Source organism: Camellia sinensis, chromosome 9 (genome assembly GCF_055761805.1).
Source record: "Camellia sinensis isolate YWXY chromosome 9, ASM5576180v1, whole genome shotgun sequence".
Classification (NCBI taxonomy): Eukaryota; Viridiplantae; Streptophyta; class Magnoliopsida; order Ericales; family Theaceae; genus Camellia; species Camellia sinensis.
In genome coordinates, this window is record NC_138969.1 from 109730002 (window position 1) to 109874180 (window position 144179).

General features: G+C 35.2%; 4 protein-coding genes and 3 pseudogenes across 7 annotated transcripts; 4 read left to right on the forward strand and 3 right to left on the reverse strand.

The window, feature by feature from the left end:
• The first annotated feature begins 1686 nt into the window (after positions 1-1686).
• LOC114309445 (16S rRNA processing protein RimM family) lies at positions 1687-30378 on the forward strand. 2 transcript variants are annotated; one of them, XM_028255185.2, is made up of 10 exons: positions 1687-1982; positions 3199-3335; positions 3440-3574; positions 4051-4161; positions 8153-8419; positions 19246-19445; positions 24118-24412; positions 25720-25830; positions 26865-27056; positions 29794-30378. In XM_028255185.2, the coding sequence occupies exons 1-10, from the start codon at positions 1790-1792 to the stop codon at positions 30136-30138; spliced, it is 1986 nt and encodes a 661-aa protein (XP_028110986.2). In that variant the 5' UTR covers positions 1687-1789; the 3' UTR covers positions 30139-30378. The 2 variants fall into 2 exon arrangements, with proteins under 2 accessions (XP_028110986.2, XP_082743549.1); XM_082887423.1 differs by lacking the exon at positions 1687-1982 and adding an exon at positions 2710-2776.
• An 18943-nt stretch (positions 30379-49321) lies between these two features.
• On the reverse strand, positions 49322-56733 carry LOC114309447 (Pentatricopeptide repeat (PPR) superfamily protein). The gene is made up of 2 exons (XM_082887421.1): positions 53082-56733; positions 49322-49591 (listed from the first exon to the last, which is right to left on the reverse strand). The coding sequence occupies exon 1, from the start codon at positions 56579-56581 to the stop codon at positions 54461-54463; it is 2121 nt and encodes a 706-aa protein (XP_082743547.1). The 5' UTR covers positions 56582-56733; the 3' UTR covers positions 49322-49591; positions 53082-54460.
• Positions 49894-50583, forward strand: LOC145798713 (uncharacterized; annotated as a pseudogene).
• Positions 56734-61517: 4784 nt separating the features above from the next.
• LOC114309448 (membrane protein PM19L) lies at positions 61518-63646 on the forward strand. The gene is made up of 4 exons (XM_028255189.2): positions 61518-61775; positions 61864-62083; positions 63129-63174; positions 63309-63646. Exons 1-4 carry the CDS (start codon positions 61649-61651, stop codon positions 63390-63392), a joined length of 477 nt encoding a protein of 158 aa, XP_028110990.1. The 5' UTR covers positions 61518-61648; the 3' UTR covers positions 63393-63646.
• A 3830-nt stretch (positions 63647-67476) lies between these two features.
• LOC145799680 (uncharacterized) lies at positions 67477-68216 on the reverse strand (annotated as a pseudogene).
• A 13845-nt stretch (positions 68217-82061) lies between these two features.
• LOC114309452 (uncharacterized) lies at positions 82062-101418 on the reverse strand. Of its 2 annotated transcripts, XR_003645764.2 has the most exons (5): positions 100933-101232; positions 99101-100308; positions 98878-98976; positions 98585-98653; positions 82062-82369 (listed from the first exon to the last, which is right to left on the reverse strand). XR_003645764.2 is itself a non-coding variant. In XM_028255192.2 (4 exons), the coding sequence occupies exons 1-3, from the start codon at positions 101012-101014 to the stop codon at positions 98884-98886; spliced, it is 1383 nt and encodes a 460-aa protein (XP_028110993.2). In that variant the 5' UTR covers positions 101015-101418; the 3' UTR covers positions 82062-82369; positions 98878-98883. The 2 variants fall into 2 exon arrangements, 1 of the variants encoding a protein (XP_028110993.2); XM_028255192.2 differs by lacking the exon at positions 98585-98653 and having other exon boundaries at positions 100933-101418.
• Positions 89949-92013, forward strand: LOC145798714 (small ribosomal subunit protein uS12 pseudogene; annotated as a pseudogene). The gene has a single exon (XR_014340169.1). The product of XR_014340169.1 is annotated as a small ribosomal subunit protein uS12 pseudogene (transcript).
• Positions 101419-144179: the final 42761 nt, after the last annotated feature.

A 144179-nucleotide genomic window follows, 5' to 3' on the forward strand; every position in this document is an offset into this window, starting at 1 on the left:
ACACTTTTTGTGGCCAATAACCACCTCTAGCCATTGTCAATTACCTCTTACCAGTGGCAACCACTTTCGGCCATTATCTCTCGTTACCAACAATTACCTTGAGTCACCATCTTCAACCATCGATAATCACCCCGTAGCCCTCATTTTGACTTGTTTTAAAAAAAAAAAAAATTTAAAATATTTATATATCAAAGATTTTTTTTTTTTCATTTTTACTAAAAGTAAACATAAACATATTTAATATTTTAGGCAAATTACAAAAAAAACCCCAAGGTTTAGCGTGTTTTGCAATTTAAACCCCAAGTTTTTAATTTTGACAATTAAAACTCTGTAGTTCATTCCGTATCACAATGTAAGCCCCCTGTCCATCTCCGTTTCATGAAGTAACGGAGAAAGCCATTTTTAGTGCCAAAACCAACCCAAAAAGACACCGTTTAGAGAGAGTAACGGAAATATTTTTCTTTTGACACATGTCATTTTCTTATTTGTTATTATTAAACCCTTACTCTACCACTTTCACCTTACCATAATACCAACATTACCTCCACCTTCTCAAACCCTAACCTTAAACACTTTTACCTAATCTATCTCTGCAGCTCTGATCACCTCTTCCTCCACCTTCAGATCCTCCTTTATCTCCAGCGCAACCCTCCATCTCCTACCTTAATCCCATCTCATTCTTCCCCGCTCTTCCTCCTCCTCCCTTGGCGAGGTCCAGCCTCGTTCTTCTCGTTCGGACAACCAGTGCCGAAGGAATGACCTGCGTTCAGTTCTATTTTGTTAAACAGAGAGCTATAGTCCAGATTTATCTTGCCGAACCACTGATCATTGTTTGATTGCCCTTTGCCGAACACCTACCCATGCGAGAAAGAGAGAGATAGAGAGTTGCAGGGGGTCGTCGCGGCGCTGAGTAGAAGAAGAAGAAAAAGGTTGCAATTGCAGATCGGAGTGAGGGAGCGGTGGGGTTGTAGATCAGGAAAAAAAGGGCAGTGGGGTTGTAGAGGTGTTGGTGTAGGGAAAGGAGAAAGATTATGGGCGATGGTAGTAGCGAGAGAGAAGTGAGGGTGAAAGGGGTTGCGCCGGAGATAAGGGAGTGGTTTAGTGGTTGCGCCAGATGTGGGAAAATATGGGGATATCGCTGAAAAAAATGGAAGGGGCGATGGCTGGAGCTGTCAGAGCTGGGTAAAGGATAGGGATTAGGGTTAGGGTTTGTAAAAGTTAGGGGTGAGGGTAAAATGGGTATTTCCATTTTATATTAATTAATAATAACAAATAAGAAAATGACATGGGTTAAAAGAAAAATATTTTCTTTACTCTCTCTAAACGGCGTCATTTTGGGTTGGTTTTAGCACTAAAAATGACTTTCTTCATTATTTCATAAAACGGTCATGGAACGGAGATGGACGGAGGGTTTACACTGTGACACGGAATGAACTACAAGGTTTTAATTGTTAAAATTAAAAATCTAGGGTTTAAATTGTAAAACACACTAAACCTTTGGGTTTTATTTGTAATTTGTCCTAATATTTTTATAAATTAAAAATAAAAAATTGTAAACTTTGCCAAACGAGCATAGCAACTGATATCTAGATTTATTTATTTATTTATTTATTTATTTCCCCATAAAATATCTAAATTCTTTTATTTATTTCCCCATAAAATATCTAAATTCTTAAAACTGTGCTTGTACGTTATGCATAAGTTTTGTACAACATGCTAACTCTCCATCACTAGTCTTTTGGAATTTGCCACTTTTCGGTTCTCACACACGCTACTCGGAGACGCAACGATGCAGAGCCCTTCTCTTATCTGTTCTCGAAACTCTCTCTGTCCATCACTTTCTCTCTCTACCTCGCAGCGATTCACAGTACCCTTTCGAAATCGATGCATTGATGCGGTGGTAGCACCCTCATGTCTTCGTCGATTACCCTTGAATTGTTCTCAAATTCACCTAAGTAACCTCACTCCCGTGCACAGTACTGGTAATTTTACAAACTAATTTCCACTTGCTTGATTACTATATGATGTTTCTGTGATGGGTTTGGATTTTCTTGGGCATTTTATGAGGTGTGGGTTTGTGTTGTTTCTTCTTAATTTGAAGATTTTGTTTGAAACCAGTCATACTCTTGCCATCACAACACTCGTAAATTTTGCTAATGTTTCTGTTTATTTGGAATATAGTTTGAGGAGTTTGGTTTGTTTTAGCTCTCCATGTGATGATTTGTTATGTTATTGTTTGGTTGTTCAGCTTTGAATTACTGAAACTAGTGAATCTATTAACAGGGTTCATCTATGGTTGCTGAATAAGTATTTCAGCTTTTTCAGGGATATTCTTAATGGGTGTGATTATTTGTGGACTATCTGTTTTTTTTTTTTTTTTCTTTAATGGGCTTATTTGTTTGATTTGAGTTTTCCTTAGAACTAGCAATTCTCTGCACACACACACCAACAACCAACAACCAAAAAAAAAAAAAAAATCATAAAATTCATGTAAAGTTTTGGTTTATAATGGAAATATGATATCAATTAATGAGTTTGAAGTCTTTTGAGAGAATCCTTTCTTTCTTGTTTTTCTTTATGGCTTCAGCTGTTCATCCAATAATTAGGCAAGATTAGATTGACTGAGAAGTCTTTGAGAGTTGATTTAGTTGCTATGTGTAGTTCCTTACCATATTTGGTTTGATATGTGTCTTTTGCTTGATATATTCAGGTAGTTATGAGTTTATGCCTCTTCAGCTTCTCAAAGATGTATTTAAACCAGCTGCAGTAGTTGTTTGTGAGGAATCACCAGAATTAACTACTTTTCTTTTCATTTGTTTTTGTTTTGTTTTGTTTTGTTTTTTTGTTTTTTTTTCTGGGAGTATACTCTGATAGGTTTCATTTAACACTACTATGTTGATCCATGCATTAGCCATTGCATTATCTTTTAATGGGTTTAGGATTTTTTCAGTTCTTTGCAATGAACTTGTATTGTTGTCTTACTGTTTTTTTAATCTGCTTTAGCATTCTGCTGCTCGAGCAGTCGTCCCTAATAATGAACTTGGATTAGAATATGTTGAAATCGGATACATATTTAGTGTTTGTGATAATTTTATTTTGACGTGTTTAGATTGATATGATCTATTTGTGCTATATGGGATTTTGTCATGGTATCAACCAAAAAGTGAATCTAGTTATTGTTTTCCAATTTTTTTTCAGCTATGCAAGAGAGCATTGAAACCAGTAAGGGTGAACCAGGATTTGTTGAAATTGGGTACATATGCAGTGTTCATGGACTTCAAGGAGAGGTTCGGGTTAAGCCCAATACTGACTTTCCGGAATTACGATTTTCCAAGGTAAAACACAACCCTAGAAGTATAGATATAGTACTAAAAGCTTCTGATTCAGGTATCTGTTCTTGAATTCTTTGTGTTTTCTCTGTGAATTTAATTCTTTATAGCCAGGGAGAAGACGGTTGAGACAAGAAGTTTCAGGGAGAGAAACAATTCAAGAACTTGAGCTATTGGAGGGAAGAGGGCACCCAGGACAGAAAGGTTGGATTATTAAATTCAGTGAAATTGACACGGTAGAACAGGTAAGCTTAATAGGACCAATCTGCTGTTTCTGTTTGCTTCATCTTTGTATTCTAGTTTCAATTCATGTGCAGAATGAATGATCCAACAGGGGATTGGATTGGCCTAATTTTAAGGTTTCCTTACGGTAGTTAATGAAATAGTGTTACATGATGTGTAGAAAAAGAAATGGCAAGTTGATGCCCTTGGTTAAAGCACAATGCCAACTAGTTGGTTCAACCTTGGAATAGTTAACTGGTCTTAGCCATGGATTTCAGAGTGTGTATTTTTCGGAGAACTTGTTACATTATAAGGATATCCAGTGGTATTGGTTATATAAGTTCTTTCTACCATGCTTACCTCATTCTAGTTGCAACTTAAATTATGTACCAGTTGGTGAAGGGATTTAATCTAAAAATAGTGCCATGACCTACTTTGTAGTCTTATTAGTAAGTTATCATGTGTAAATCTGTCAATTTCTTGTTCTTTTTGTTCCCAGGCTCAGCAACTTATTGGTTCAACAATAGTTGTTACTGAAGAAGATAAACCTGAATTGGAGGAAGGCGAGTATTACTCTCGTGATCTTGTTGGCATGAGAGTTAGCCTTAAGGTTTGCACTACCATGACATTGTTTATTTTTATTCTTACAAATGAATTCTCGTTTTCTTTCCAAGATATATGCTTATATTTCGGTTTTACATATCAGGGCCAATTTGTTTTTTGTTTTTTTTAAAAAATTTATTTTGATATGTAAAGTTAAGGAAATTTGAACTTGAGTCTATTTATTGAGGGAATGCGGCCCAAGGCTTCAATACATAATCTAGACATGCACATTATTAGTAGTTCAAATTAACCAATTTTAACATTGTGGCAGCAGAAGGATGATTTTCTTATTGTTGTATTTAGTAGTTAGCATATATCTTTAATTATCATTAAAATCTTAACAAACTTTAATGCACTTATAATTAGTGATGACTCTATTGCATCTTCATTATGTCCTCTTCTAGTTTTTGATAGAGGTGGCCCAAGAAGCATAGACACGCCGACATGCAAAACCTAAACTACCCTTTATGATAAATTACAATAATTCACACCCCCCCTCAAACTGAGGATGCGAGCGCAGAAAGTATCAACAGTTTGCTAAGAAGAAAACGAAAACGAGCAACAGCGTGAGTCTTCGTAAAAAAATGGGCCAACTGAAGAGAGGAGGGAACAAAAGGAGAGTAATAGTGCCAGCTTGAAGATGTTGTCTGACAAAGTGATAATCTATTTCAACATGCTTGGTCCGCTCATGGAAGACGTAATTATGAGCAATCTGGACAGCACTTTGATTATCACAATACAACGGAGTCGGATCGGAAAGAGAGACACCCATATCAGAAAGAAGCCACCGAAGCCAAACAATCTCGGAAGTAGCATGAGTCATGGCATGATACTCAGCCTCAGCGGTGGAACGAGCAACAATAGACTGTTTCTTACTCTTCCAAGAGATAAGAGAATCGCTGAGGAAAACACAAAGACCAGAAGTGGATTTGCAATCAGAGATGTCACCGGCCCAATCAGCGTCGGCATAGGCACGAAGAGTCAAGTCTGAAGAGGCAAATAATAGCAGACAATGCAACAAAGTGCCACGAAGGTAGCGCAGAGTACGGAGAAAGGTAGCGCAGAGTACGAAGAAAGGCAGTGCAGAGTACGGAGAAAGGCAGCCCAGTGTGTGGAGCGAGGAGCAGAAACAAATTGGCTGAGAATGTGCACCACATCTGAGAGATCCGGACAAGTAACGGTGAGATAAACAAGGCATCCAACCAACTCGCGATACAAAGTGGGATCCTCAAGAGGAATGCCATCGAAGCAGAAAACTTAGCATGCAATTCAAGAGGAGTGCCGACAATTTTGTCATCAGTGAGATTGGCACGAGAAAGAATGTCACGGGCATATTTAGTCTGAGAGAGAAGATACTCAGTAGGAAAAGTAGCAACCTCAATACCAAGAAAATACCGAAGAGACCCTAAATTCTTCATCTCAAACTCCTGAAATTGCTGATGCTTGACTTCCTCAATAGTACTATAATTAGAGCCAATGATGATTATATCATCCACATACAAGAGAAGGAGAACAAGGCCAACAGAAATTCGCCGAACAAAGAGAGCACAATCATAATAATTAGGGCAAAAACCAAGTTGAAGTGCAACAAAGTGAAATCACTCATACCAAGCACGAGGAGACTGCTTGAGACCATAGAGAGCACGGCGAAGACAACAAACAACACCAGGAGGGTGAGAGAGACCCGGTGAAGGGCGCATATACACTTCTTCAGCAAGATACCCATTCAGAAAAGCATTTTTGACATTGAGTTGAAACAAAGGCTAGTGATGGGCAGCAGCAACTGAGATAAGAGTGCGAACAATAGTCATCTTGGCAACAGGGGCAAAAGTCTCATCGTAATCAATTCCATACTCCTGAGAAAAGCCCTGGGCAACCAAACGAGTTTTGTACCGTTCCAAAGAACCATCAAAAAGGGTTTTGACCTTATAGACCCATATAAAGCCTACAACATTCTTGCCAGCAGGTAATGGAACCAAATCCCAAGTCTGAGCATTAGCCAAAACAGTTAACTCGACATTCATGGCAGCAATCCAATTAGGATCATGACAAGCTTCCTTTTAGGACCGGTGCTCAAAATAGGTATGAAGACAAGAAAGAAAAGACGGATAGGAAAGAGAAAAACATGTATTACCAAAACCATACCAGTTCGGAGGATGACGGTCTCGCTTTGAAAAGTGATAGCTGGAAGGACAGTAGAGCTAGAGACAGGCGAGCTCGGAAGTGCTTTGTGGCGCTGATAAACAAGCAGAGAAGTAGGGGAGGTAGTCGCTGGTGAGATATCAGAAGTGCTAGGAAGAGGCAACGTAGAGACCTTAAGATCAGAAACAAACTCATTGGGAGAAACATCAGGAGAAAATGGGTCAATGTGAACCAATTCATCCTTGATAATAAGGACAGGGGTGAAAGGTATAGTGTAGTAGGGTAGTTTTTCTAAAAAGGTGACATGCCTAGACACATATAGCATTTTGGTGGTAGGATCATAGCACCAATAACCCTTTTGATTAATGCCATACCCTATATATTATCTTATATACTAATTATATGTCACATATAAGGATAAATAATTATTATGTGTCACATATATGAATATTTAAATTAAAGATAATAATGTTTAAAGTCTAAAGGAGGAGAATAGGTACAAATTTATATTGTTTTTCTTTTATCATTGAATTCTAAGTTATTTTACTCAAACTTAAATCGTGTTTCATGTCTGACTAAGTGTTAGGAAGTACCCGATGAGTGTCGTGTCGTGTTGATGTTGAACGTGATGTCGGATATGACACATTACCTTTTTAGAAGTGTCTGTGCTACTCAGGAGGTGGCAAATGGGTGGGCCAAAACGGGTTGTTCAATAAAGTAGCTTAACCCAAACCTACTCATTTAAAAAAAAACGTTTAACTAGGTTGGGTTGAATTGGATACGGGTTGTACAAATCAATCCAACCAACCCGTTTACTTTATTGTTCTTTTCTAATGGTGGTGGTTGTGGGGTGGTGGCGGTGGCGGTGGTGGTGGCGGTGGTGCAGGAGGAGAAGGTCTTGGAACTACAAAAGATGAGGAAATGAATCTGTCAGACATATAAAAAATAGAAAAATGAAAGGCTACTAGAAGAAATGAAAAAGTTTGGCAGTGTCATTTGATTTTGCTGAGATTCATAAATAATATATTCTGTTAGAGAAGACAAGAAATTCAAAAAAAATAAAAATAAAAATAAATAAAGTTTGAGAAAAACAACAAATAAATAAATAGAAACAAAAATTGATGACTATATTAGGCTTTGATGCAACAAAGATTACAAGAATAATTAGATTAGCAACTTAACCTTTTAAAAAATAATACAAGATTTTTAATAGCATTAGAAGCATTCAGATACGATATATGTTTCATTATCCTTTGGTTCATTGAAACCATGAACCAAAAATGTTCAACTTGCATGTACCTGAGCACCACAGAAATTCTCCAAAATTTTTTGAGTAACATAAACTTCACCATAAGTTTGAACCAAAAATGTTCAACTTGCATGTACCTGAGCACCACAGAAATTCTCCAAAATTTTTTGAGTAACATAAACTTCACCATAAGTTTGCTGGTAGGGGTAGGGGGGGGGGTGGTGGCGGCGGCGGCGGCGATGGTGGTGGTGGTGTGGACGAAGGTGGTGGTAGAGGTGGCGGCTGTAATGGTGGGATGGTGGTTGTAGTGGTGGTGATGGGGTGGTGGTAGTAATGATGGATGTGTGATGGAGGTTGTGGCACCCATTTAAGCTGGTTTAAATAGGTACCCATGTCCAACCCATTTAAACTTGATTTTTATTGGGCTTTCAAAATGCAATCCATTTAAACATATTTATGAATTCGGGCGGGTTTAAATGGATTTTAAATGGGTGTAATTGGGCGGGTTCATGGGTTTGGGTTGAGTTTGACACGTCTAACTCATTTTATTTGATGGGGCATGCAAGCCCCATTTGCTCTGTTATTGATTATTCTTTTTTCCTTTCAGGAATCTGGTGAGCCAGTGGGTACTGTGGTTAATGTTTTCAATAGTGGAGCAAGTGATCTTCTATATGTCATGCTCAATTCGTCCACAGCTGGAAGACCAAAGTCAGAAGCAGGTGCTTCTGGTCCCTTTGTGTGGATCCCATTTGTTGAAGCAATTGTTCCAAATGTTGACATGAATAAAAGAGAAATGCTCATTACACCTCCAAAGGGGCTCCTTGAGTTAAATATACGCTCTGACGAAAGGTCCAAGAAAGAAAGGCGTCAGCTTGTGAGGCATATTCTTTTATGCTGTTCTACTGTTTTATTACTTTGAAGTTAATGGCACACATTACGATTTTCTGAAGATTGAATACAAGCATCCTTTAGTTCTATATTAGCAAATAATTGAGTAGATGTTCTTTGCTTTCTAGGTTTCCATAAGGTTGTAGAATTTTTTTTTTAAAAAAATTAATTAACCATATCTTGGAATTTGGAATATAACATTATAAACAAAGCACAACTGATTCACGTTACTCCAGCTCTTTAACTCTTCATTGATTCATTTTATCAATTTACTCATTTAATGTGCTGGTAAATTCTATGTGCTATGTAACTAAGACAAAAAAAAAGAAGTTCTATGTGCCATGTAGTTTGATTTCTAGCGGGATGGTTACAGATTAAAGTCCATTCAGTTGTTTTGTTGGGACTGTTTTTCCTTTTTGATCAGCTTGAGTTGTTTTGGTTTTTGGTTTCCTTTTGGTGGTTGAAAACCCCTTATCCTTCTGTATTTTGCTTTTTGTCATTAGTTATTTGTAGAAGTGAGAATGTAAAATGGAGAAATTAGGGTTGAAAGTTAGGAGGAAGAAGAAGAAGAAGAGAGAACTTTGTATATATTAAAAACCAAATTAATTTCCTCAACTGTACATCACTCAAATATATATAGAAAACCTAAAGTAGCAATATGACCATCGTACCCTCAACTTAAGTAAATATTAACAAGAGAACAAAAATAACTAAAAGAACTATTCTAACACTCCCCCTCAAGCTGGAGCATAGAGATCGAACATGCCCAGCTTGGCAGACAAATGAAGAAATGAAGGCCGAGCCAAAGGTTTGGTGAGAATATCACCCAATTGATCCTCAGAACAAACATAAGGAGTCACCAATTGCTTGCGGAGTAAGAGATTACGAATAAAATGGCAATCAACTTCGATATGTTTGGTGCGTTCATGAAACACAGGGTTATTGGCAATGAAGATAGCAGCCTGATTGTCACAAAACATGCGCATAGGAGTGGAAACAGAAAAGCCAAAATCTTGGAGAAGAGACTGAACCCAGAGCATCTCAGAAGCAGTATGAGCCATGGCGCGATATTCAGCCTCAGCACTAGAACGAGCAACGACGGTCTGTTTCTTGCTACGCCAAGTGACAAGATTACCACCAACAAAAGTACAATAGCCTGAGGTGGAACGGCGGTCAGTCGTATTACCAGCCCAATCAGCATCACTGAAGCCAGCGACAGACAAGGAGGAAGAGGGGCGATAGAGCAACCCCCGACCTGGAGCACGCTTTAAGTATTGCAAGATACGACATACAGCCACAAAATGGGGTTGGCGGGGAGCATGCATAAACTGACTGACCACACCCACAGCATAGGTAATATCTGGACGAGTGACAGTGAGATATATTAACTTGCCAACCAACCGACGATAACGACCAATATTAGGAAAGAAGTCGCCAGTGTCACCAGCAAGCTTGACACTAGAATCCATGGGAGTATCACTGGGGCGAGTGCCTAAGAGACCAGTCTCAGTAAGAAGATCAAGAACATACTTCCGTTGAGAAAGAAACAAGCCCTGAGAAGAACGGGCAACTTCAATCCCAAGAAAATACCGAAGATGGCCCAAGTCTTTGGTGTGAAATTGTTGGCCCAAATACTGCTTCAAAGCAGCAATACCATTGGAGTCACTCCCTGAAATGATGATGTCATCCACATAGACTGTTAAAATTTACCATCACCTACAATTTACCATCACCTACCACCAATTTACCATCACCTACCACCACCTACTCCTCACCTACTACACTCACCCTCTCCTATATAATGAGCCACTCACCATTTGTAATATACACAACAATCAGATATCAATCAATAATACATCATTTTTAACATGGTATCAGAGCTAGGTTAAGGAGTTCGTATTTTTCGCTTCACCGGCGGGCGGCAACCTCGCCTTGGCCGCCCGCCGGACCTCAACCTATTCCGCTTGAATTTTCTACACATACCTTGATCACTCTGCATGTACTTCATCCCCCTCGTTTCCATGCTCTTCTCTCCCACCTTCGAACCTCGCCAAACTCCTCAATCTCGCCATCATGCCAATTTGATCATCCGATGGGAACACTGAGTTACAGTCCATCCACATAATCTCTTGCTGATATGCCCGTTGCTCCTTACCCTGTGGGATCTTCAAAGGGTACCTTAGCCCCATCATCCTCATCATCAAAGTTGAGGCCAGAATTTATGTCAGGATCTCACAAGGATGCCCCTGCCCTATCAACCAGGATGTCTTCTTCTATGAGCTCATCTAGCGGTTCAGTTGGTTCAGTTTTCTCCAAGAGCAGTTCCACCTCTCATCAAGCTTCTGCCCCGTCTGCTGCCAGCAGTAGCATGAGTCAAGGAGGTGAGGCATTAAAAGAGAAATTGCAAGATATTATCTTCGGTCTATTACTGTCTACCCCATAAAGTCATGTGCAGGGTTCAGAGTAGACAACTGGCCTATAAGCAACACTGGTAGCTACTTCTTGGCAGCACATATTGTTGTGTTGTGTTGTGTTGGTTAGTGGGATCACGTGGGTAGCCTTTCTTGGGGCAAGACACCCACTCAATATCTCTCTCTCTCATTTTTTTTTTGCAAACACTTTATTCCTCTCTCACACCATTCACACTGCCACATACACAGCACATGCACGACACCATTCACACCCATTCTTGTTATTTTAATACACACATCCACTACCTCACCTTTATTTTCATTATTATAAAACACTATCCCCAATTTTATATAAACTTTTCTATTCTAAACTTTTCTCCACCACCCAACACCATCATCACATTTTCCACCACCCACCTTTTTCTCTTTTATTTCATAAAAAAAAATAAAAAATAAAAAAAATAAAAAAATAAAAATAAAATAAAAAAATAAAAAAATTAAACCCAAAATCCAAAACCGTGGGTTTTACCAAAACCGTGGTCCCATCTTTTTTTAATATTTCAACTCCACTTGCCATAATGATGCTGTCCATGCCTTGGATCCTCTTCTTATTCTTATTACAAAAACAAAAAAAAAAACCAAACCAATTTCCATATTTGTACAACACACCATATTTTATTCATATTGGGAATCCACCCCGATCACACTTTTACAGCAAAAAAAAAAAAAAAAAAAAAAAAAAAAAAAAAAAAAAAAACCAAACCCAAACACCCACCTCCACAGGCGGGATTTTTTCTTCTCTACTCTGCCGCCGGTCTTTTCTTCTTGCCTCCGTCCTGGGCAGTCCTTGACGGTGCTGCCTCTGTGTTTTCCACACCGCCCAGCACGTTCACTCCCCCATACTCTTCCACTGCAGCATATGGCGGCCCTCCAAATCGGAACATCACGGTGGCCTTCCGCTTCAGCTCCTTATTTTCTGCTTTCAGCACACTTATCTCTGCTCGCGCATCCTTATACATGCGTTGGAGCAGAGCCAGTTGGGCGTTTAAATGCTGCACCTCATTTGTCCTACTCTGCAGCCGGTTCGACAGGTTTGTGACCGCCATCATGGTTTCCACACATGACTTCAAAGTATACTGATTGGCCTCCACATCCGACTGCACTGCCATTCTTTGCTCCACAGACCGCATCGGAAAGTTCAACGGAGCAAACTCCGGGGCGCTTGGTTGAGATTCCAGTGCCACCGCACCAGTTCTCTCTCTTGTTGACTCGTTGAGGTCGGGAAAGAGGGTGAGCAGTCCACGGGAAGACGAGGACGAGGCCATTTTCTGAGCAACAGCGTGTTACAGACTATCTCTCTCAGCAAAACGCACTATCTCTCTCAGCAAAACGAAGAGTTTTTTTTTTTTCAAGAGATTTTTCTCAGTTTCTTGTCTCAGCCTCTGCCTCGGCCTCAGCCTCTGTCTTGGTTAAATAGCCGAGGCAGCCACGCGTATCGCGCGCCACTTGCCGCCAGACGACAAACGGGCACGCCAACCAAGGCACTCACGTGCCTCGCCATCATGTCCGGCACACCTTTTGATGAATTGGGCACGCCTTTTGATGGCACGTCTTTTGACAAAATTGGGCACACCTTTTGAGGGTGCCACTTTTTAAGGGTCCGACAAGACTCTGTAAACTGTCCCGACATTGATTCCGGTTAGCTCCTTTATGGGTCCGACAAGACTCTGTAAACTGTCCCGACATAGATTCCGGTTAGTTTCTACAAGGGTCCGACAAGACTCTGTAAACTGTCCCGACATAGATTCCGGTTAGTTTCTACAAGGGTCCGACAAGACTCTGTAAACTGTCCCGACATTGATTCCGGTTAGTTTCTACAAGGGTCCAGCAAGACTCCGTAAACTGTCACAACAACTGTCACAACATTGTCTGCTACAACGGTCCGACATGACCCCATAAACTGTCTTCTACAACGGTCCGACATGACCCCATAAACTGTCTTCTACATCGGTCTGACAACCCCATACAGTGTCCTCTACAACGTTATGACACCACCATCCAGTGTCTTCACCAATGGTCTGACACGACCATACAGTGTCTCCTATCCTTTTTTATTTTTATGTATTTTCTTGTTTTGTTACTCTCTCCAAACTCAAGTTGGTTAGTTTCTATCCTCCTTGCGTTTGCGGGGGGCTGTTAAAATTTACCATCACCTACAATTTACCATCACCTACCACCAATTTACCATCACCTACCACCACCTACTCCTCACCTACTCCTCACCTACTACACTCACCCTCTCCTATATAATGAGCCACTCACCATTTGTAATATACACAACAATCAGATATCAATCAATAATACATCATTTTTAACATAGACAATAAGAACAATACTCCCAGTAGACGAGTGGCGAACAAAAACAGAGTGATCAAAAGTGGAACGGTGAAAGCCATAGGCAAGCACAACAGCACTGAAGCGATCAAACCAGACACGAGGGGACTGCTTAAGACCATACAAGGCCTTCCTCAATCGACAAACAAGATGCTCTTGGCCGGGAACAACATAGCCAGGGGGCTGATCCATATAGACCTCCTCGTGGAGATCACCATGGAGAAAAGCATTCTTGATATCCAGTTGATATAAAAGCCAAGACTGATTAACTGCAACAGAGAGAAGAATCCGAACAGAGTTAAGACGGGCCACAGGAGAAAAAGTCTCCAAGTAATCAACACCATAGGTTTGGGTGTAGCCTTTAGCGACCAGGCAAGCCTTAAGGCGCTCAACAGTTCCATCAGGAAGATACTTAACAGTATAAATCCAACGACAACCCACAATAGATTTGCCAGAGGGCAGAGGGGTAAGGTCCCAGGTCTGATTTTGATGAAGAGCATGCATTTCCTCATCCATGGCAAACTTCCAACTAGAGATGGACATAGCCTCAAGATAGGTGCGAGGAATGGAAATACTCGACAAGCTACAAGCAAAAGAGTGAAGACCAGGAGAGAGGCGATCATAAGAAACGAAATGAGCAATAGGATGTTGAGTGCAAGTGCGTTTACCTTTGCGGAGGGCAATAGGAAGGTCATCAGATGGTAGAGCAGCAGGTGGAACAGGGGCCTCAGACGAAGGAGATGAACTGGCCGGGCCATAAGACACAATGCGACGAGCTTGAGACCGTTGATAAACCTGCAAAAGAGGGGTAGAAGTGAGAGGAGAGAGAGAGGATAGAGGAGTGGATGTGGAAGGAGCATAAGAGGGAAGAGTAGGAGCGAGAGAGGCTGGCTCCCCCTCACGAGAAGAGAGAAGATCAGTAGATAACTGTTGCCCAGAGGAAGAAAAAAAAACGGAGTAGACTCAAAAAACGTTACATCAGCACTGACAAAGTAGCGACGAGACTCAAGATGATAACACCGGTACCCTTTTTGAGTGCGAGAATAACCTAAGAACACACACTTGCGTGCACGAGGAGATAACTTATCCAACCCAGGGTCAAGAACATGGACAAAGGCCACACACCCGAAAATGCGAGGAGGCAAGGGAAAAGGAGATGTGGTGGGATATAGCAGAGAATAAGGAGATGTGTGTACAACACTAGAGGGCATGCGATTGATAAGCAAACAAGCAGTGAGAACAGCATCACCCCAAAACTGTTTGGGGACATGCATATTAAACATCAGGGTGCAAGCAACATCTAGCAAATGGCGGTGTTTCCGTTCTGCAACACCATTTTGTGGGGATGTATGAGGACAACTAGTTTGATGAATAATACCATGAGCATCACAAAAGGTAGTTACAATAGATTGTACATATTCTAAAGCATTATCAGACCGAAATATCTTAATACATTTGCCAAATTGAGTAAAGATTTCATTATAAAACTTAGAGATGATGGAAGGCAAATCAGATCTTTGTTTCATTAAAAACAACCAAGTCATCCGAGAGTAATCATCCACAAAAATAACAAAATAAAAGAACCCATTAACAGTAGGAGTTCTAGAAGGACCCCAAATATCTGTATGGACAAGAGCAAAAGACTCAGACACACGACTAACACTACGACGAGGAAAAGAACTACGATGATGCTTCCCAAATTAACAGGCTTCACACTCAATCTGAGAAACATGACTCAAACCCAGAACAGCTAACTTGAGCTTGGCCAAGGAGGGATGACCCAAGCGAAAATGCCACTGAAGAGGAGATACACTAGCACTCAACACAGCAGATGAAGGAGGAGACGTCTTAGCGTCCAAAAAGTATAAGCCATCCTTCTCATACCCCGAACCAATCATCCTCTTGGTCTGGAGGTCCTGCAAAACACATGAAGTAGGAGAAAAGGTTATTGAACAATGGAGAGCTTGAGTCAATTGGCTAACAGAAAGCAAATTAAATGGAAATTTAGGAACATAAAGACTAGAAGGTAAGGACATGGATGGAGTGGGATGAAGAGGACCTTGACCACAGACAGGCCGAGAAGATCCATCAGCAAGTATAATGGTATGATCAACAGGTCTAAGAGTATCAAAAAGAGAGGAATTACCAGAGACATGAGAACTAGCACCAGAGTCTAGGAGCCAAGGCTGAGAGGACTTAGCCACACATGCAATATTACCTGAACTAGCCATGGTAGTAGAGGAAGAAGTTAGACTAGGCCGGAGAGATTGGACAAGGGCAGTAAGCTCACTAATTTGAGTAGTGAGTGTCTCATGCGAAGTAACAGGAGAAGCATCCGAGCCAGTGGACAACAAGGAAGACTGTGAGGAGGGGACATCCATAACCTGATGGACATGATCAGGTCTGCCATGCTTTTGCCAACACCAAGGTTCAGTATGACCTTGGGAACCACAATGAGTACACTTGCGATCACCACGTGTACGAGAACCAGGTCCACTACTACTGCCACCACGGAAACCACCACGTGAGCCACCACTACGAGAACCACCTCCACGAGAGCCCCGGAAACCAGAAGAAGAGCTCCGGGAACCAAAAGAACTATGAAAACCCCCGCGAGTAGACCCATGATCACTACTACTGGAAACCAATGCAGAAGATGATAAAGAAGACCCAACAGTGGATTGTGCCTGTCCCAATGAAGAGCGTAACAGCCTAGAATAGGCATTGGCAGCCGAAGGTAGAGTGTCACTGGCAAGAATCTGATCTTTGAACCCTCGCAACTCAGGATCTAAGCCAGAAAGTAAAGAAGCCATCATAAACTCCTCCCAATGTTGTTTCTGGGTGGTCACATTAGTTGTGAAAGGTCGATGCTGCAGTAACTGATCCCACAAAGTCTTGAGACTACTATAATAATCAGGAAGAGACCGGCCAGATTGACGCATAGCAAAAATCTGTTCATATAACTCGTAGACTCGAGAGACATTACTTTGAGTTGAAAAAGACTCAGCAAGGGAGTCCCAAATGGCCTTAGAGGTATCACAAAATTCCACGGTAGTAGCAACCTGTGGTTCCAGACTATGCCAAATCCAACCCATCACACAAGAATCCTCACAACACCAATCATCATAATCCTTATCATCAGTAGAAGGAGGGAGTTCACTAAGATAGCGGGACTTCTTCTTACCTCGTAAGAAAATCTTAACAGCATGGGCCCAAGCCAAATAATTAGCACCATTCAATTTCTTTGTAGTGATAGATTTAGGCATATCATCATCTTTACCCATAGTTATAGCCTTAGTCTCAATCTCAACCATAATGATCAACCAGACTTGCAAACAGTCAATACCCACAATCACCACTATAAACACAGAACTAGCTCAACAACCAAGTTTGGACCCAAATGAGACCAACACATCAACTCAACAGTAGCAATCAATAAAGAGAGGACAAATATCCCTTGCTAGAAGGGTGTCAGCCCTTAGAGGGGTGATTTTCGTCTCCAGAAACAGCCACAAGTGATTTTCGGCTCCAGAAACAGCCACAAATTGAACAGAATATCAACCCCACAGGAGTAAAACAACAAATTAAGATCAAGGACCCTTAGAGGGGTGATTTTCGGCTCCTAGGGAAGTGAGCCCAGCAAGAAAAATCAGAAAAAAATAGTCCCAAAGGCAGATTCAAAAAAACAGTCCCAAAAACACGAAATAGTTTCAAAAATCAAAAACTCACATCAGGGATGATCAAAAAATTCCACAAAAATCACCATAAATCTCAGGAGGCAATTTCGAGTCTAGGGGTGAAGGACCCGTCCGTACACTGCTGACATCATCGTACGGCTGATGACATCAGCACGTCTCGGTCACCTCAGATCGATCTTTAGAAGCTGTAGAACCCTTTCTAATGAAGAAGAGATTGCTCTGATACCAAGTGAGAATGTAAAATGGAGAAATTAGGGTTGAAAGTTAGGAGGAAGAAGAAGAAGAAGAGAGAACTTTGTATATATTAAAAACCAAATTAATCTCCTTAACTGTACATCACTCAAATATATATAAAAAACCTAAAGTAGCAATATGACCATCGTACCCTCAACTTAAGTAAATATTAACAAGAGAACAAAAATAACTAAAAGAACTATTCTAACAGTAGATATATATTCTCATAATAAAGCCTTCCTCATGTTGGTAATTGCAAAATATTTACTATATATATATATGCATTTCAGTTACTGAGCTAATGCTGATGATTCACTTTTTGGATTTAACCACACTTATGTTTTATGTATTGATATAGATATAGGTACACATACAACTTTGGTTTATAAATATGTAACACTATTGTTGGTAAATAGATTTTGAATACGACTTCAGTCCGACTTTTAGTTGTATAAGAAAAACGTATAACCCGGAATGGAATAAGGGCATTATTTGTTTATTTATTTATTGTGATAGGAGTTTTTCTGGTTTAAGTTTTAGGGCTCTGCATCATATTTGTGTACAGAGGTGGATGTAGAAATTTTGTTTAGGGGCAGGATAAAGTGCCCCAAAAAAGGGGGGAAAAAAAGAAAAAGAGTTCGCTAGTAGTACACTACCATTAGAAGATAGTTTTCTACATAAGCAATATGCATAACAAATTCTACAATAATAAAATCTTTTGTTGCAATCATTTCTTATTACTTCTTCACTTATTTCATATAGTTTTTCAAGCTATATAAATTAGGATGTTAGGGTAAAATTGATTAGACTGTCCTTTTCAGTCATTTTATTGGTTGACACAATTTCAATAAGTTGAAGCCTGCCCTAGCATTTTTGTACTCCAAAGGAAAAATTTATATCTAGAATCAAAACCACATGAAATCGGCAGTATATAACATGTGAAACAGTTGGGGGGTCATTCCATTAAATAAGTTTGAACGGTCATGAAATAGAGGACAATAGACGCTGTAGGCCTGTGGCTCCCCTTATAGCCAATAGGCCCAATACGTAGGACCAACCCTGGTTGTATATTACTGATGGATATGCCTTTCCTGTGATTATTTTTATAGGTCTATTATTGTAGGCTGCTGCTTTGGATTTTGCGGGAATTCCAATTATGTTTTATTAGTTGATGTTGAGCTTTATTATTTTGTTATACTGTTTGTTCTTATTATTATTTTTTTTATTGAACTTCTCTCTGACTTGCACTTCAAAGTGAAATATATTATTATGTTAGAACCTCTATTTATTTTAGATAGCAAAATATGTCATCTGCGCAATATATTGCAAAATATATGAAAAACTTCTTGATGGCTGGGAAACAAATATATATTGTGCACTATATTAAAAGTGAAGACTATAAATAATAAATTCAATTTGCCAATATCTACAATTTTAATTTTAGAAAATAAAAGGAAAAGGAAATATAAAAAAGAGACAAAAGAAGGAAATCAAATCACAATTTCAGATGCATCTTAAAATCTTACAAACCTAATGACACTTTCTGCTAAAGAATGTGCGCTATATTGGTCCTGTTTGGTAGGGCTTATTTTTAACTTATTTCAGCTTTTAGCTTAATTTAAGTTATTTTGATGTGTTTGGTTCAGCTTAATAATACAGCTTATAGCTTTTTGTAAGTCAAAAATCAACTTATTCTTTGAGTGGGGGAGGAGAAGCTTAATTTATAAGTCAAAAATCAGCTTATGTTCAAAGTTAAAAGCTATAAGCTGTTAGATTATAAGTTATAATCACTTCTCCACAACTCTACCAAACGGGACTATTGTGTCATCTTCATGCAATTTGAAATCTTTTTACAAGAAAGCTATCAATTTATCAAAATCAGCTGCAGTCCATCAGTTTGTCATCTGCACAATATATATTTATTGTTTCAAAACCTCTATTTACTTAGATCTGTGAGATATATTTTTATTCTAAATATTTTGCTATCAGTATGTAAGAGCAATTTCTATCAAATTTATGGTTGCCATAGTTATGTTGTGGATTTAGTCCTGAAATGACCTATTGATGCTTGTCAGGAATGGAAAGAAAGGAAAAAGTTTCAACAACGCCTTATAGCAGCAAAAAAGAAATTGTGTGAATTGGAGCAAAAGCATGTTTTTCATGGGTTTAGGTACGGAGAAAAAGCCCAAAGGAGCTTACTTGCTGATCAGATTGTTGGTGTAAATTCCAAATTGCTTCAACAGGCATTGCAAAATATTGAGATACCATCTAAGAGGTGATATTCATCATTTGAATCCATTTTACTGTATGTTGACCATTTGATTCACGTCAAGATTAGAGATTAACTGTGCCACGATACTCATTGTTCATGCTTGACACTGGCTTTGGATCTATTAGTGTCTATTCCTGCACATGGAAAGCAATCCTATTATTAGCTTACGTGAGTGAATGAAAAACTTCTTGATGGCTGGGAAACAAATATATATTGTGCAGATGACATATTGATTGAATGCAGCTGATTTTGATAAATTGATAGCTTTCTTGTAAAAAGATTTCGAATTGTATGAAGACGACACACAATATAGTGCATATTCTTTAGCTGAAGTGTCATTAGGTTCGTAAGATTTCAAGATGCATCTGAAATTGTGATTTGATTTCCTTCTTTTGTCTCTTTTTTATATTTCCTTTTCCTTTTATTTTCTAAAATTAAAATTGTAGATATTGGCAAATTGAATTTATTATATATAGTCTTTACTTTTAATATAGTGCAATTACTTATCAAAACAAAAAATAAAAAAGATCAAGATTCTTGCCCCTGCTAGCTAGGACAATCCTCATGCACCCTCTCCCACTAAGAGAGGCTTTAGGGTGTGCCCCTCCCAAGTGCATTTCAGGCTGCCAACCTAGTGATCTTGTTATGTTAGTGGCCATTGTTCTTTGTTGCTATAAAGTGACAGAGATAATAGAGGACCAGGCCAGCAGGTTTGAAGATGAGGTATAAGAAGATGCTGTGTCGGATTTCCAAGATTTTTATTTATGTTATTGACATTTCTAGCTGATACTCTTAACCCCAAACTCCTAAGTTCTTTGCTTTAGGATCTGAGAGATAATTCATAGAAGCATATGAAATCAGATGCCATAATTTTGGCTAGGAAGCACGGATACGGGATACGGGGATATGGATACGGCAATATGTCAAAATCTGAAAAAGTAGGATACGGGTACGGTGGGGATACGTTTGTAAAAAAAATTAATTTTTTAATAAAATCTAAAGCAAATTAATAAATAAAGAGAGAGATCCTATTAAGCTAACAGTCTTCAAACATTCATAAACTATCCAAAACTAAAAGCAAAAGCAAAAGCAAAAACAAATGCAAATTAAATATCATCCTTACATGCCAACACTAAAAAAATACGGAGAGCACAGAGAAAAAAACGTGAGAGAGAGAGACAACAAGGATACATCAATTTGACAAATTCTATTACTTCAACTCTCACTATATTCCTCTTATCAAAAAACTAAACAAAGTATTAGAAGTAATATATGATTTCGAGTATCTGATACTTCAAAATTAAGTATCCGATACTCTGAAATTAATAAAAAAATAATTAAGTATCCGATACTTTTAAGAAGTATCTGATACGTATCCGCGAATATCCAAGGAGTATCGGTATCCGATAAGTATCCGATACTGATATGTCTCCCTTTTTGAAGATGCTTCAGATTATGAACTGCTGGCTATTAGATTCATAATCTCTGCTTTTGGTCTTTGTTGGCATAAATGACTGCTAAGGGTGTTCTCTACTACGAGCTCCAATTTTTCCATTGGCAAGTTTATGATGCTAACAGTCATTTCTATGCACCACTTGTCGACACTAAACTAGCAATAAGATTTTGGTATTGAAACTTGGTTGGTGCACAATTTGGTACAGACACATGTCCAACACTTAGGCCTTGTTTAATTGGCAATATTAACAGTGAGGGTTTGTTTGATTGGCCTGATTAAAACATTGGATTGGGATAATAAATCCCGTGAGCATTTGATTGTATTTTTTTATTATCCATATTATATATTCGTTGGGCATCTAATCCCATCAAAACGTGGGATATTCAATATTGAAGGGGATGTGGTATTCACAGTCTGGGAACTGAGAGAAAGCAAAATGACATTTTTACCACTTGAGTACATATTCAACTACGGTATCAAAGAAAACCTAGGTCATGTTCTATTTAACCACTCTTGTAGAGACAAAAAGGAGAGAAAGCAAGCAGTAAACTATTCACCTCAGAAATTTTACTGTTGACACCAGAAAGCTCTAGAATGAGTGAGATTTGAATCTCTTCCTGGTGGTTGATTATATCCGAGAACCAAGGATGACTGATTTTTCATGGAATCCATGTTGTTGAATAAGAACGAGGATGAGAAGTGAAAGGAGATGGATTGTTGCTTCTTGATGCAGTACCGTTGACAGAGATTCTCCATCTTGTGGCAGGGAGGCTTCAAGGTAGTGGCGGACAATGACTGCAACCACCACATCTCAGACGACAACCCTTAAGTACCTACGGAGAAGAGTGTGCCATCACTTGTTGTAGGCATCTGTCAAAGTTAGGCCTCCTCTTGGGTACAACACGAATAACATTCCCCCACTACCCGCGCACCCATTTTTGCTTGCCTCTCTCTGTGACAAAACCTGTCTTTACCTAGGTGGGTGGGGTTTGTCTTGATTGTCCCGCACTGGTAGTAGTTCAGAATAACAGAGACTATAATGTTCTTTTATGGTCTCTACATATAGGATTATTCATACTTTTAGGCCCAGTTTGATTGGCAAGATTAGTGGTTACCATGAAATTACCATATGATTGATTATCCAGTTGCATTAAGGTAAGGTTCCCTCACGTTTATATGTTTAACATTACTTTAGTACTCGGTCGATGTGGGACTTCACTTCATAGTATCCACAGGGACAATTGTGTAATTCTGGCTATTCCACTTATTAATTTCCAAATTAGTTTGTTGAGATTGATTGTTTTGTGAGAATAAACTAGATACAAAACCCTAATAAAATAAGCAAGAAAATTCAAGTTCAAGAATAAGAAATGGTAACTTAGGGATCCGAATCCACTGCTAGTTCCGTACCCAGAATTCTTATCTTAGATTACACAAATGATTGATTGGAATGAGTCAATTTCTCAACTACAAGTTTGAAATTGAAGCAGCGAGTAACATTGTGTTTGAATCAAGAGTACAACCTATCTCAATTCTCATTTCTGCGCATGCACTTCAAGGTGTGGCCACCCGTGCAGCCAAAATGCTCTGCATGAGCAAAACTTTGACAGTAAGCTTTTGAGCTCTGGCTGCTCGAGTGGTGGATATGGCTGCACGTGCTAAGGATTGGCCTCTCATGCAGTGAGTTTGGCCTCACGTGTGGTGAATCAACAGTGTTGTGGTGGTTGTCATGCGTCCACTGCTCATGAGGAGGTCTTGCTGCTTGTGTCAAGAAGTAATGTGATCTCTTTCTCTTCAGTTCCAACCATTTTGAACCATTCTAAGAGAACTGTACATCAAGCCTGCACAAGTAACCTTATCTCAAGGATTATAAATGCAAATTTCATGGCTTCAATGTGATACCTTTCAGCCCAAATCAACCACCAGGAAGCGACCCAAGTCTCATTTTTGAGCTTTTTAGTGTTAATGGTAAATTTCCAACGAGGATGGAATCAACATACAGAGGTGAAGAGTTCATTGCTTGTCTCCTCTCTCTGTCTAAAAAAGCAGCTGCATTGAAAATAACCCTAGGTTTTATTTGATATTGTAGTTGTGGAATATATTCTTCAGGGATAAAAATGTCGTTTTGTTTTCTCTTTCAGTGCCTGGATTGTGAATACAACATCCCCTTCAGTTTTGAATAGCCCACGTTCTTGTGAGATTAGTTGCCTAACAGATCTGCTCTGAATAGTAAAAAACAGCCAACGTTGAAATGGGGGTCCCATGGATTTATAATCATAATCCTACGCTTTAATCTGGCCAATTAAACAGGCCCTTATTAAACAATGTGATATTGGCATCAACTTTTTGAAGCTGGCTAGGGGAACAAATCAGTAGTATTGCTGAGTTCGCCAATTTATTGTGAAAATACTAGGGAAATGTTAAATGGGAAGGTAATTATTTTTAATATGCCTAAAAATGACAGGTAGTGCCGATTTGTATACAGTTACCTTCCATTATTGTGGGACCTAGAGGCTAGAACCTTGCCTGAATTTAATGGCTAAGTAGTCTAAGTAGCTATTGCAATATCAATTGTATAGCTATCTATGATATGATTATTTAAAATTTTAGGAATTCAATATTTTGAGGTTTCAAGCTAAGGAGATTAAAATGTGAGACTGATTTGAAGCTGAATGGATGGATTCAAGTTGGTTTTTGAAAATATGGCAAAAATATGCTACCAATGTTGTTAAGAATGAAGTAATGGTCAATGGCAAGTGCCTGGACGAAAAAATTGACCAGGTTGATCACTTGATAGAGCTGTGCATTTGAACAACCTCATAATACAGAAACTCATATAGAAACAGAGGAGTTAGTTTTACAAGGGAATATCATTAGTGGGTTTTGGCTTTAGCCCTTCTATGAGGAAACATGTGGATAACTCCAAAATTTCAAATGTTTTTTAATATCTTCAATTTTGCCAACATGGAGTGCTTATGTAAAGAACTATTGATCTGTATTGTATGGATGGGAACTTGGGAGGCAAGACAGTCATATAATTAATTGGCAGTCATTGGTTGTCACTATTAGATATTAATACCTTGAGGCCCTGTGCATATTGTGTAGGATCAAGTTATTAGTTATTTGTTTTTGTTAATATATATATATATATTTGTTTTTTATTCAATATGATTCCAGATGAAATCGTTGTCTTTATTTTTATATGATCTTTTGACCCAGATGGACTTTAGAAGAGTTTATCGAAGGTAATCTAGCCAAACATGTGAGAAGTGCTTTGAAAATATCAGATGAATGCCTTTCTAATTCTGGATGTGGAGAGAAGTCAAATGCAAGTTCAAAGTTGCAAGAAAAGGGTCACCTGCTCACGTCTGAAGGCAAGGTTGCCATTGTCTTATACATGAATGAGTTCCAAAGGCAGGAAAGTGGCTTTGCAACTGATCTTGTCGACAAAGCTGAAGACTCTTCCTGCCTGCTAGTAGAGGCATTTTTTCATGACAATCTGAGGTTTGTAAAGGTAACACCTCTTTCAAAATTTATTTATACAAGCTCAACAATAAAAACAATGGAAATATAATTTTTTTTTTTTTTTTTTTTGGTATAGTTTTTTGCATTGCTTTTCCCAAGTAGAGGGGGTTAAGGCTTTTGCTGATTTGAGTATAACTTTTGCATTGTTAAGAACCAATTTTTGATAAGTTTACCTGTTGGTCTGTTTTTATTTTTATTTGAACAAGGATTACTGTATTACTACTATATGTATCAAAACGTTAATGTTTCTTTTTTCAGTTCTCTTTAGTTTCAAATATAATGTAAACAATTTGAATCCTCCTAGCTACTGCAGTTAGCATCCTTAATATGTTAAAGTTTTTTGTTTAGGCAATCATTGGTGTGTGGAAACACTTTTAATTCAGGAAATAAACGTGAATGTAGTGAAAACGAAACCTATAGTTACTAAGGAATATGGAGAAAAATTCCTGGAAGTTCAATATACATTTTCAAGATAGATTTATTTTTTTATTTTTTATTTTTGGGTTTGTCCTCATGGATTGGATTTGAAGAGTGAATTTGGAAGTTCAATAAACATTTTCAAGACAGATTTTTTTTTTTGTCCTGATGGGTTGGATTTCAAATGTGAATTTGAATGGATAAAATTGCTTTTGTTTGTTTTGCTCATGAATCAGAATCTTCAGGCATGCGCTATTGGTTGTTGAAACTTCAGTGTTAGGTATCATGTGAGATGGTTTCAATTTCTATTTCTCAGTCAATTATTTTGTAGTTTTAAATTGTTTTGTAATACTTTGACATGTTCCTGTTCATTAATACATAGTCAACTGCAGCATCTTGGAAGTTTAAAGGTTACATGACTCATCATTTCTGTCTGGCACTTCAAGTTTCCATGCTGCTAAATAGGGACTGTATATTTGTTAGATTGTTATGCTTGATTTGTAAGTTACTCTGCAAATGAAAAGTTTGTAGTTCAAGTCACCAAAAATTAGGTGTATTAGTTGAATTTATTTTTCCTTTTTTATTTTTATTTTTGTAGTATTGTCCCTTTTTCTGCATATGTTTCTTGTGAAGAAGACTAACCGCTTGGTTCGAAAGAGAGGGACCAAGAAAAACAAGGATTTAAGGTGGTGGTTGCTATAGGGAAAACTACACTGCAAAACCAAATATAGAAAATTACTTGTCTTTATTAATTTCCACCACTGAGAAGCATATTTCATCCTTTTAATATGCAAAATATTGTGGACATATCTTTCCTTGGCCCTTTCTGGACCACATATATTTACGATATGGTCTAACTAATTTTCTAACCTGTTGCAGATAGAAGACCGTGCTTCTATACCTCTGATTTTGGTTTGCCCTGCTCATGAGATCCACTTTCTCCGAAACATATTTGCAAGTCATAACCACTTTGCATTTGACTCCAAGAAGGTCAGCATATCCACTTTCTGAAATGATAAACCAATACTGATTTTCAGTTATTAGTTATGTTTGATATTCTTTTGCAAGAAGGATTTGGCTATTGCACTACCAAAGTGATGTCAGTGTTGACAATTATACGTATTGTAAGTTCGGTTGTTGGATCTATTCTCTCTGATACATGTAAGAATTTACATTTACATTTCATTTATTGGGGAAGGTATAGATGGGTCAAACCACTCACAGACCAACCTGTTGGGGTTAGGCACCTTGGTATCACTTGTGCTGCAAGGTTCAGTGGTTTAAATAATAATTGATTTAAGCTATGATCCACGTTCGAGTAACTTTTCAGTTGGTTTGATGCAGTCCTATTTAAAGCCATTCAATACTATTCTTATTTAGAGCAATACAATAAATTTCCAGTTATGTGACCTATTTTCTTTGGGAGATATATTCAAGCCATGGCAATACTATTCTTCCATGGTCCATTGTTTATTCTTTTATTTTTTTTTTCTTCTTCCCAGATTGTTTATAATTGCAGAACCTACATACAGAGCACAATATTATTTTTTTTAAGATCTAGAGATTCTTTAGTCAACTGGACTATGGTTGCTTGTTTAAAATCTTAATTTCTTCTTTCGATGAAAATTCTCATGTTCAGTTATGAAAAGAGTTGAACTAGTTTTTATGTAAAGACCATGATACTAAGATTATTATAAAGTGAAAAAAGATTTTGACGCATTTCAATGTTTTCAACATGTTAAAAATTCAGTCAGAATTGAAGTTGTTTGCATGAACAGTAAATTTTCCATGAATGAAGACTTTTTATCCTTCAATAGAAAGATTTATTGCCAGTCCCCTTTTGCAGTGCTTTATTTATATATTTCTACACGTTAGTTATGTGAAAGAATTACTCTGTTCAAAATGAACTCCCAAATGATATATCTCGAAGATAAGTGTGCTGAAGATAAATTACTACTAAATGTATGCATATTTTTTTGTTACTTTGTATTCTTAAGTTTATAACCTTTTGACCTACTTTTTAGGTCTGGTTCTTGGAAGAAGAGAAGCTGCCTGTTGTTAGCAATTCACTAGAAGAACAAAACAGCCATAAGATTTTGATGAAGTCTCCGTGGGAAATACTTCAAACACCAGTTGGTTCTGGAGGAATTATTAGCTTACTTTCATCAGACAACATTCTACAGAATCTCAGTGAAATGGGCGTGGAGTATATTGAGGTTAGATGCTTTACTACTGAATTTTTTGCTTTGTCTTCTCATGCTAATTGACAGAAAGTGGAAAACAGGGGGTGGGGTTTGTTTGTCCCCGAGGGGACACCGGGATGGCTTAGGTCACATTCCCCCAATAAAGACCCCAATAAAGACAATCAGGAAAATCCAGCTAAAGATACTGTAGTCTTGCCAATTAACATGAGTCCATTGAGAAAACAAACCTCCTACAAGGAACTTTAAGACAATGCAAGTTAGCTTCGGAAACCTTTGACTAGGCTGGTAGATTTTCTGGATAAGACAACCATTCAAGTATTTAGAATGGATGCCACCTTTCAATAACCGCATTTAGGAAAATGTATAGTGGGAATTAAAGATCTAAAACCTTCTGAATTTGTTTATGTTAGATTTGTCAGGATTTTTTTTATGTTATTTTATATTGAGGGTATTATTGTCATACTGACATTATTGTTTTTATATAAATATGTGCTAGGTGAGGGTTTTTCATTATGACCCAATAACCTATGGAAAATGATATAGAAGCCCACTTTTTAGACCACTTTCTTGATCCAATAATGTGTAAGTGAGATGATTGATTGATGATTAAAGAAAACATGAGAGAAAGTTGTCTTAGATATTCTAGGGAGAAATTACATTTCAGTGGTGCTGTGAAAAAATATTTTTATTTTCATGGTGGTGCAAGTTTTTTGTGTACATGGTGCAAATCCATCATGTGTGTCAGAGTTGCACTGTAAAAACTTCCATTCATAATACAATTACTTTTCCACTATTCCACTAATTTGCTATTTCCCGATATTCTAATAGACCACCAAATTATTGAGTTTGAAAAGTGAGTCTAATTTTTGGGCTAGGTAGCACTACTCATAACCTATTCATCATATTCTTTTTCTCTCCTCTGCTCTTCTCTTCTCTCTTTCCTCTCTAACTCTAACCCCAGTTTCTTATACTTTACATTTTAACTTGGTATTAGATCAGACAATAGATCATATGTTCAAACCTCAGTGCCTACCGATAATTAACCATACTTGCATGGGTTTGACCCACTTACGAAGAAGAGCCCGTCCACACGTGAGGAGGCCGTGTTGAGAATACAATATAAATAATAAAGTTTGTGTTGAGAATAGAATATAAATAATATAGTTGCCCCTCTCTATATGTTTGGATCATGGATTTTGGTAGAGATTTGGAAAGGGAAAAGAAAAATATGAGGGAAAACTGAATCAAATATAGGCTAAATTTTTTCTCCATTTCCTTTTCCCATTCCAAATCTTTTATCCAAACACAACATTAAGCTTTTGGATGAGTTGGTGGTCTACAGATCAATAAAGTTACCCTTGGGTTGTGTGGCCTTTGTTACAAAGCAGATTAGAAAGGGGACAAAAATGTTTTATAGGCTATTATGTACCTCAAGCTTTACAGAAATAGGTCTTTCAATAATTGCATCCTTCTTCTTCTTCTTCTTTTATAGGTAATTTAAGGATGCTAAAATAACCAGAAAGAAAATCTAACCATTCGACCTCACACCCCCATTCCCACCAAAAAGACAGAAAGGGAAAATTGAAGGAAAATGAAAACGAAGAAAAAACTTGAAAAATGTAAGCATGGATAGAAGATAAACAACTAGTTGGAAGGAAGATTGACCATCTATATAGTTCTCGCTTGATTAGCTTGCATCTTGTGAGAGAGAGAGAGAGAGAGAAAGAGACAAAGTTGTGCTAGTGGAATGACCCAACTGGACATATTTTTCTTGAATCTTCTGGGCCATGGTTGAATGTGTATAAATAGTTTGGTTTCAGTTAAGGATGGCGACAGGTAAGGTATGGGTGAGGGCCCCCCTACCCCAACCCTACTCTGGATCTCAAAGCCCACCCCCCCAACCCTGACCCTACCTGGTCTGCAATACAAAATTAGAAACTTAGCATGAAAACCCCAAGTTCCAAGATTATGATTTGTGTTTATGAATCAATATCAACCAACAGTACACTGTACACATATTATCCATATAGGTATATATGGATGGGTAAAAGTAGAATTGTAACATTATGGGATTGAATACACTCTCCCTTGCCCCCATTGGGTTGTTCAAAATTTTCCCCAAATCCGGCCCTACTGTATTCAATCACCCCTAAGGGTTGGGGATAATCAAAGTATTTTGCAATCCCCGATTTCAGTTATTAACTCCTGCACAGTTCTCCTAATCTCAAGGCAGCAACTTACATTCACATGCTTATTTACTTCCTGAATAGGTGACGAGATGAATAGTAAGGTCTCATTTGGGAACAAATTATTTTTGTAACTTTTTGGCTTTTTACAAAAATATGTACAAAAAAATAGAGTGATGTGACAACTTATAGTGACTTTTTGACTTTTTGGTTAACATATGTAGTTGACAAACAAGGCCTAAGTAGTCAAGATGTCCTATGCATTTTTTACGTGGAAATAAGTTTTTTGCATTACCATGGGCTGTACTGTGAGAGCCCCATTCTAGGAATCCGCCAGAATTGTGGACTTATTGTGAGATATAAATCCTCAAGGCATCCATTCATGTAAACCTTGTTTTTTGAGCCTCAGTTTGGAATTTTTTGCTTTTGATGCCACTCACCTTGTGTGGTGTTTCTACTGCTATTGAATATATACATAGCACTGAGTTTGGTTTGTGTATTGATGTTCTAGAACTTTGTAAATTCTTCACATCGTCTTCTTAGTATGCCTGTTTTTTTTGCAGGTTTGCAGCGTCAATCTAAGAAATGTTGGTGGATATACTTTACTTGGGCTAGTGAGTACATGTGAAGCAAATATCGGATTCCAAATCCTCGACATCATGAACTATCTTGAGGACAATTTTGACATGGTATTCTCCATGAAATTTATGAAGCATTTGACCAAGCAGATAAATAAAATCGAGTTTCATGCAATCCCTAAGCCATACCCACATGTCGAGAAGGTTGATAAAGAATGGATCGACATTGTCCCCTCCTCTCCGAACTCTTACGAGCTTTGCTGTTCGATTTATAGTTCTTTGAATGTTTGTCCTTCTGATAAAGTTTGTCTCATGGAGGTAACTGGTTAATATATAGATCAATATAATGTATGCCTTTTCACTCCTCACCAATAGTATACATGAAGTCTTCTTTTTATGGTTAATATTTGTTATAATTTTCCCTTTTGTTCCTCCACTTTTCTCATTTTATTTGAGCTGGTGTATTATGTATACTTTTGTATTTGCTTTTAACTAGAATATAGTAGATTTTGTTTACATTGCTATGTACGTGAGTATACTTGTATAAATAGAATGATTTTAAAAGCAAAAGGTTTGTGTTTTGTTTTCTACCAAACTATTCTGGTCTCCTAAGGTTTGGTTGGTTTACTTATTTGTCTATTTTCCACATTTGTGTAATAAATAACTTATTTAAAAAAAAAAATTCATTTTTTTGCCTACAAATTAGAAGATTTTAATTAGTTCTAGTACATGAAAATTTTAAAATCATGAAAAAATAAAAAATTTAAAAATATAAACAAGTTTTTGGGATGTTTGGAATAGTGAAAAGGAGCAAACAATTTGGGTGGAAAGAGATACAATTCAGGGTAATTGTCACTTTGCACTCTATAGTCCAAGCTATACTTTGACTCCTGTAAATATAAGGGAAAATTACAAGTATACTATGGCCTCGTTTGGGAAGTGACTATTTTAGTAGGCTATTTTAGTTTTTGGCTATTTTAAGTAGGCTAAAATTTTTGTGTTTGGGAAGATGATTGGATTTTTTTGTGGTTGGATGTGATGTTTGTGAGAAAAAAAGTGAAATGATTATGGGTTTAATGTGATATTTTGTCTTATTAGCTATTTTAGTCTATTTTATCTTTTTGTGATTTTTAGCCTAAATTTGGCTATTTTTTTTCTTCCCAAACACCCCCATATGAAATTTATTTAAAATTTGGGTGATTTCTTATTTTGAAAAATACAAGTACTTCTTTGTTATTACATTTTTGGGTAAACTATAAATACATCTCCTGAGGTTTAATTAAAATACAAATCGTCCTCTGTGATTTTGGAAATTATATTCCACCCCTGAGGTTTTATTTCATAATAAAGTGCTCCTTTTATTAATAAATCATCAAGTCAATTAATAGCTTTTAATGATATTAGAAATACGTTTCAATTAATAATATAGATAATTTTATTATTGCACAGAAGAGCAATTATGAATTTTATTTTTTTAATTAATTCTGTTAAATAAAAAATGTTAACAAGGAGGTATTTGTAATTTTTCAAACCACAGGAGCAACTTGTACTTTAAGGAAACCTCAAGGGGTGTATTTATAATTTATCTATAATTTTTTATTTAATAGAATTTAAGAAAGAATAATGTTATACAAACTAAAAAATCATACACAATGATGTGACTCATTGTGAACATTTTACTTTGAAACAAGAATTATTGAAAAAGAATTTATTTATAATAATGACAATGTCACATCATTCTTGTCAAGTTTTTATATAAATTTTAGGTATGAATAAAAGCTTTCTTCTATCATCATTTAAAACTATTAATAGACTTTATAATTTATTATGCGATTAAAAATTTAAAAAAGTTTGATGTAATTTCTAAAACTAGATAAAGTAATAAATATTTTAAACAAATCTTAGGGAATGTAATTGTAATTTATTCAAAAAATAAATTAGTTGCACTTTGGCGAGGTGTAAAGTGCAACAATTTAGGTATGGTTTGGTTTAATTTTGAAATCATGATTTCAATTAAGAAATTCAACACTCATAACTAAACATTCAGTTCAAAACTATTTTCAAAACTTAAAACTCAAAACTCTTTGTTAAAAAAAAAAAAAAAAAAAAATCAATTTTTTAATTTTGTTATTTAAAATTATTTTTTATTTTTTATTTTTTTTGAAAAAAATTATTTTTTTAAGCATTGGCTAAATAATTTGTTATGATTTAGATATATATGGGTGATCCAAAAAATTTTAAGATTAAAAAAAAATTAAAATATGTAAAAATTAAAATATTTAAAAAAATAAATAAAAATCTAAAATAAATTTTTTTTTTAATTTTCAAATATTTTAAACAAATATTTAAAATATTTTTAAAAATACAATGCAAAAATGTAGTAAATACAACACACATTAAAAAAATTAATAAATATTTACAATAAAAAATATATTACCCTAAAAAATAAAATTAGGAAATTTTTTAAATATTTTTTTAAAAAAAATAAACCCAAAAAATTTTAAAATACAACTCAAAACTCTTTTCGCAACTCATAACCAAACAAATTTTTAATTTCAAATCTCAATTCAAAATACAACTTCAAACTCAAATCTCAAATCATGATTCCAAAACTTATTTATTTTCTGTAAATTGTTTGGTTTTTTTAAACCAAAAAAAAAATGATAATAATCTTATGAAAAACATTTAAATACAGTGATAACCAGCAAGGATCAAACTCACCTCTGCCAACAAAATTGCATTTGCCAATGGACATTCAACTCCAGCATAAACTTGTTTGTCAAACACTAATGTGAGAGCAACTCCTAAAATCCTAAACTTCATTCACCCTCCTGGATGCACAACCTAGGAAGCTTGTTTGTAACAACCTCATTGAAAGATGTAGATGTGAATGTGAATGTATAACCTAGTGTAGAGGGCAGAAATCCTAAGTATTTGATCTAACCTCTGAGGTCGACTTAATCAGAGGAGTAATTATGATTAGGATTTGCGGAAAAATCCTAAGGAAAATGGGCCATTCAAAAGGCCGAAGTAGGTTTGACTCATTGGATCCACATAGACCTTTTGCGATAGACCTTTTGCGACAAAGTACCTAAGGGGACTTGCTGAGGTACTACCTGTTGTGGTTTAGCCTTAGTGCTGCCATCTCAATAGAAGGTCATCGCGGTGCTACCTTTGAGACAATACATGAAGTACACTTGCCAAGGGAAGAGTAGCTGAGGTGATTGCAACCTTCGCAACCACGTTCTGAAGCAAGACTCCCCAAGGTGTTAGCAGCCTTTGAGGGAGGCCTCCCCTCTACAGAGAGTAATGTTTGGCGCTAATAGTAGACCTCGAAACTCACTAGCTCAACGCTGATAGCAGGCCCCAAAGTTTATTGATTGGAGCTTATAGCAGGCTTTCGAGAAACCAGTATACCGCGGCGACCCCGTGAAGATAGGAGTAGGGGTGTGTGCGGTACGGTTCGGGCGGTTTGTGAGTAAAATTACAAACCGAATGGCGGGTTAGCGGATTAACGGATTGGCAAATTACGGTTTGGGCAGTTTTTGGCGGATTGGCGGATTGAAGAATATTTTAACTAATTATCATGCATTTGCATAATATATAACACTAATTTGTATAATATTTTTTAAATGTATAACACAAAGTAATTTTACATAATATGTTTCATATATATAATCATTAATTCATATATATAACCACTAATTTGTAAAAAATTTTATATCTTAAATCTCTTTCACACTCATTTTTACATTGATATTTCATTGGAAGTTAAAAAGTATATATATGTATTAACTATAGTGAAGTGGAGCGGTTTGGTTGGCGGATTATAAATTTTAAAGTTTAAACTGCGGTTAGCGGTTAGAGCAGTGTGGATTGATGCGGATCGGTGCGGTTTTAGCGGGTTGGGCGGTATTTTGCATAGCCCTAGATAGGAGCAAGGCAACCTGAAAACAAAAGACTCCTTTTCCATCACTCAGGTCATGAACCTACCTCGGTCGCACTAGCAGGACTAAGGAAGCCCCCTTGGGCTTGGTACAAAGGCATAGCACCACTAATAGCAGGTCTAGCTATAGCCTTCGCCCTGCGAAGCTGGGGAATTTGTGGTTAGGTAGCTAAGGGTAGAGCAGTCGTTGAGGTAGACCCATGTATGGATAATAGCAAGTCATGAGTCGTGAAAATGCATGCATTGGGAAACCAAACTGAGAAGGCGGGTGGCACAGCAAGTACCACCATGAAAGGTACCACCGAAGTAGTTGCACCTTCCGCGGTCCATACCAAAAATGACACATGCTGAGGTTTGTACCAAACAGTGGCATTTGCTGAGGTTTTGTGCCAAAAGATAGTACAATGGCAGTTCCTGCAGTTCATGCCAAATAGATAGTACATGTAGAGAAACACGTGTCTACCAAAGCCTAGTGGTTTAGGAAATGAAATATTCCATGTGTCCTTACTCTATTTGGCCACTTGGTACTCTTAGTACCAAGGAAAAGCCTATAAATAGACCCACTTTCCTAAGGTTTGAGAACTCAAGAAGAAGAAAACTCAAGAGAGAGAATTCTTGAGGAGAACTTTGAGGGATTTTGGGAGATGCTTCATTGCCACATTCTCTTCTTTAACCATTTGCTCTAGCCTCACCCGCTACTCACTCTCCGCCCCCTCAATTTATTACTCATCAACATAGTTTTGCCTCTCTAAGTATTATCATTATTTACTACTCTTTTGGAACCCCTACACCCAAGAAGCTTCACCAATCATCTTTCTCTCTTGCTCGCTTGCTCGTTCACTCGCTCGCTCTCTATTTTCCCCAAATTGGTTATATGTCCCTCTAAAGAGAAATTTGTGTATGCCAATGAAATATTTGGATCAACTTGTATGGGGTTATCAATATGGCTCATAGTTAAGAAGTGATGGCTACTTAGGAGATCTATATCAATTAACTGAAGATTACATTGCCGTCTACATAGATGATATTCTGGTATTTTCTCCAGATGAAAAGACGCATGCAAAGATTTTACAGTGGATTATTATTATGAATCTGTCCCAGCTGAAGCCTTGGAAGACAATACATATACCGTTGAGTTCAATGGTATAAATTGAAATCTCCGATAGTCATCATAGTATTGGGAACTATGTAGACCATCTGTATCCCTCGTGTAAGATCAACCTCCATAGATGCGAAGGTTGCTTGATCTCCCGTCCATCTTGTGTCCCGATCCATCTTCCTCTGAAAGACTGCTGGAGAAAATCCTGATTTCATAATCAACGACAGGCCAATGAAACTTCTTAGAGTTCATCGGGATCCAAACAAGTTGCTGCAGGAGGAGCTTAAACCCTCTAAAACATTCATGACCATTGACATACAAGGCCTTCTATCATGACTTTGTAGGCACCATATTCCGAACTTTATCATCTTTATTGCTTCTTCTTTGTGGCCTAGAATATCCTCATTAAGTTCATCGATTAGTTCATATAGTTTATCATCTTATGCATTTGTTTTCACAATGAGAATTAGAGGCGTAGATTTAGACAAGTCTAAATTCTTTCACCCTCATAAATTCATTTTAGACGAGGCGTAGATTTAGATGGTTGATTGTAGATCATGGTACGCATGAATTCATTTGAAAAAATCCAAACTTTGAGTTCTTGATCATAACGTCTTGGATAATTTTCAAGATAAAAGACCTATATATCTTTTTTTTGGGTAATTAAGACCTATATATCTAACAAAGAAGGAACATGTGAATCTAAACTAAACTCACAAATGCCGCAAAAAAAAAAAAAAAAATTTGTAAAGATATTATAATATCATACTCATCCACGGAGTTAACATCCATAATAATAATAATTGACGAATAGTTGTTTAGAAATGATTGAAACAGTTGTTGATATCATATTGCGGTGGAGAAGATATTGGAATTATTGAATAGTATAATTGCTAGGGTTGTTTATGGTTTTTGAATTGATGAGGTATGTTTTAGGGTTTCTTTTTTCTTTTTCTTTTTTTTTTTAAGGGAAGGACTACATTGTTATATATATATGTGTGTGTGTGTGTGTGTAGTATAGATAAATAATGAATAATACCATACCAAGTCAAAATTGTAAATCAAGGATTTTCATAGAAGTGATTCCTTTTTAATTGAATTTTAAAATGAATTAGTATATTCTCTCTTTACAAGTCATAAATCATGGGATAATTAATCAATAGCAATTTCTCCTCCGTTGCTTGCCATAGTTGTCACCACCATCCCGTCGCCAAATCTGCTTTGGGTCTGGCCGCCTCCACGGATCAAATTGTTTCTCCAGGCATGAGGTTGTGTTTTTCAGTTTTTTCTTGTTTTTTTGGTTTGGGAGTGTTCTATAGAGTCCATCGTACTTTACTGTGACTTACCCACTTTGTGATTGTAACCTATGATCTATCTCAGGCATACTTTGTGGCCGATTGTTTTGGCTTCTACTTTGAAGTAGGAGCACGAGTACGAGTTGTGCGTCTGAATTTTTCATAGTTTTGCCTCCTGTGTACTTTTGATATGATTTTTTTTGCATGGTGTAAGCTTATTTGTTAGATGGATTCCTCTTTGTAAGTGTCGCTTGGCTTCAGCAATGGAAATTTCTTTCTGATAAAAAAAAAAAAAAAACATTTTTTCTTGATTGTTGAAAAACCAAAACAAAAAAACAAAAAACAAAAGGCTTATCATTACAACGTCACTATTGCTTAATAGATGCTAGCATCAATCCCTACTATGCATGAAAATTTATATAAAAAAAGAAAAAAAAAATTCAATTTATATTTAGTTCTAAAAGAATATAGATATTTAACATTTTATATATAATAGGGTGAATCACCAATAAATTTCAAAATGTGATCTTGTGAACTGTATAGTCCATTTTTTCTAATGAACCCAAAGGTCCCATTAAAGTAGAAATTACATAAGAGGGTAGTCACTTATATGTTTGGATTTAATTTTTAAGGGATAAAAGTGAGTTTCTCCAAATATAAAATTACATATTTGGGCAATTCATACTATAGAGGTTTTGGATTTTTTCTCATTCTGGAACAAATCCCACACATGAACAATAACGTAACACTCCAATATAACACAATAAAAAAAACTTTGTAATGTAATTTTTCTAAACATGATAACATAACACTAAAAAAAATTTCTTAGCGTACTTTTTCTAAACGTAACACTCCAATTAATGTAACATACTAAAACTCCAAATGTAAAATAAGAATTGAAATTAACCACACCCATTATAATTACACCAACATTACCAAAACACTCATACAAATAAGAATGGACATGTTAAACCCATACAAATAAGAATTAAAATTAACTACACCTATTACAATTACATCAATATTAGCAAAACAATCATGTGACACAGACAGATGATGAGCCAAAATAATGACAGCCAGTGTGTTGTGACACCTTATAACATCATGGCACATAGAAAAGAAAAACTTAACAAACCACAAACATGTGGCACACTACATATATATACATAATGGGTGTACCAACGGCATGTGATACGTCAATGGTGACCCAAAATGTTTCCGTAAAAAAATCAACATAAACAAAACAACACAACCACATCGAACCATCTGTCCGACTAGTCCAATGAAACACAATAAACAACACAACACTGAATCATTGTAACGACAAAAAATGGGCCGCAATAATGAACCTGGCAACACATCAAACCAACCGTAGAAACCAACGCAACAAAACGCAGAAAACATTAAACATAAAATATCAACAAACCGATGCACGTACTTTGCGATAATTCTACCTCGGACTGGACCAAACAAACTCCGCACTTCCCCTACTGGAACACCACAGCATCAGAAAGGAGTTTCAACACCCAACACCGAACATGTTAAACATCAACCTAGCAGGAGTTACCCAAAAAATATCCCAACACACATAACATTTCCATTCTCATCCTACAAATAACTACAAGATTTGGAAAAAATATTCATAGAAGGGCAATCAAATAACTCAAATGGCACCAAATCAAACAATTATTCTTTCTAAAAACAAAAAGGACTAATTGGTTCAAAAGAAAACACCTGAGATTAAATGGATCAACATTCCCCAAATGGAATTTACAGATAAATTTTTCTATATAATTCACGAATGCACTGAACCATATAATTTTGTATATTATTCTCCATATTCAATATTTTAAATCCATATATTTACACACAAGTTTATCTGTTTGTGCATCTCTAGTACCACCACATTAAAAAATATATGATTAAGAGTAGGATGATAGACCACTACCTAAAAATAGTAAATATTTTTCTTCCTAAATTGAAAAGACACATGCTAGTATAAAATCAAATTAAAGTTAAAAATCATTGTTAATGGAAAAAAAGTTGGAACAGCTAGAGTTTTTCTAATTTTAAAAAATTGTCTGAAAGCTCATTTTTAAAATAAATATTTAAAGGTGCTTCTAAATATAGCCTTTATATATATATATATATATATATTTTTTTTTTTTCTAGTCGCACCTAATCTTTAAAGTTAGTGACTCTTAGAGAGACATGCGTGCGTAAAAAAAAAAAAAAAAAAAAAAAATGTTTAGAATAACTTCACCTTCCAATGTAGGTTCAGTTAAAAAATAAATAAATAGCTCTTGTAGTCGGAAATATTTTTATTTAGGCCTGTGTGTCTCAAATTATGGCACTGACATCCATACATAGAGCAAGACAAAATTCTTAATTAGTTTTCAAAGCCAAAAGACAAATTACTAAGCTTAATTAGTAAACTAATACATTCTGATACACACATATAAGAGCATCTTCATTAGAGACCTAAAAAATGAGTGTCTTAAAACATTCATGGACAAAAATGAAGTCTAATTTAGCTTATTGATTGAAGTATTGCCACTTTGACTTATACATGATTACTCTAATAGTGTGTGTACCGAATCCCGTACTAGATAAAGTGAATTGGAATTTTGAAACTACAATGGACTATCCAGGAACCGAGATCTACAAAACAGAGTACTATCAGAGTTGCTCGGCTGGGGTTGGCCGAAAAAATCCTCCGTTGTGAGAATGAGTGATTGGAGAAGAGAAAGTACTTTTTCTAGGTGTAGAGAGAGGAAGAGAAAGAGTGTTCAATGTGTGTTTAGAAGAGATGAGCTAGCTCAAGATTAGTTGAGAGTTTATGTGATACCTTCAATGTGAAGAGAGTGTTGCTTATATAAAAGATTTTGCTTGTTCCCCAAGATGGGTTCATGGAATTTGGGTGCCTCAAGACTCTCTTTAGCATTGTCCAAATTAGAGGATCACAAGGTGGTTAACATGGAGTCATGTGTTCATTGTAACCATGTATATAACATATCACGTTTCTTCTGTCAACTGATTCCATGATTCTAGAAAGGGGGGAACTAGCTGAGGTGGCATTATACATATGCATGCGTTCACAATATCCATGCCTGCTTAGGAGTTCCTCAGCTTGGTTCCATTCATGCACTAGTTTGGCCTTTTCTGAGTTTGTTCATAGAGATGGGCTAGCCAATTTGGATGGCTTTGAGTGGGTTCGGCCCACTTTGATTCTATTGATGGGTTTGGTCCAACTCAGTACCGTGTCTAGGTTAGCCTTATCCCAATATGCTTAACCCAAGTGCTTAAGGACATGGGAAAATGATTTATATGGAGATGGGCTCAAAGGTTTGGCCCACGTTGGTGTCTGGCCCATGTTAGATGGCCATTTGGGCTTGGTGTTAGTGATTTGGACTGGCCCAAGGATTGGATCTGCTCCATTATATTTTGTCATTTCAAATAGTACCAGCTAAAAAAAAAAAATTATCTTCTATGGGTTTTTTTTATTTTTTATTTATAGAGAGAAGATGCAACAGTTGGCTAGATTTTCAAAAGAAAGTAGTGGGCTGAAGTGACTAGTCAATAGTTCGAGATAAATTAATAATTAAAAGGACAATTATTCTAGAACTTTTTTTTTTTTTTTTTTTCAAGGAAAGGAAAAAAAATTTGGTGAAAAATAATGTATAAAAAACACTGAGACAAACATCAATAAAGAAGAGTCGAGTGCACAAACTTTTCAACCCAATTAAGTTGGTAAAAAAAAAAAAAAGGTTCGATGATATACTAGCACTAAACCAAGGTTGCCACCTAAAGAAAAGTGTCCCACCAAACCCTTTATTTAGTCCAATTCAAAGACGGAAAGAAGACAATCCTATGCTAACATCAATTAATACCAATCAATGTGAACACAACAGCATCAAATCATCAACTGCCAAAAAACATGATGCATCCTTGAATCCGAGATCATTGATTCATCATTTCCTAAGACCTTGAGCCTCCCAGGTAACCTGCATCAACACCTCTACCCATGCAGCAATGGCACCACAAAACAAGCGAAAAGCTTGAATCACTCTACACCTTCTTGAGCCTCCCAAGCTATACTTGTTCAGCAAAAATGTGAATAGAGCAGTCGAACCCGAGCCAACACAAACCAGACTTAGAAAGACAATACTCCAAGAATAGAGTTTAAAAAAAACAAAACAAAAACAAAAACAAAAAATAAAACATAACATAACATAACATAACAGCTACCAAGCAAAACATAACCTTCTCGAGCCTCCCAAGCAGCACTTGTTTGGCAAAAAATGAGTAACAAGCAAGCATGGGTCTTCTGAATCCAGTACCCACCCACCTCCAAATAAAACCAGAGACACAAAGTGCAAGAGACACAGTTCAAAGCCAAAACACCTGAACTCATATGTAAGAAAAATTGATAGAGAGAGATACAGAGAGAATGAATTATGTATTGATTTATTGATGTATGTTGATTGTATTGTATGTACATTATATAGGAGATGTGAAGTGGAGGTGGAGTGGTGGAGTAGGTGAAGTGGAGGTGGTAGTGGTGTAGTGGGTTAGGTTTAGTGGAGTAGGTGAGGTGGTAGTGGTGTAGTGGGTTAGGTTTAGTGGAGTAGGTTTAACAGCCCCCCTCAAACTCAAGGAGGTTAGACACAAACCAACTTGAGTTTGGAGAGAGTAACAAAACAGGAAAGTAAACTGATAAATAAAAAACAAAACAGGATATGAGACACAGTATGGTCGTGTCAGACCGTTGTAGGAGACACGGTATGGTCGTGTCAGACAGTTTACGGGGTCATGTCGGACCGTTGTAGCAGACACTGTGTGGTTGTGTCAGACCGATGTAGAAGACAGTTTATGGGGTCATGTCGGACCGTTGTAGAAGCGGACCGGAATCAATGTCGGGACAGTTTACGGGGTCATGTCGGACCGTTGTAGCAGGACAGTTTACGAGGTCATGCCGGACCGATTGTAAAAGCTTGTGGTGGTGCACCAAGGGGGCGACTTAGGGAGTGCGCCATGGGGTGGCTTGGGTGGTTCGCAGGGTGTGTAACCGTGCTCACCATGATATATGTATAACCCCCCCTCAAACTCAAATAGGTGTGAAGATAGAAACCTATTTGAGGTTGAAACAAAGGCATGGATAAAGCTGACCGTTGTAGAAGACACTGGATGAGTGTGTATATAGGCTGCCCAAAAGATATACATGGATATATATATATCGAGCCCTCAAAAGTCGCGTCCTCAAAAGGTGTGCCCAATCTGTCAAAAGGCGTGCCATCAAAAGGCGTGCCCAATTCATCAAAAGGCGTGCCAAGTTGTCGTCGAGCGCCGAGCGGCGCATGATACGCGTGTCTGCCTTGGCTATTTAACCAAGACGAAGGCTGAGGCTGAGGCTGAGACAAAAAAAACTGAGAGAAACATCTGAAAAACTCTTCGTGTTCGGAGAGAGATACGCTGTAACACATTGTAACCCAGAAAATGGCCTCGTCTTCCCGTGGGCTGCTCACTCTCTTTCCCGACCTCAACGAGTCAACAAGAGAGATAACTGGTGCGGTGGCCCGTGAACCGCAACCAAGCGCCTCTGGTTTTGCGCCGTTGAGCTTTCCGATGCGGTCTGTGGAGCAAAAAATGGCCGTACAAACTGATATGGAGGCCAATCAGTATACTTTGGAGTCATGTGTGGAGACGATGACGGCGGTCACAAACTTGTCGCACCGGCTGCAGAGTAGGACAAATGAGGTGCAGCAGTTAAACGCCCAACTGGCTGTTTGTATTTTTTTTTTTTTTTTTTTTGTGATTTGTTATTTTATTATTATTATTATTTTTTTTTGTGTTGAAAATAAGAATAAGAATAAGAATAATAATAATAGAAATAAAAATGGGTACCATGGAGTGGGCGGTGGTACAAAAATATAATTGGGAAAAAAAAAGAGAGAGAGGTGGGGGAATGATGGGTCAAAAAGTAGAAATGTGTTTTTGTTTTTGTTTTTTTTATTTTTTATTTTTTTTTATTTTATAATAAAAAATGTAATGAAAAATTATTGGAAAAGGGCTGGCTCACTTTCCGTGGAAAAGTGTTTTAAATAAAGAAATAAAAGAGGGAAGTGAGTGCTGGTGTGGGTGGGTGGGAAAGTATGGAAAAGTGTGTTAAAGAAAGAAATAAAAGAGGGAAGTGAGTGCTGGTGTGTGTGGGTGGGTGGGAAAGTATGGAAAAGTGTTTTAAATAAAGAAATAAAAGAGGGAAGTGAGTGCAGAGTGGAAAATGTTTTTTTTTAAGTGAAAGAGCTTGGGGCATGTGGGGTGATTATTAGAGAGTTACCCTCCATGGGAATACTTCTGGGACCAGCATCTACTGTGAATCCATCACTCCAGAAAAGGATATTGCGCTCCCTGTTCCAGGTAAACTGCTGGAGCTTGACGACGGGGGAAGGTTCTCAAGAGGTCCTTCGACAGAGCCATCCGTAGACGGACGATGCAGATCGGCGAGAGGACGATGCAGATCGGGAGCGGGAAGGGGAGGCGGAAGAAGGCGGGGATTGCGACGGAGGGACGGTGGCGACGGCAGCTTCTTCCGGCGGAGGATGTGCAGAACTCCACGTTGTTGGCGACGGAATGGGAGAATGTAGAGGGGCAATCGAAGAGCCTTGGGGGCTATAAGTCGGTGAAGGGGCGAAGTTGATGATTCGGTTCTTTGTGTGATGATGCTTATGAAATGAGGATGAAGGCGAAGACGGCGACTTTTTTTTTTTTTTTTTTTTTTTTGCAGGATGTTTGAAAGATGACGCAGAAGGGGCAAATGCTTCATTAGAGTGCCTCGTGGCATGGTTATGATTAGGGGCTTTAGTAGGAGAAGTGTACAGAGGTGACAAGCTGTGGAATGCTTTGATAGGTGACAAGCTGTGGAAACCATTGCCGACACCATCAAGTCTTTCTTCCCAATGGGTGCTTCGGCAGAGCCCAATTCGTCTGCTATGCAGTTTCAGAACTTTGCTCTGGAACCACCGCACTGGGTTACGATGCTTCTTCCTCCGCCTGGTCAGAGCACCACCAGGCGGCCGAGATTAACCGGTTTCAGAGATGGGGTGACTGGGTGAGTCAAGGACAGCGACTCGAAGGAGTTTGGCGTGAAGGTGGTGGACCCGAAGAAATTTCAAGGTATGTGTAGAAAATTCTAGCAGACTAGGTTGAGGTCCGGCAGGCGGCTAAGGTGAGGTTGCCGCCCGCCGGGAAAGCGAAAATATTAGGTTCTAAACCTGCTCTGATACCATGTAAGAAAAATTGATAGAGAGAGATATAGAGAGAATGAATTATGTATTGATTTATTGATGTATGTTGATTGTATTGTATGTACATTATATAGGAGATGTGAAGTGGAGGTGGAGTGGTGGAGTAGGTGAAGTGGAGGTGGTAGTGGTGTAGTGGGTTAGGTTTAGTGGAGTAGGTGAGGTGGTAGTGGTGTAGTGGGTTAGGTTTAGTGGAGTAGGTTTAACATCATAAATGAGAGAAGCAAGAGGATGAGAGGAAAAAGATGGGATGAGGAAGCGGAAGGGGAAGGAGAATGGGAAGGGAAAGGGGAAGAGGAGGGGAGGGAAGGAGAGGAGAGGAAGGAGGGGGAAAAAAAAGGGATGGGGAGGGGGAGGGGGATGGGAGAAGAGGGAGGGGAAAACCACAAGAAGCCCACCATCAGATCACGATTTGCTGAATGTGATGGATGAGATCATTAACTGAATGCTCCTTAAATTTTGCTCTGACCTTAATCCAAAACGCCAGTCTTAGTATGATGATGTCAAGAGTATGCTCCCAATTGGGTTGAATGCTCTAAAAAACAAACTTGTTCCTGACATTCCATACAGGCCACAAAATGGCAAAAGGTATTGCTTCCCAAATAGTTCTTACCTTCTTTCTAACTCGAGTCCCATGCCACCATGAAAACATTAATCTAAACGACCTTGGGAGTACCCACCAATCGATACAAGCAGCCCAAATCTTCCATGATCTAGAACAAAGAAGAAGTACATGATCAACCGTCTCAAATTCATTCTTACAGAAATGACAAAAGCTAAGATTCGGGTCATTAATCACTCCTACTTTCATCAACAACTATGCAACTTTAACCCTTCCATGCCAAGCTAACAAGCCAAACAATTGAACTCTGTGAGGGGCTGGATTTTTCCAGATGAAAGACATAACACTCCTTCTGTGGACTGCAGCAGCATCGACCCATTTGTACAAAGAGTCCACAGAAAAGACACTTGATGAATCAGCTTTCCATACCATCTTGTCTTCTCTGTCACCATTCAGCTGACTTAACAGAGCTAATCTATTCTGCAGCAACCCAAAATCCTCCTCTTCACTTGATCTAAGACCTCTCCTGATCTGAAAATGTCTCCCCCACTAGGTCCTCTCTTCTATGTGTCCATGAAGAAGAATGCTGAAATCATTTTTAGAGATGTCAAGATTAAATAACCTTTGGAACTCCTCTTTAAGGACAATATTATCCAGCCATTTATCATTCCAAAAAGACAGTTATACTGCCATTCCCAATGGAGAATTCAATATTTGAAACAAAGAAGCTATACAAATCTGGGTATCTGTTTTTGATAGCCATGATATCTTTCCAAACTCTAGATGAATTGTGTGGAGAAGTGACAAGAGGCAGCCATGAATTACTCTCTGATCTTGACTTAACAACTTATAATTCTCCTCCAGAGAGAATTTCTTCCCTTCCCATACCTTCACCATCATTCCATCAAGGGATTCATTCATTTCCTTTGTTTTTATAATGCCCAATCCTCCCGCTTCTTTATTTCTTGTAACTTTCCCCAAATTATTCTAAAAACATCAAATAATAACTTTTGCAAAGATTCTAACTACTGACATGCTATGAAGCATATTTCGACAAACATGTTGTATCCGTACTGATTACTTATTGGGTATTGGTACTTCGTATGATATTTCTGAATATATATTGGGTACACGAAATACATATCCAAATGTTTTATTCATCATTTTTGGCGTACCCAAATGTACCTAGTCTATTCCCAAGTTGTGTATCTCAGTCAAAATAGTTTTCTTCTACTACAGAAAAACTTCTTTTTCATTTTTATTTGTATGCTTAGCATGATATTAAAATTAAGTTATGGTTTGTAAGTTATTTAATATAACGACATTTAATTTTGTTTATTCCTTTACTTTTGGCATCAAATGTGAATTGTAGGTTGGATATTAACACACTAAACTATTTAACTAATTTTTGTATGACTCAAAATTAAAAAAATAGATTTTTTTACAAACGTACCCAGTCGTACCCGTTTCCTAACCCTACTTTTTTAGATTTTATCGTATCAATGTACCCGTATTTACGAGTTCCCGTATCCATACCTGTACATGTGTTTCAGAGCTGACATGTTTAGCAATGGTTTACCATGATGTCCGTTGGAACACTTAAATTTGAAAGTAACTTGTTAACAGTCTCAACCTAGCATGTAGTTAGCATCTGTAATGGAGATACTAAGGTCAGATGTTAGTCAGTTAGCAATTGATTTTCATTTTTGAGTAAATTACATTGACTTCCCCTGAGTTTGAAAAAAAGACAGTAGACTCTACAAGTTTGACATAATTACATTGGGCTCCCTCAAGATTTTAATTTAATAACACTTGGCCCCCTTTTCATAAAAAATTTGTTTGTCGTATGGATGACAAAATGATGTTAACATCTCTTTATATTGAAATGTATATTTTACCTTGTGTATCTTTGTCTTCATACCATCTACATTAGTTTTGGTCTCTTTAACCTTACTAAAGGGAGGTCAATGTAATTTACACTTCATTTTTTTATTGCTCTATTAAAGATGATGAAGTAGTTAAATGATTTTGTAACACCCCAAAATAATAACAACCCATCTCATGAGAATAAAAAGAAAATGTAACATGTGAAATAATAACCTTTCATTTATCTTCTTTTACTGTACAAAAGGTGACATATGTGAGTATACATTCATAAATCCTAGATCCTGAATCCATAGTATATGCCACATATGATCGAACTGAAATAAAAGGTTATCCAAATAGGTTAATGCCCTAATGGCTACATCTTTCCAAGACAATACTTGGGTGCAACAAAAGTGAGTTCAACTCAATATAATTAAAGCCCAAGGCTTGTACAAAAATAATTACATGAAAAGAAACAAAGAAACTCTTGGCTTCAAGTCCTCCCAAACTATGTCCTTGGTGGAGGCATATATCAGTATCTGAAAGTTGTTTTCCATGTAGGGTGATCTAAAGCCTAGTAGAGATACTTTAACACAATGTATAAATCTTAACGAAGTCAAAAGGTGAATGCATATGCATACCATTTGTCAAACGTTTTACATTTCTATTTCAAACAATGGAATGTCAAGATTATATATCAATTCATGAAAAATATCATTTTTATATCAGAAGGCAAGGCAGTGGATATAAAACACTGGTAATCTCTAGGTACGTGTCTGTCAGTAGGATATACAAGCACTTCTAAAGCCATTTTACTGGTACTAACCGGAAGGATCGACACCTAACCGCGCAGGTTTTTAGACTTTCACCAAGGACATAGCCAACAATATAAACCACAACCACACTCCCTAACCAGATTTACCAAGGTATATACCTTTTTTTCTCAAAAACAATACATTTTCAATGCTTAGTATGAAACAATACTCAATGCAAGATGTACGAGTAATTAGTTTTAATTCACCTAGTTCTCATGTAATTTTACAACAATCAAAGCTATCATCCACCGATAGCTCAAGACAGATATTTCTATTCAACAGATAATTTTTAACAAAAGATATAATCTCATCATTTTCTAAAATGGGAGCGATATTACAAATCCAACTCCACCCTCATCATCAATAGATACATCTATTTCATCATTTCAAAACCCAACATCTTTTTCCTTTTCTTTCATAAACCAAATATAAATGATTGTTGAACAAAACCTCATTTACTTTCAAAATTACATTTAAGTAAAGAAATTTTAACATTTCAACATATCTCAACTATAAACACATCTCCACAACCTTTCTCAAGCGCCCATTTGAAAATCTCTGTTTTACATTTCAAAATCGAACTCTAGGTTTAACCCAAAATTCCCAAATCACTAAATCCTTTCAATGAGCAAATAATTAGACTAAAAATCATACCAAAGGTTGAAGAAATCCCTACCTTAAGAGTAAAAAAGGAAGAGAGCAAGTGTGAAACTTTGGTGGAACCGAAAATGAGATCCTCTCCGATTAGATTGAAGCTTGCGACGAGCTCTACCTTTTTCTCCAAAGAGCAATGGTGGAAAAATCAATGGATGATAGAGTATTTGAGGTTTTAGGCAAAAACTAGAAAGAGAATGACGAAATTAGGGTTTTGGAATGTTTTAGAGAGAGAGAGAGACAGAGAGAGAGAGGGATGAAAAAGTGATTCAAAAATCACTTTTCCCGAACTGATATACGCGTAGACCGCTTAAGCAACCAAAACACCACTCCAGCATGTCGGAGACAACAAGTGACACTGCTCGAACGACCAAAACACCGCTTGAGCACACAATTACCCCTTCCCAAAATTTTTGCAAATCATAGAAGACCGCTCGAGCACAAGAAAGACCGCTTGAGCGAAGATACTCTACTCCCAGAAGTTTTGCAGACCTGCAAAAATACTGGGAGATCTCAAAGACTGCTTGAGCGAACAAGAAGAAAACTGGACAGCAACTCTTTCGAAAAACTAACTCCCAACCTGTTTCAAACACAACCAATAATTCAACTCGACTACTAACATGACGACAAAGGATATGAACAACAATTAAAGTACTAAAAAACAACAATTCAACTCGACCACTATTATGGATGCTCCAATTGTGGTCAGTGATAACTCATAGAGGATTGCATTTTTTAATTTTATTTTTGTTAAAAGCTAAGCATTGCAGTTCATTGGATGGAGTTGCTTTTAACATTTCTATTAGAGCACTCAATGTCTATGTTCTTACCTAGTTAACACTGAAAGGCTCCACTTTTGTCCATATGAACAATAGAATTTTTACCCACTCCACTATGTATGTTTTAAGCTTGCAACGTTTTTATATGCAAGTTTTTGAGTATTTTTGGTTGCTGACCAGTTTACTGTGAGATTTTCAAACTTAAATCAAATTTATACCCAAAAACCAACCTGTTACTACCAGCTTTCTTGTCGCTAAATCCTGAAGTCGCATAATGGCCTTTACAACTTGTGGACTAAAGTACCAACATTTTAGTATCATATCATCAGCAAATTTATACAGATGCTCAAGTTAAAACAAACTCTATAAATCCAATATATACACAAATGAAGAAGCTTCATCTTAATCAGAAAGACAACAAAAAATAGAAAAAAAAGAAAAGAAACGAAAAGAAAAGAAAAAGTGATGAAGGTAACGTGAAATATGTAGCAGATTAACATTGATAGATTATTTGACAGCTTAGAACTATTTTGATGCATTGACATAACTCTCACATGCTGATACCCATCCAGGGAGTAGTTGGAGTTTGCTTATAGGGAAGCTTTAAAACTTTGTACCACTTTATTTTTCTCATTTTTAAATGTAAATTATATTACCATTTTAAAATGTATCCCTACAGTCATGTTTACAGACTTGGCACCCCATCTGCTAAAACTGTCCATTAACATCATGAGTATTTTGGGTCGTATCTTGAAGTTATGTGTGTCTGTTTGAATCTGCACAGAGGGAAGCCCATGCAGATTTAGGACGACTCATCATGCCTCTCTAAATCTCACACACTATTTTACATATGCTTTCTCTTTTATTTTTATTTTTGTTTTATTTTTTTGATAAACTGATGCATTTGTCAACGATGATGTTCTGTACTCTGAAGCATTAGTTGGTTTTAATATGTTTCATATTCTGAATTTTTTTAAAAATATTTCAAATGCATAGCAATAAATTACAGTGTTGTTTCAACAGAAACAGGAGTATCCAACTAAGTGTCAGTTGCCTGTATTTGGCGAAACATATTAGTAGTGCTACAAAACATCTAATCAACTTTTACTATCTTTAGAAAATAACATGTGTATGAGACTGAAGTTCATGATGTCATCAAGATAAGTCCAACAATGAGGTGTTCACAGCACTTCAACTTGTTAATAACAAGACTAACCATGCAATATTTCTCTAATTGAGAGTAAAGAATAATTCAATCAGAAACAATTCCAGGGTCCTATCGACAAAAGCATGTTCTATGAATAACCAATCTCACTTTTGGGCTCAAATTTGAGTCAAGTTTACCCAAATAACAATAATGAGATAAAGTGAGCTCACTTCAAAATAGAATGAAAATCAATAAAGAAATATTATAACCTCAAAAGTACAAGAAGAACACCTAAACAATTGTTACCAAAAGCCATGACCTTTGTTAAAACCTATCACCTACTTCACCCACTTAAACCTACTCCACTAAACCTAACCCACTACACCACTACCACCTCACCTACTCCACTAAACCTAACCCACTACACCACTACCACCTCCACTTCACCTACTCCTTACCTACTACACACTCACCCTCTTCTATATATAGGAATCATGAATCATTGTAATAAAAATAAAAATATACATCAATCAATAATACAATTCTCTATTTCTCTTTATACATCAATTTTAACATGGTATCAGAGCGAGGTTAGCTCTTGGTGATCTTCACCTTCCGGCGGGCGGCAACCTTGCCTTCACCGCCCGCCGGACCCCAACCATGCTTATTGAAACCTCCATCAACTCCATTACCTTCTGGTCCATCATCTCCAACCGCAATCAATCTTGACAAGTCACCATGGGTCACCATGAGTCAACCACTGCCAACACACAAGCTTCATGTGCTACAAGCTCTGCTTCAGTGAGCTGTGTAGAGAGTCTGATGACAGAGATAGTCTCTTCTTACTGCAATCACTTGTACGCCAACAAGCCAGAGCTCGCTGCTCGAAGGATCGAAGCTATTGGCTATCACGTCGGCCACCAGCTCTCTGAAAGGTATACGATGGACCGGCCACGGTTCAGTGATCATCTAGAGGCAATCAAGTTCATCTGCAAGGATTTCTGGACTGAGCTCTTCAAGAAGCAGATAGACAATTTAAAGACCAATCATAGAGGTACCTTTGTGCTACAAGACAATCAATTCAACTGGCTTTCACACATGTCAATTGAACCGTCCTCTCAAAACTCTGGTTCAGTTCAAGATCCATCTACTATGGCTGAAAGTAAGGCAGCACAAGCAACAGGCATGTATCTTTACTTCCCATGTGGGCTCATACGGGAAGCGCTATCGAACTTGGGAATTCCTTGTGCGGTTTCTGCAGATATATCGAACCTTCCTGCTTGTTCATTTGTGATCCGGATAAAGGCTTGATGAGTGGTATTAACAGAGGGATTGAGGCTTCTGTTCAGTTCAATGATCTGACCCACACCAAAGATGTGTTCTTCTTTCTACTCTCTCTCTACTCAAGGACATCCACCAGGGTGACCACTTTCCAACCCCTTATCCACCACCTTTTGCACATACCCATACTTTTTCTTTTTTTTATTTTTTAAACCACTCTCCACCAAACAAGCCAGACAGACTACTTATCACCAAACCACTTGCAGCACATGTATGGCCATTATAATATTACAACATGCTAGCAAAATCAACCCACATGATCCCCTTTTCTTTTCTTTTCTTTATTTTCCACTTTCAAACCCTCTCTTTTTTATTCTCTTTGATCACCCCATGTCTGACCAAACACCACTCTTTCTTTTTATTTCACACTTTTCTTTTATTTTAAAGAGATATATATATATATATATATTTTATTATAATATATTTTTCTATCCCTACTTTTATTATATTTTATTTTATTTTATTTTTTGTTTTTTCTATCTTTCTTTTTCCATCAATATTTCATTATTATACCACTCGTTAGTGAGCATCACCCTTTTTTCCATTTTCTTATTATTATTTTTTATATTCCACACAAAAAAAAAAAAAAAAAAAAAACACCCAAAACCATTTACCACTTTGCACAACAACCCATATTTTATTCATCTCAGGGGTTCACCCCGATCCACATTTTACACCACACCAAAAAAAAAAAAAAAAAAAAAAAAAAAAAAAAAAAAAAACCACACAAGATCACCATCACAACAACAACAGATTTGTTTTCTTTTCTGCCGACGGCCACCCACCGACCTCACTTCCACTACTCTGCCCCCGGTCTCTTCTTTTTGCCTCCATCCTGGGCAGTCCTTGACGGTGCGACCTCCGTATTTCCCACTCCACTGGGCATGATCACTACTCTCTGCTCCTCCACTGCAGCATATGGCGGACCTCCAAAACGGAACATCACGGTAGCCTTCCGCTTCAGCTCCTTATTTTCTGCCTTCAACACACTTATCTCTGCTCGCGCATCCTTATACATGCATTGGAGCAGAGCCAGCTGGGAGTTTAACTGTTGCACCTCATTTGTCCTGCTCTGCAGCCGGTGCGACAAGTTTGTGACCGCAGTCATGGTTTCCACACATGACTTCAGAGTATACTGATTGGCCTCAATATCAGTTTGCACTGCCATTTTTTGCTCCACCGACCGCATCGGAAAGTTCAACGGAGCAAAACCAGAGGTGTTTGGTTGAGGTTCACTGGCCACTGCACCAGTTATTTCTCTTGTGGACTCGTTCAGTTCTGGAAAGAGCGTGAGCAGACCACGGGAAGAGGAGGCCGTGTTCTGGGTAGCTGGACGGGAAGAAGAGGCCATGTTGCTGAGTGTTTCAGAGAAAGGTTGGTTACAGAATGGCAACAGAGTGTTCCAGAATCTCTTTCTCAGAAACGGAAGAGTTTTTTTCAAAGGATTTTTCGGCGGTTTCAGACTGGTTTGCACAGCCTCCGCCTCAACCTTGGTTAAATAGCCAAGGCCGACACGCCACTCTGTCGCTCACGTGCCTTGCCGCGTCTCCGGCTCACCTTTTGATGGCTCGACGCTTTCTGTCAGGCACGCCTTTTGATGAAGTGGGCGCGCCTTTTGAGGGCGCGACTTTTGAGGGCTCACTATATATATCCATATATATATATATATTTGGGCAGCCTATATACACCATCATACAGTGTATTTTTTAAGGGTCCGACAAGACTCTGTAAACTGTCCCGACATTGATTCCGGTTAGCTCCTTCAAGGGTCCGACAAGACTCTGTAAACTGTCCCGACATTGATTCCGGTTAGCTCCTTCAAGGGTCCGACAAGACTCTATAAACTGTCCCGACATTGATTCCGGTTAGCTCCTTCATGGGTCCGACAAGACTCTGTAAACTGTCCCGACATTGATTTCGGTTAGTTTCTACAAGGGTCCAGCAAGACTCCGTAAACTGTCACAACAACTATCACAACATTGTCTGCTACAACGGTCCGACATGACCCCATAAACTGTCTTCTACATCGGTCTGACACAACCATCCAGTGTCCTCTACAACGTTATGACACCACCATCCAGTGTCTTCACCACTGGTCTGACACGACCATACAGTGTCTCTTATCCTCTTTTATTTTTATGTATTTTCTTGTTTTGTTACTCTCTCCAAACTCAAGTTGGTTAGTTCCTATCCCCCTTGAGTTTGCGGGGGGCTGTTAAAACCTATCACCTACTTCACCCACTTAAACCTACTCCACTAAACCTAACCCACTACACCACTACCACCTCACCTACTCCACTAAACCTAACCCACTACACCACTACCACCTCCACTTCACCTACTCCTTACCTACTACACACTCACCCTCTTCTATATATAGGAATCATGAATCATTGTAATAAAAATAAAAATATACATCAATCAATAATACAATTCTCTATTTCTCTTTATACATCAATTTTAACAACCTTGTGCTTGGGAGACTATATCTGGCAAGAACCAGTGGGAGTTCTCAACTAAATCTGGTCATCACACAAACAAGGTCAAAACCTCCCTCACAACTAAAGTTCCATGCCTCTCAATGGGGTAAGCAAGGAACACCCGAGCACCTCCACATCATAACAAGTCCTTGGTAGACCTTCATTTGAGATGTTTCATTCATGCCTCCAACTTTCTCAATTTCATCAAACAATTTTTGGTCATCGTAGTCTTGAGGATTACCATGATCACGAGCTTGTGCAACAGCATCTAAATCGGCCTTAATTGACAAACTCCTCACTCACAATGTTAGTGAATCTTGTCTTCCGCTTCTTTGATTCTTTAGCTAGCTTAGATGTGGAGGTGGAGACAGCTCCAGATGAAGAGGACTTGTCAGTGTTCAGTTCAACTTACTTCCAGTTTCTGCACATCCTCCAGCTTGTTAGCATTAATGCCGAACTCAAATGAGTCAAGGAAGCTGCCTTTGCTTTGAACCTGCAGCGTGACTTCCAATTGTATGCTATTTTCCGAATGCTCCACATATTTATTCATAATCTTCATCACGTGCAAAATGAATCTGACATGCTTTGTCTTCACCTTGATGCCAGAAGCCCATACACCTGCTGTTGCTTCCTTCAATCATTTGAGTTGAATAGCTATAACCAAATCCACTACCAGAGTATCACAAGCCAACCGAACTAGGTGCACAACATACTCCAAATTTCACTTTCACTGCCTTTGCCACGGTTCTATAGGCAATTGACGTAAAAGTTGCTCCAATCTGGCTTTTAGCATTTTCTCCACTAGTGAATCAATAGTAAGTTCATAGATATCACTCTTCCATGTCAAATTCTTCTTCTTATTAGCCATCAAGTCTTTTTGCTCATCTAGAAAATCTGAAGTTGATGATCACCGACCAGATATAAGCATTAGAGTCACTTGTTGGAACTCAGAGGTTGATTTTGGATGGTTGTTGCCTCTCAAAACTCGCCACGATTGGATCTTGATGATGTTGGTCGCTGGTTCGAAAACATTGCAGCGAAGATAGATTGAACCCAGCAGCGGGGGTGGGGTGTTCGTCGGATATAATTTTTCCCTCCAGCCAGGTGTAGGCTACTGAAGACATCAATTCCAACCTATTGATGATATTGGACATCTGGATTCAGACAATTGGCCTGCCCTAAAACATAACCATTTTTGCTATCACAAGCAAGTCATATCAACCTCTCAACAATCTGTGGACAGTATTCCTGCTTCTGCTAATGATATATCATGCGTTAATAAGCTAAACTAAAAGTCATCAAAGGCAATATGTGGCCTCCAAAGTGTTTAAAATTCCGAAGACATTTGAACACAACCCAAGATAGTGTTACCAGTAATCCCCACAAGAACAAAAGCCATTCCTGAAGTGATGAAAGCGGCTAGAATCTCTTACAATAATTTCACGCCCAACAATTTTTGCCATGAGCTTAATGGCAGAATGGCAATCTCCGCATACACGAAGGTTTTTCATCACTGTAATTGTAGTGCCCTCAACAGTACTAATCAGCCCAAACCCAATAGCTAGCCTCTCGCTGTGATAAGACAACATCACATCCTTTTGTTCATCCTCAACATCATGTAAAGCGAATCTTTGATCAGGAACATAACCAATTTCCTTCAACTTTTCTCCCAACCATTCCAATTTTTTATATATTTTCTCACATGAAGGATGGGACTTATCTCCTGAAAGAAACACATGCCTCTGTCCCTTTAAAGTAAGCCAACTCTGTCCTGGTTGTTTTTTAATTCCTCTCCCTTTCATCTTCACTCTTATTCTGGCAACATCATTCCATCTACCAGCAGAAGCATATAAATTGGACAACAAAACATATGCAGCACTACAATCTGGCTCTAGATCAAAAATGCAATAAGCAGATTTTTCAGCCAATTCGAAATCAAAATGCATCCTACAAGCACTAAGCAAAGCAAGCCAAACCATTGTATTTGCTTTCATGGGCATGTTTTTAACTAACTCCTCTGCTTCCTCCAACCTCCCACATCGGCCCAAGATATCCACCATACAGGCATAGTGCTCAAGCTTCATGTCAATGGCTTTACACTGGCTAAAATATTCAAAAAGGCACCTTCCTTTTTGTAGCATCCCGGAACGGCTACAAGAAGAAAGCAGCCCAGTGAATGTGATCTCATCTGGGTCTACCCCAACACGTATCATTTGGGTAAAGAATGCCAGTGCCCACATGCCATACCCATGTTGGGCACATCCAACAATAATTGAGTTCCATGAAACAACATTCTTTTCACCAATGTTCTTGAATATGACCACTCCAGTTTTTATATTTCCACATTTAGAATACAGTACAATAAGAGAATTAGCAACAAAGGCATCAGTTTCCAAACACAGTTTAATAGCTGTGGCATGAATCTCTTTCCCTCTATCAAGAGCCTCCAGTTCACAGCATGAATTCAAGGCACTAGTAAAAGAAGATTGATTCGGAAGGATACCCAATTTTATCATGTCACTGAAAACCTTCAATGCATCTTCGTGCTTATGATTCAAACCATAGCCAGTCAAAAGAGCAGTCCATACAACCACATTTATGTGTAACTTTTCATTAAATACCTTGCAACAATTATCAATTTGCTTACAGTTTGCATAAAACGTGACTAGAGAAGCAGTAACAAATGCATCAAAAGAGTAACCTAGCATGACAACAAGGGCATGAACCTGAACACCTAGTTGTAAATGGGGCACATTTGCACAAGATGTTATTACAGTAGAAAACGTACTTGAAGTGGGTTCAACACCAGAAACCACCATCTGTTGAAAGAGAAACAAAGCTTCATTGGTCTTCCCATGCTGATCAAGACCACTAATCATCGAAGTCCACGAAATCACATTCCGACAAGGCATTCCCTCAAACAACTTCATAGCATCATCAACTCTGCCATTACAAAAATACCCATAAATCATCGAATTCCAAGCGGCTATATCTCTCATAGGCATCTCACGAAACAAGCACTCGGCCACTTCAATTCTCCCAAACTGCAAGTACCCATTAATCATGGTTGTCCAAGAAACCACATTTCTTTCAGGCATTTCATCAAAAAGTTTCCTGGACATATTCAAATTCCCACAACCCAAACACCCTTTAATCATTGAATTCCAACAAACTGTGTCTCTAACAGGCATTTTGTAGAACAGTTTCAAGGCATCATCGAGTCTACAGTTTTCAGCGTAACCCGCGATCATCTTAGTGCATAAATGAACACTGGGGAGAGGGATTTTATCGAAAATAAAACGAGCTTCGTCTAAATTTTGGTTCTTTAGGTGATGAGAGAGCACAGAAGTGAAAGAGAAGAAGTTTGATTTGGTATAAATGGAGGCAAGCCCAAGGAAAGAATTAGAGATTTTAGTGATAGTAAAGAAGAAAGATTTTGGTGAAGATGATCTGATGAGGCTCCGAAAAATAGCGGGAAATGCTATCATGCCTATGGGTCGTTACAGAAACACCAAGCAAGTTACTAGCCAGCCTACGGGAGAAATGAAATTTAAAAAAAAAAAAAAAACCCCAAAAAACAGTTTACTAGGCTATTTCCGTTAAATCTGTCAATAAATTTAAATTTGATGAAAAATATTTAAAATGTGAGTCCCGACCATTTCATCAAACGATATCAAATAGGGTGAGAATTACATTTTTGTTTTAAATTTAATCTCATAAGTGTTAGTGTTATTTTTCTGTGACGATTTTCTAATTCTGTCCCTAAAAACTAATAATTAGTGAAATTTTTTTATGAAAATGCCGTTAAAAATTTCAAAAAATATTTTATAATAACAATTAAAAGTGAACGGGATTTTTTGATGCACCAAAAAGTCCAAAGAACTTATTGATATACCCATCTTCCTAATAAAACTTTTGATTCAATTCCCAAAAAAAGAATTGCCAAATCCACAACCCAATTTCACATGTAGTGAAAATCAATTAAATTTATTTGATAAGCATGATTTGTGTCAGTTACAAATTATTGTAATGCATGAAATAAAAGTTAAAAAAATTTTAAGTAATAAGATTCTTACTTATTGTTCACTAGCGTGGTGTTTGATAAAATTAAAAATTAACTATTGAAAATTGAATGCTGAATTTTTTAAATATAAAAGTTGTTTAATAAAAATTTAAGTGCTCAACTAAAACAAGTTGTTTGGTATGTATAACATCAAATTTGAAATTTATTATATTCAAATTGTATCTTTCAATTTTTATATTATTAGGGTGAGTTAGTGGGGGTGGAGGAGGAGGAGAAGGCGGCACCGTTAACTATGTTAATGGCGATGGTAGTAGACATAGATGGGTAGTTGCTACAGTGATGGTAGAAGGGTAACATTGTGGAGATAAAAAAAGAGGTGGTAGCGGCGGTATAATGATAGTGGTTGTTGTGGTGGTGGTTATGATAATGGTGTCAATGGTTGTAGAAGTGAAGAGTTGTAGTGGTTGTAGTACTGACAAGGACGATTGTGGTGGTGATAATAGTAAAATGATGGCGGTGTTTATGGAAACAATGACAATGATGATATAGGTGGTGGTAGTAATAGTGGTGGTGGCATTATGGTGCTGGTGGTAGTGGTAGCGACGGTGGTAGTAGTGGTGGTGGTAGTAGTAGTGGCGGTGGTGATGGTAGTGGTAGTGGTAGCAGTAATGATGATAATAATGAGTTTATTATAGTGTATATCGACACTTATGTTTAGTATTTTTATAAATTCAATCAAAATTAAGTAAATTTCATGACTTAATTTTTTTTTAAAATTTTAAAACCTACATTTTAAGAGGCACTTAAATGATATCAATTTTGATTATCAAACGAACTTAATTTTTAAATATTCAATTTTAAGTGTTAAATCAAGTTATCAAATGTCCCTTAAATTTATAATTACTTATGCATAATCATTGACATCCATTCTTATGATTTTACTATTACCACCATCACCAAAAACCGCCACCACTGCTACTACCACTACCACCGTTGCTACCACCACATCATAGCCACAAACATTACCATCATTTAATTACCACCACGACGATTGTCATTGTTACTACTACCACCTCACTTACATCATAGCCATAAACAATATTACCATCATTTAATTACCATCACCACGATGGTCATTGTTACTATTATCATTTCTCTTATACCACTACTACGATCCTTACATCTCCACTACCATTTATACATCACTGTCACCACCACCACCACTCATCTATCTTCTCTACCCCACCCCTCCATCATCACCACAATCACTATCCTTCCACCTCTACTACCATCAACATTGGCACCATAGCGATTGTCATACATCACAATATAAAAATTAGAAGAAAAAATTTAAAATAATAAATCTTAAATTTGATTTTGTACACATCAAATAATTTGTTCTTATTCAATAATGAAATTTTTATCAAATAAATTTAAAATTTAAGAAATTCAGCATTTAGTTTTCAGTATTTAATTTTTAATTTTTCAATTTAACAGACAACACTTTAGAAGATGTTTGAATCTTTGTTTTGCCAAATATATATATATATATATATATGGGTAAGTAACCAAAAAATAAAATTTGTGAATAATTTTTCTTTCATGTAGTTCTCATTTTCCTCACTCAACCAAAACAATTAGTTCCTCTACTCAAAAATATCATTTTCTTTTACTTATGTTCACTTTTATTTCTTTTTTTAATAAATTTAAAATCAAAACACAACATCAAAGACTTATCGGATGACCCAAATCTCTCCTAGACACATCCAAGGAGTAAGGGTCTAAGCAGTAGCGAAGTCATGAGTTTTGCTCAAATGGAGCAATATTGCGTTTCCAAACACAGCCAAGGATTAAGGGTCTAAGCAGTAGTTTTGCTCAAATGGAGCAACATTGCATTTAAGCCTTAGTAAGATCTATTACAATCCAATTGAATCCGATTTTTATTTGGTGATAACTTGGTAAGATAACTAAAGATTAGTGTGATGTCCAAATTTTATTTTATCCTCAAGTTAACCGTTCTTTATTATTGTTATTTTTTTGGGGAGTTTAATTTTTTGTTGAATTTTATTATTAATTTGGTTTTTGTTTTTAATTTCTGAACATAATAACATTATAATATAAAATACGATCGCATGTCACCATAAAAAAGTGAGAGCAAAATTACAGCAAGATGCACACTGTGGGAATATAATTTTTGAGTTGTCTATGTGGCTTGGACACTGTGGGTATATAATTTTTGAGTTGTCTATGTGGCTTGGTTGTTAGCCGAGGTGCCATGTAGGTGACAATGATTGGCCGAGATGCGATGTTCTCACCCGATTTGAGATATTCAAAGGACTTGAGTCCTAGGTGAAGACAGATTCCTGAGTTGGGTGAGTTAAGACTATTGAGAGAAACAAATCCTAATCTAACTAGGAGAGGTGAGTCCATGAAAATGTGTTATTCCTTGTTATGAATAAGAGTACTATTTCTAGGAAGAGGATGACACAGGTTATTATATAAAGAGAGGCATTCTATGGGTCAAAGGTACGCTTTACCTTGTGAGTTGTTATTCTACCGATTTTTCTTGCGAGATATTGTTACTGACTAGATTGTCAGAATGTCCTCCCGATTGGTAGCAACCGGTTTAGGTATTCTGTTTTGCGTGTGCAAGTATTAGACCCATCTAATGCACATGCTCTTCATTTTGTTCCCATAATTTTGGAGTTGGATTCACTTTAGTTGTGTGATCATATTTTAAACACACAGGGAGATAGAGGGGAACATAAAGAATTGAGAGAGAAGAGAGAGACGACAATATATAACTAATAAATGAAAAAATATCAAAATTAAATATTTAAATAGACAAATTACAGAAACTTTGCTAAAAATAATAGTAAAATTGAAATTTCAAAGAAGCAATTTAAAAATAAAAAATCAATTTAAAGGTAAAAGTGATATTTTCATATTAGTCTGTTAAGGTAATTTATAATTATAGAAAAATGATGTTTTCATATTATTTTTTATGAAATTGTTGGACTTTATTATAAATTTTGTGTTTAGATTTGATATTATATCAAGAATATTTGACATATCAACAATTTTTTTTTTAATAACTAAATTTGACATACCAATTTAATAATAAATTTTGCTTGAATTTTAGGATAAATTACATTAACACCCCTTGAGGTTTGTCTTTAATACAAAAAACCCTCTCGCATTCTGAAAATTACATCCTCCTTCCTAAGATTTAAACTACCATTACAATTATCCTTCCGTTAATCAACAGTTAAGTCAACTAACGGAAAAACTAATATAAGAAATTAATTTTTAAAATGTCTATTTTACCCTTATTTGCATATATAAAATTGACAAACAATTTACCATTTAAGGAAATTTTATATGCTCCAGTCATGGTCTTTGGTTATAACATATTATGGTGTTAATTATAACTATTGATTATAACATTATTTTGGTTATAATTTAAAAGGTATTTAGTTATGCCTTATGCGGTGTTTAATTATAACTATTTTTTTTAGTTATGATTGAAAATGATCTAATTATAATATTTGTGATAATTAACACCACAAAAGTTTGTGTACCATAGCATTACCTAAATGTTCAATAGTATAATAGTATATGTATTAGTATTAAATGAATTTTTGTAATTCTTTACCGATTTTCTTTATTCATCTAGTAATTTTTTTTTTAAGAATTTTTTTTTTAATAGGAGTAAATTAGGCATTTAAAAAAATTAATTTATTATATTAGTTTTTCCGTTAGTTGACTTAACGGAAGGATAAAATTGTAATGAAAGTTTAAACCACAGGGAAGAAAATGTAATTTTCAGAACTTAAGGGGGCAACTTGTATTAAAAATAAACCTCAAAGGGTGTGAATGTAATTTACCCATTTCACTAATAAGGAGTTACTTTGCGACCATAATCAGTGGAGAGTTACTTATTGTGGTTGTAACTGTTCTAATTACGAGTCATAGTGGTGTGGAGTACTGCTTGACCAACAATTTTTTAGGAAATTATTGAACTTTATTAGAAATATTGTGTTTAGATTTGATATTATTATTTAACATAGGAACTTGTCAAACAGATGGCATGATATGATTGGATAGGTAGGATCCTCACAATTTGACACAAAAGCACCTCTCCAACTGGCAAAGAATATCACTTTCCCTCCTTAACAGAAAGAAATGGAATTGGTACAAAGCTGCACACAAAGAATGTTACCACCTAGAAAAGAATAACCCAAAAATGTAAGCCAAGCCAAGCCAACAAAGAATCTGAATTTTCTTCACTTGCCTTCAATACAAAGCATCACCTTTGCAACCCTACAAATTCCCTCTGGAACAAAAAGGCTATACAAGGAAAGAATAAAAAAAAAAAGGAACATTCTAACACAAGGCCATTTATAAAAACCCCCTTCCACTTGCACAAAACAAATGTATGTGCACCAATCTTCCCTACTCCTTAACAATTTAGTACCCACACCTTTCTTTAACTGCTTCTCATCCTATACCACCATTTACAGAACCAACAATGGCTGATGGCCAGTTAAAGCCCGTTGCAGCGGTACTCTTAATCCTCAACTTCTGCATGTTTGTCGTGGTTCTAGGCATTGGTGGATGGGCAATGAATAGAGCTATTGATCATGGCTTCATCATAGGTTTATATAAATCACTCTTCTTCTTCTTTTTTGGGGAGGTACATATGCTTATATGTATATAACAATTCAATTTGTGATGTCTTAACAGGTCCAGGATTTGATCTTCCAGCACACTTTTCTCCTATATACTTCCCAATGGGAAATGCAGCCACAGGATTCTTTGTAGTGTTCGCTTTGATCGCGAGCGTGGTTGGTGTTGCATCAGTCATCGCTGGATTCAACCACGTTCGTTTTTGGCACACCAGCAGCTTGCCTTCTGCCGCTTCTGCTGCCACCATTGCTTGGAGCCTTACCCTCCTTGCCATGGGGTAAGACATTTACTATTATGTCTAGGGGAAAAAATTAAAAACTTAAAACTAAATAATTTGATGGCTAAATACTTCCTGTTTCAATGACATTTTAATGTAATATAGAAGCTTGCATAAATGTTTAGTGTAAAATATAGAGAACTCGAGTCGTAAGTCGAATTTCAAAATTTTTAGGGCAATATCTCCAAACTATATTATTTTGGAGTCAAAATGACAAAATAATTTGAAAAATCATGTTACTCATACATATCTTTTTATTTGTCCATTATCTACCTATATGTGCACATCGCTTATCTGTCTATGTATCATCCACTTATTTGTTTGCATGTCACCAATTTTTTCACCTAATCTATCTATCTGTCTGTATTACCATTACCACCAATCCCCGTTGTTGACCACCGCTGGTGACTTTTCAACCATCTTTCTAGCAACTTTTCTGGTGCTAGTGGCCAGTTGGTGGTGGGCCGACAATGGTTAGCGATGGTCTAACAATGATTTAAAGGCAGTGGTTTAAAAATGAAAAAACAAATCCTTCAAAACAATCTTTCTTAGAAAAATAATTTCACTAATCATGTCCTTATCCCTATAAAAGATCAGTCCTTTGACCTAATGTCATATTTCTATAAAAATAGACTATCACCAATAAACCCTAAATATATGGTATTGTCAAAACATGATATACATATTTTTCAATTGATTTCATGAAATGATAACTATTAACCCATTTGGTAACATTTATATTTATAGTTTTTATTCATTTTTTAAGCTTAAAATTATAAACAAAAACTTATTTTATGTCTTTTTGTAACAAAAAAAAATAATAAACTGTAATGTTGGGTTTAGATTATGGGTTTAAATGCATAATTCAAACACAACTAAATGTTACAAGACACCGGTATTTGAGGATTCGTGCGTAAAAATCCCACTTAATCTTCAATTATCCCAAATTTCACTCTCTTTGAAGCATTGACAATTAGTTAAAAATAAAAGTTTTGAATCAGCTTTGTGATTTCATTTCATCTAACTAGCAATGTTATTTCTGCAGCTTTGCCTGCAAAGAGATTTACCTACAAATCAGGAATTCGCGATTGGTAAGTAACTAAAAAAAAAACAGCCTTTTTTTTTCTTTTTCTTTTTTTTCTTTTTACGCATTCGCAGTTTCTTCATTTGGCTTAATTTATTAGAAACCTATGAATAATAACATATAATGTCTCTATATTTGCAGAGAACGTTGGAAGCCTTCATAATTATCCTCTCAGTTACACAGCTTCTATACATAGGAGCCATTCATAGTATCACCAGCTACTAGTTTTCACATAGTATCACCAGATACACTTGAAGATTTGGGTCACATTAATTGGAGTGTGTTTTGTGTGATTGTTTTTATTTATTTATTTTTTGTCACTAAATTTAACTCTGTTTTACTCGTTCATGGTTGTACAAAGCCAGGGAATTGGAATATTGTTTTTCTGTTGATGTGCTATTTTCATTTGTATTGAACAAATAAAGTACCCATTATTGTACAAACAACATGAATTTAATGAGTGTTTTTTTATTGTTTGTTTTGTGTGAAGTCCCCCTGCTTTTTGAATCAATATTTGTTATCATTAGCTCAAAGACTGAAATATTCTATTATAAAAAGTGACCTTTTTATTTATTTATTTTTTTAACCACCGGCTATTAAGAGCATCTCTAATGGTATTTGCTATAATACCATTGCTATTGCTATAATTTAGCAATAAATAGTAGTAATTTGTCAAATTATAGCAATGATGTTCCAATGATATACATGCTATTTTGGCAAATTTCAACCAACTTTTCTACCAAATTTGTAGATATTATTTGGATATAAATTTCTTAGTTATTTATTTATTTATTTTTTATTTTTTGTGACTTTTTTTTAACTGTTTGTAAAAAAAATTATATATTTTCATTATACCCGACTAGACAAATATTTAATATTTAAAAAAAATTAAATATAATTCATCCTACCAAAAAAACAAATCATTACAAAAAAAAAAAAAAAAATTATAATGACAAATTTTTTGTTCCACTGTGTTTTTTTATTTTTTATATTATTGTTCCACTGTGTTTGTTTTTTCTATGAAAATTTTCGAGACAAATTCTGGTTATTTGGATGATATGGCAAGTTTGGCAATTGCCAAACTTGTTGCCAAATTTGAGAGATGGCATTTGCCAAATTTGGCAAGGGTTATAGCATCCCATTGGAGCAAATATGTTTTGGAACTCTTGTCAAATTTTGGCAATGGCAACTCAAATAGCTTGCCATTGGAGATGCTCTAAGGAAGCAAATTCTGGTTGAGCCACTGAGACGAACCATGAAACATCTTGTATTCAAGTCGCAGGGGTGGACATCGGCCGTTGACTTGTCTTGTTTATCCGGTTTAATTCTATTTTTTTAGGATTTAAAAAGATTATTTTTTCCATAAAATCAGATTGGACCAACATTTTTAGCTCAAAATATTAATGGGTTGAGTTTGGGATTTACTTTCAATTTATGCCCGGCCTGTTATTAAATTAATTAATTATTTATATGTTTATAATACATTAAAATATATATTTTTTGTTGGGATTCAGATTTTATCTTATTGATTTTATTGAAATTCACATTTGTAGTGATGTATAATTGAATTTATTTAAAAAAATATTTCAATTTATATACAAAATCTTTTAATTTATAATGATATCGATACATTTATTTAATAAATATAATATGTGATTGAATTTAATTATAGAATTTTTAAAATTTTTTTTAACATATAGTCCGATAGGCGGACTTGTGATTTATAATTATTTTTTGGAACGGACTTGGACAAATATAGTGGCCCGATGTTAGGGCCGGGCTTGGACAGACACAAAGTCTCTTATTGTGTAGTGTCGGCCCAGCCTGAACCCAACCCTGCTCGACCCGACGTTTGTCCACCACTAAGTCTCATTAGTATCTCTCACGCTTAAAGCTTGTTTGACGTCTCCTAAATAAATGAATTTATTTGAATCACATCATCTTTTTATTTTTCTATACATCTTTTCGTAAAAAATTAAAAAAATATACTTATTTAGATTATTCCATCAACACTTTAATTTGCAATTAAGGCCCCGTTTGTTTTGGGGTTAAATAGATGGGAGGGGATTAGTATGGAGGTGAGGTTATTTAGTGTTGTATTTGTTTGTAGAGTTTGGGAGGGGATTAGGATGGAGGAGGTGATATAAATGGAGGTTGGAAGGGGGATTGTTGGTATTAGAAAAATAGTGAGGGGATTAGAAATTTTTTTATTTATTTTTATTTTTTATATATTAGGAATTTTTTTTAAACATTAATGTTTAATTTTTTATATTTTTTTATTTGTTTTATTATTTTATATAAAAATAATTTAACAATTCCTACACTAAGAAGTATCATCAAAACAAATATAATTTTACTTAATTCACTCACTATGAATCCCCTTAATTCTACCTCTGAAAACAAATGAGGCCTAATAGTTAGTATTTGGGTTTATTACGTAGTGATTGGTCCAAAGACATTTCCTTTGTATATGTGTATATATATATATTTGCTTGACACTTTATCATTTAGTCACTTTATTAAAAGTATGTAAATAATTCTCTTATGATTTTAGACTAAGTTATAACCCTAACTTTGTTAACGACAAATATGAAATGACCATAACATCTATCTAGCTTTCTTTCTTTTTGGGGGGGGGGGGGGGAATTATAAAAAAAATTTCTTCAGAATTTGACTTTTTTAACAATATAAATCCGAGTTTTTAATTTTATCAATTTAAACTTTAATATTTTAATTTTTTTCAATCTAAAACATTCGTTTATTTTCATTAAGTAAAATCAATAGAAAATTAGTATTTTAGTTATTAAATACAATGTAGATATATATAAAATCTTCAAAATACCCTTTTTCATTGAATTTAATGACTAAAATACTTATTTTTTTCATCGATATTACTTACACTCTTGTTTTAGCGGAAAATACTTTCTGAAAAATAAATTTAGTATTTTTTGGTATTTGGTACAATAAAAAACAAAAGTCAACAAAAAATATTATTCATGATTAATGGAAAATAAGGTTATTTGGGCAGATAATATTTTTTACTTTTAAAAGGCAAAAAAAGTTTTATAGGCTGAAATTTTATCAATATCACCACACCACCACCACTCTCACCTCTGCCACCACACCACCATCACCACAGTCACCGCCACCACTATGTCACCATCACTACCATGCCACCACTTCTACTTCCACTTTCGTTCCACCGCCAAAGATTGAAAAATATTTTCTCTAAAAAATATTTTATGGAAAAAGTTTTTCGTAAAAAATATTTTCCATTAGAAATTTTTTTTACCAAAACAAACGGAGCATCGTAAACAGACAAATGGTTTAAATTAAAAATAAATCAAAATTTTAGAATTTAAATAGACAAAATTAAAAATTAAAATTTTATTTTGTTACAAATATCAAACCTTGAGAGGTTTTGTTTTGTTGTTGTAATTTTTCCTATTTTTTCACTTCGCTTATTTTTCTCTCTCTTCTATTATACACATAATTTCCAAGTTAAACAACATTAATCTCTCATAAAAAAATATTAATTCAATTAAATCACAAATTAACCTTAAATCCCTTATTATTTAATCTATTCCTAACATTTTATCCTAATTTACATTTAACTATAATATATACATATCGGGCGAATTACACCAACAATCTCTATAATTTGGGGCTCGTATCCCTGACTTTTCAATTGCGACATTTTTGATTTTGAATTTTGAATCTTATTCCAAATAAGGACAATTGAGCATACCATTACTCAATTTTAAGGACAAAGTTATCAATTTGATAAAATATAGGGGATTTGTTTTAGGGTCCTTGGTATTAAGATTTTATAGCATAAAAGACATCTAATATTTTCATAATATCTAAGGTCTCTCAAATTGATCTAGAGAAAATTCGATTCAGAGAATTTCTCTGAACTCAAGAAAAATTCTAGGAATTTCTCTGGACTCCAAACTAGAGAAATTTCCAGAGAAATTTGCCTCATTACGTGCAAAGAATTACTCTAGATTCAAACTAGAGAAAATTGAAATTTCTCTAAATTCAAACTAAAGAAATTCAGATAAAATTAAAATTTCTCTAGCTTTGTTTACAAAAAATTAAAATTTTTCTGACTTTATTCATAGAGAATTTCTCTGGCTTTCTTCACAAATTTCTTTATGAAGAAAGCCTCTCTATAAAGAAAGCCTCTGTCTTAGCTTATTCAACAATTCTACTCCAAAATTTATACCTATCAAAATAATTCAACAATTCACATGAACTAAATATCTCAACTCAACCTTGAATTGAAAAATAATCAAACAACAAATAATTGAACTAAAACACAAAAATTATTATTGCACACACCAACATTTCTTTTCTCAACAGCTTCAATCATTATTATTATTTTATGAATGTTGTTGTTCTCAATTCTTTAAACTCATAATTCCAAAACTTACCAGAAATGCCTAGATATATGTGCTACAACTACAATTTCTTTCGCAAGATGTAAACATCTGTCTCTTCGTAGGCATATTCAGGATGCAAATGCTCGTGTGGAACCTTCTAGATGTCGAAAACTCGGCCACAGATCTCCTAGAACAAGTGGTGAGGCCTCCGGAGACCGCAATTGGTATCCAAGGAGGACAATCCTGGAGTCCCCAATCAAGGCCTCCATGGTGAAGACCAGTGGGGCAACAATGTCCTCGATGTAGACGATGTCGGTAGCAACAATGACGTCAAATGAAGGGGATAGGGCTTTTGATTTGATCAAAGTTGGTCCAGTAGAGTTAGGCGGTCTTTAGGGTTTTACCGAGAACGGGTTTGTTGGACTTGAGGTTGTGTTTGAGGGCGGGCATGACGGGGGTGATGTCGGTGAGGACAATGTTGTGTGAGGCTGAGGAGGTGAAGCCCCATGTTGGTGGCCCCACAGTCGGCTCCGATCTCGACAGCACGATTGTTGTGGAAGTCGAGGAGGGCGGTGTAGAGGTTGAAGGATCTCTTCTGGGATGTGAGGGAGACTTTTGGGGAGGAGTTTGGAGAGAGAGAGAGAGAGAGAGAAAGAAAGAGAGAAAGAAATGAAATTTAATTTGGGAGAGTTAAATTTCTTTGTGATAAATAGGTGTGAGCTTGAAGAATCTTAGACATCATAAAATAATATTGTAAATTTCTTCCATTATTAAAAATGGGAGAGAGACTTTATACTAATTTTCTCTAAAAATATAAACTAATTTAACAAAAATATATGTCAAAAAAATATTTTTAAATTTATAAAAATTATTTCTACCCACCAAAGATAAAATTACGTAAAATTCATAAATCTTTTACATATTTATTTATTTATTTTATCAAATTAATTTTTAGTATATGTTTGGATGATGATCATGTAATGGGCGGTTGTTTTTATTTTCATTAAATTAATTTCTATTTTTTCAAAAATTAAATATGGCGACAACTTTGATATAATTATTAAACCAATCCAATAAATCAAAGAATCTAAAATTAAAAACATTTCATATATTAAATATATCGATTACACATTAAAAGTTTAATAGCTATACATTACATAATAATCATCCAAAAATATCTGTTAACAACAAATACAACCATCTATTACATGATAACCATTGAAAAGCATGAACAAAAACAACCACTCATTACATGATCATCATCCAAACACATAATAAAAATTAATTTGGTAAAAATAAATAAATAAATAATTGTGTAAAAGATTTATCAATTACATAATTTTTATCTTTGGTAGGTAGAAATAATTTTTAAAAATTTAAAAATATTTTTTTGACATTTATTTTTATCAAATTAGTTTAGGGTAAATTACAAACACACCTCCTGAGATTTACTTAAATTACAAATTATTCCCTATGGTTCTAGAAATTACATTATGCCCCCTGAAGTTTATAATTTCATAACAAATAGGCTCTTTTATTAATAAATCACTAAGTTAATTAACAGTTTTAATAATGTTAAAATTTTATTTCAATTGATAATTCAAATAATTTTATTATTGTATAAGTGAACAGTTAGAAATTTCACTTTTTCAATTAATTCTGCCAAATAAAAAATTCTGACAGGGAGGTATTTGTAATTTTTCAAACCACAGGGGTAATTCGTATTTTAAGCAAACCTCAAAGATTGTATTTGTAATTTACCCATTAGTTTATATTTTATCAAATTACGGACTTTGCCCTTGAAATTGAGTAATGGTATCTTCAATTGTCCTATTTGGAACAAGATTCAAAATTCAAAATAAAATGTGTTATAATTGAAAAATTATGGATTAAAGTGACACAAACTGTTAATATAATTATTCCATATATATATACACGTATTATATATATCTATATATACATAGTTGAGTGCGAATCTAGCATTGGGGGCGGATCACATATGCCGCCTAAGCGGAAACATATGTAACGTGCTAATGGAAAAAAACATTCTAATTATTATGTTTGGTTTCAGTTTTTAAAATATTTTTTAAAAATTTTTATTTTTTATTTGCCATTTTTTTTTTCATTGAATTTTTTTAATGTTTTAAGCAATGCTTTTAATTTTTAGATACACCTAACATAAATATACTTAAAAAGTATAACATTTGTGAAATTTTTTTTTATAAAAATCATTAAATACCAAAAATACAAAAAAAAAAACGAAAATTCAGTACATTTTTTATATTTTTGTGTATTTATTAATTTTTTAAAATATTTTTCACAAATATTTTACTATATAGATACATCTAAGTAAAGTGTATCTAAAAAAGTAAAAAAAAAAATGCTTAAAATTTTAAAATATTCACTAAAAATAAAAAACAAAAAATAAAAAAAGAAAAAAAAATAAAAAAACTCAAATTCTAGAAAACTAAATTCAAAAAACTAAAACCAAACACACTGAATTAAGCTGCAAGAAAATCATCTTTTGAATCAAGTTTAGTCTTCCCAAGTTTTATAGTTAAAAATGTATGAGCATTCATATCATAAGTCTATTTTTAATTTTTTTATATGGCTATTAGGGTTAAACTATAATATCTTTTGAAATCAATTTATTTGTCTATCTGTTAAAATCAACATATCTATTTATCTGTTGAAATGCGACACATTTTATTCTTTTAACAACATATCTGTTGAATATCACACATTTCTCTACATCACCACCACTGCCTGCTGTGGACGAGGATGGCGACTTTTTCAGACAATTTCTCGATGACTTTTACCAGCAACCTTTTTGACGTATTCTTATCACCAAATAAGATTTTACTTTAAATTTAATGTCTTATACCCTTTAGAATGGACTTTTTTACCAATTTTTCTTTAAAAATGTATGTTTTTATACATGGTTGAAAAATGTAAAATTAACAAAAGACAAATTAACTTATAAATAACATATAAATTTAAATTTAATAATGCCATGTTAAATGTAAACAAAAATCTCTTTTTATCTTGTTTTTTTATGCATTTAGTTTGTCATATTTATTTATCTATGGCCACTTAAAACTGTACAAAGCCTTTAGAGAATAGGGAGAGATTTTTAAGATCTACAACATCATAAATATCCTTATGTAATTGATTAATTGCTTGTTTAAAGTAACTAATCTTCTCCATCAGAATAATTTTTGTTGCTATATATCTCAAACAAGATTTAAAAAAAAAAAAAGAAAAAAAAGAACAATCTTTTATATTTATTCTACTAATGATTGATTAATTGCTTGTTTAAAGTAACTAATCTTCTCCATCAGAATAATTTTTGTTGCTATATATCTCAAACAAGATTTAAAAAAAAAAAAGAAAAAAAAAAAGAACAATCTTTTATATTTATTCTACTAATGTTGTGTTTGGTTAGAGGATTTGGGGAGGGATTTGAAAAGGGAAAGAAAAAAGGTGTGTGAAACTATGTGAAATTTAAGCATATTTTATTCTCATTTCACCTATATTTTCCATTTCTCTTTTCAAATCTTCCCTCAAATCTCCCAACCAGGTCGCGACTCAAGACTATGTTGAAAATTTAGGATTCAAAATAGTTCACGACAATATTTCTGTTTTCAGATGACGAACAAATAAAAAAGCATACAGAACAAGAGACATAAGCAAACTAAAGTGCAATATATAAATAAAAAATACCCCCCAAAAAAATCTTGAGTTTGACTCTTATAATAAATAATGGGTTTTAATTTTGTTAATTTAAATTATATTCTTTTGCTTTATTTTCAATTTAAACCATTCTCTTATTTTCATTAAATAAAATCGACTAAAAAATGATATTTTAGTTATTTAACTCAATATATCTAAAATGAGAGCTTTTTTTGATAAATCATCTTTCTAAGAGTTTTATTTCATCCCACTCATATTCTTTTTGACTATTTTATTAGATCATATTTGAAGTAAAAAGACCAAAACACCATCATTCTCTCATGCCCCCTATTAATGTTGATATTTAATGTTGATTGTTATTATGTTTTGATAATTTCCATTTATCAGGATGTTGACTGTCATTATATTCATATTAATTTGAAATAAATTTTCATCATTGTGTTGTCAATTACATGATGTGAATATTCATACTGAAACATACGAATGTGAGCGTTCACATCACTACATATTGTGAATAAGAATGTTGTCAATTAAAAATAAGGAGGTTCATATGTTATGAACGTTCACATCACTACATTAGATGAGAAAAAAAAATTCGGAAATGTGTCGTGAACGTTTGCATCAGATGAGAGAGAATGTTCACATTATTTTTAATGTGTTGTCAATTAAAAATATATTCATATTATATAATAATATAAAATAATATCAATGTTATTTAATTTGTGTATAAAATTTTATATGCCTTGGTCCTTTCCCTTCTCTTTCTTTTGCTAACATTAAATATCAATATTAAATATAAGGGCATAAGAGTCTAAAAATATAGTATAAATAAAGAAAAAATACTTTATAGAATAAAAGTATAAATACATGGGACTAACAGCATATTTGTTTGGACGGACTGGATAACGGGGGATTGGAATCCATCGGATTATAATCTTGAGATTCATAGTCCTGAGACCATTTGGTTGGATAGGATATGTATCACATGTTTATTTAGTCATAGGATTAAGTGTCAAGAAATGACTATTTGGTTGGATAGGTTATGAATCTTATTTTGTTAGGGAGAATGATAAATGCTCAAATGACTATTTTATCATTTTTAATTATTTACTAAATAATAGCAATATTAAATATATCTTTAAATTTATTTTATTTTATTTTTTACACAATTAAATAAAATTAATTTTAAAATTAAATAAATAAAATATCAATAAAAATATATGCTATTTTTTAATTAAAATTTTAAATAAATTTATTTTAAAAAATAAAAATAATTAAATAATGAAATTAAATAAAACATCTATTAAAATTTAAATAATGAAATTAAATAAAATATCAACAAAATTTTTAGAGTAAAACATCAATAAAATATCTATAAAAAATTAAATAAATAAAACATCAATAAAAATTAAATAAAATTATTTTATTTTTAAATTGAGATTACTTTATTAAGTATAATTAATACCATAAGAAAAAAAATATTTAATATTAGAGGGTCAACAATGTAATTTGGCAACTTAGGCTTGGTTTGGCATAATAAAAAAAAGTCAAAAAGTCAAAAAGTCACTATCCTATTTAAGTCATATCATCTCTCTATCACATTACTTCAAACTTAACCCATACCAAACTCATATTTCATAAAAAGTCAAAAAGTACACTTATTTAGTTTATCCCAAACAACCCCTTAATCTCATGGGATGAGTTAGCTCGTGATTTGTGTCCCCCTCCCCCCTTCCCATGGGATAATATAGTCTCACAGATTTGGGATTAATAGTCCGGTGCAAAAAATTTGAAACAAACAACTAACTATTAGTCCGAATGAACTATTAGTCCAATCTCACCTTTCAATCCCACCAAACAAACATGTTGTAAGTGGGTTAAAAAATTCATTGATGGACTTCTTCAATTAGAACACTTCTAAATAGAATTTATCAATAAAAATCACATCTAAAATATTTATTTTCGTTGAGTTTAATGGCTAAAAATATCATTTTTTCATCGGTTTTATTTAACAAAAATCGACAGATGGTTTAGATTGAAAATAAATAAAAAAATTTAAATTTAAATTGAAGAAATTAAAAATTCAAGATTTATTTTATTATAAGGTCAACATTAGGGATTTTTTTTTGATAATTTTCGCTAAAATAAATGACACATAACCTGAAAACAAAAAAGGATAACAAATAAGGGAAAATACAAGAATAAAAGCAATTCTAAACCATATATATAATAAATACCACATATCGCTAATACAATGAACTTATTTTTTATAAACTTGGCTAGAAAATTATTTAAAAAATTCTTTCATATAATTAATTTAGGGTGCAAAATTTTATAATTTTGGAGGTGGGAAATATAATAATTTGAGAATTATCTTATTAATGCAAATAATATGAGATGTTTTTTAAATTTTCGGCGTGCAACCGCCCCCAAGATATATCATTGTATATACTTCTAAATCACAGAATTATTTTGAGTTCTAAAAACATTTAATAAAAATTAAATATATATATATATATTTATTTATTCATTCCTGGTTGGAGCCCTAAGTCACTTTGGTAGAGACTGACGTGATAAACAATACATTTACCATTCGAGCAATACATCCTACATGCATTTAGCTCAAAATTAAACTTCATATTTTTCATATTTAACATCACACTCATCTAGTCAGAGGCGGAGATAGAGAAGGGAGGGGGAGTCACATGCCTCCTTGGGTTTTGGGTTTTTTATATTTATTTATTTTAGAAAAACAAACAAATATAAAGAAAATATTTTTAAAAAAATTATAAAAATATTATTTAGAGTGAAATTTTATTGACATTTTTAAAATTATGAGAACAATAATTGTTGTTTTAATTGAAAAATGAGAGATTACGATAAGTCATATTATTATTTACGAAAAAAATTCAACGTAACAGTAATGTCTGTTATTATTAATATGCAAATCTTACTATGAAGATAAAGAATTTATTAGATTGTTAGTTACATTTGATATGTGAAGTTCACCCTCCATGTGTTTTTTTTATTATTGATTGATGATATATATCACATGTTAATTATGGCGTGACATTACTATTATATTAAATTTTCACTCAAATTTTGTATAAAAAAATTACTTTATCATTATATAATTTATTTTAGGACTTCTATCCATAATTTTTTTTGTATTGTTCATAATACATTAGTTACAAATAACATTATTTTTTTTATCTTTTTCAAAGTCAATCTTAAAAATTTATGTGAAATATTTTTGTTAAAAATTTCAATATTATAATTAATAAATACCCTTCTAATTTAATTTCTTGACTCCACCACTGCATCCGGCTGGCACACACCCACTATATATATATATATACAATAACAAAGCTGCTGAGCAAACAATAAAATAAAACAAAATTCAATTCAATTTAAAAAGAAAAATAGCGAAGCATGGTAGAATTATCTAACATCATACATAATAAAGAATAAAGCTTAAGATCCCCAGTGGGGGTACTGGGGTCACTCTTGATTGGCCAAAAAAAACAATTTTTTTTTTTTTCTTCAGCCACTGGCAGAGCGCCATGTGGCACTGGGGGGTCACTTGGGGTGCCCCAGCTGGGGTTCCGAATCATGGCTCTATAATAAATCATGGAATCAATATGCCATAAACAAATTTGCAGTAACAAAAAAATCATTTGTCGAAGATTAATTATTGAAATATCGTTTCTTAAGGAGGGGACAAGTGTCAGTGACAATGGATGGGGATGATAGTTGGATAGTTGGAGTGGGAAGAGGTGGTGGACATAATGGTTTGGGAGGTGAGAGGAGTTACAGATTGCTGTTGTTGGAAAAATTACAAATATTTTTTTGTTAAAATTTTTTATTTAACAGAATTAATTAAAAATGAGAGATTCATAATTGCACTTATATACATTACTAAAATTATTTAAATTATTAATTGAAACATATTTTTATAACATCATTAAAAAAAATTTAATTGACTTGATGATTTATTAATAAAAAATATAATTTGTTATAAAATTAGAAATCTCAAGAGATGGAATGTAATTTCCAAAATCACAGAAAGCGATTTATATTTTAATTAAATTTTAAGAAGTGTATTTGTAATTTATCTTTTTTTTTTATTATTATTATTTCACATTAACTTAAAAAGAAAAGGAGCCCCATTCTCAAAATTCGAGCATGTACTATAGATTCCGTTAGTTTAGTTTAAAGTTTTTTGTATTTTTTTTAAAAAATATATATATATATATATATATATATAAAAAGGATGTAAACTAAACAATACATTATTAGGTTAAAGTGAATTTTGTGAGAAAAAAAATATACAGTAATTTTAACCAGTCTAGTGGAACAGCATACCTTAAAATTAGATTATTGTTATTGGACAAGGGATTTGGCAATTTCAAGTCATGATGATGAAACTAGAAGCAAAATGGCATGCATGGTTTATCCCAGTTTTTGAGTTTCATAACTACTCTTATCAAAAACTTAATAAAGGAAATTTTATAATACACTTCAGAAAAAATAATAATAATAATAATAATGTAGTATATGTCTTAATTACGTTTTTCTGTGAATAAGTGGTTATGATCAATTATAGTGTTATGATTTATTATGATATTAATCATAACTTAATTATAACTTATTATGATTGTTATTTTGATTATAATAGAAGATTTTTCAATTATACCTCAAATAGGGTTTGATTATGAACAAAATGGTGGTTATAACTCAATTATGATTCGTTATAGTGTTAGTTATAATCTGTTGTGATTATTATTTTAGTAGTTACTAAAGGGGTTTTTGGTTATTATAAGATATTTTAATCATGTTAAGTGTATCAAGAGTGAGTACTATAAGGTGTTGGTGAAGGATGAAGAGATTAATGAAAAATAGAAGAACTATTTTGAGAAATTGTTAAATGAGGAATATGAAAGAAGGTCAAAAAGGAAGGAAGTAGCCAATAATAAAAAAAAAAACAAAAACTACTGGTTCTATCGCAGGATTAAGAATTTTGAAGTGGAGATTGCACTTTTTTTTTTAGATAGGCAATTCTAAACAATATATATAATAAATACCACATATCGCAAATACAATGAACTTATTTTTTATAAACTTGGCTAGAAAATTATTTAAAAAATTCTTTCATATAATTAATTTAGGGAACAAAACTTTATAATTTTGGAGGTGCGAAATATAAAAATTTAAGAATTATCTTATTAATGCATATAATATGAGATGTTTTTTAAATTTTCGGCGTGCAACCGCCCCCAAGATCTATCATTATACATAGTTTTGAATCACAGAATTATTTTGAGTTCTAAAGAAAATGAAATCAAATAAAGTTTAAGACTCGATAATATTCCAACTGAAGCTTGGAAATGTTTGGATAAAAAGAGAGCTGTTTGATTGATTAGGTTATTTAGCAAGATTTTATTGACTAGGAAAATACAAGAGTGGATGAAAAGTATTTTAGTGTCAATCTATAAGAATAAAGATGATGTCCAGCATTGCAACAACTATAGATGAATCAAGCTGATGTGTTATATAATGAAAATGTGGGAGAGAGTGATGAAATATCGATTGCAAGATATAACAGAGACATCAGAGAATCGATTTGGATTTATATCGGGTAGGTCAACAATAGAAGCGATCTATCTTTTAAAAAAAATAATAGAAAAGTATAGAAAAAAGAAATGAGACATTCATATGATTTTTATCGATCTTGAAAAAGTATATGATATAGTATCTTAGGATATATTTTGGTGAGTGTTAAAAAAAAAAAAAAGGTGACAAAAGAGTACATTGATGTGATTAGAGACATGCATGAATTGCTTGCTAGAGAGACAAGTGAATTTCCAATTACTATAGGTTTACACTAAGAATCAACCTTAAGTCCTTATCTTTTCGCTTCAATTATGGATGAGTTGACGAAAACTATTCAGGATGATATACTTAACACTAAGCTAGAGATGTAGAGAGAAACACTTAAATCTAAAGGATTTAGGATAAATAGAACAAAGATAGAGTACATGGAGTATAATCTTAAGCCAAGTTTGGGAACCTGTAAAAAAGTCAAAAAGTTACTCAAAAAGTTAAAAAGTTAACACTATTCACCAAAAGTCAACAATTATGACTGCACAACTCCCAATTTGAATTTTTCCCTACAAATCAATTTTACAATTTTTTATTACACATTTTTCCATAAAAAGTCAAAAAATTAACCCAAACATCCATATTTTCAACCTCAATTTTTTAGTCCAAAAAGACAAAAAGTGCACTTATTTAGGACACCCCAAACAACCCCTTAGTAACAGTAACAATAGAAGCAAAGGAGAAGTAAAGATTGAGAATAAAAAATTACCCAAGAGTAGATATATTTTTTTTTATTTAAGATCAATTATCACAATAGTGGGGGAGATTGGAGCGAATGTGATTCATAAAATTAAGACAAGGTGGCTTAAGTGGAGAAGTGTGTATGGGATAGTGTGTGATAAACGAGTACCCACTAGACTAAAAGAAAAGTTCTATAGAACAGTTATTATACCAGCAAAGTTGTATAAGATGAAATATAAGGCAATTAAAATATCATATAGATAAAATGAATGTTGGTGAGATGAGAATGCTAAAGTAGATATGTAATAAAGCTAGATAAGATAGAATTAAGAATGAGTATATTTGTGAATGGATAGGAGTAACATCAATAAAAGATAAGTTAAGAGAGAATAGATTGAGATGGTAGTCATATATAACAGAGACCAACAGAGGCAGTAGTGAAGAAATATAATATAGTGACGGTTGATAGAAGTATTAGGGAAAGTGACAGACCTAAATTCACATGGGCGAGTGTAGTAAATATATATATATATATATATATGAATCTCCTTGATTTGACTAACCAAATAGCCGTTGATAGAGTCGAGTAGAGAAGAATGATTCATGCCGCCGATCTCATTTGATAGGACTTAAAATTTGGTTTGGTTATTTGTGGTATTGACAACACAAATTGTATGATACACATGTACATACAAAATAAAAAAAAAATGATGTGTATTGTAGAAGGATCCAGAGATAAAGGGAGACAGACAAAACTTAAGAACACTCAGCCTGATTGAAGTCCAATTGGCCAAAGTCCACCACCTCCTCAGATAACAACCAAGAACTTACTCTAAACACAAAAGCTGAAGCCCAAACTGAGTTCAACTTCATCCACAAACAAGCAGAAAATGTTGAAATTTAAAATCATTACAAATTCACAACTTAGATACAAAATTCAAGTCTCAAGTACACACTGACAACACCAGCACAAAAAAATAAAATAAATAAAATACACGCTGACAAAATCAGTTCAACAATTTGATACACATGCAGTGCCAGTTTGCACTCCACATTTTGAGCTACTTCACATTGGTTATGATTAGATTTGCAGTTTCATTAGGTTATCAATCACAAGATAGTTTTATAAGGTTATCAACCATGAAGTATGGCTGCGGATACAGATATTGATACGGATACATTACGGCTACGTCAGTACGATAAGACTTTAAAAAATAAGATACGGATATGACAACAATAAATTTTTTTATTTTTAATAATTTACAGTTGAAATTCAATCTACAAATCAAAATTTAATACCAAAACTAAAAAGAGAAATTACAAAACCCAAAGAGAAATCATAGTTCAACAATATCAATACCAAAGTAAAGTCCATAAGTTACTTTAATGCCACTGAATAAGGGAAATTACAAAACAAAGTTTCATTCCAAAAACAAGATAAACAAAATTTAAAAACTTGAAATTTCAATTTTAACTTCTATCAACTTCATTATTGAATAATACATCTTTCATCTCTGATACATCAATTAAAGGATTTGTAATTTCAAGTAAATCAAAACTTTAATAAATTAAAAGTATATCTACTAATGTCTTATAGTTTGGTGTCCCCCCGAGGTACCCAGTATCCACAAAGTATCTAACAATCACAGAATGTACAAAACATACCCAGTATGTATTTCAAGTACTCGATATGCATGCAACCCTATTGATATGCGTACTAAACCAAATCAAACCATGCCTTAAGTCTCATCAAATGGGGTCGGCTGTATAAATTCTTCTTTTCCACTCGACTCTATCCGAGGCTATTTCGTTAATCAAATTAAGAAAATTCATATCTCCATTTATTACACTAGTCCACGTCAGTCTAGGTCTACCCGTTCTCCTAATACTACCATCCACCGTCACTGTATCGCATCTCTTCACTACTGTCTCTGTTGGTCTCCGTTGGTCTCCCTTGTATAACACCAAACCATCTCAATCTATTTGTTTCTCAACTTATCTTCTACCGGTATAACTCCTACCCATTTTCAAATATACTCATTCCTAACTTTGTATTTTCTAGTCTTGCCACACATCCACCTTAGCATCCTCATTCCAACAACACTCATTTTATCTACATGTTGTTTCTTAGTTGTCAAATATTCCATCCCATACAATATCGTTGGTCTAATAGTCATTCTATAGAATTCTTCTTTTAGTCTAATGGGTACTCGTTTATCGCACAGTACTCTAGACGTACTCCTCCACTTAAGCCACCCCGTCTTAATTCTATGGACTATATCCGCTCCAATCTCCCTAGTCGTTGTGATAATCGATCCTAAATAATGAAAAAGTTCACTCTTAGGTAGTTCTTTGTTCGCAATCTTCATTTCTTCTATGCTTACATTGTGATTGTTACTAAAATTACACTTTATATACTCTGTCTTAGTTTTGCTTATCATAAATCTTTCAGATTCAAGTGCTTTTCTTCAAATCTCCAACTTAGTGCTAACTCCTTCTCTAGTCTCATCCACTAACATGATATCATCTACAAAAAGCATATATCATGACACATCATCCTGAATATTGCACGTCAACTCAATTATAACTAAAGCAAAAAGATAAGGACTTAAGGTGTGATCCTTGGTGTAACCCTACAGCAATTGGAAATTCACTCGTCTCTCCAACAGGCGATCTAATAGTGGTCACTACACCTTCATACATATCCCTAATCACATCAATATAACCTTTGTTAACCCTTTCCTCTCTAACACCCACCAGATTATATCCCGATGCACTCTATCATATGCTTTCTCAAGATCGATAAAAATCATATGAATGTCTCTTTTCTTTTCTCTATACTTTTTTATTGCTCTCCTCTAAAGATAAATTGCTTCCAATGCTAAGCATAAACCCAAATTCATTCTCTGACACCTCTATTATATCTCGCAATTGACGTTCCATCACTCTCTCCCACATTTTCATTGTGTGACACACTAACTTGATTCCTCTATAGTTGTTGTAATTCTGGACGTCACCTTTAATATAATATATTGACACTAAAATACTCTTTCTCCACCCTTGCATTTTCCTAGTCAAGAAAATGTTACTAAATAACCTAGTCAACCAAGCAGCTCCCTTTTCACCCAAACATTTCCCAACTTCAATAGAAATATCATCAGGTCCTAAAGCTTTATTTGATTTCATCTTCCTAAGTGCAATCTCTACTTCAAAGTACCTAATCCTACGATAGAACCAGTAGTCTTGGTTTTCGTTATTACTAGCTACTTGCTCCCTTTTTGACCTTCCTTTATGTTTCTCATTTAACTTCTTAAAATAGTTCTTACAGATTTCCTTAATCTCCTCATCCTTTACCAACTCCTTAGAGTTCTCACCCTTAATGCACTTAACTTGATTAAAATTTCTTGTTTTCCTCTCTCTTATCTTAACAAGTTTGTAAATCCTCTTCTCTCTCTCCTTACTGCCTAGTCTAATGCATAGATCATCATAAGCTTTCAACTTAGTCTGCTTTACTATTTTTTTGACCTTCTTATTGGCCAATTTGTAGCGCTTAAAGTTTTCCTCAGTTTTATCAATCTGTCACTTTTTAAAGCTCCCATTTTTCGTCTTTATTATCACTTGGACCTCTTCCTTCCACCACCAAGTTTCCCTAAAGTTGAGTCACTTTCCTTTCGACTCTCCAAAAGCTTCCCTTGAGATTCTCCTCATACAACTAGTCATCGAGTTCCACATAATGTTAGCATAATCTTCCAAGTCCCAAATACCTTCTTTATCCATTCTATTATTAAATGTGTCTAGTTTATCCCCTTTTAGATCCCACCATCTAGTCCTGCGACGCCTACTATCTTTCCGAGCTTGGTATTGCCCTTTAAAGCAAAAATCTAGTATCAAAATTCTATGTTGAGACGTCAGGCTCTTTCCAGGAATCACCTTACAGTCATTGCAGACGGTCCCCTTTTCTTACTAGACAGTAATCTATTTGGTTCCTAATTGACCCACTCTTAAATGTTATCAAATGCTCCTCTCTTCTTATACATAGTATTGACCACCACTAGGTCAAAAGCCAACGTAAAATCTAAAACTCTCTCCAACCTCATTTCTATCACCAAACCATACCCACCATGCACCCTCTCATAACCTAGTTTATCTGCTCCACCCAGTAAATACCCAGTACAAGTATGACAATATTTTTGGAGTAACCGTGGTTCATTGGTTATCAATCACAAGATGTCCCCACCAGCAGACTGTAACACGGATCAGTACTTTCACCAATAACATAACTAAAACAAATCACTCATCAAGTGTTTTCCCTTCTTAAAACCAAATAACCATCAATCCAAACTTCAATTTCAATAATAATTACAGACTGAATGGGCTCGTAATAAGTGAAGGTAAAAAAAAAAACATGGATGCACAAGTTAACCATCAAAACAAGGAGAACCTACATATGAAAGAGACAAAGCAAACAATGATATAAAACCGAAACCTAATTCTGAATTTTGAAAACTTTCCCATCCAACACAAAGATATAGCACAACAACAAAAAGGAAAAACACTTGCCACTGCAAAATCAACTGAAAAGCAGTATTCAAAAGACTGACTTCAGTTGCTTTCTTAAATAACACTAACATTTACAGAAAATCTCAAGATTGTTTATATATGAGGCCCATTGACCATTATTAAAGAAACTTGAGAGTAGAGAGTTACACACTTCCATGACCCAACTCCTTCAAGTTCCAGTAGCTTCACCAGTCCACTCCAGCTCTTCTCCATGCTCTGTTTCTGCATCGAGGAAACCAAAGAACATGCATAATTTTGTGCAAAAGGGTTCAAGCCTATTAATACAAGCTAAAATAGAATAATGAACAGAAAGAGTCCAAGACAACTTTTCATTTTGTTGCATCAATCTTAAGATGGATAAAAACTTAATGGATGTCGGTGAATGAATTTCAAAATAGGTTAAAACTTAATCAATCACTTCCTTTCTGTAGATCAACAAAGAAAATAGAGCAGTGATTCTCAAACCCAGTTATAAACCAAAAACAACCGAGTTGGTAGTCATTCATTAGCTATTCACTGTGTGGGGCAATGACAATGCATTGTAAAGGAATGACCCATTTGTGGGCTTCGGCCATTCTTTCGGCCTACACATCATTTTCCAAGAAAATATATCATTTATTTCTATTGAAGGCCATAAATCAACAACTACATGAATAGATTTTAGCTATCCAGAGCTTCCATTCAGTGGACATAAGGTCAAAGAGAGAGTGAAAGCTAGGTAGAGAAGTAGAGACAACAATTGCACTGCCAAGACAATGGTGGATCTAACTTTTCTTTGATATAACCAAATTTTTGGACTTATCATTGGCAAAAAAATTTCATTTTTTGGAATGCTATGATTGGAATATCATTTAGAGTCCGTTTGGATGGATGTGAACTTGGAATGCATGAATTTGACATTAATTATTGGAGGGGAATGACTCAAATTAGATTTGATAGTTTACCTATGAATTTCAAGATCGAGTTGAATAACTTTATCATGTCATGATGGATTTGAACTAACTATACAAAAGTAGTTATTTGAAATCATGCTAAGGAATTCTAACCACAAGGATCCTACTAAAGTGCATCATTATCTCAAATTATCCTACTAAAGTGCATCATTATCTCAAATTATACTTCAAAGTACCTAATACTACGAAAGTTTCTCTCCATTTATAATGGCCAACTTTCCAACATTTTTAACCTCATATCCCTTGATTTGAAATCCATCCATCCAAACCGACCCTTAAAGTTTTGTTTCCTAATGGTAGAGTTTCTTGAACAAGGGAGATCCATTCTGGGATAGATGAACTGTATCATTTGAGTTTTACTCTCCCTCTCCCAACCATCCTTGGTTTAGATCAATTACCCTTTGCATCTTATTGATTGAATTTGAAGGTCAAAAAGTTGGGGTACTCACGTGTATGTCCTAATAAGTAAACTTATTGTCTAATAGATTCTATGAGAAAAATTTGTCATAAAAAAATGCCACTAATTGTAAATTTTAGCGACAATTTATAAAAATTATGACAAAAAAAAGTCACTAATTGTCAATTTTTAGCGACGTATGTAAAAAATTGTCACAAAAAAATTATTTTTAGCAACAATTTTACCAAGACTTATTTTCAATAGGACTTGATGGAAATTAAGTCCAACTATTAGGACCTATTGGTAGTTTACCCCAAAAAGTTCCCAAAAAAAGTCGTAAACTTTCAAAGAAAAATCGAAAAAGATTACGAACTTAATACATCTACTCTCCTTTATAATTGGGGTGAGATAAACTCATGATAGAAATTCACAATTTTAATTTTCGTAGCAACAATTCTTCTAATGAAAATAAATACAAACAGAAACAAAAAAACTGCTTACCAAATTAAAGAGAAAAAAAAAAAAATTCCTCACAATATGAGATTGAATGCCATAACTCTTATTTGTATTTTACTTCTTATTGGTGCTGTTGGGAAATCTGCACAGATAGGATCGCATACTTGGTCACCCAATGCTATGGAGGGTCCCACTCCAGTATCTACTTTGATTCATGCAGCTACTATGGTAACAGCTAGCGTTTTCATTATAGCAAGGTGCTCCCCTTTATTTGAATACCCACCTACAGCTTTGATTGTTATTACTTGCTGGAAATTTGGTTATTATTGCCTTAATTTAATCAATATTCTAGGATCTGTTTGTTCCTATGTAAATATGGAAAGTAAAGGCTGTATAGAATCAGGAAAAATAGGAAAGTAGAAGCTGTCAAATATTAGCTTTAATTAGTTTCCTTTTCTGTTGTAATTGCTCTCTTTATAAGAGAGAATCATGTTCTCATTCTTTAAGTGATTAAAAATATATTCCTTCCTCATATTTTCTGAGTTGGTATCAGAGCAAAAAACACAGCAACCCTAAAACCATCGTAGCCATGTCGGAAGTCACGTCCGAAACCACTTCAACCCCTGCCGCTGCCATTCTGGTGAAAAAATCCAACTCCTCATCCGGTACTCCTAGTGTTTTTTTGGCACAAACAGGTAGAAATCCTAAAGCCTTCTCTTGCCTAAACTTCTCTCCGTAGATCATAGATTCCGGTGCCTCCGATCACATGACTAGTTTTTCCCATTTATTTAGTACCTATTTCCCTTGTTCTGGTCATGACAAAATCAGAATAGCCGATGGTAGTTTTTCACCTATTGCAGGAAAAGGATTTATTAAACTAACTGAGAAAATTAATCTCAATTCTGTTCTTCACGTCCCCAACTTAGCCTGTAACCTTTTGTCTGTCAGTAAACTATCTAAGGATTCTAATTATCGTGTTACATTTTTTGAATCCCATTGTGAATTTCAGGAGCAGAACTCAGGGATGATGATTGGGCGTGCTAGGATGCTTGAAGGTCTTTACTACTTTGATGAAGTACCTTTTAGTAATAAAAAAGCTCAGAGCTTTAATAGTACTAGTTCAATCTCTGTTCGAGAAAAAATAATGCTATGGCACTATAGGCTAGGACATCCTAGTTTTCTTTATCTGAAACATTTATTTCCAGAACTATTTAAAGGGATTGATTGTTCTTCTTTTCATTGTGAAAGTTGCATTTTTGCAAAATTTCATCGCTCTACTTGTTTGCCAAAACATTACCAGGCTTCCAAACCTTTTTATTTGATTCATAGTGATGTTTGGGGCCCTTCTAAAATCACTACTCTTTCTGGTAAAAGATGGTTTGTTACATTTATTGATGACCATACCCGCTTATGTTGGATTTATTTGATAAATAAAAAATCTGACGTGAAAACTTTATTCACAAATTTTTACAATATGATTGAAAACCAATTTCAAACCAAAATTGGTATTTTACATTCTGATAATGGAACAGAATATTTCAATGAGCAGTTGGGTGAATTTTTGGCAAAAAAGGGGATTTTTCATCAATCTACATGTCGGGATACCCCTCGACAAAATGGCATTGCAGAACGAAAAAATAAACATTTACTCGAAGTAGCATGTGCTATAATGTTTTACATGCATGTTCCTAAATATTTATGGGGTGAAGCAATTTTAACAGCCTCTTATTTGATAAACAGGATGCCTACAAAGGTGTTAACATACAAAACACCTTTTGATTGTCTCAAAACTTTTTTCCCTGACACGAGGTTATTTTCTGATTTACCCGCCAAAGTTTTTGGATGTACTGCCTATGTTCATGTTCCTAGTCAATTTCGTTCAAAACTTGACCCCCGTGCTATAAAATGTGTTTTTTTGGGTTATTCCTCAAACCAAAAGGGGTATAAGTGTTTCGATCCTCAAACCAAGAAATTTCATGTGAGTATGGATGTGTCATTTGTGGAAACAAAATCCTACTTCCTCAACAATTCTCTTCAGGGGGAGACAAGTGGAGTAGAAGACAATTTTTGGGATATTTCTATCCCACTCCGCAATGTCATTTATCCTACACAAAAATCACATCTGTCTGATAATGATCACTTAGGAGAACCAAGTTCTTTGGTGCCTAGTCAAAAAGATTCTTGTTTAGGGGGAGAAGTACTACAAAATGATCTAAATTCTGAGCTTCAGGTTTATACTAGGAAGCGATTTCATCTGAGGAATAATGACCCGAATGTCCATCCTAATGACCCGAATGTCCACTCGAGTTCTGGTATCGAAATTTTAGGTAATCCTATTCCTTCTATTTCCGACCTTGATGTTCCTATAGCAATTAGGAAAGGTGTCCGAAATTGCATTAAACATCCTATTGCAAATTACCTCTCCTATCAAAGACTGTCTAAAAACCATAGAGCTTTCACATCTAGGATTTCACACTTGTTTGTTCCAAGGAATATACAGGAAGCATTGGATGATCCGAATTGGAAATTAGCAGTCATGGAGGAGATGAATGCTTTAAGGAGAAGTGGTACTTGGGAAATAGTTGATCTACCCAAAGACAAGAAAACAGTTGGGTGTAAATGGGTGTTTACGATAAAATGTAACGCAGATGGAAGCGTTGAGAGATACAAGGCGAGACTGGTGGCTAAAGGCTTCACTCAAACTTATGGGATCGACTATCAGGAGACGTTTTCTCCTGTTGCTAAAATAAATTCCATTAGAGTACTGTTATCTCTTGCAGTAAATTCAGATTGGCCTCTACATAAACTTGACATTAAAAATGCATTTCTCAATGGTGATCTTGAAGAGGAGGTGTTCATGAGCCTACCGCCGGGATTTGAGCAGAGACTTGGTAGCGACAAAGTATGCAGATTGAACAAGTCATTATACGGACTCAAACAATCACCAAGAGCGTGGTTTGAACGCTTTGGAAAGGCAGTTATCAGTTGTGACTCCTCGCAGAGTCAAGCAGATCACACAATATTTTATAAACATTCAAAAGACAGTAAAATTGCAATTTTGATTGTTTATGTTGATGACATCATTTTAACTGGTGATGATGAAGCAGAGTTAGCAGCCCTCAAAGAGAAACTCGCAAAAGAATTTCAAATTAAGGATCTGGGAGCCCTCAAGTATTTCCTCAGAATGGAATTTGCAAGATCCAAGGAAGGTATATTCGTTAATCAGAGAAAATCTGTTCTTGATCTCCTTGGAGAAACAGGTATGCTTGGTTGTAAGATGGTGGAGACTCCGATCGAGCCTAACTTGAAGTTACAAGCTGCTAAGGCTGAAGAAGTCAAAGAGAGGGAACAATATCAGCGACTTGTAGGGAAATTAATTTACTTGTCTCATACGCGGCCTGATATTGCCTTTGCAGTCAGCATGGTAAGTCAGTTCATGCACTCACCAGGGACAGAGCACTTTGAGGCCGTTTATAAAATCTTAAGATATCTGAAAGGAACTCCAGAGAGAGGCTTACTGTTCAAGAAACATGGACATCTTCAAGTTGAAGTATACACAGATACAAACTGGGCAGGAAGTGTTACAGACAGGAGATCAACATCCGGATAGTGCTCCTTTGTAGGTGGGAACCTAGTTACATGGCGGAGTAAAAAACAGAATGTAGTAGCTAGAAGTAGTGCAGAAGCAGAGTTCAGAGCTGTTGCCCATGGAATCTGTGAAGTAATGTGGATTAAAAGAATTCTTGAAGAATTAAAGCTTTCTCACCCGACTCCTATGAAGGTCTATTGTGACAACAAAGCAGCTATATCCATAGCTCATAATCCAGTTCTACATGATCGCACAAAACATATAGAAGTGGATAAACATTTCATTAAGGAGAAAATCAATGCTAGCATAATATGTATGACCTACCTTCCAACAGATGAACAATTAGCTGATGTGCTAACGAAGGGACTACACAAGAAGCAATTTGATAAGCTGACTAGAAAGCTGGCTATGGAAGATATCTTCAAACCAGCTTGAGGGGGAGTGCTGGAAATTTGGTTATTATTGCCTTGATTTAGTCAATATTCTAGGATCTGTTTGTTCCTATGTAAATATGGAAAGTAAAGGCTGTATAGAATCAGGAAAAATAGGAAAGTAGAAGTTGTCAAATATTAGCTTTAATTAGTTTCCTTTTCTGTTGTAATTGCTCTCTTTATAAGAGAGAATCATGTTCTCATTCTTTAAGTGATTAAAAATATATTCCTTCCTCATATTTTCTGAGTTTACTTTTGCAGGAGCTATGACATCATTCCTTGCAGCAACCACTAGAATATTACAAAACGATCTAAAGAGGGTCATAGCTTATTCAACTTGCAGTCGATTAGGCTATAGGATCTTTGCTTGTGGCATCTCTAACTATTTAGCTAGTGTCTTTCACTTAATGAATCACACGTTTTTCAAAGCATTACTATTCTTGAGTGCAAGTTCAGTGATTCATGCCATGTCGGATGAGCAAGATATGTGTAAGATATTCCCTTTTACTACCATGATGCTCATGAGCAGCTTATCTCTAATTGGATTTCCTTTTCTAACTGGATTTTGTTCCAAATATGTGATCTTATAGCTCACCTACACCAAGTATACCATCAGTGGGAACTTTGCTTTCTAGTTGGGAAGCGTCTCTGTCCTTTTTCACTTCTTATTACTCTTTTCGTTCACTTTTTCTAACATTTCTAGTACCAACTAATTCACTTGGGCGAGACATCTTACGATGTCATGATATGCCTATTCCTATGGCCATTCCTTTAATACTCCTAGCTATTGGAGTCTCTTTGTTGGATACTTGGCCAAAGTGTGACCCGTTAGCCCACAAGCAAGTATTGTGACAAAGTGGTTGTTGCTCACCCAACACGATCGTACGAGGTCACAATTCACCCAAGATGATCATCTGGGGTGAAAAAGAATTGGGGATTGGATGCAGGCTGAACGAACAACTGATTCTATGAAACATTATGTTATTTACTAAGAGTGGTTGCCACTATAAAGAGGGAAGCAAACTTCCTTATTGAGCTAGCAGGGATGAGGCTCATTGCCAACAACAAAAGGAGCTCCATAGGACAAGGAAAAGGAGCCCAGAAAGAAAGCTCGGGGGAACTGCCTGGGGGAAGAATCGGTATTTTAACACCAATCACAAATTTCATGTTGGACGCAGAATTCATAATGTAAGTTATGGACAAGGATTACTTTATCAACCATCATTTACTTCAAAGATCCCTTGTGAAATATTTTTTAAATACAAAAGTTCAGTATTCTCCCATGAATTAGTGAATTAGAAAGAATTATTTTGTATAGAATAATAAGTAGCAGGTCAATCTTCATGAATTTCATCGTAAATGTAAAATACTTATACAAACAAAATGTAGGAGAGATAAAAACAGATGCAGGGTCATTCGTCTCATAGGCTAGTCAAGCATGGGATAATTCATAGATCTTTGGGTTTTGATTACCAAGGAATAGAGACTTTACAAATGAAACCCGAGGATTGGCATTCCATTGCTATCATTTTATATGTATATGGTTACAATTATCTACGTTCCCAATGTGCCTATGATGTAGCACCTGGTGGCCTATTAGCTAGTGTGTATCATCTTACGAGAATAGAGTATGGTGTAGATCAACCAAATGAGGTGTCCATAAAAGTATTTGCCCCAAGGAGGAATCCCAGAATTCAGTCTTTTTCTGGGTTTGGAAAAGTGCGGATTTTCAAGAACAGGAATCTTATGATATGTTGGAATCTCTTATGATAATCATTAGCGGTTGAAACGTATAGGATGGCCCTTATACAAGGATTATGTTGCTCCCAATTTTTATGAAATACAAGATGCCCATTAACTGATAAGAAACTAATCGTCACTTTGACAATTCCAGACATTTAAGGATTGTATGTTTTGTTCTAGATAAAATAATTCATTTGTCTTATAGTATGGCTATCCCTGCTGGAATATGTCCTGCATCGCCTGGAGTTGCCCATTTATGCTGGTTATAAGGCTCTAGTTTCTCTCTCCTTAATACTTGAGTTTTGAGGAAAAGTGTGGGCTAGGCTTTTCTATTTGGTATCAAAGTTTGGTTGGGCCTATGAATGGTGTGCCGTTTGTCCAACTATTGTATGTTGTGGTCCAGGAGGATGTGTGGAAATGCGTCCCACATCGCCTGGAGTTGCCCCATCTGTGCTGGTTACAAGGCTCTAGGGTTTTACTCTCACTTGCAACTCATCGTCTTCATCGTCTTCTTTCCCCAATCTCACCTCTCAAACCTTGGTCTCAGCCGAAGACCTTCTCTTTCAGCAGCCATGAGAAAGACACGTGGTATGGGAGCTGGTCACAAATTGAAGTCCCACCATAGAAGACAAAGGTGGGCTGACAAGGCATATAAGAAGTCCCATCTTGGCAATGAATGGAAGAAGCCTTTTGCTGGGTCTTCCCATGCCAAAGGCATTGTCCTCGAGAAGATTGGTATTGAGGCTAAGCAGCCAAACTTTGCCATCCGAAAATGTGCCAGGGTTCATCTGATTAAAAATGGGAAGACGATTCCTGCATTTGTCCCAAATGATGGTTGCTTAAACTACATTGAAGAGAATGATGAGGTGTTGATTGCTGGATTTGGACATAAGAGGCATGCTGTCGGAGACATTCCTAGTGACAAATTCAAGGTCGTTAAGGTGTCTGGCATCTCTCTTTTGGCTCTTTTCAAGGAGAAGAAAGAGAAGCCAAGGTCTTAGTTTTATGCACGGAAATTGTCCATTTCTATCTTTCGGTAGTTTTGTTGGAAGTATTAGAATGGTACTCTAGATTGTTTGAGCAGTTTACAAAACTTATTATCCATTTTCCAGTTATTGTATTGGCATTACATTTTGACCTTCAAAAAAAAAAAAAAAAAACCATTCCAACACACCCTCCTGGACTACAACATACAGTAGCTAGCACACCAGTCACAGGCCCAATCAAGCTTTAACACCAAATTAAAAAGCCCAACCCATAGTTCTCTTTAAAACCTAGGTATTAAGGAGAGGAAAGTTGGAATCTTATAACTAGCACAAATGAAGCAACTTTAGGCGATGTGGGACACATTCCAACTATCATCACCACTTTTCAAAAAAATTAAATTGTTTTTTTTTCGTGTTTTTTTGTTTTTAGTATATTTTTTTACTTTCTAGATGCATCTAATGTAAATGCATCTAAAAAATAGAATATTCATGAAAAAATATTTAAAAAATTCATCAAATACCAAAAATAATATATAAAAAATAGTACATTTTCACATTTTTGTGTATTTATTGAATTTTTAAAATATTTTTTCACAAATATTTTACTTTTTAGGTGCATCTAGAAAGTAAAAAATTACTTAAAATATTTAAAAAATTACTTAAAAAAATGAAAAAATAAAAAATTCAATTTTCGGGAGATCAATCGAAACGTAACAAGATATATCATTGGGATTCTCAAATTTTGAAGATACTTATTTTGGATGATCCAAGTTAATAGGATGAACCAAATGAGCTTGTTCAGGGAAGGTAGGTGGGAGGGGAAGCAAAACAGCTGTGTTGGTTCAATCAGGAAATGGTCGATCATGCTTGTTAGGGTTGAATGATTCAAGGCTTACTTAAGAATAGAGACGGTACTTTCTAATTTGAAAATGGGTTTATATTACAATGTATATGATGGGATATATAAGAAAAAGAAAATAGGTTTCTCTTGATCTTAGTTTGATTGATCTTGCCACTTTTTTCTGGTAGGTAGGTCTGTCTTTCTCTAGATCCCGCTGAGCTGAAAGGCATTAGACATAAATAAAGAATCATTTAGATCCGAACCGGGCTCTTGAAAGCTCATGTGACCGGAGGTGGGAAGATATGGGCTGAAAAGAATGCTAATAATCACCACAGGCCCTAATGCCATGAGTGCTCAACTTCGCCCCAGAAATGGAACTAACTAGAGAGTCAGTATGCAAAGAGAGGTCTCCCTTGTAATAAGAGTGAAGAACGACCCTTTTGAAGATCCAAAAAAAAAAAAAAAAGTAGTGAAGAACGACCCAACCCAGGCACAAGAAGAAAGGAAGAGTGGTAGGGCAATGGTACCAGACATTAAGGAGAGAGACGTACTTCACACTGACTATATCGCCTTGAGCTCTACTGAATTAAATGGCTTTGTTTGAAGGCGTTTGCTACTAAGCGTTGCCCTAGAATAGTGTTAGGAAAGGAATTACAAGATTCCAGACTGAAAGCAGGTTGAATCTCCTACAAACCCCCATGATGTGGTAAAGGGAGGAAATTAGGGGAAGCAATGAGTGGAGATTACTTTGCAGAGAGCCGGGTGAGAGGAGACCTTCACGTCCAGTTCGGAGAGCAGGGATATCCTGACCCTACTATCATTATGCCTTTACAATGTTACTTGCATCATTCATCCACAAACTTGAAATGACATGAACTATTGTTGTAGTTATTATTGTGCATGTTTGCAACTCTAATAGTAGTTGTACGTTTATTCATGAATAAATTTTAAAATGTTAACATTGGAAATTGGGTTGTCTTTGACCTTTAGATGATAGAAATTTGAATGCAACTCCAACATCTTAACCAACAACCCAAGATTTTTCCCAACAATAACCATTTTCACCCCTAATTCACTCCTAAATATTTATACAAAATAAATAAAGGAACGACACAACAAAAATTAATAAATGATATGGAAGTTGCACATCATCCTTGAGATATGAAACCCTACAAGAATAGTTGTTAGGCGCCCAAATCTTAACCAATAACCCTAAGGAGGTCCAAGAAGCATGGACATAGACAAGTGACAAGACACGAACACACCGACATGAATTTTTTTATTTTAAATTTAGGTCACAACACGTGAGGGACACATGCAAAACACATAATGTATATGTTTATTTTATGTCATACATAAAGATAAACAATTATTTCATGTCATGTATGAATAAATATTTTACTCTAAGATAATAATATTTCGAAGTCTGAATGAGGAGAACAAGTATAAATTTACATTGTTTTTGTTTTAATGTTGGATTTTAAGTTATTTTATTCAAACTTATAATGTGTTTTATGTGTGTCCAGGTGTTTGAAAGCATCCAATGAGTTCTTAGGAGGAGGAAGGAAAGGTGGTTGGACCATTGTCATCCGTAGAATGACAAACTTCTGATAAATTTATTGGACTTCAAAGAAGACACCAAAATCTCACCTTTTTTTTCTGTTATTTTCTTTTCTTAGGTTGACCATTTCGTAATTCATTCCAAATATTTGTTTCCTCAAGAACTCTAATGTGAATGAATACTTCAAAATTTTTTGCTTTTAACATTTGACTGAAAACAACAAACTAGACTAGAGATATCCCCCATACAATCAGAGGCCAAAGGCCTGCCCATAGCTGAAAGGTACTTGCCAAGACATTGTAAATAAGCAGGCATCAGGAGGTACTTCTAGACTTCTGTATCTGGATGATTAACTACAAATTTGGTCTCAAACATGCATCCAGTACCAAGGAACATTCTTACTACCAACCATTGCTAAATAAGTCAAACTTTACGAGCTTAAAATTTCATCTCATCCCATTCTAGTAGCATTTATTTATCCTTTTCTGTAAGGAACATGGTGTGCAAAAAGAAATTTGTATAGAAAACACATCTAGAACAATGCGCCAGCGGCATTTTTTAAATTACGAGGACAATGGTGTGTGTTTGATTTGAAATGAAATGATCACAAGAAGTCACATAATTCTATATGAAAATTATATACAAAAGTTTTGTTTGTGTATCATTACTCTTTTTGTGAACTTAACCAACTCTCTACTAATTATAAACCAAACCAAACCAAGCCAAGCCTTAAGTCCCATCAAATGGGATCGGTTATATGAATCCTTCTTCTCCACGCGGCTCTATCAAAGGCTATTTCGTTAGTCAAATTAAATAGATCCATATCTCTATTTACAACGCTAGCCAACATTAATTTAGGCCTACCTGGTCCCCTAACACTTTCATCTACCACCACTGCATCGCATCTCTTCACTACTGCCTTTGTTGGTCTCCATTGAATATGACCAAACCATCTCAATCGATTCTCTCTCAACTTATCTTCTATCGCTACTCCTATCCATTCTCGAATACACTTATTATTCTGTCTTGTCTAGTCTTGCCACACATCCACTTAACGTTCTCATCTCAGCATCACTCATCTTATCTACATATTGTTTCTTGGTTGCCCAACACTCTATTCCATACAACATCGCTAGTCTAATAGCCGTTCTATAAAACTTATTTTTTAGTCTAGTGAGTATTCGTTTATCGCGCAGTACCCCAAACGCACTTCTCCACTTAAGCCATCCCACCTTAATCCTATAAGCCACATCCACATCAATCTCTCCCGTCGTTGTGATAATCGACTCTAAATAACAAAAATGTTCACTCTTAGGCAGTTTTTAGTTCTCAATCTTCACTTCTCTTCTGCTTTCATTGTTATTGTTACTAAATTTACACTCCATGTACTCTATCTTAGTTCTGCTTATCCGAAATCCTTTAGATTCAAGTGCTTTTCTCCAGATCTCCAACTTTGTGTTAACTCCTTCTTTAGTCTCATTCACTAACACGATATCATCTGCAAAAAGCATACATCACGGCACATCATTCTAAATATTTCTCGTCAACTTATCTATAACTAAAGCAAAAAGATAAGGACTTAAGATAGATCCTTAGTGTAACCCTACAGTGATAGGAAATTCATTTGTCTCTCTAGCAGGTGATCTAATAGTGGTCACCACCCATTTATACATGTCCTTAATCACATCAATGTAACCTTTTGTCGCCCCTTTCTTCTCTAACACCCACCATATTATATCCCGAGACACTCTATCATATGCTTTCTCAAGGTCGATAAACACCATTTATCTTTTCTTTTCTCCATACTTTTCTATTATTCTCCTCAAAAGATAGATCGCTTTCATTATTGACCTGCCAAGCATAAACCCAAATTGATTCTCTGACACCTCTGTTATATTTTGCAATCGGCGTTCCATCACCCTCTCCCACACTTTCATTATATGACACATTAGCTTGATTCCTCTATAGTTGTTGCAATTCTAGACATCTCCTTTATTCTTATAGATTGGCACTAAAATACTCTTCCTCCACTCATCTGGCATGTTTCTAGTTTACAAAATTTTGCTAAATAACCTAGTCAACCAAGCAACCTACTTTTTACTCAAACACTTCCAAACTTCAATAGGGATATTATCGGGTCTTAAAGTCTTATTTGATTTCATCTTCTTAAGTGCACTCTCCACTTCAAAGTTCCTAATCCTGCAATAAAACCTATAGTCTTGATTTATTGTATTACTGACTATTTTTTTCCCTATTGACTTACCTCCATAATCCTCATTTAATAATTTCTCAAAATAATTTTTCATCTCTCCCTAATGTCTCCATGCTTTACCAATACCTTAAAATCCTCACTCTTGATGCACTTAACTTGATCAAAATATCTTGTTTTCCTCTCCCGTATCTTAACAAGTTGTATATCATGTTCTCTCCCTCCTTACTATCTAGTCTAGTGCATAGGTCATCATAAACTTTTAACTTAGTCTCTCTCACTACTTTCTTGACCTCCTTATTAGCCAACCTATAACTCTTAAGGTTTTCCTCAGTTCTATCCTTCTGTCACTTTTTAAAGTATTTTTTTTTTTTTTGCCTTAACTACCGCTTGAACCTCTTCCCTCTATCACCAAGTTTCCCTAGAGCTGGGTCCCCGTTCCTTTCGACTCTCCAAGCACTTCCCTTAAGATTCTCCTCATACAATTGGCCATCGAGTTTCACAGAGTGTTAGCATCATCTTCCAAGTGGTAGTTATAAATCAGAAAATTTTCCAGTACCTCATCTATCTTCCACTGAGCCAAACACAAAGCACCAGATTCATTGACTTACTTAAGTTCCCCTTTAAGTTGTTCTATGCATGTTTAAGACTGACACAACCCCACATTCCATCTAGAAGTTACACTGCTCCCCCACTTTAATTGCAAAGTACCACTTAGACTAACAGCTGGTGATTTTTGCTTTAAGGTTTATGTCATCAAGATGATTTCCCTTTTTCTGTTCTAAAACTTATTGAACAAATAGTTAATAGTATATAAATGGAGAAGGTGTTTAATCCAACAAACATACCACCTTCTGGTGTCCATTGTGGGCAGTCTACAAACCAAATCCATAAGATCTATGCAACAAAAATATTAAAAGACCTTATTAACTTGTAATTTAGGGCTTGTTTGGCAAGTAGGGTTGGGCTAAAATAGCCACATAAGACAAAATAGACTATTTTAGCCAAATAGGACAAAATGTCACATCCAATCCATAATCATTTCATTTTTTCTCTCACAAAAGTCAATAAAAACCAAAAAGGCTATCCCAAATGAGGCTTTTTAGCCCCAAGCTAAAATAGCCAAAAAGCCAACGCACATCCCAAACGAGCACTTAGAAGGATAGCTTCACACAGATAAATGTGAAGAATTGTTTAACTTTTAGCAGATAGATTTTTCAATTCACCTGGGTTGTCTGGAAATTTATTAAAAAGAAGGGGCTAAAAGACAACTCTACGTGAGATGCATAAAATTTGAAAGGGAATTTGGTTTAACATTTCTTGACCAAAACTAGTCAGTTCCTTGATGCCTATGGCAACAAATTTTCATCATTCTAGCAAGGGTATAGCTGTTTGCACAACTAAGATATGTCCAAGTTAGACCATTCATTTTCGCCTCCAACAATTCAAAGATACCCAATTCATTACCCTCTACTGGCTTATCATTTCAAACTTTGATGTAACATAGGTATTTCACTATGAAGTGAAAATTCATTCACATAATTTGTACTTAGCTTTGGTCATTGGCATGGAGTCTAATTCATTCTTTAATATTTCAAGAAAACCAATAAAAAACTATTCTTATATCTGGAGATTCAGGAATGAATTTTTACCCCAAGTTTGGCATGATTGAAAAAAGACAAAAAGTCAAAAAGTCACTATCCTATTTAAGTCACATCATCTTATTTAAGTCACATCACCTCTCTAACACATCACTTCAAACCCAACCCAAACCCAACCCATGTTTCATAAAAAGTCAAAAAGTGTACTTATTTAGTCTTCCCAAATTAGGCCAAGCATAAAGGATGTACTAACAAGTTTCTAATGTCAAATTCATGTATTAATTCGTTTAATTTTTATGCATGAACATTAGCCAAATGATTAATAATCACAAGAAAAATAATAACAAACCAAACCAAAAACCAAACCAAACCAAACCAATCCTTAAGTCCCATCAAATGGGGTCAGTTACATGAATCCTTCTTCTCCACACGGCTCTATCAAAGGTCATTTCGTTAATAAAATTAAGTAGTTTCATATCTCTATTTAATATGCTAGCCAACGTCAATCTAAGTCTACCCCGTCCCCTAACAATTTCATCTACCGCCACTGCATCGTACCTCTTCACTACTGCCTCTGTTGGTCTCCGTTGAATATGACCAAACCATCTCAATCTATTCTCTCTCAACTTATCTTCTATCGGTGCTACTTCTACTCATTCCCAAATATGCTCATTCCTAATTCTGTCTTTTCTTCTTTCACAAGAAAAATAATAAGTAAATAAAATAGCCAGGCAATTTGCAATGAGTAATCAGCTGTGCGAACACACTGAAGCATGTACATGAAACTTGAATAAATGATCTACATTATGCTTCAAAAGGAGACTAGATCTAAAGAACAAAAACGCCAGCATACAAAGCCTATTTACTATTTAAGGTATTCACATGATCCACTAGTCAAAGCAATCCTTTAGAATTCACAAATAACATCTGCATTCTATTCTTTTTATAATTACAAATAAGCTTAGTTCTACATAATAAAAACATTTCCTAGTAACTTGGCAGGCTGTTTACATTGTGCATTCAACTTCCTCTACCAACAGCCAAAAATTTTGTCTAATGCAAAGTTATAAAATCATTTGGTATAAGAGCTAGCCACCACATTGAGTATGGGATCAGATGCACCTACGCAAGTATGGGATCAGATGGGTGCAACTTTGTGGTTCGAGCTGTAGAGGGCAACCTATAGGTTGGATTAAGATAACTGTTAAGGTGTTGAATACTGATAAGTGAGTGAGGCCACCGAAAGGGAAAAGGCTACCATTGGGTTAATATCGATAGAGTGGGCCACTGTGGATGTCGACTGTGGAGTGCAGTGGCATGTTAGGATTCCACATCAGAACACAAAAGGCTTGGCATTTTGAATATAATCCTCTTTAGCACCCTTGAAAGGTGTTTTTTTTTTTTTTTTGATAAATACCCTTGCAAGGTGTTTTTGAATTGTGAGTTCTACCTAAGGGGTTTCAATTTCAAACATACCTGGCAAAGTAAAACAATACATTTCAAGACTTCTTTGTCCACTTGGCATAACAAAAATTGACAATTATAGTGAAAAAGAATAGAAGCAAACTAGAAAGAAGAGTTGGTATGTAAATGGCATAGAAACATGCAATTTGCTATTTGGCCTAGAAATATTACAGATTTTTTATTAAAAAATGTTACTAGTTAAATACCTGCCTCAGCTACTAAATGGCCTCATAAACTTCTTTTCATCCATTTTTATAAATGCATAACTCCGAATTCTATATATACAATCAAAACATTTACACGATGTAATATAAATAAATAAATCATGCAACAGAGTTATTGAAGAGAAATCAAGAAGGACCAATAATGAGCAAAGAACAACCAGAATACATAACAACGTAATAAACCTAGCTTAAACTAAACAATGTAGTTCATTCCAGATACATAAAGTAATCGAAATAAATACATATCTATTTTGAAATTTATAAAAGTCTCATACCTGTAATTATCTATTGGAGCCTGCAAACACCTCCAACAGTCCACAACAACTCTTCCAGAATGGTGTTTGCACTGGTCGTGGGGCCGACGCTACCAAAGGCTGCAAATGATTTCAACAGAAATATGATAAAAGATAATAGGAAAGGTATCATTTTTTTTCAGTGCTTGTTGAAGCATGCAAATGAAACTGAACTCGGCAACAAGAAAGAAGGTGTAAGTAGTACCTGGCTATCAGAGGCTTCAGTAATCACAGAATCTTTTATAAGGTCTGCACCATTACTATTGTCAACTGCTGGAACACTGGATGACGGAAACAGTTTGTCTTCATCCACTCGTGCTGAAGAGGCCGTTGCAACAGAAGAAACTGCAGAACTCTCAACTGCTGTCGAAATCACTTTATCCTTCTTTGGTTGTGATCCCATATCCATCACAACTGGTAAAACCCCTAAAGTCTCATTTTTTCCATTTTCCTTCGACCCCAATTCAAGCAAATTAGAACATATAGAACTCTCCACTGTCGAACTATCATTTGCACGAACCACCTCTTTAGATACATTCTCTGACCCAACAACAGGGATAGTTTCCACAACTGAATTATAGGTTTCCTCTGTCAACTTCCCAACAACCAAACTGTAAGCCTCAATAACCGGAACATCATCTTTAAGTTGAGCAACTTCCGGCAAATCAACAGGCTTGACTAAATTTACAGAAGGGGCATCATATGACTGTTCTTTTGGCTCATCCGCAGCCAAATTATAAGCATCCATAACCAGAACACTATCAGTAACTTCAGTTACTTCCGGCAAATCAGCTAGCCTGACTAAATTTACAGAAGGGGTATCATATGCCTCTTCTTTTGGCTCATCCACAGCCAAATTATAAACATCAATAACCGAAACACCATCAGTAACAGGAGTTATTTCAGGCAAACGAGCTATGTTTACTACATCCTCAAAAGCATCCGATTCTGCAACCGAATTAAGAGCATCCTCTTTTGATTCCCTGTACTCTATCACCACTATGTTTTTATCAACAACATGAGACTCATCGTCCGAACTACTGCTGCTGCTGCTGGACCTCCCACCATCATAAGACATTCGTCCACCATGTGATTCCTTCACAGACTCAACATACTCAATACTACCGTTCTTGCTGTCAGAATCAGCCTCATGCTTCAACTCCCAATCAATTTGAGCATTGTCCTCCTTCATCGCCATTTCCTCTGTACTGTCTCCGTTGCTGTTAACACCTACCATGGATTCACTCTCAGTGACCATTGATCTAACAGATGAAATGTCCTCTCTCTGCTCCATCCCCTCCTCTTCTCCCTCATTAAATCGATGCTGGTGGTTATGGTGGTCCTTTGATGCAGGAGAGTTAGCCTCTCCTCCATCACTTTCTTTCTCATCATGGACTTTCAGATCTTCATCTCCTAACATAGTATGATTGATTCACAATAATTCAAGACAAAATTGAGTAAACCAAGATACATCAAGTAAAAAACTCCCATAATTCTCAATTATAAACTGAGAAAGGATGATTAAGAGAAAGATGGGTGTGCATGCATTGACTGATTGGATTTGTGGCAAAAAGTGATAAGCTTGGTACCTCTAAATAAATCCAACAAAATAAAAGACAAATTAACACATACCCATCATACTATTTTCACACAAACACACGTATAGATAATTAGAAAACATACATATAATAATAAGGAACACCCAAAAAGTGATCTGAGCCAGAAACACTCATATAAACAATTACATACACTTTTCTTTTTTTTTTTTACAAATATTATAAACCATGGATTAAAAGTAGAGAATATATAATTGAGAGACAGATGGTAAAGTACTTGTAAGAGTAATTTAAGTCAAGCCAACCAAGAAACATTAACTTACTAGCCAGACTACCCAACCCACGAAGCCAATTTAACAAGACCAAGCCAATTTCACAAGCATATGAATACTTAAAGATATGAAAGATAAGATTGTGGGAGTGATTGAGAGATGGGTAACATGTGGATCGGCTGAGAAAAGGGAAGGCCAAAGAGGGTTACCATGAGAGTGAGTTGTGGAGTTGTTGGCGCCCTTTTCCTTCTTTTTCTTTGCAGCTTTTCTCTTCTTTGAACCTGATGGCATGATTGGTTCTGCTGAGAGAAATGGGTATGTAGATCCTGGACTCTCTCTCTCTCTCTCTCTCTCTCTCGTCTCTCTTTCTACTTGTTTGGATTTTGCATTTGTATTTCAAACGCAAAGGGTGGGGACTGCAAGATATGGGTGTGGTGTGGTGTAAATATTTTTCATTAAATAGAATCTCTCTCTGTCTCTATCTCTCTCTCTCGAGTCCATAAATGGTCAAGTTTTGTTCTATTTATTTCATTTTTTTTTTTTAAAAAATTATGGAAACACTGTTTCGTTTGTTTTAATATAAAATATTTTTTATCAAAAATATCTTATTTATTTTTTATTGTTTGATTGAGCAAAACATAAGTAAAACATCTTTTAAAAAATATATTTTTATTATTTTGTCAAAAGTAATTTATCTTTAAAATTTTCGTAAATTAATTTTTATATAGTTGACTTTCACTCACTATCTTTTCAATATATTTAGTTTTTTTAAATAAGTATCTTACCTCGGATACATGGGTATCCCTTCATAGGAGAAACCTTATCATACCTCTATTGATGTCCATTGTTGAAGTTTCATTCTATAAATGTTGAGAGTTCCAAGACCTTCATTCAAGGCCGACTTTGATATTTCGGGTCCAAAGTGTGCTCTGAGTATGAGACGTCTCAAAATAGTAGACGTTGAAGTTTCATTCTATAAACATTGAGAGTTTCAAGACCTTCATTCAAGATCGACTCTGATATTTTGGGCCCAAAGTGTGCTCTGAATATGAGACGTCTCAAAATAGTAGACAATGCACTCGTTTGGAAAGAAAAAGTTTGGGATTTTTTTGATTAAAATAGTCACACAAAAAAAAAAAAAGATTAAAAACAAATAAGACAAAATGTCACATCTAAATTATAATCATTTTATTTTTTCTCTCATAAAAGTTAAAAAAACTAAAAAAACTCATCTCAAACGAGATTTTTTAGTCCCAGATTAAAATTGCTAAAAAGTCAACCCACATCTCAAACGAACCCATGAGTTTTTCAAATACTATCAATTTTTATTTTTTAATTTCTACTAAACTAGATAATTATAAAATTAATAAAAAAAATTAATTAAATTTGAAAAAGTTAAAAGAAAAATTTTTAAATGGCCACTTTGGTGTAATTTTTGTTTCTATTATTTTTTTTCCCTTCAAATTTGATCTATTATTTTAAAATTTTCAATACCTTATTATCTAGAATTTTTTTTTATAAAATTACAAAAGTGATTAAAAATAACTATTGCCAAATGTTTTGATGGGGTGAAACTAAAAAGCCAGTGGTGTTTTGAAAAGTTAATAAAAAGTTGATTTTTTATTTTTTTTGGTTTTTTTGGTGATTTTTTTGGCTGAAAAAGCTAAAAAGCAAAAAAATTAGCTCTTTTAGCTTGTTGCCAAACTGCCCCTCGGTTTATTATTGCATTCTGAATACTTATTTTTAAGTCTATCAACGCTAGACGATTCTAAAAATCAAGAAAAAAATTTGACAAAAAAAAAAAAACCATGAAAGATGAAAATAAGTCACATTTTTTAATATAAAAATTGACATATTTGGTCTTTTCGAACTATTTTTTTAAATATTTAAGATCATCTAGTCAAAATGAATCCAAAAAGTAAGAAAATTTGTTGTAAATTTTTTAAAAATTACTAAAGATGAAAATAAGCCGAACTAAAAAAGCAAAAAATTAAAAATAAAAAAAAAATTCCACAAAAGGCCCTAACATGTGATATGCTCATTTTCAAATATATATATATTTTTTAATTTACAAAAACTAATTTGCTGGAAAAAAAAAAACTCATTATTTTCCTATTTTGTTAGGAGAAAATAAATTTTAAAAATTTAAAATTATTTATTTTGAAATTCATTTTATTTAAATAATTTTTAATTCAATAAGAAAAAAAAATTTAAGAAATCTGAAAATTTAATCAATGAGACTAAATATTTGGGCTCATGTTTTTTTAATTTTTTTTAACACATGTTATATACTAATATGGGGCTAATTATTAGTTGTTACATAAGAAAGGAGCAAACCAAACAGGGTTAGCCCGATTGGTCAAAACTCCTACATTTCATTAGATGTTACGTGTGGGTCTTATTTTCATGTGTTAATTGGGACTTTCTCTTTTTCTTTGAGAGTTTCTTTGTAAAAACTTATACTGTATTTGATCTTCACTACTACGATTGTAATTTATTGAATTTTATTGTATATTATATGAATCAAATCTATAAAAATAAAATAAAAATAGGAAAGGAGCTAAAAAATATAGTAACAGATTATTTTTTCTAAGATTTGTACTCTTTCACACTAGTAATGGTATAAACCCCTCCCCCCCCCCAAAAAAAAAAAAAGAGTAAGAAAAACATGATCAGATTTATTTAGGCATTGTTTGGGAAGTTAGACTTTTAGTCAAAAGTTAATTTATTCTTTTTATTTTTTTGATATCTTTTCATAAAAATTTAAAAATTATTAAAAAAATCAATTTACAAACCAGCCCTTATAATATAAGTTACACTATATAAGTGTTAATTTGAAACACACAAATTATTTTATTTTATTTTTTAAATTTTATCTTCATCTAAAATTTTGAGACTTGATACTATTGCAATAGAATTACATAACTGCCAAGTCAAAGATGAAGTAAAATAAAGAGAATTTTTTTTAGGGTCCTTAATATTAAGATTTTATAAGATAAATGATATATAATATTTTCATAGTAGGTAAGGTCCCTTACAGAGAAAATTTGACTCAAAAGAATTTTGCTTAACTCGGACAAAATTTCGGCCTCGACTCAAAGAAATTTCGAAATTCACAGCCAAAATTTATCTGAGTAGAGTAAAATTTCTCTGAGTTGAATTTTTTTTGTGAAAATATTGAGAGATCTTAGCTAATAAAAAAATATCTTGAACCTTTCATACTATACAAAATTAAAGAAGAATGTTTCATTAATTTTCCATAAAATGATTGGATAAGGTATTAAATTTTGAAAATAGACTTGCACCCATTTTATAATATTAAATTATGTTGCAATACTATTACAATAGAATTACATAAAATGAAGTAGAATAAGGCGAATTTTTTTTTTGAAGGTCCTTAATATTAAAATTTTATAAGATGAGCGATATATAATATCTTTATAGTAGGTAAGGTCTCTCAACAGTTCTACAAAGAAAATTTGACTCAAAAAAATTTTGCTTGGCTCAGAGAAATTTCAGCCTGACTTAAAGAAATTTCGAAATTCACAATTAAAATTTCTCTGAGTCGAGTAAAATTTCTCTGAGTTAATTTTTTTTGTAAAAATATTAAAAAGCCTTAGCTAATAAAAAATATCTAGAATCTCTTATACTACATAAAATTAGAGAGTAATATTTTATTAATTTTTTCAAAAATGATTGGATAAGCTATTAAATTTTGAAAACAGACTGAAATATTTGTGTGGGGGGAGATGGTGGGTTAGGAATTGGTTGGGATTAGTGGTTTCACATGGCTCTTCTCACTTATATGTCATGTCCCATTGAATTCAGCTCTTGCTCCCTCTTTAGACTTTCATTAGAAGGCTCTATCCGGACAGAATTTTTTTTGGGAGTTGCTGGAGAGCTCTAATTTAAACTTCTGTCGTACAGCTCTAATAAATTATCTAGGAATAAAAAAAAAAATAATGAAGTTAAAGACAAAAAAAAGAAAGAAAAAGACAAATTAGAGCTCTATTAAAGGTGTTTTTTTAGAAGTCTAAATCATTTTTCTTTTTTTTTCTCCTAAAATAATGACAATGGGTGATTTCGAATTGGCATATTAGTAATTTTTAAAAATTTTTAATTAAAAAATATATAAAAAAATAAAAAGTAATATAAATTGTCAAATTAGTCTGTAATATTTTAACTTAATATTAATTAATTAAAATAGTAACATTTAATTTTTTTTATTATTAATTTTTTTTATTAGATTGGTAAGAAATAAATTAACAAATATTAAGGTGTCGTTTGGTAACACTTACGTTTTCAGTTTTCTGTTTATATTTATAAAAATTTAAAAAACTCAAATAAAAACTTGTTTGGTAAAATTTTTGATTTATAAATCAGTGGTCTCAGTTTATAAATTTGGCCAAAAAATGAAAACACAAAAAATGTGTTTCCGTTTTGAGTTTTGAGTTTTTTTTTTTTTTTTATCACCCAACACGAGCCACCACCCGCCACCATTTTCCACCACCGTCTTTCGGCACCACCACCCACCACCCACCCCCCCACTAACACCACCACCACCTGCCACCACCACTCAGCACCCACCTGTCACCACTAGCCACCACCAGCCACCACCCACCTGCCACCCACTCGCCGCCACCACCCACCTCTCGTCGCCGCCACCGCCGCCATCACCACCACCACCACCACCATCACCTACCACCCACCCGCCACCCACCTACCATTACCACCCACCACCCACTCGCTACCACCCGCCACCGTCACCGACCGACCCACCCACCACCACCACCACCACCACCACCACCCACCACCACCACCATCACCCGCCACCCGCCATCCGCCACCCACTTGCCACCACCACCCACCACCTGTCACCACCACCGCCACAACCACCCACTTGCTACCACCTACCACTTGCCACCGTCACCCACCCACCACCCACCCGCCATCCACCACCCACCTGCCACCACCAACACCGACTGGCTACTACCCACCACCCGCCACCGCCACCCACCTATCCACCACTACCACCACCCACCCGCCATCCGCCATCCGCCATCCGCCTGCCACTACCACCCGCCACCACCACCATCACCACCCACCCGCCACCCGCCACCGTCACCCACCCACCCACCACCACCACCACCACGCGCCACCACCACCTACCCGCCACCCACTTGCCACCACTACCCACCACTTGCCACCACCACCGCCACAACCACCTACTTGCTACCACCTACCACCTGCCACCGTCACCCATCCACCCACTACCCACCCGCCATCACCCGCCATCTGCCACCCACCTGCCACCACCACCAACCACCACCACCATCCACTCGCTACCACCCATCACCCACTCGCTACCACCCACCACCTGCCACCGTCACCCACTCACCCACCACCACCACCTACCTGCCATCCGCCACCTACCTGCCACCACCACCCGCCACCACTACCATCACCACCCACTCGCTACCACCCATCACCCGCCACCGTCATCCACCCACCCACCCACCACCACCACCTGGCACCTACCCGTCACCCACTTGTCACCACCACCAACCACCCGTCACCACCACCACCACCCACTCGCTATCACCCACCACCCGCCACCGTCACCCACCAACCCACCACCACCACCGCCACCGTCACCCACCCGCTACCACCCCCCACCACCCGTCATCCGCCACCCACCTGCCACCACCATCACCAACCTCCCGCCGCCACTACCACCACCACCACACACTCGCTACCACCCGCCACCCACTTGCTACCACCACCACCACCCACTCGTTACCACCCACCACCGTCACCCACCCACCCGCCACTACTACCACCCACCCGCTACCACCCCCACCACCCGCCATCCCCCATCTGCCACCCACCTGCCACCACCACCACCAACCTCCCGCCGCCGCCGCCACCACCACCACCACCACCACCCACTCGCTACCACCCGCCACCGTCACCCACCCACCACCACCACCACCCACCGGCCACCACCCACCGCCACCAGCTACCCACCGCCCACCATCACCACTTTCCACCACCGTCTTCCGCCGCCACTTGCCATTTCTCACTCTTTTTTATATTTTAAATTTTTTTTAAACATTTTGTCAATTACCAAACGCGTTTGTAATTTATGTTTTTCTAAAAATAAACAAAAAATAAAATAAAATCAATTTATAAATTTTTTGTAAATATAAATTAAAAACGTAAACGTTACCAAACACACCATAAGTGATAAATGGTGAACAACAATGCTTTAAGATGACATGTCCCTCTGTTGACGATCCAAAAGTCAATCATGTATAGTCGGCCGAATGTGATTGGATAATGCAACAATAAAAATCAAAGTGTAGACCAGACCATTAAAGTCTCATTTTGACTTTTCAATCAAGGATGTGATAGTGTCACAGCCTCCTCTGTCTTTTCCAGGACCATTTTTTAATATTTTATTGTTTTCTTCAATTTGCTTTATGTTCTCTTTTTTGAGATTGGCCTCAATCATCTCCCTCCCACTGTACCTTTGTCGACATTGATAATTCATTTACGCAGGGCTTGATTCAGTAGAATGGATTGTTTCACATCATCTAAATAAATTTATTTTTTAATTTTTTATAAAATATAACTTAGGTATAGATTGAATTTGAAGTAATATGATAAAAAAGTAACGTAACTTAAATAGAATACTAAATTTTTAATTTTTTTTAAGTTATGACAAATAAGACATAAATTAAAATAGATGGACCATTTCATTAAAATACTTATTTATTCACTTTTATACTATCAGTACAAACTCAATTCGTATATTCACTTTATTCTTTTATTAAAGGATGGACTTAGAAGTAAGAGTGTTTGCAGATTGATTTTTGACGATTTAGTTTGTGGTTTGAACTTATTTATATGTCTGTGGTGGGAAAAAAATTAAACCCGTAACCACTCATAATGTGAATTGTAGTTTGTGCAGATAGGATTCATAGATATGTGGACAGTTCACAGATTGAGTTTTTTCCTCTAAAAAATTATTTCTTAGCTTGTTTTTTTTTTTTCCATTTTTTAAATATTTTTTATTGTGGGAGATTTAACATATGTCCTCCATTAAAACCGGATTACAAAAAATTAGATTGAAAATTAAATAAAAACTATCATAAAAAAAAAAAATCACATAACTAGATTTGTAAAAAATTAAAAAATTTCAATTGAATAATAAATATTTCATACAAGGCAGTGTGATATTATTATAATAGTATAATGTTAGCCAACAGGTTTGATAATCAGATTAAAGTGAGTACGAGAAGAGAAGATTAATGTTACATATTTACAAAACTTACAAGAAAATCTGATGGTCCAGATTTAAAAATAATAATAATAAAAATTGTATACAGATGCGAGCGAGTAAATACAGGTGCAGATAAAACCCGTGATCCGCTACAACCCGCAAAACATAAAAATTCTAAACCGCATCCAACCCTAACAATTCTACGAAGCTGCCCAAATAGGCACAAGTGGTTCGAATTGGACAATTTTTGCAGGTCGAATAACCCTAAGCCCAACCCTGCTTAGAAGCACAAAAATTATTAAATGTTATGAGAACATTACTTGATTGTGTATCTAACTAATCATGTTTTGTTATTTTCTTATATTATTTCTATTTTCTTGAATCATGTAAATACATTGCCACCTTAAAATTTCTGGAAGATCAAATAATTGGGGTTAGAGGGAGCAATAACCTCCATACAATTTCAAAAACACCATATATTATAATAGTATTAACTATAATTACCTACAAATTATAGAGGCTCGCCCCTTTTCGTCACAAATTCAAAAATTTTATCCTCTCAAGATTTTAAAACAAATCTAAGCGAGTGCCATTTTATATATATGAAACATGAGATCAAAAAATAAAATTGAAAAAAAAAGGGGACAAAATATAGGATAAATTATCAATAGGTCTTAATAGTTAGATTTAATTTTCATAAAGTCTTATTGAAAATAAGTCAAAATAAAATTGTCGTTAAAAATAATTTTTTGTATGTGTTGCTAAAAATTAATAATTAGTGACTTTTTTTTATCATGACTTTTATAAATTGTTTCTAAAATTTATAATTAATGACTTTTTTCTGTGATGAATTTTCAAACTATCGCTGAAAGTTAAAAATTAGTAACATTTTTTTTGTGACAATTTTTTAAACTATCGCTAAAACTTAAAATTAGTGATATTTTTTTGTGACAAAAATTTCAAACTGTTACTAAAAATTAACAATTAGTAACATTTTATAATAGTATTTGATGAAAAACGTCATTAATTTCATAAAACTTATTAGACAATAAATCTATCTATTAGATCTTACACAAAAATCCTCTCAAAATATAATAAAGAAATTAATTTTTTATACTAATTCCAATTATAAGCTAGAGCTTGTAAATAATAGAATAAGGTATCAGGTAGTTACTTAATCAAAACCTTATATGAAATTTTAAAATCAATTTGGTCATATAAATTTTTAATAACATGAAAGAATGTCGAACACAACAGTTTAAGATATCTTACTTTAATATATAGATTGTTTTATAATTGTAACTAAATATAAATATAAAAAAATATGTTAATTATATATTTTTTCATTTTATTTTTACTTTTTATACTAATAGAAAATGATATTTCTCTCTCTCCCTCCATTCACGCCTCTCTTTCAGTTATTTTTTTCCTTCTATTTCCATGCCCTTACCTACGCCAGTTGCCTCTCTCATCATCACTCTTTGTCTCTATCTCTATCGCTCCACTCTGACTTGTTGCACCTCCAAATTGAAGGCAATTCTATGAAATTTGAAGGCAATGCTTCACTATCTCTCACTTTCATCATAATTAATTGATTAAACCTAATTTTAATGATAAATTTTGTGTTATTTGTATCATTTTTATATGTTAATTATTTTTTTTGATGAAATTCCTAAACAAAAATCATCATTTTAGTCCAAACGTGTTAGAATCCGTTTTACTGTTTTAGATAGGATGCCACTCCAGGATATTTTGGGATGGCGGTTAAAAGTTATTTTTTGATTTTTTTTTTTTGATTTTTTTATGAAAGAGAAAAATGAATTAAAAGTTGAAAAGTAACTTTTAATCCACTTTTCAAAATCGGCTTCCATAGTGTAGGGTGCTCCTCCATAGCGTGTACAGGGTGCAACCCCAACATGTATATGGTACAAGTACATCATGTGTATGGTGCAATTATATGCGGTGTAAAGAGTGATCAAATTAGTTCAAAAAATAATAAATAAAAATAAATAAAGGAGTGTTCAAATTTAATCAAATTATTTTATTTTTGGAAAACTATTGTAATATTTGTGGGTGCTTTTTTGTTTTTTGCTTTTGTTTTTTTGAAGTTAATGCCATGTTTATGCATAGGTGCAACTCCATCTTATGTAGAAAGAGTCTTCAACTTTAATCAAACCATTTAATTTATTTATTTATTTTTGAAAGTTTCATCGTAATGTTTGTGAACTTTTAATTAAACCATTTTATTTTTGATTACTGGATATTAAATGTTTTTGAATAATTTAGCACTTATTTCGAAAGTATGATTTTGTGTTATAAATGGTTTTTTTTTTTTTTTTTTTTTTTTTTTTTTTTTTTTTGTGTGTGGTTATAAATCCTATTATATACATACATATATATATATATATATGCACATCTCATAAGATTTAGTTTTAATAATTTTTTTCCATTGTCTTAGTTTTAAAAATCCCTAGTTGTCATGTCAATTAGAGTTGTGGGTTCATTCATTTTAAATATCTTTCTGTTATAATTTTTTTTTGAATTGATAGTTTCATGATGTGTGTTTTTCTAGTGGTCATGGTGTATGTATACCCAAGAAGGAGGACATTGCCAAATTATGTGCACACTGAGGCCTCGTTTAGGAATATGTTTTTTTGATAATTTTTTAATTTTTTAGCTAAAATATGATGTAAAAAAAATTAGTATGTTTGAGATGACTTTTTAATTTTTTACGAAAATATATGCAAAAAGTAGAAAGAAAAGAAAATCTTTGACTTTTTAATATAGATTATTGACTTTTTAGTGACTTTTTGACTCAAATCGCTACTTGCCAAATGAGACCTAAATAGTTGCATCCTATACAGAGTATGCTTACACTCCTACAACATAGGACTTGCACACAACACAAATTATACTTGCACCCCATTAAATTTAAATAAATTTTTATTAAATAGACTTTTCAATAAATAATTTCATTAAACTTTTATACAGTTGTGCCTTCCCTTGTTTTAAGTGTAATAATTCCCAATTATCATGTCAGCTGGAGTTATAGGTTTTATTTACTTTAATTAACTCTCTCTATTGAATTTTTTTTGAATTGGTTGTTTCATGATGTATGTTTTGTCAGAAGTCATGGTGTATGCATACCCAAAAAGGGCTCATTGCCAAATTTTGTGCACACCAAAACTTGCACCCTACACAAAATATTTTTGCACCCCCATAGCAGAGGACTTGCACACAATGCAGAATATACTTGTATCCTTCAAATTTGTACATAATTACTCACCCCAAATAATTATAGAGGTTGGGGATGCACCCGCTTCCTTTGTCGTTGACCTTTTCCTCACTTTACATCATTTTTTTTTTTGTTACAGGAAAATCCTCTTGCAGGTCTAGGGCAGTGTCCCTTACAGAGATCACCAAGGTGTCCTGTTATCCGTTCCGAGTAAGGAGACTATAACCTGGACACTTGTTTGGACCTTCTAAGACAAGCTCCGCTTAAGTCAAGATTCGCTTAGCGGGGGAGCATTGGGCTCACACCAAGTATTGTGGTAGCAACAACTTGAGGCTAACCTCCTAACCAACTGCACTATGCCCAGGAGATTGGTCCAAGGGGTTTTGAACGTGAGACCTAAGATCTTAACTCCCAAACCTTTATCATGTTGCCAAACACCCTTGGGTTGCTTTACATCACTTCATCCTCATCATTGTTTTTTTTTTCTTTTTCTTTTCTGTCAAGCAAATTGTTCAATCAAAATTATTACACAGTTGTATGTATATATATATATATATATAGAGAGAGAGAGAGAGAGAGAAGGATATGCAAAGGTCACAAAAAGGAATGAGAGGTAAAATGTAGTAGAGGGAGGGAACGAGTAAAGCGCTGTAATGGTTATGGGAGAAGAAGGAAGGTGGTGGTGTAATGAAGAGTGAGGGGTTGTGGCAACGATGGATGAAGCGAAAGGACAAGGGCAAAATTTAATTTGTGTCTATATTTTTTACTAGAACATATAGACTTTTGAATATATAATTTAAACTATAATACATTTTCCCCTTTCCTTGTCTTAGTTTCAATAATTTGTAATTATCATGTCAATTAGAGTTTTGGGTCTCATTCATTTTAAATATCTTTATGTTGTGATTTTTTTGAATTTGTTGTTTTATAATGTGTGTTTTTGTAATGGTCATGGTGTATACATAACTAAAAAGAGAAGATTACCAAATTATGTGCACACCAAATAATTGTGGGATATCATCACCCCATATGAGGGGTGATTCTCCATGTGCTGCAAGAGTTGGCAATGTGCAAAGCCAACACACATGAGCTGGCCATGTTAGGAAGCCAACGCAAGAAGAACCTTTAGCCATGTGAAGAAGGAGTTGGCACAAGCTGGCCATGTGCTGGCCAGCCCATCCATCCACCATTCTGAAGTGTATAAATGAAGATGGGTGAGAGGACAACAGTGAGAGAGAGCAGAGCAAGCCACAGAGAGTGAGATATGTGAGGCGGAGAGACCGTCTCCCTCGGTGTGAGCGAGGGAGACGGGTGAGTGGGTGAGTGAGGATAGTGTGAGCTCCTCCTCTATTGTAATCTTTCTGTAATATCTCCATTGTTATAGTGATAACCGGCTACTCTCTCGTAGACGTAAGCATTGAGGCCGAACCACGTTAAATATTGTGTCTCCATGAGTGTAGGTGTGTTTTTCTGCATGGAATAATTTCTATAAGGTCTTGGGCGGGATCCCAGATCCCAACAAGTGGTATCAGAGCCTCGTTGGCGGCGTTTCGAAACAAAAACAGTGCGATGTTTGAAACTGCCCAGAAATCGTATTGCTCGAAATCAGTTTTTGAGCACACTAGGAGCAAGGGCTCGACGAGAGGAGTCCAGAAATATAAAGCAGACACCCAACGGAGGCCGGACGCGCCCTCACGCACCTCTGGAATTTTGCGAGTGAGTCCCAGTCGCGACACGCGCCAACACGCGCCGTGCAGGCACCCGGCGCGTGGTCCCAATCTCACCCACGCGCCCCACGCGCGGACGAAGGAAGAAGACGAGTGGGCAGGCAGCGCGTGTCCACCCACGTTCCTGGAACACGCGCAGGCCGTGTCAGCGTGCCACGTCGTCAACACGTGGCGACACGTCAGCAAAGGGATGCCACATGTCCGTCCACGAAACGGTCCAGGTCATCGCCACCCGGCAGCTAGGTCAGCGCCACGTGGCCATCCACGTCATCGGAACGTGGCCAACTGTCAGTGACACGTCAGCAAAGGTATGCCACGTGTCTGCCCCGTCAACCAGAGGCAGGGAGGGATCCAGTGCTACGCGGCAATGGTGCAGCCGCAGGAGGAAGGATCCAGTGCTTTGCGGCGAAGGTACAGCCGCAGATCTGAGGCGTACAAAATGTTTTGGCTAAATCGAAGCCATTTGGAGTCCGTTTTTGGTGATCCAATAGTGGTTTCCGACTATTTGGAGTATTCCGGACACATCCGTACGGTCAGATTTTGGAGACGGAGTTTCTGTAAAAAGAAGTAAAAGTAGAGGGCGTTCACAGTCCAGACAGGACAACACGAGGAGGTGTTTTTACTGTGATCAAGAGGATCACGTAATAAGAGATTGCCTAGAGAAAAAGGCGGACAGACAAGCAAAAGAGAAGGCTAAGGGACACGGAGGTCCCTCAACTACAACAGTTGCAGTGAATTCCTCTGACGATGAAGTGGTGATGCTTACAATCTCGTCAGAGTTGGAGACACCCTGCTGGATTTTGGATTCAGGATGTACGTTCCACATATGTGCGGATAGGAAGCTTTTCTCCACTTACCGAAGAGTCAGCGGTAGCATTATCCGGATGGGCAACAACACAGTGAACAGAGTTGTCGGCATAGGGACAGTGCGGTTCCTTACTAAGGATGGAAGAAAAGTAATTTTATCTGAGGTCCGACATGTGCCAGGAGTACGGAGGAATCTAATCTCCCTGAGTATGCTAGATCTAAAAGGAAATTGTTTCTCATCTAGTGGCGGGGTTCTTCATGTATACAGAGGTGATAGAGAAATGTTGCAAGGCAAATTGTGCAACAAACTGTACAGACTGGAAGGAGAAGTTTTGACAAAGATGAGTGTTGTCAAATGCCAGTCGAAGGGTACAAAGAGAGAACATACGCAACCAAAGCGTATGATTGAGCAAGGTTTTCATCAGGAATGGCGAAAACGGTGCACGGGAACGCAAGGAAGCAGTTCAAAGGTGCACAGATTTGAGCCAGTGAAACCAATCTTGAAAAAAGTTCAAAGCAAAGAAACCAAGTCTGTAGAGACTATGCCAGTGAAGAAGAGAGTTTCTTTTGCTCCCGTGTTAGAGACATTTTGCAATGTACTCCAATAAGGGGGTGCGAGCACTATGTACGGAGTTGCATAGTGGTAACTTGTACAGACCGGTGGAAGTTGTCTTGGCAGAAGGGCTAACTGTCAAACATCAGTACGGACGTACAAGTGAGACAGAACCGAACATCAGGGATTGCAGCACAGACAACGGCCGTATGAGATCGCTGGGAAGTTGTTCTGAAGTGTAGAAAGCAAAGGCTGGTTGTTCAGAAATAAGCTCCGAGCAAGGAAAATTTAGGATGTTGATGTGTCAAACTCTAAAGTTTTCTAGTTGCTCCCGTGTTCATCATGCAAGGAGTTGCACGGTAATGCATGACAGTCAAGGGCATCCCAGCAGGGGGTGCAGGACATCCAATCAGGGGGTGTCGGATATCTTGGTTGCGCAAGTTCAAGCATAGCAGGTATAGACATCCGAGACAGAAGCGTGGAAGAGATCTGTGGGAGATAGGAGCAGAGGCTCTCTCCAAATCAGAGAGTGGTGTGAGTTGAGTTGAGGATGTAGGATTCCCTCCTCCTCTTATATCTCTGGTGTATTATCTCTAGCTTCAAGGGATGCAGCGTCTCAGTGAGGAGATGCAAACTGTGTTGAATTTGGGCGTGACAAGATTAGCAGCAATGTGTGTTGTGGATCACCTCACATGGGTTGAGGAGGTGATTTGTGGGATATCATCACCCCATGTGAGGGGTGATTCTCCATGTGCTGCAAGAGTTGGCAATGTGCAAAGCCAACACACATGAGCTGGCCATGTTAGGAAGCCAATGCAAGAAGAACCTTTAGCCATGTGAAGAAGGAGTTGGCACAAGCTGGCCATGTGCTGGCCAGCCCCTCCATCCACCATTCTGAAGTGTATAAATGAAGATGGGTGAGAGGAGAACAGTGAGAGAGAGCAGAGCAAGCCACAGAGAGTGAGATATGTGAGGCGGAGAGACCGTCTCCCTCGGTGTGAGCGAGGGAGACGGGTGAGTAGGTGAGTGAGGAGAGTGTGAGCTCCTCCTCTATTGTAATCTTTCTGTAATATCTCCATTGTTATAGTGATAACCGGCTACTCTCCCGTGGACGTAAGCATTGAGGCCGAACCACGTTAAATATTGTGTCTCCATGAGTGTAGGTGTGTTTTTCTGCATGGAATAATTTCTATAAGGTCTTGGGCGGGATCCCAGATCCCAACAATAATTACACCCCACAGCATAGGAGTTGCATCCAACACAAATTAAACTTACACACCATGAAATTTAATTCAACTTTTGATATAAAATTTACACACCATTATCTTAATTTTAATACTCCCTAATTATGATGTCAATTGGAGTTGTGGGTTTTATTCATTTAAAATTCTTTTTGATATGATTTTTTTTTTTTTTTTTGAATTGGTTTTTTTCGATTTAGTGACCATGGTATAAACATACCCAACATTGCCAAATTATTGGCACACGAAATGCTTGCACCCTATATAGGGTGTACTTACACCCCACAACATAGGACTTGCACCTAATGCAAAATATAGTTGCACCCTTGCAATTTGTATATAATTACTCACATACCTATTTCACAACCCATAATAACTCACCCCCAAATAGTTATATATAAAGGTTGGGAATGCACTCCCTTCCATTGGCATTGACCTTTTCCTTGCTTTACATCATTTCATCTTTATCATTTTTTTTTGTTTTTTTGTTTTTTGTTTTTTGTTTTCCTTCAGTCAAGTTAAGTATTACATAGTCATATAGGTCACAAAAATTAAAAAGAGAGGTATGTGGCAGAGGGAAGGATGGGAGGGGGGAGGGGCTGAGAAGAAAGGAGGTGGTGGAATAGTGAGGAGTGAGTGGTTGTGGCAGCCATGCAGGAAGAGAATGGACAAAGATAAAGTTTACCATGTCTATGTTTTTTGACTAAAACATAGACTTTCGAATAAATAATTTCTTTCAACTGTAATATATTTTTTCCTTCCCTTGTCTTCGTTTTAATAATCCTTAATTATCATATCAATTAGAATTGTGCGTTTCATTTATTTTAAATATCTTTCTTTTATGATATATATATATATATATATTTTTTAAATTGATTATTTTATGATGTGTGTTTTTATAGTGGTCATAATGTATGCATACCTAAACAGTAGACATTGCCCAATTATGTGCACAACAAATAGCTACACTGCGAGGCCCTGACTTTTGTAAATCCTAGTAAAACTCTCACTTTCGAACTATTATAGTAAAAGCCCTCAGTTCCATGTTTCACGAAATTAACCCTAGAGCTGAAAATGCATCATGAAGGAACCCGCACAAACCCTAATCGACACCGGTAGCTTAGTAATCATTTCTAACATCCTAATACTAATTAATTAACCCCTAATTATAGGTTAATCGATCAAAACCCTAATCTCCTATTTTTATCGTTTCGTTCAATTATTCACCCTTTAATTCAAAGAGAAGTAACGCAAATTGAATTATTTTTCCTATCTCTATTTTAATTAATTCTGAACTTTAAATAGATATTTAATTCATAAATTGAGCTCAAGACCTCACACTTTAATTGAATTACACTTTAGCCCCAATTCAAGTGCTTATATATACAATTGTACATTCTCTTATTAAATCTTTTTGTACTCAAAATATCCATATTATATATGGAATTTGTACACAAAAAATAGAAAGAAAAATCCCTCAAAAGTCACCCCACATGGCCGGCCACCCCTTGGAGGAGATTTGTGATGTACTTTGGTAGCATATTTCATGAAAATATGGAAGAAAATTGACTAGTACCCCAAAATTTAGGAAGTTTGTCGTGTACCCTATGCCAATCTAGCTTCATTCTACCTAAGCAACAACTAGATCATGACTTAAACATACTTAAATGCCTTAATCAAACTCTATTCCATCACCTTTCAACTAAATACAAGCCTATTCCATTCAATTCCAACTAAAAGACATTTTGGACATTTCACCACTTCTTTTTCTATAAATACAACCATCCACCTAGCATTTTCTTCACACCAACACACATACACACGGCTGAGATAGAGAGAGGAGAGCAAAGGGTGAGCTTGGAGGGAGAGAAAAAAAAAAGAGAAGATTTTGTCAAAGTCTTAGCAAATCTAGCAAACAAGTAAGCCACAACACAGCCCTCTCTTTTATTTTCTCATTCAAATACATAATATTAGAGACTTCAAGTATTAATTTCAAAAGTGTATATATGGTGTTCATATGTTTAAATAGGAAGAGTTAAGCCTTGAACCTTGCATGCATTCTGTCACGACCCAAACTCACCCTTATAGGTTTAGCATCATGACCGGCCAGTAATCATAGATTACCTATGGCCTCTATAAACAAAATCCGTTTAATATAAAGTACGAGGGTTAGCGGAAGTATATCATAACATTAAAAAAAATAAATAAATAAAAAATTATCCATTGAGCCGTGCGTATATGAAAGAAACCTTGAATCAAAACTGTACAATCATTATATAAGTAAATGCATACACCACAAACGTTTTAAATAAAAACAAACATTCAGCCCACAATTTTGAACTTGTCAAGTCTTACATACACAAAAACCCCTATACCAAAAATCAACTAAGAGTTCATAAAGTTCATAACAAAAAAGGGTTTAGACTTTGCTTGGCTCTACATGAGTCCAAGTTGGCTCCATCTCGGGGGCTCCACAAAAGACTGACCATGGGGTGACTCCGAGGCGATCTCTATCCTTGATGCTCAACTTGCTCACCTACATATATATATATATATATACATAAATAGTGAGCTAATACCTAATGAGTAATAACAGAACAAAGAGGTTATATGAATGAAATTCCACACCATTACAAATATCAATTAGATTAGCCATCATATCAATCCTTTGCATTAACAAAACCATTGTTCGATAGCATTTTCAATACAATTTCGATTTCAATACAATTCTCAATAATCCATGTTATCTCAATAGCATTACACACTCAAAGACAATTTACGTGGAACATTCAATAGAGTTACAATGTATCAATAACAATGGGACCTCAAGAGTCAATCAATGAGACCGCAATGGGTCAATCAATGTATCTTATCCAATGTGACCATTAAGGTCTAACTAAAGAGATCTCTGTATTTTAATTATCCAATGGGCCACAGTATTGTTTCCCTCGGGCGAGGGCCAATGGGCCATGGTATTTATTTCCCCTAGGCAAGGGCCTTTTTATCAATGGGCCATGGTATTATATCCCCCAAGCGAGGGTCTATTAAGCAATGGGCCATGGTATTATATCCCCCAGGCAAGAGCCTTACTAAAGTATGTCACAAATACATTTTCAAAAGGGAACTTCATTCATTCATAAGAAACTAAAGTTTCAATAAACCATTCGATGAACAATAACAGGTTTGATAAATCATCATGATGTTTCAATAAACCATTCGTTTCAATAAGCCATTCAATCATTCATATATCAATTTTGATAACAATAACATTTTCAAAAGTAAATATAACTCAAACATATCTTTATAGAGTTATTACTCACTGTGGATTACGTTGTCACTAGGCCTCAAACGTCCACCTATACAAAACACATAACAAAATACAATTGAAGCACCATTCGATAACCATGTTGCTTTGATTAAAATTTCCTCATGTGTTTCTAACTCATTCCATGTTTATGTGAGCTCAATTGGTGCCTAAGAGTACTTGGAATAACATGAGGATGCAAGTATGTACTTAAAAGAGTTAGTTAAACTTTGCTAAAAATAGAGTCTTCGCTTAAGGGCAACATCCTTCGCTCGAGCGAATGTTAAAAAATAAGAGTAGTCGCTTGAGCGCAACTTCTGTCTCTCGAGTAGTCTGTAAACTTTGCAAAAGTACTGGTTGCATGAAATTTCCGCTTGACGGTCGCTCGAGCGGAAGATTGAGTAAAAGGGGTTACGCTCGAACATATCTTTATAGAGTTATTACTCACTGTGGGTTACGTTGTCTCTAGGCCTCAGATGTCCACCTATACAAAACACATAACAAAATACAATTGAAGCAACATTCGATAACCATGCTGCTTTAATTAAATTTTCCTCATGTGTTTCTAACTCATTCCATGTTTATGTGAGCTCAATTGGTGCCTAAGAGTACTTGAAATAACATGAGGATGCAAGTATGCACTTAAAAGAGTTAGTCAAACTTTGCTGAAAACAGAGTCTTCGCTCGAGCGCAACATCCTTCGCTCGAGTGAATGTTCAAAAATAAAAGTAGTCGCTTGAGCGCAACTTCTATCTCTCGAGCAGTCTGGCCTCGTTTGGGAAGTGGCTATTTTAGTTGGCTATTTTAGTTTTTGGCTATTTTAATAGGCTGAAATTTTTGTGTTTGGGAAGATGATTGGATTTTTTTGTGGTCGGATGTGATGTTTGTGAGAGAAAAAGTGAAATGATTATGGGTTTGATGTGATATTTTGTCTTATTAGCTATTTTAGCCTATTTTGTCTTTTTGTGATTTTTAGCCTAAACTAGGCTATTTTTTTTCTTCCCAAACACCCCCTCTATAAACTTTGCAAAAGTACTGGTTGCATGAAATTTCCGCTCGACTATCGCTCGAGCGGAAGACTGAGTAAAAGGGGTCCTCGCTCAAGCGCAACTTTGGTCGCTTAAGCGGTCTGCAAAACTTGTAAAACTTCTAGGAGCTTAATTTTTACGCTCGAGCAACACTTTCTTCGCTTGAGCAGACATGCCGAATTCTGGAATTTCCAGAACTATGTTTGAAGTTCAAATTTGATATACAAAGGTCCAAAACTTGTAGTTTTGGTACAAAACATGGAAAAACATTTTAGAACTTGGAAATGTAGTCAATTTGAAACCAATTGCTCAACATCATGGACCCAATTTTCAAAATCAAACTTAAATCATGAAGTTAGAACCATGCATGATATGCATTCCCCTCATATCTTTTCAAATCCTTTCAAAACTTGATCAAATGGCATGACAAGTGTAAAAACATGAAGAACTTTTCTAATAAATGTGTAGAAGTCCCATGCATGTAAGAATTCATAGAAAATTGAACTCAAAGATGAAGGATTATGCATGCATGTATGCAATTATACTCAATTCTTCCATAATCAAGTCAATCCTTTCTACAATTGAGCGTGTTTTCATCGATCAAGGAAACACCTTAGAAATAATGTATTACAAGACGTTTGTTAAACTCGGCTTCACTGATTCAAATCTATTACCGACCGATTACCCATTGTTCGGCTTCAACGCTAACCTCGAGTACCTCTTGGGTAAGATCACACTACCAATACGGACGGGTGCTGGATCAGTAGACATAGAATTTCTGGTCGTCAAACTCCCGTCACCATACAATCTCATCATAGGAAGGACTTGGTTGCACATTATGCAGGCTGTGCTAAGCACCTACTATCAACTACTCCGCTTTCTAACTGAGTATGGCATCGAGCAAATTCGGAGTTCTCAAAAATCAACACAAGCATGCTATCTTATTACTACTGCAAAGAGGCCAAAAGAACTGGAAGTGAACTCGATTGAAATACCGGATCGAGAGAGCCTCGAGGACATTAGGAAAATTCCTAGCGAAAAGGCAACTGAAGACCTTGATTGAATCGAAATCAATGGGAGCCCTGACAAATTCTTCATAATTGGCACTTTCCTGAACGAAGTTGACAGACATGATTTGGTTTCTTTCTTACTCGGAAATCTCGATCAGTTCAAGCTAGGTGATGGTCAAAGAATCAAATTTTGGTTTGATGTGTGGGCCTCATGTAGTCCTTTGTCCAACCTCTATCCGAGACTCTTCTCTTTAGCAACAAATGAAGATTCATTTGTTCACTAGTATTTGCACTCGGCTGTGGATAATCAAACTCATTGGAATATCACATACAGGAGAAGTCTGAGAGTTTGGGAAGATGAATTGCTCTTTCAACTGATCAGCAGATTGCCGCAACCTCTCAGCAGATTGCCGCAACCTCTCAGCTTTAGTAATAATTGCGAGGACACTTTGTTATGGATTCCTATACCATCCGGTTCCTTCACAGTTAAGTCTCTTTATGAGATCTTTGAAATTAATCCCCTTTCTAATTATGAAGATGTGGAAATCATTAACACCTCCCAAAAGCTTTTGGTTGGATTGTTTGGTGGAATTAGATTGCCTCTTCAGATCTCCTTGCCTGAAGGTCCATCATTCCAACGGTTAATCATTGTGCATTCTGCGGTATGGATAATGAAACTGCATCACACCTGCTCTTGCATTGCAACCATGCTTGAAAGGTTTGGTCTGAAATTATGTATTGGTGGGGTTTTCATTGGGTCTTCCCTAGCTTTTTACAAGACTTGCTTTTATGGTGATATGGTCAAAAATTCAAAAATCTGGGTGCACTCATCTAGGAAGCAATTCCATTGACTGTGCTTTGGACCCTATGGATTGCAAGAAATGGCATGATATTTAAGTGTAAAGCTCCTGTCTGGGAACATATTGTGGAAAGCATCAAAATCAAAGTGGCCTCATGGGTGAAGTTTTCTAGTCATTTGCTTGAATTCACAATCCATGATTTCCTGCATAGTTTGGATGGGTTGAAGGGTCATAAATTGAAGGCTCTGGCTAGAGAATGGGTTTTGTAGTTTTTAAATTTTTATTTATTTATTTATTTCAGATTGGTTGTACTCTCATCAACCTCTTGTTTTGGTCTTGGCTTACATATGATTGGGCTTAATTATAGGTGTCAACATAGTTGGGATGTATTCTTGAGCTATGATGCAATTCAGTCAAGTCCCTTCTTTCTTTTCTCATTATCAATAAATTCTTTTTTTTGGTTGATCAAAAAAAAAAAAAAGTGTCTTATAAGATAAACCATTCAGATCATCGAGGCTGGGCAGTGGTCAAAGTTTAAAAGGTTTTACTGGGACTCGCCTTGATACTTGCCTCAAGGTGAGGCTAAGGTAAAACGTCTTAAGGTTTTGACTTTAAGGCTATACTCCCCAAAGGTTTGCGCACACAGTCTTAGACATGTGCCTTAGGTGTATCTTGTACGCCTTTTACCCATAAGCATGTGAGAAGTATGCATATAAAGAGTTTGTCTTAGGATCTTGTTAAACTTATTGTTTGGAAAGTGCTAAATTAGTATACTTTTTGATTTTTAATGAAAAAATATGAAATATGGATTCGGTTTGAAGTAATGTGGTAAAGAGGTGATGTAACTCAAATAAGAAGTGATATGACTCAAATAAGATGATGTGCTAAAATAGCATGTACTATTTTAGCAAATGCCAAACAGCTACTTAATCTAGTAGATGGTTTAAACATAAAAAAATTAAATAATTTTTTTTTACCATTGTGCAACTATATTCTATAGGAAAAATTAAATAAATGACCAATCAAGAAAAAAACAAAGTTAATGCTCAGTGAGAAACTCAATCACTAAAGTTATGAATACGAATTTCATTTTCAATAAAGCAAAGTTTCCTTCTCTATCATGAGCTTTTAGCAGAAAAGTATTTACACATTTATATTTAATTTTGATGTATTTATTTATTATTTTAAAATATTTAAATTATTTAATAAATATAAAAATTCAAAATTTAAAATACTTATACCTCAACGCCTTAAGGCTTACACCTCACCTCATAAAGCGTAAAACGCCTCATGTTACACATTTATCTTTAAAAACTTTGGTGGTCATTAGTCCACTGAGTCCCAACATCACAATCAATAAATATTGGTAGGCTCTATAAAAAATTACCAACAATCTATATTTGAAATAATGCAATTTCAACTACTAGTATTTTTATTTTATTTTTATTTTTTTTGCAGGAAAGATGTTAACAAATTAATAAATTTAGTATAACCAGACATTTGATACTGCTCCATAAACTTGAATCCTAAACTTCTTTCTAAAAATCTAAAAGTACAATCACTTGAGATACGATCAAGTTTAATTTCTCAATTATTAACTATTAGTCTATAACAATTTGTAAATGTGCTTAATAAAATTAATATGGTATTGGGTACTCTAAAACTTTATCCAACATTGCAACAGATGCCTGATTTGCATTCTAATCCACACTTGCCTAATGGTGAGCCCACATTGACTAACAGTTATGATAATGCAGAGCAAAAATGTAATTAATTTGTATGATTTGAGGAGACTTTGACTTGAGTTCAACAATAAATACCTAGGATTTGTAAATATTGCAATTTGAAAGAAAAAAAAAATGAGGAAGAAATGCAAATCAGTGGAATAGTAAAAAAATAATTACAATATAGATGGAATCTTTTTTGTACAACTTTGATATATAAGAAGAACTTGTACCAAATACGGTAATAACTTGCCCACAAGAAATTTGCACCATGTTGAAAATGCAAATATTTCTTAACAATTCCACTGATTTACAATTTTTCAAAAAAAAAAAAAAAATCCAAACTGAGTGCTGACATGTAAAACAAAATTAATAAAAACACATCATTTTTGGTATTAGAAGCATTAAACTTTAAAGACAAAAAACAAGTCTGTATAATAATTAAAAATTATTAGATATGAGTGGAACGTGGGTTAGTTTTTTTATTTTTTAATTATTTTAACTTGAGACTAAATGTCTCATTTGGGATGGATTTTTTTGTCTTTTTTAACTTTTGTGAGAGAAAAAATATCATAATTATGCGTTGTATGTGATGTTTTTATCTTATTGAGCTAAAAAATCTATTTTGCTTTTTTTAAAACTATTTTAACTAAAAAAGTTGAGATTTTTTTCTTCCCAAACGAGTTCTTTCCAAATTAAATATTGAAATATGAGATGGAAGAAGCAACAACTGGGGGTGTAATTTTGGCCCGTGGCCCGCAGGAGGCCTGAAGCCCGCCCACGGCCCGAGGTGGGCCGGGCCTGTTAAAGCCCATTTAGGCTCGAGCTCAATCCTAGCCCAAGGCCTTGGGCCTGAGCCTAGGCCATCTTTTTGAAGCCTGGCCCGGCCTATCGGCTCGCTCAAGGCCTACCCAAAAAGCCCAGCCCACCCGGTCCACCCGAGGCCCAGTGTTATTTTTAATGGAAAATAATAAAATTTTAGTGGAAAAAATAATAAAATTTTAAAAAATTATTTAGGCCCGTCCAAGCTCACCCAAAGCCCGAGCTCAGGCCCAAGCCTAGGGGTGCCTAGGGGCCCAGCCCGAGGCTTGGCCCACTGGCTCGCCCAAAGGCCGAATACTCCTGGGCCTGGGCCTAGTTTTCTGGCCCGTGGCCCGGCCCGGCCCGATTTTTGGTTGGAGCCCACAAGGCCCGATATAGGTCGGGCCCGGCCAAAATTACACCCCTAACAACAACAAATAAAATAATAATAAAAAAGAAGTAATTGGACTTTGATTAAATGAGCACCCCTCAAGCCACAAATAAAATAATAAAAAAAAGAAGGGAAAATCGGTTTAAGGTCCCTATCCAACTTTTAGTAATGGATTAGGTCCACAATCTGTTATGTTGTAGTCTAAGGTCCCTCACCCCGTACCCTTATATTACACCTACCGTCTGCTTGGAAGAAGTCAATCAAAGTAGTGACATTTTCGTGGCCCTGGGGAACGGAGTCGGCTTCATTGGCGAAAGGTTTCTGAGTGGTTTATAAACAAAGTTGCCTCTTTATCTTCCTCCAACCTAGTTTGGAACTCTGCAGATGAAAGTTTGCATCGATGAAGCTCTAAAATCTACTCAAGAAGATAGATCGCCACCGCCGGTGTCAGTCTCCTCCTTCCGCTCCCGATCTCACTTCTCTTTCCACTGTTACGCTATCTCTCACCAGGTCTCTCTCTCTCTTTCTTTCTCTCTCTCTTCATTGTTGTTTATTCGAAATTTCTATTATATATATATATATATATATATTTATGGTAGAGCCTTGATGTTAGATGCTTTTTTTCTTCTCTGTACCTTTTGGTTCAACTGTTGAGATCTAGAAGCCTTGGATGTAAGTTAAAGACCATCTAGAGAGAAATCCAGTCATGATACTACAGAGAATGTAAGTTATCAGCCATGTAAGTTAAAGACCATTTCTCCAGATGTAAGTTAAAGCCTTGGATGTAACTGTTGAGATCTAGAAGCCCCAATATAAGAATTTCTCTGGAGAGAAATTCTGAAATCCAGAGAAATTTGGTTAAAACACATACAGAGAATCCAGAGAATTTCTCTGGAGAGAAATTTGAAATCCAGAGAAATTCTCTGGATTGAATTTTCTCCATCAACCACTCCTCTAGTTAGTCAATGCATCAGAGAAATTCTAGGAAGGATTGCGCCAGAAAAATTTGAGAAGAATTGGACCAGAGAAATTCAAAATTTCTCTGGACTCAGCCAATGCATTAGAGAAATGCTGAGAAATTCTAGGAAGAATTGGGCCAGAGAAATTCTGAGAATAATTAGGCTCCGTTTGGTAAGCCTCTCAAAATATAATTCTACCCATTGATTTGAGTGTGTTGTTTGTTTGGAGTTTTCAAATCATAATTTTACACCCATTTCTCAAAACTCAAATCAAAACATAATCATTACTTTTCAAAACTCATAACCAAATACATAATTCAAAACTCTTTTCAAAACTCAATTCAAATCAATATTTTAATTTTTTAAATATTTTAAATATTTAAATATTTTAAAAATATTTTAATTTTGTTAAGATTTTAAATATTTTAATATCTAAATATGTTACGATTTTTTTAATTTTTTAATTTTTTGAATATTTTTAAATATTTTAATTTCAAAATATTACGATTTTGATTTTTTAAATTTTAAAATATTTTTTAAAAATAAATTCAAACTGTATTTTATAAAAATATTTTTAAATATTTTAATTTTTTTTTTATGTATTTAGTTACGATTTGAGTGTAGAGTTGTGAAAGTAGTATGGAGTTTCGAATTATGTGTTTGGTTATGAGTTTTAAAAATAATTTCTTAATTGAGTTTTGTTTTATGTGTTTGGTTACGATTTGAGTGTAGAGTTGTTTTTAAATTTAAAATATTAACGTTTTAAATTATTTAAATTTTTTGAATATTTAAATTTTTATGATTTAAATTTTTTGAATATTTATTTTAATTTTTTACTTATTAAATTTTTTAGATTATTTAAATTATTTAAATATTTATGATTTGAATTTTTTAAATATTTATTTTGAAAAAAATTATTTCCTTTGTAGTATTTTCAATTAAAAATTTGATTAATGTTATTTTCTGTTAATAATAATTTTTTTAATTGTATTTTAAAAAGAGTTTGGTTATGAGTGTTGATCAAAATTTTCAATAGTGTGAAAGTAGTGTATTTTGTTATGAGTTATAATAATTTGAATTAAGTTTTGAAAACTCTTTTCAAAACTCATAACCAAACAAATTTTCTTACTTTACATGTCAAATCAAACTTTCAAAACTCAATTCCACACTCAATTTAATACTCTGTTCAAAAACCATAACCAAATAAATTTTCTACACTCAAATCATAATTTCACAACTCACAAACTCAAAATACAACCCATACTCTCAAATCATATTTACAAAACTCTACCAAACGCAACCTTACACTTTCCAGAGAAATTTGGTCTGAAATTTCTCTGGACTAATTTTCTCTGGATTGAAATTTCTCTAGACCAATTTTCTCTGGATCAAGGTTGAGGGACCTTAGACATTATGAAAATATTGTTAAGGGACCTTAGACATTATGAAAATATTGAATGTCCTTTATGCTATACAACCTTAATATCAGGGACCTTAAAAAAAAATCCCAAAAAAGAAGTGGTTGAGCTTAATTGATTAAATGACCACCGTCAAGCCCTGTGATAATTTTCTTTCAAAATCTTGTGATAATTTTCTCTCACAAAATGATCTAAAAATAAGAATTTTATACAAAATTCACATACAAAACAATGCAACTCTGTGGCCCTGTTTGATAGAGTTATGGGAAAATGATTATAAATTATAACTTAACAGATTATAACTTATAACTGTGAACATAGGTTGTTAATCTGTTTGGTGCAGCTGTGAGATTATAGATTTAAGTAACAGAGTAATATTTAGTTGATCAACTTTTTACTGTATAATTGTCCTTTTTACTCTTATATGATATAAAAATGATAATTTGTCATTTTTTCCGGTTTTAATTTAAAAAAATTATTTCATAAAAGTTAATATAATTAGTATTAATTAGTATCAACTGAGATAAAAATTGATACATTTGATAAAAATGTAATGGAAGTATTATTGTAACATTTTTTTTCCATTATAAATAATTAGTATCAATTAATACTAAAATTATTAATTAGTATCAATTAATGACATAATTAGTCTCAATTAATACTAAAATTATTAATTAGTATCAATTAATATTAATAATCAACAATTGTTATTAATTAGTATCAATTAATAATTAATTAATTATAAAATATATAATATTAATTTATTAATAATTAATACCAATTAATATTGATTTTTTTCTTTTTCTTCAATTTTTTTGTCTAGGGTTTCAATGCCACCGGCGAACAATTGCCGATGGCTAGGGTTTCAATGTAGATCAACGCAAACTGCAATCAAGACGACAACAGCCTCCGTTCTTCTCCTCCTTCTTCTCCGCCGTTTCAGGTCGACGACCAACTAGTTTTGTAAAACCCTAGCTGTCAGTCTGCAAACCGACAACCAACCGTCGATGTAAGTGTGAGAGGCAGCAAAGTGAGAGTGAATGCCAGGGATGATTTCCAGTTTCAGATCGCGATGAAAAGAGAAAGGAAGAGGGAGAGAGAAACCCTAACCAACGGTCTAAAACGACATTGATGCGCGATGGAGAGAGAGAAAGAGAGACAGAGAGAAGGAAGGAGGGAGGGAGAGCTTTGGTTCGTGTGTGTGTGTGTGTGTGATAGAGAGAGAGAGAGAGAGAGAGAGAGAGAGAGTTGAGAACAGTGTTGAGAGCCAGAAATCGCCCCTCGCCAGAAATCCCCCTTGCCGGAAATCGATTTTGTCTCTCTCTCACAAGTGAACAGTGCTGAGAATAAGGCTTATATAGTAGGTTTTTGGTAATAGTTGAAATATCTGGGGGGCATTTAAGTCATTACAAACGGGGCCAAACAGCTTCGTGCATAATCCATTTTCTAAAACACCTGGGAACCAACTTAAAAGATTATTGTTGAAATGGCTTAAATTAAGATATAATTCATCCCTCGTAATTTTTACCAAACACTTCAACATAACTTATTTTAAGCTATAAGTTGATTTAAGCTGTAAATAAGTTTTACCAAACTCTCACTTTATGATCCTTTCATCAAAAACTAAAAACAGAATTACTGTGACTTGTAATTTCAAAACGGCCACTATCGCATAATTCTTATTGATTTTTTTGTATAAATTTTATATTTATAAATTATAAATCATTTTCCTTTTCTTCCACTAGCTTTTTCTTTGGTCTTGTATTACAGCTATTAAAGGAGCTTATAATAGCATTAATAAGGCAATTGGGTACTCTAAGGTCCCGTTTGTTTTTCATGGTACGAGTCCACTCCGGACTCATAGTGATGAACAGTGGACATTAGTCATCTTTGCTTGGTTTATGGGACTTTAGATTGGTAGTTCCTTCGGACTATGAAAAGCCTTGGACAAGGGTATTAACAGTCTAGATTGAGAGATGATATTAGAAAATAGTCCGTTTGACTTACAGTGTTATTGGTCGTCCGTCCGGACTTCTAGCCGGTCAACTGCAATTTTTTTTTTTTTTTACATATTGGGCATTTTTTTTCAACACTAATGTTTAATGTTTTTGTTTTTGTTTTTTTTTGTTAAGTAAAAACTCATAATTTAATTTGTTTTATTATTTTATATTTATTTAATTTAACAATTCGTACACTAATACCTATTATCAAAACAAACATAATTTTATTAATTCCCTCACTATTAATTCTTTTACTATCTATCATTTTCATTCCACATCTGAAAACAAACAACTTTAAAACTCAATTAAACAATGTAACAGTTGTCAAATTTGAATTATAATTCAGACCGGTAGTGCTACGTAGCTCGAAACCCGTGGCTCGAGTTTGGCTCGACACCAAAACGACGTCGTTTTGGTGTCGATATTTCTTTATTTTTTTTATTTTTTCCGTGTTTTTGTTGTAGAACGAAGAAGAAGAAGAAGAAGAAGAAGAAGGGAGAAGAAGAGAAGGGAGGAGGAGGAGGAAGGAGGGGAGGGGAGGGGGCCATAAAAATCGGCTAGAGGAGGAGGCGGGGCTGCGACTGCGACGATCGGCGAGGCGGTGGCGGTGGTGGTGGTGCGACGATCGGCGAGGCGACGGTCTGAAGCTGCAACGATCGGCGGCGAGGCGACGGCGGTGGTGCTGCGCGACGATATCCTCCCTCCCTTCTTCCTCTCCCTCCCTTCTCTTTCTCCTCTCCCTCTTTCGAGCCTTTGGTGTCGAGCTACGGCTCATCCATCACAGAGACAATCATAGCATCATCATGCATCCGGTGAAGGTAACGTCTCTTTCTCAAAATTTTCGATGGATTAATTTGTATGATTTAAGTAGACCTTGACCCTGACCTCGAATTAATCATACAATCTGAGGGGGGAGGAGGAAATTAGTAAACTCATTTCTGGGATTAGATTAATAATTTTAAAGAGAAAGAAAAAAGAGATTGTATAATTAGATACACAGTTTTGCTGATTAAAGATTGAAATCTGAGATGGAAAGAAATAATAAGAAGAGAACAATTCAAAAAAAAATCTAAAGAGAATTTCTTTTAAACATTGACTTTGTTTGGCATGCAGGGTTTGGATTAAAATAGTCATAAAAAAACAAAATAAATTAAAAAGTCAATAAGATAAAATATCACATTCAAATCATAATTATTTTATTTTTTCTTTTATAAAAATCAAAAAAATTAAAAAATCTATCCCAAATAAGACTTTTTGATCCCAAGTTATAAAAATAAAAAACTTAAAAAGTCAACCTACAGCCTAAACGAAGGCATTAAAAGACGAAGATTAAATGGAATTGAAGCACATTCACATGTTTTGCTAACAACCCACAGCCAGATATATAATAACAAAATGAGAGGGAGAGGGGAGAGATGAAATGGAATTTCTTTTTTGCTTTTCTTTTTTTGAAATGCGTTTTTCTTCGGTGCTTGGAAAACCCTTGCAGAAAGCTTCTGGAAGAAGATTTGTTTTACTTCTTTGTTGTATTCTCTGCGCCGGAACCGTAAGGAGGGGTTAAGGTGGGACAAGTGATCGGATTTTTTATTATCCATACATCATACCCGGTATTATATTTAAAAAAAATATATTAAATTTTTTTAATTTTTTGAAAATATTACATTATGTTCGTCACGTTATCATGTTTGAGAAAAGTATATTAAGAAATTTTAAATTTTTTCTAGAGTATCACATCATACCTGTCACGTTGTCATGTTTGAGAAAAACACAGTAAAGAAATTTAACTTTTTTTGAAATGTTACATCATACCCGTTGCGTTATCACATTTGAAAAAAGTACACTACGGAATTTTTATTTATTTTTGGAGTAAAAGTTTTTGAGTGTCATATCATATCTGACATGTTGTCACATTTAGAAAAAGTATACTAAAGAGTTTTTAATTTTTTTAGACTGTCACATCGTTTGAGTGTCACATTCATACTTGTCTTATTGGAGTATCACATCATATTTATCACATTAATAAAAGGGTATAACTGTCCACCAAAACACTACCAAAATAAAAACAAGACCATACGGAAAGAAACTCACCACTAATGGAACTTAACAGATCAATAAAAAAATTTGAAACTAATTGGAGTATTTATTTATGAGATGAGATTTATTGGTAAATATCCATAAATTATACTAATAGTACCTAATTTAATATAAAAGAAAATTAATATATAATTTTTTTTTCAATTTTTATTAATATATAACCCTTCCCACTATGTTAAAATTTCGCCTCTAGGTCTCGTCCATTGGCTAGTTCAAGGTTGTGCGTCCTTGACTTTAAACATTGGTCAGCTGGTTCATGTTTAAAATTAGGAGAAATAATAAATTAGTGATATTTTCTTAAAATAATTACAAATTTACGAAAAATTTTATACACTTTAATAATTAAAATCATAATTTTATACATATTAATAATTAAAATCATAATTATTTTTAGAGGGTACCACTGATTTGTAAATTTTCTTTAAATTAAAAACAATGTTAACTATTATGAAAAATTATTTAAATAAACGAACTCAGTCCATAAATTTAAATTTAAATTTTGTTTATGTTAATGGATTTTTGGTGACTTTAATTAAATATTAAAGTGGGTCCCAACCATCTATTGTGTTGGGTCCAAGTGGGCCAAAAACCATTGAAAATTAAATAAAAAATTGCCTCATGAAGTTAGATTCATGAAAGGGATTTTAAAGAGTATTTAAATCATTTTTCTTGGCTAAAGGGTGTGAATCCTTTGAGCATCCAAACTTTTCAACTTTCTGAAAAGGGGTTATGGATGTTGGTTAATGGTGCTTTAATGACCAGCCATAAAGGCGGGAGGCTCTTCCTTTTTTCTCTATACATGTATAAATTGAGACCCTCCTGCTAAGTCTCATATATAGAAATTTTTGCTTCCATTTTACAAGTCAGTTTGCTAGAAAATTCTTACAGTGAGAGAGTGCTGCCATGGAAAGAAAGTGCTTCTGCCGTAGCTGGTTTTTGACCGTCGTATCCTAGAGACAGATGCCGGAATTCCTCAAGCACTCGACTCGTGAGGCGGAGAAATCTGTTCTAAGGAAACTGCTATCGTGCAGGCTTCGGTTTGCTTTCTTTACCATTTTATTGTATTGTGTATTTCTGTTGTAATTTAGTTGTAATTCTCAGCATGTATTCTTGGTATATAATTTTAATTTATTCGTGAAACTATTTATTTAATTTCACAATTTGGACAACAAGCTTAAAACAGATTTAAGTGTTTATCATGAAATTAGATATTTAGATTCATATGAAATTGAACAATTAGATTCATCTTTAATTTAAATATATATATCATTGCTTTTATCTATTAATTATATGATTTTCATGAGATAGATTCATATGGATTAAGTATCGAAATTACTCCTAGTAGCCTACAATACGTGTGTTCTAGATTTTCCTTGGGAGTATGTTGTTGACTGTTGTGATTCCTCAATAATAAGAGCATATATATTTTCGTGCTACTGTTTCTCATTGTGTTATTTTTCCTATATTTCGTCTACCATCAAAACAAAGTCATGAGTAGAAATTGGTGTACATATATCTATATAACAATGGAAGGCTTAGTTTGAATTCAAGGGCTTAAAATGTATATGTGTCAACATATGGACTTTTAGATTGATTAAATCTAATGGCTGAAAATATCTTACTCTCATTTGTCCTATTTGGATATTTCAATGGTTGAGATCAATTAACATCAAGATCTAATGGTTCAAAATGTAAGTTCCAAAATCTCTCTCACACCTACTCCTCTCATCTCCAAATCTATCTCTCTCTTCCAAATTTCAAAATTTGAACACTGACCCTCTCTCTCTCTCTCTCTCTCCATTGGAGCCCATTCCTGTGCTCTTCTTTAATTCCTGTTGGAGCCCAACCCCGAACCCCCTATTACTCTCTTCGTCTTCTCTCTTCCTTTCTCTCTCTCTTTCTTTGTCATCCCAATCTTCATCAATAGTGGCAACGACAACCAAATGGAGCCACTGCAAAATGACGAATCTAAAGGAAGAATCTGGTATATTTAACCCATCATGGTATATTTCCAACAAGAGAGCAAACCAAAAGAATCTAGTATACTGTTCAGGTGAAGAATCTTCTTCCATATTTCCAGCAAGTATATTTTTTTTGAGTATTTCTATCTTTAAACCAAGTATATTTTTCTGAGTTTCTTTTGAATTTGGTAATATTTTTTTGAGGTGTCTAATTCTCTTTCTTGAGTATTAATTTTTTTGGGTGAAGCAAGTATATTTCCAGCAGGTTTGTTACTCTAATTCTTTTTCCAGCAGGTTTGTTTCCATTAGGCATTGTGTTTGATTAATTATATAATCAATTTTATTGATGAAGGCACAATCTCGAATTTATTTTTGTTGATTTTTGTCTTAAAGAAACTCCCATAGTCCATATTCAAACACCTTCAGCCTTTTTCCCATAGTCCATGTTTAGGAATCTATTATGTTTTTCCTGTGTATAATACAAATATTACAAATAGCCAAATAAATTGGACCAACCTTATCAACCATGACAGTTGACAGTGATCACCTACCAATCCTCCTTTCCTTCTTTAACTCCAACGACACAAACCAAGTCAAAGAAGAGAATCTCAAAAGAAAGAGAATAAAATTGTATGGGCAAATTCCACATACCTTTTACCTTTTTTCCTTTGTTGTTTTATGATTGATTTTGAGATAAACTGTGTTTGATGAAATGGTTGAGAGTGACACAGTGTAATATGTTCTTTTATTTTATTTTATTTTATTTTGAGGAAAGATCAGTTATTGTTTGTATATTTAACAATGCATATAAGGTGTTTGAAAAAATGCATGTGAGCGATAGAAATTGGTAGTGGTGGCTGTTGGGGTGGAGGGTTTTAACTGGTTCTGGAAGGTGCAATTTGGTCAATTAATTTTTTATTTATTGTTTAAAAGTACTAAAATAAACTTTGAAGGATAAAATTTTTATTTTTATTTAAACTTTGACGACATTATTAATTTTTTTACATTTATCTAATATTGATTAACATAAGATTGTAAGTGTTAAAAAACCATGTTGTCCCTTATCAATGTTTGGATTTTTAGGTGTTTGGACAGGGAATTAAAGAATTACGCTTTGAGATTGATACATGTTTTCCCTTATCAAATATTACAAATAGCCAAATAATTTTGAGAAATAAAGAAATTGGAACAATCTTATCAGTCATGATTGTTGACAGTGATCACCTACCCATTGGCGGAGGCAAAGAAGGACGAGCGGGGTCACGTGTCCTCCCTCACTTTTGAGATTTTTTTTTTTGTCATGTATAAAATGTATTTTTTTTTCTTAACTTGTTTTTTAGTTAAGGATTTATTGTATTGTTCAGAACAAGTAATTATTTGATACTTTAAGAGCATTGTGCGATATTATTTATACAATAGTTTAAACCAATAGTATAATGAAAAATCTTATAGATTGGATATAATGAATTCATTATTTTCAAGTAGTTGAAAGACTGCTTAGTGTGATTTGTGATTTCTTATGCTTTGAGCATCACGTAGGCAATGCTATATGGTATTCTAAGACTGTTTAATAATTTTCATTCAAAACACATCATTTATAAGCAATGTCATCTCTTTAATATTTTTCTATCAAATAAAATTCAATAGATTTTATAATAATTTATGCTATAAACGATGTGTTTTTATTTTCTAAAACTAAGAATTTTGATCTATAATTTTTTGTGCTAAAATTATAAACTTACATCACTATCCCGCACCGAGCTATTCTACACTATTATAAAATTTTAATTTGTTCCTATTAATAATGAATATGTAATTTTTTATACTTAAATTTAGCTCATAAAATTATTGTTATCTTAATGTTCAACATGATTTTTTTTAAATAAAAAATTATAATTAATAGTGCCCCCTCTAACTCAATTTCCTGGCTCTGCCACTGCACCTACCAATCCCCCTTTCCTTCTTTAACTCCAATGACACAAACCAAGTCAAAGAAAACAATCTCAAAAGAAAAAAAATAAAATAAAATTGTATGGGCAAATTACACATACCTCACTTGACAATTATTCATGTAACTTTTTTCCTTTGTTGTTTTATGATTGATTTTGAGAGAAACTGTGTATGATGAAATGGTTGAGAGTTACACTATGTAATATGTTCTTTTGATCAGTTATTATTTTTTATTTTATTTTATTTTCAGGAAAGATCAGTTTTTGTCTGGGTGATTAGCAATGCATATAAGGTGTTTGAAAAAATGCATGTGAGAGATAGAAATTGGTAGTGGTGGCTATTGGGGTGGTGGGTTTTAACTGGTTCTGGAAGGTGCAATTTGGTCAATTATTTTTTAATTTATTGTTTAAAATTACTAAAATAAACTTTGAAGGATAAAATTTTTATTTTTATTTAAACTTTGATGACATTATTAATTTTTTTACATTTATCTAATATTGATTAACATAAGATTGTAAGTGTACTATAATTAAGCTTTTAGCAAAATTTGTTATAATGTTTTATATCAATCGTCTTTTTTTTTTCTTTTTTTTTTTGTAATTATAAGTGGAGGTCCATAAAATATCAAAAAATGGTTCTTTCTATTTGGGACACCATATGACACATATCATAAACCAATCACAAATCATTATGCCTTTTGTTGTCCCTTATCACCTAACAAAAAAATCATGGGTTCTACCTTCTCTACTAAGCCATGCAATAACACGTGGCTGTGCCGTTGAGACATGGGACAATTGTTCTAAAATATCCTTAAATTGTTTTGACTATCTTAATGTGTCATTGAAATGAAAATCAATGGTTGGACCTAGGATGAAACCTCTTACCTCACAAGCTATAGCAAAAACAAATTGCATAGTAAAAAAAATTACATGTGTCAACATGTGTCAAATCTATATATCAAGGAGGCTCTGTTTTTGAATCCTTATGGGACTTTTGTCCCTTTGTCAAAATATAAACCATTAGATTGATTCAATCCAAGGGTTGAAAATGTCTCTCATTTGTCCTATTCAATCAGAAGATCTATTGGTCCAAAATGTAATCTAATGGCTCTATTTTTAAACATACACCCTCTCTCTCTCTCTCTCTCTCTCTCTCTCTTACGTACTCCTCTCATCTCTTTCTGACTTCAAATTTTCTTTGGGAAGACACTATGCTGTGTTTGGCAAATCAACAATTTTCTTTGCGTTTGTTGCTTTCAAAATTTCAAGATTCAAACTTTTTCCTCACAGCTCTTCATACCCTTCGGCTGAATCCTCTCCTCTTATCCGTAAGCTCTCTCTCTTTCTCTCTCCCTTCGACTGAATCCTCTCCTCTTATCCGTAAACTCTTTGTAAATCAAAACACAAAACATGTAGCGGAAAAATATTTAGATCATACCTTTAGATGATAGAACCTCGTGGGTAAATCACGTGCTTCCAGAGTCTGATAAACCAACCCAGCAGTGAAGTGATATCACAGATTGAATATCACCCACACAAATCACAGTGCAAATGACTTGATCGTTGTTCTTTTGGGAGAGAGTCAGTATATGGGTAAAACTCAGATCATACGTTGTTTTTTTCTCATAATCACCCATAACCCATATACCAGATATATATTTTATTATTATCTATCCATATTAGTTAATGGAGATAATATCTATATCCAGAGTGGTTATCCTAAATAGGTTTGAATTCAATTTCAAAATCTATTTGGATAAGATTCAAATTCAAATTCAAATGGTCATGCCACATGGGCGCCCATTACTAACATCTCCCACTCGCACATGAGTTGGCATGACACTGCCACATCTCTATCTCAATCTCCCAAAAATAAACAATCTCATACTAGCCACTGCACTGTGCGACTGCTGAGAACACCTGCATGTGGGAGCTCTATACTAGAAACTCAAAATGAGCCAGCATAGAGACATCAACCCCAAAAGAATAGAAATAGTGTCTCATATACCCCAGACCCATCTAATTACACCGATCCAAAAAACATCTCTAATCCCTCAAAAGGAGCATGTTTGACCCTCTTAATTCTTGCAATATATTCACACTCAATTCGCCTCTCATATAGAGCGATGTGAGTTGCCGGCAGTGAATATACAACAGTGGTGTAATACTAGATGATCTTCCCTTTGCACTCATGCCATTTAGTTTAGGATTGACCGCTTTCCCAGTAATGTCCCTTAAGGCCGAATCATGCATGACCGCAGGCAACATACCAAAGTAGCAGAACATCAACCCCTTACCTTATGACATAGTCAAAAGTCACAAAAGGGTACATAAATGAAAGTCATATCAATAATGACACGTAAGACTCACACGGTGAGGAAGCAGGGATCCATTCTCTCACCTCATTACTCGGTCGCTAAGCACATATAGTATGAATACATGTTACGGTGGAGTAACTCTTCCATAAAGAGTGACGTCATACTCGATACATCGTACAGATATTAGTCTAGTCGCTTTCTAGCGCCTAACCGAATTCTCTATTTGCTCGCCTTCTAGGCGCCAAATGAGATCTTGCATCTGGCTAATCATAACAGGCACAACATGGAAAGTGGGTACTAACATCCATGTTTGGTCCTTAACACGACCTCATCTTGGTTATAACCAAGGCGACATACATAGTGGATGATTTAAGCCTCTCTTGGCTCCAAATAAAAATAAACCACCAGTCTCATCCTTGCTCGCTCCCAAGCGCCAAGGGCGATTGCTCGTGTGAGTGAGCCAATCTTGCCTGCTGACATCATCATCTGTTAATCATAATAGTGTCAACATCCCATCATCTCAAAATAAGTGATCGATTTTAAAAAAAATTGACCACAGCTTGCGCAATTATAGATTCCAAACATAAGCCTTATCAGCACCTCTTGCGATAAGTATATACAACGGAATCCACCATGTGCGCCTCACATGAAATGATTTAAGATCACTACCTCTTGCGCAATAACCTCTCTAAAGATATATATATATATATATATTTTTTTTTGGTGACCAATTTGCATTCATTCTTAATGCGCCCAACTAGCGCAGATGCGCCCAATTAGCGCATTGAATCTTACAAGGAGCAAATTAATATGCTTCTAGTAAAGCATTTTATCCACAGTCTAATGAGCAAGGTCAATGTCTAAACAACTCAGTTAACCATTTATCAAAGATGCCCACATAGCGTACTTTAGGCTCTCACAACAAAGAAAAGATCAAGGAATATAGGTCATCTGTTTCTCCCAAAGACAATCCGAGGATTCACTCAATAGCTAAGGCTCTGGCTTTTACCGATAGGTAAGTCAATGGGTTTGCAATTTTGCATCTAGAATCGTTCTAGGATATTCCTTATGTAAGTCATCGAAGACAAACCGAGAATTTTCCTAAAACAATCCCTAAGGATCGTACATCCGAGCATATAAATTACATCACCCATGTCCATCATATCTAAAATAGAGGACTGCCCACCCTAGGTGGCGACAACCTTATAAATTCCTGGCTCTTAATGACTAAGTAAGGAAAAACTTCTTTTGGACCATTGATCATACTTCAGTGGTCTTCATCGATCATCGTTGGCCTATCATGGCTTGACGAAATCTAAGAACCACTATTTGGATAACTGTTTTAGGTTGTAAATGATTTATTAGAGCTAGCAACCTTTTTGTGCTCCTAACTTTTCACCATAAAAGCAGAAGGTAAATCCCTACGGATCTACTTATCCAATTCTCTAACGAGAATGTTGGGTCACAATGTCCACAAATCAATATTCTGAACTTATGTCAATCATAGCCTAAGTCAAAATAACCTCACTCCCCAGGAGGAAGTCTTCTCATGGTCTACACTTTCCTCAATGGTGCGACTTTTCGGTATCTAGCGAGCCTTATGCCTCAACAATGACTATCCAAATTACGCATAACTTTATAACAGTTTTGCGTCATAATGGAAAGTCAACCAAATTATAAAAAATGGTTAATCCTCAAAGACTTTGTTTTAAACTGCGCAACATTGATCCACTTTCTAAAAATAGGGGACTAGAGCCTTAGGCATTATCCTAGGCTCTTTATCATCTTGCGAAGCAATCATGAATGTTTCCCTCTCAATCACCCAGTGATGACGTGGAAAATTTTCACATTCGCTACCACGCAACTAAGAATGTAGAGTATTCTTCTCTAATGGAGTAATCCATTAGTAGGCACATCGCTCCCACTGTCCCTAGGATATTGGAAATTTCTTTCCATTCTCAACTAGGCTACATAGAGCGCTATGCTTGGAATTCTCCATCTTATAGAGTTCCGAAAACTCTATTCACGTCACCTTTACTAATAAAACTTTATGTGACTTAGTTACACTACCACAAAGCTGCTTACCTATATGCACATGACCCGGAGGGTTTGCATGACCGCATACAATAATGCGCCATACGACCCTTTGTGTTTACAAGACAGCATACAATAATGCGCTATAGAACCCTAGGTCTTAACTTCACAATCTTATGAGAAGTAACATAAAGATAAGCTACTTAACGGTTACAGATCGCCCATAGATGGCTCTCCACTAACCTATTACTCAAAATTGGAGTGTAAAATCTGATATGGAGGGCTCTTAGTTAGGGATATAGGCAACAAACTAGTGCAATTTCCAATTGGGAAACATTTTGCGCCATTATCCACCTAACATTAACAATATTTAATTCCTTATTCTCTACTACACCATTGTGTTGTTGAGTACTAGGAATAATCAATTTTCTAAGCATCCATCTCTCTTCACAGAGTTTTCTAAAAATAACTTAAATAGATACTCGCCATCTTGGTCAAAACTAAAAACATGAAAGCTGTTATCTAATTGATCTCAACCTCATATGTGCAATGTCAAAAATCATCTCAAAACTTTTGACTTATGGGAGATCAAATAGTCTTGACTCAGATGCGTATCGTAATCTATAAATGTGTCGAGATTGAGGCTTAGCTATCATACCCTTACACATATCTAGTCACAAATATCATAGTGGACTAAATGCGCCAAATCAAATGACCTTCTACGGCTTTCCTACTTACTTGTGCGCACCCATTGCGAACAAAGTTACACATTCACATGAGAGCAGGATGTCATAAGCGAGTGGGCCCGAAAAGGCCTACTCAAACCATCGTGTCATCATCTCATTAATGTGATTAAGTATAATAAGCCACCGGCTCATGACCAATGCCATAAACTAATTCCAATCATCTTAATGTGTGAGTTCTCGAAGATAAGTTTAAAAGGTTTAGGCCTAACTAGGTAATGACTCAGGACTAATTCATATTCACTAGATCATAAAAGGATGTCATGGAGATATCAACTACGCCTAAGTCGCAAATTTAACGAGTAAGTGCTAATCCCCTGCACCTTCAAGTCAATTTTATTCTCCATACACTTTAATACATCTAGTTGAAAGATGACGATACTCCTCTTGCCATATCTATTTCTCGCTTCATAGTTACTTGCAATTAATTCTACTATCCACAAGAAGGAGAGAATAAGCTATCACCTATGGCAGCTCCTGAAGTAACTTAAGCGCGAATGAGGCTAAAGAGTCTAATTTCAACACAATGCTCTCACAAGCGATGCGTCAAATTCTTAGAGTCATAACAACGTTGTCAGCCTTGACCTTTTCATTACTATGCTGCAACGTTTGTGCTTAGTGGTAAATGTTATTCAAAACGTTAGTCTAGTAAAGGAATCACACAAAGAAGCTCCTCATCCATGTCTCACACTTAAGTGTGGAAACAAAGTGTCCAGACTTAGACAAGTTAGCAATGCTAATAGATTTTGCAGCCTTTTGGCGCTAATCTTTTCACTTAGTGTTAATAGATTTTGCTGCTACTAAGCGCTAATCTTTTAATCTTCAAGTGATACTTCAACGCACACTATTATAGTGCATGAAATTTTGCTCCATCCACTCCCAATAATTGGGTAGAGAGCAAAATGCTGCTCATACTGGCTACTCGTCTTACACTTAATGACTAATTTATTTAAGCTCGCATTTCTTGGATGACGTGACTCATGAATGTTACTTCATCCAATGATGTAACATTATTTACAAGTCAAATTACAAAGTCAATCCGCGCAGCTCAATAGTCAAGATCATATACAGATCTATTGAGGGCTTACTAATTTCATAACTCCAAAACTCGCCAACCAAAACTACGTAGCGTGCCGCTAATCATAGCGCACACATTAGTTTTTATTATGCCAAACAAGGCAACAAAACCACGGCGACTTTTGAGTCATGTTTCCTTACTTTGGCTCAATTAAGACTTGACCTAAAGTCTCCAAGACTTTTGCTCATCTAAAGAATGGGATTACATTGTTCACATTTGAACATCTCTACTAAGTCTAGGTCAACCAAATTAACTTCTATAAGCTAAATCAATTTAGAGAGAAATTCGCATTAGGATTAATTTGATTAGCATAATATAATTTTGCCGCAAAAATCTAAATTAAATAGTGACAATATTACACAAGTCGCAAGATCGAAAATCCGCTATGCTCGTAATCATCTCTTGCGCCACAAGTGACAATTATCCAAAATTTAGTTTAATTTATGCGCAAAATATTGGTTTTCGGGAGTTAATCTACAATGATTTCTCTCAACCGAATAACCTCCCACCGACTATGGCATATACAAAGCATGATAAATTCCATACAATAGCATCTCAATGTAAATTTACAAACAACTCATGCTATATTTATTTAATGATGGAATTCAAATAAATAAATAAATAATCATGCTCCTCTAATTACAACAAACCCAAAAAAAATATGCTGTATTTAATATTTAAATTATGCCATAACAGAAAGTATATCATACTGAAATTTTCTGGAATTTTCTGGTATTTTCTGGAATTTTAAATAACTAATAAACACACATAAAATTAGAAATAAAAAAAATCCAGAAACTGAACAACTGAGACAATATTACTAGTAGCTAGTAAAACATTTCAGAAGTCCACAATAAAAATTTCAACCCCAGAAAATTATTTATGCAATACCAGAATCATTTTAAAGCATAAAAAATGAATTATTAACACAGAAAAAATATTTTTTATTTTCGTAAAATTTTCAAAATTTTACAGAAGATATAAAATTTAATTCTGAGTCTAAAGGTACCAACCATGCTTAAAACAAAGCTATAACGAATAAATTATGGCCAATTAACGCAATTCAGAATTAAAAAACAAACAAACAGAGCCTTAGAGCCAAGCCAGGCGGGAAAAAACGGCTCGGCTCGGCTCGCTGCCGCTCAACGCAACTCGGCGCGAGTCGGCTCAAGAAGCGGCTCGGCGCGCGGCTCAGACCGCGGCTTGGCGCGGCTCGACGCACGGCTCAAATGCGGCTCGACGCTCGGCTCCAACACGCGGCGCGCGTGCGAGGCGCGGACGGCGTGCGCGTGGACAGCGCCGCTGACGCGCGCGTGATGGCGCGTGCAGGCGCGTCTGTAGGGCGTCCGGCCCGTGTTGGCGCGTGGAAGCACGTGGGAGCGCGTGGCTGCGGCTCACGGCGTCAGGTGGCGCGTGCATACCACGCGCCGCCTTCCAGGGTGTTTTCTGGTCCCATTTTTGTACTGCCAGACTCTATTTTCCAAAATAAAATCATTTATGGTCTTAAAAAAGACATTAATGATCATAAAAATGAAATATTTTGGATCTCTACCTCTTTTATAAATATACACATGATAAAAGAAAGCACGAAAATACCCATACATGGCTCTGATACCAATGTAAATCAAAACACAAAACTTGTAGCGAAAAAATATTTAGATCATACCTTTAGATGATAGAACCTCGTAGGTAAATCACGTGCTTCCAGAGTCTGATAAACCAACCCAGCAGTGAAGTGATATCATAGATTGAATATCACCCACACAAATCACAGTGCAAATGACTTGATCGTTGTTCTTTTGGGAGAGAGTCAGTATATGGGTAAAACTCAGATCATACGTTGTTTTTTTTCTCATAATCACCCATAACCCATATACCAGATATATATTTTATTATTATCTATCCATATTAGTTAATGGAGATAATATCTACATCCAGAGTGGTTATCCTAAATAGGTTTGAATTCAATTTCAAAACCTATTTGGATAAGATTCAAATTCAAATTCAAATGGTCATGCCACATGGGCGCCCATTACTAACACTCTTCATACCCTTCGGTTGAATCCTCTCCTCTTATCCGTAAGCTCTCTCTTGATGTTTTTGATTTTTTATTAGTTGATGCACTTTTATATTTCTTCAGCACATTAGCTGGTTTACTTTGGTTTTATTAAATTTCTATTTTTATGGATTTGGTAAGTTGGTGAGACAAAGAGGGTGTGCAGTAAGGGAGGGAAAGACAAAGAAGGTGGTGGCAATGCGATGGGGGAATAAATTTGAAAAAAAACAAAATATTTAGTTTTAGAGAAAATTCTATGTAACAAGGAAGGGTTTTACGAGATCATCCAAATAATTGAAGGTATTCATTGACATCTACTTTTCATATTATGCTTAATCAATCAATATTTTTGTTGGTTGTTGATTTTGATGTTTTTGATTTTTTATTAGTTGATGCGCTTTTAAATTTCTTCATCACAATAGCTGGTTTACTTTGGTTTTATTGAATTTCTATCTTTATGGATTTGGTAAGTTGGTGAGGCAGAGAGGGTGTGCAGTAAGGGAGGGAAAGACAAAGAAGGTGGTGGCAATGCGATGAGAGAATAAATTTGAAAAAAAACAAAATATTTAGTTTTAGAGAAAATTCTATGTAACAAGGAAGGGTAGTATTTGATACAATGGCTAAGATTTCTTCTCCCTTTCATCCACGGTACATTCCCAAGATTGATTTTAAAAATTTACTTGTCCTATGTGGCAATTTGGATGGTCTAGAATAATTTAATCCAATGGTCTATTTTTTAACACATCATCCATCTCAGATTCTAGATATCTCTCAACCCCTCCTCAGTTTTGCCCCTTCCTCCTAGCCACTACCTCAACAAAGTCTAATTTTTGTTGTCTAGGTTTTCTAATTTTTGCTTTCACTATTTTTGCGCCTCTTTCATTACATAATGAGCTTTTCCTTTATTAGTTTTTTCATTTTCCCATTATGCCAACTAATA

Coding starts and splice junctions, on each gene's coding strand:
- LOC114309445 (XM_028255185.2), top strand. CDS start 1,790: ATGCAGAGCCCTTCTCTTATCTGTTCTCGAAACTCTCTCTGTCCATCA. Junction 3,336..3,439: donor CGGAATTACGATTTTCCAAG/GTAAAACACAAC, acceptor AATTCTTTATAG/CCAGGGAGAAGACGGTTGAG. Junction 4,162..8,152: donor GCATGAGAGTTAGCCTTAAG/GTTTGCACTACC, acceptor TTTTCCTTTCAG/GAATCTGGTGAGCCAGTGGG.
- LOC114309452 (XM_028255192.2), bottom strand. CDS start 101,014: ATGCCATCAGGTTCAAAGAAGAGAAAAGCTGCAAAGAAAAAGAAGGAA. Junction 100,309..100,932: donor CTCCACAACTCACTCTCATG/GTAACCCTCTTT, acceptor ATACTATGTTAG/GAGATGAAGATCTGAAAGTC. Junction 98,977..99,100: donor CTGAAGCCTCTGATAGCCAG/GTACTACTTACA, acceptor AATCATTTGCAG/CCTTTGGTAGCGTCGGCCCC.
- LOC114309448 (XM_028255189.2), top strand. CDS start 61,649: ATGGCTGATGGCCAGTTAAAGCCCGTTGCAGCGGTACTCTTAATCCTC. Junction 62,084..63,128: donor CTTACCCTCCTTGCCATGGG/GTAAGACATTTA, acceptor TTATTTCTGCAG/CTTTGCCTGCAAAGAGATTT. Junction 63,175..63,308: donor AAATCAGGAATTCGCGATTG/GTAAGTAACTAA, acceptor CTATATTTGCAG/AGAACGTTGGAAGCCTTCAT.
- LOC114309447 (XM_082887421.1), bottom strand. CDS start 56,581: ATGATAGCATTTCCCGCTATTTTTCGGAGCCTCATCAGATCATCTTCA.